The sequence below is a fragment of the Pinus tabuliformis genome, chromosome 7 (assembly GCF_031772625.1).
Source record: "Pinus tabuliformis cultivar Carrire ecotype Pingquan chromosome 7, CPIR1, whole genome shotgun sequence".
Classification (NCBI taxonomy): Eukaryota; Viridiplantae; Streptophyta; class Pinopsida; order Pinales; family Pinaceae; genus Pinus; species Pinus tabuliformis.
Window position 1 is genome coordinate 999,884,850 of NC_142293.1, and position 144,179 is coordinate 1,000,029,028.

The following is a 144,179-nucleotide window of genomic DNA, read 5'->3' on the forward strand; positions in this document are numbered from 1 at the left end:
TCAAGGGGGAAAAATATTTCAGCAAGATCGACTTGAAGTCCAGATATCACTAGGTACCAATTGACGCCTCTGATGTGTGGAAGACTGCCTTCAAAGACAAGGAGAGCCTTTTTGAATGGTTGGTTATGCCTTTCGAGTTGACGAATGCTCCTACAACCTTCATGAGGCTGATGGATGACATATTGCACCTATTCACAAACTCATTTGTAGTGGTATACTTGAATGACATATTGATCTTCAGCTACAGTTGGGAAGAGAACCTACACCACATCTGACAAGTTCTCCAAACATTGTGGCAACACAAGCTATGTGCCAATTTGGAGAAATGCACTTTTGGCATGACCCAGGTTCAGTATCTGGGATACATTATTGATGAACAGGGGGTGCATGTGAATCTAGCAAAGATCCAAGTCATTTGGGATTGGCCAGCCCCAACCACTCTGACAGAGCTCCGCAGCTTTCTGGGTCTTGTTGATTTCTACTGCAAGTTCGTGTTGGGATTCTCTCATATCACTTGGCCCTTGCGTGAAGTCACCAAGGGAGGAGCGAGAGAAAAATTATTTTGGTCTGAATATCAACATAATGCATTCGTAGAGTTGAAGCATTGCCTCTGCTCTGCACCAGTGCTCACTTTACCAGACTTGCAATACCCATATGAGATCGAGATAGATGCCTCTAACTATGCTATTCGGGCAATACTTACTCAACAGGGCATCCAGTGGCCTATCACATTGAGACACTTTCAGACACAGTCCAAAAGTATCCCACTTATGAAAAAGAGATGTATTCCATTGTGTAGGCCTGCCAACAATGGAAGCATTACATTTTGGGGAAGGAAATGATCATCCACACAGACCATAAACCCCTATAGTTCATACAGATGCAAGGGAAGTTGTAGAATGATTGCCATCAAAAGTGGTCCACATACCTGCAACATTTCCATTTGAATATCAAGTATAAGAAGGGTAGCACCAATAATGTTGCAGACTGCCTCAGCCGACCACCAATCGTGGCATTAACCATCATGCTCAAATCTTGTGGGAACGAGACTTCTGATTGGCCACTTCTCTACAAAAGCGACCCAAAATTCAGCCACACATAGTAGACGCTATTGGAGGGTCAGCAAGTTCCAAATTTTCACCTCCAGGATGCCCTGTTATGCCACCTGAGACACCTTTGTATTCCTTCAAGTGAGTGTGCAAAGATGATTTGGGAAGTTCACTACAGTCCAGTTGTTGGGCATTTCGGGGTTGTGAAAATGGTGGCAGTACTACAGAAGTATTTCTATTGGCCGAATCTTCGATAGGATGTCAGGAAGTACATCAGATCCTACACTGTCTGCGCCATTGCCAAACCAACCATCAAGAAGCAAGGCATCTATACTCCACTGCCTACCCCTAGTCGACCCTGGGAATCCATCTCCATGGATTACATGTCAAGCCTTCCTTTTACTAAGCATGGAAACGACTGCATTTTTGTGGTCGTCGACAGATTCTTGAAGATGTCCATTATAGCGGGGTGCAAGAAGAATATCACAGTAGAAGCCACTACTAAACTCTTCTTTGAACGAGTGTGGGTACACTTTGGGATCCCACAGTCAATCATCTTAGATTGGGATAGGAGGTTCCTCAGTACATTTTGGTCCAGTCTCTGGTCGATGTTGGACACCAAACTCACTAATTCCACAGCTTTCCATCCCCAAACTGACGGCGGGATAGAGGTTGTCAACAGGATGATCGTACACACTCTGCGCAGGTACAACTCAAAGCATCCACACACATGGGATGAGAGCCTCCCTTATGTCCAGCATAGCTATAGCCGGACTCTCCACAACCCTTTTCAGGTGGGTTTGGGATTCCACCCACTATGTCCCAATGATGTGGCCATTTCGATTGCAGCTACTCAGGCAAATTTGACTCATGTTCAGTTCGAAGCTGATAAGACAAACAACTTAATTGAGCACATCCAACATATCCGTTAGCAGGTCCATGACATTCTGGAGAAATTAAATGCCAATTACAAGTAGCGTCATGACCAATATCAGGTGCCACACAAGTTTCAGGTGGGAAAAAAAGTCTAGTTGCATTTGTAGAAGTAATGCCTTATCGGAGCCTATCGGAAACTCAGACCACTCTGATATGTCCTTACACTATTACCAAGGTTGTGGGAGACAATTCATTTGAGCTCAGCATTCCACCATTCCTTGGCCTACAACCAGTGTTCAATGTGGACCACCTTCGACCATACTTCCCACCATTGTTGGACACATAAGACATTGCAAAACAACTCACACCTATAGAGTTAAATCCATATTTCATGGAGCAAGCCACAACTGATCAGATCATGGACTCACAGATTAATAACACTTGACAGCAAAGCATCCAACTATATCGAATTATCAAAGCAGGCCAAGTCCTTCACCAGGGTAAGTGGCTCACCAGGGACCAAGTTCAGTAGAAGTTTCCTCATCTCATGGAGGAACTCAACACAATGGGTAACATTGCTTCCTAAGGGGGTGTTATCACTCAGATTTTCCCAGAAGTTGTGAAAAGGGGAAAGGGGTCCGAGGTAACCACAAACCAATATTTTAGATACAGAATCTAGCCAATCTCTATCCAGAGAGGGCTCTCTCTTTAATGTTTATCTTTGCTTTGGAAAGGTTTTAGGCTAGTTGTGAAGTTTGGGAGTTTTGTTTGAGTTTGGGTGGTGAGGTTCAATAGCAAATGGGTAAAACTGAGTAGCTTAGTCCATTGGGCTGATGGAGTCAAAACAGATGGCTTAACTGGACTTGGTTTCTTCATAAAGGATGGTTTAACAAAGCAAGGTAGTCAAATAAGGAACAATGAGAAACTTAAAGATGGAATGGGTTTAAAGGGTTAAAGGGCAACTAAGAATCCTTTAACATACTTTAAGAAAGCAGAACATGACTAACCATCAATAAAGAGCAATTAAGAATTCTTTACTAAATGATTAAGATGAATAAACCAGGAAACAGGAGCAATTAAGAATTCACTATTTATACTAGTTCAGAAGAAAACATTGAGAATAATAACGATTGAAAACAGAGTGCAATTAAGCATATTCTGAGTTATTCTTTTTTGTTTATCATTCAGATGTGAAACATAGATGATATTTTAAACAAGGAAAACTTTAAAACACAAGGTACAGATGACTTATTGATTCGGTGTTTGATTCAAGAATTCTGAGAAAAGTCATTAGCTTCAATTCTTCCTCCAGCAAGCTACAAAGTTGGTCCAATCAACACATTATTCCAAAATAGTCAATATTAATCTGTTTCCATTTTAACCAGCTTTTCTTTTACCTGTTTTAATTCCGACACTTGTAGCCTCATGTCTTCCATTGCCTTTATCAGCTCTTGTGTGCTTAAATTGGTGCTGCTGCCTGATGTTGTTCCTGCAGTTGATGTACCTGTAATCACCTCTACTATGGCTGTTGAAATTTTTGGAGCCAATGTTGTTCCAAGTATAGAAGGGACTGCTGTTGAGACTATGGGGATTACTTCAGGAGGCTGAGAGGTCGTCTCTCCCTGCCTGTCCTTCAGTGCCTTTTCTATTGCCTGTTATGTATCATTTAATCTTTCATTAAGTTTCAGAAGGAGATCCATCATCTCTTCATCAGATTTCTGCTTCACAACCTCAGCAGTCTGTGGATGCCTTGAAGGAGGTAGCTTTAGCTCTTTCCTCAGGGCAGCAATGTCTTCTTCCTTCTTCTTGATTAATGCCTCAACACCTTTCATATCGTTAGGCATGTCCCAATACAATGATTATTTCTTCTAATGATTTTATTCTGTTATCATTGGCTAGGGAGGAGTCTTTTTCCAAGTGAAGTTAAGCAGTTGTATTATCCAAGGAATTTTGTAGCTTGTGGGCCATCATTGCTTTGTTAGCCAGTGTGGAATAGACCATTTCTTTAGTCTGCTTGTGAAGTTCAATATGGTCCATAGGATGAATATCTTTGGCTACGACCTCCAAATTTGTTCTGATGTAATTTGCTACTAACTGGGGTTGTTGCACCTTTTGCTTAAAATAACTCATTAACATTTTGCCTTCTTTAATATCATAAGCTGACATTAATCTCTGCTGGTTTGAGGGCCCATCTTCAGATACTGATTATAAATTTGAAGCCTTACTGGATCATTCTTGGCTTTTATCTCTGTAAATGTCTTCTTAATGTCTGAGGCCTATTTTCTTTGTGGCCTAGTGGATGATACTTCTACACTGTGTTGTCTTTCTAGCTCCTGCCTTTGTGAGCTAGGGGAGGTTCCTCCCAATGAGGGAGTTTGTTGGCTAGTTGCTCTTTCAACTCTTAGACTTTCTGTGGTTTCTTCAATGGTTTCCTCTTCTAAAAGAGGATTCAATCTTTGTCTCTTTGCTCCAAGCTGTTCTGTAGGTCCACTGATTGGTGTGGTGGTTTCTTTGTCCCTCTTTTTGTTTCTTTCCTCATTTAGAGGAGTTTGTAAGGCTGGACTTTCTGCTACATGGATTTGAGCTAGAGGAATTGGCACTTGACTCTGTTCTTTGGACTTTTCAGGCTGATCTGTCATTGTGGGTTGTTCTGTAGTCTCTATTTCCTTCCCTTTAGGTGTGCCTGTGGTTGGTATGTTGACTTGCTGTGCAGGCTGTTGAGAAGTTCCGGCAGAAGATGTACCAATTTCTTATTGTTGAGGCAGCTTGAATGATGCCTATCCAAAAGAGTCCAGGTCAAGGGTTTTCTCAAGATCTTTCATAGCAGTTTCCATCTTTTCCTGCTCACTAATCTCCTCTATTAGGGTCCCTTTTACCCAATCATCCTTATTTGCAAACTGTTCAATTTCTGGGATCCTATGATGTATATAAACTAATAGCCTATTTTTTTTCCTTCTGTTACATATGAAACTATTTGGGTCTTATGGCACCCACCAAAAACTTTTCTTCAATCCAATGTGGTCTTCTAAAATATTTTCAGCTTCTTTCCATGCATCCCTAGAATTGATGACAAAAGGGCCTAACTGGTTCTTGATTCTTAACTGAGCCTTTTTCTTTGAGCTACAAAAATGGACTAAGTCTGCATTTATGATCTTTCTGAAATATTCTAGTGCAAATAATCTCATGGGCACATATTTAGGTAACTTGAAAGGGCAAAGTTCACACCCATACATTCTGATTTCTGTGTGATTTTGGTACAGGTACCAGTCACCTATCCTGTACTGTTTAGAGAGCTGCAGAATCTTCTTCATATCACCAGTGATCTTAGGAGGGGAAACTCCTATCAATAAAGTGGTTATTGGATGTACAAACCAGTCAATGAACTCATTATAAGTGTAAGGGGACTCACAAGTATTATGAAATACAGAACTCCAAAAAATCACAGACCTTCGATTTCCTTTTGAGTCCAATTTCCTAATGGGGAAAGGAAAGTTGTCTGGCTGATGATACAAAAAAATATAATATATAAAATATGTATATTTGAAGACTCCTTCCTTATCCAAATTCAAGAATTGATCATGGATTTTGTTGGCAATGAAAGTGGCATAGTTATATCTGACAGCAGGGGGTTGTCCTGGAGTAAAAATTGATAGTAAAACTAAGGTGATCTCATCAACATATTCACTAGAGTTAAATCCCATGATCAGGGATATCATGTCAACGATGAGTCTGCCAGTGTCAGTGAAAAAAGTCCTCAGATAGGGAGGTGGACCTTTAGGCTGGTGCTTTGGTAGCATGAAGGTCTGAGCAATACGGCTTATTTCTGATGTGGGAAATTGAGATGCTTTTTCAAGTAGATACCCTATGGAAAGAGGAGCACTGGGCTGAGTAGAGTGGAATTGTATCATTTCATTAATGGACTTAGCATTTATGGGAAAAGAACAGTTTGGGATGGGGACATAACTACTCTATGGACAGGGTCATAGTTGGCACAGCACTGATGAATGATGTCTGGGAAAACATGGACTGAGGGGAGGGAATACATGGGAAGGTTAGATTCCCACAGTCCAAAAATTTCAGACTTATTTAGATAGCTATCCTTGATTTGCAGAAGGCCTGAAGCTGGTTCCTATCCCCAGATAAATCCTTTATTTGAAAATCTTTGTCAGCAAGAGGTAGATAATCTAAGTCTTTATGAGGTGCGTTCATGGGCGCGACATTCAGGGCTATGGGAGTTTCCATATTTGGTTCTTGTGTATTCAAACTGGAATTCAGGCTTTCTGTGGAAAAATGGACCAAACAACAGGTTTAGGGTCTTTTTATGGCAGCTACGAACTATTTTTAACTTGAATTTGGCTTTCTCTAGTGGAATTCTCGGTGGAAAACTGAAATTGCAAGGTTGCAGGGCAAAATGGATAAATACCTGTGTTAAAGAGGAAAATCGTACAATGGAAGGTTGGTTGGCAGGCTGCCGAGCTCATTGTTGTAGTCTTTCTGTTCAGGTGGCGGTTGAAAAGCTGGTACAGTGGATTCAGTCGTTACTTTGCATGGGAGCTTGGACACAGAAAACTTCAGCGAAAATGACATTTTGTCATTTATTTAACGAAATTCAGTTTGACGGGTCTTTTTGCATTTATTGGGTAGATGACATCAGCGGGGTGTGATGTTTTGTCATTACGCGGAGGGTGGTAAGCGGTTTGCATCGCCCTACTTTTAGGGTTGGGCGGTATCGGGCCGGAGGCGAGCGAGCATATTGGCGGCGCGACGCGTGGCGGAGGTACGGCAGAAAACCGCCTGGTGATCGCGAGTTAAAGCGCGGTCACTAGGGGGGTCGCGATATTGCCATCAACCGTTGGATGAAAAGGCAATGATCGGATCGCTGATGGGCTTTGGAGATGGCGGGGAGTTATGCAGCGGGGCCCGGCACAATAAAACATAATTTAATCGTATCGGGGGCGATTCTATTGGTCGGGGTTGGTTATTAATTAACCTAAAGGGTTAATTAATCCCATATGGTGTGGTGGGGAAGGTTATTAATAAACTCCAGATAAATTTATTAATCCCTGTTTAAACATCGTTTATGGTTATATTTAACTGGGGTGGGAATTATATAACATTTCGGGGTTTTACATATAATTACATAATACGGGAAATGGGTTAATGATTTCTTTGGGAGTTATATAATAATAGTTAAAGTTAATATGAAATAAAATGATAAGCGCCAAGCTAAAATGTTAGACATTTACATTTAAAACTTAGGCTAAAGTGGGAAAAGGGTTTTTCAAGCGATATTATGCATTTCCTAAGTAAAATAGATTTTTTACTTAGGAAAACTTTATGAAATGAAATGAATGATGGATGGTTGATTTATGAGTACTTGGGCTTTTAGATCATTGGGCCGAGGGTCCGATCCCTCCAGAAATCAGAGAAATGCTTTGAGCCCCTTTGACTTTCAAAGACCTTTATACTCTAGAGGGAATTAGTGAAATATTTAGGGAAAAATGTGAATGGAAATTAGTTATTTGACCTTTGTCTTGCTTAAACTGCATCAAGTGTAATATTTGTCTTGCACTGGTGAGAAAATTAAAGATCAACACATTTAGAAGCATTTTTCATCACAAGTATCATTCTGCAACATCATCTACCTACCCTACCTACTTTAGCCTGACATTTTTTCTTCTTTATTTGGGTGCACTTGGACTGGCAAACCCTTATCACACTTTTTCTTTTACATATATAAATCTATCTAAGTCTAACCTTATTACATCCAAGGGCTCAGATTAAACTATTGAGCTCATTTTATTCACTCTACCTATCTACTTACCTGCCAAGATTACACTGTTTGGTCAGATATTTATTGTCTACTTCTATAGCATGAAATTGAAAAATGAATGAGCCAAGTTTGAATAGTTTAACTCTTCATCAATTGTGGCATAAGATTAACAAGTTGCACACAATTGCTTATTTCAGAAAATGAACTAGTAGTGGCATTTTGGACTTGCACACTTGCCTGGTCTATTTTTGTTTGGGGTTCATTTTTTCTTACTTTTTGACCATTTTATTCTTTTTACCCTTTGATTTTTATTTTAGGGTATACCATCTTTACATTTTTTTAATTTTTTGATTTTTTGACAATATGGAAAACCTTTGCAACAAGGAAAGGTATGAACATATTACAAAGCTCATCAAGTCAATCATGAAATATGACACCTCTTGGTATAGGAGTATAACAGGGGGCAGGAATGATCCAGGTGGATATTGGTGCCCACCCATCTATTCCACTTGGACCCCTAACATTGTTTCTTTCAGTTTTTCAATTTCCTTATTTGTAACACAATTTACTATTTTTGGCAGTGTTTCGGGTTCTGAACTTACGAAGCCGTTTTGAGGCCCTAAACTACGTTTTTTGGGAAAATTCGGATCAACATGGGGCTTATATTGATGTGGGTCATTCAAAATTTGTAGTCCTCAGATAAATATTTCTAACGAGATATTGTGCGCATCAAACGAAGGTCGTATGCCAAAGTTACGACCCCGGGAAGTTGATGTACCAATTTACCCAGACAGGGCCCATAGTTTGGCGCTTCATCTCCTAGGGTTAGGTTTTTGGATGTTTAGGGTTTTCCATTGTTTCTCAATAATAAATAGGCATTTGAGCCTCATTGTAACATAGTTCAGAGTCATGTAGCCGCCACATCTCTTCTCAGAGATAAGCTACCATCGCCCGAGCTAGTCTTATTTCCATTTTGCTTGTAAGCATATTTTAGTATTTGATATTAATGAAATGAAGTGTAAATTATGCTGCATATTTGTATTTATGGTTATATCTGTAATTTCTTACATTCCTATTTAAATCTGGATCACTACATGTGGTGTCGTGCATGTGGTATTGTGTACACGTTGTACAGGTGGTGTGGTGTACATGTGGCAATGTGTACGCGTTGTGCAAGTGGTGTCGTGTACATGTGATGTTGGGCACATGTTGTGCAAGTGGTGTTGTGTATAGGTGGTATATGTACATGTTGTACATATGGTATTGGTGTACATGAGGTATTGTGCACATCTTGTACATTTGTTGCAAGCATGTGGTACTATGTATGTGCATTATGTATTTGTGGTATCATGACATATGTATTCTTTGTGTTGTACTTTGTGTACGTATTTGTGTTGTGTTGTACACCGTATGTAGGAGTTTGTATTGTGTTGTGTTGTACACTAGGTGTAGATGTATGTGTCGTGATGTATATCAGGTGTAGGTGTATGCATTGTGTGCGGATGTATGTGTTGTGATGTACATTGTGTATGTGTACATGATTGAAGAGAAGCAAATGCATTGGGTGCTTGCCAGGCGTGGCAACCGATCCAGTGTGCATATAGAATAAGGACAAAGGTAGAAGCTAAGGATTGATTAAAGGATAAGTATCAGTATTTTATTTCAGTTTTATTATGCATGTGATTTATGATTCTAGTCTATGATGATTACATGTGATCTATGATTCTGGGTTATGATGGTTACATGTGATTTATGATTTTGATATGTGATGGTTACGTCTTGAGCTAACATGATCTGATATGTTTATACAAGAAGTAAAAAAGATTGCAAGTGTGCCTTATTGATGAGCTATCAATGAGGTTTGATGTGAATTTATTTAAATTTATGCAGCTATGTGCTTGGTACAGGAAAGCATGGGAAATGTCGGAGTTGGGTGGTTTAAATCGACTGCAAGAATTAGCAGCAGCAGCAAAAGGAATTTGAACAGGTAGTACTATGTTGGTAAAGCACTTCATGAGCAAGGCCATTGTGGGACACTGGTACCCAATAGTGTCCATTTATTTCCATGAACATGCTATGACCATGATGATGGTTTTGAGGTAGGTATATGCCTTGGTTGTTGACCTTCCAATGTGAGGAAGCCTTGCCAAGGGATGGATTTCCTGGGATAGGGGATGTCGGGGAACTTGGAAGGTGAGTGACTGCAAGAAAGCGGTGACCATATTACCCAAGGGATTATGTAGCAAAGAAGGGAAGGTTGAGGATGGATTTTTTTTGGTCATTAGCATTACCAGATGGAATCAAATGCACAATGGGAGTGCGCCCTAGAACAATGAGTCGGTAACTATTCGGTGAGAGGATAAGTGGCGCAAGATTGTAGCATTGGACATTGGATGCATCTTTGACTTTGGTAGTGGATTTTGGACTTCCTGGGAAGGAAGTGAATCTTGGCATTACTTTTGAGGGTGGAGGTGTAAGCCTTTGTATTTCCATGTTGTTGATGCAGGAATCGTATCCCTTTATTTGTTTGTTTAGTAAATGTGCATATGTGTATATGTGGTTATTGTAAATATCGTAATGAGCTATGTTATAAAGCTCCAGTATGTGGTATGTTTTCATGTTTTCTACAATGGTCATTGTAAATACTACAATAAGCTAAGTTATAAAGCTCCATGGGAAGTATGTTTAGTTGTAGTAGCCTTGATAGTTATAGGCATCATTGAACACCGAGGAGGGTTCTGTAATAGCCCTGGTCAAAATTCCATGTAAAAGTTAATAAAGGCAAAAAACAATAACCACGATTGATGGGACACTTATTCCAAGCTAAATGTTGGGCAAGACATCCTAGTGGTTGTTTCTTTTCAATTATTATGGCTAAAGGAAATTGACAAAGGCAATGAAAAGGATTTGGAAAGGAAAGAGGCATTAATTAGCTTTTTATTTATGAAAATACTGGAAATTAGAATAAAAGGAACGTGAAAGGTCACAGGTTTCATGTGAGGAGGAAAATGAAGGAAAATACTGGAAAATGAAGAAAATAGAGGTCTCGTTGATAAAAGGCTTTTGAGGATTAGTGGGCAAGATTTTTCTCAAGTTTGGTCAGTGTAACCTTTTGTTAGTTCAATTTTGGAGCTCCCTCATTATTCTCTCTCTCTCTCTCACTCACTCTTCAACACTTAGAGTTTTCTTGGAGCACTTTGGCATTAGACCAAGAAAGGCAATGAAGGCAAGAGGAAGGAAGGAGAAAGAAAGGAAGAGCAAGACCAAGAAGCTACAGCAGGATTCTTTACAGAATTTGAATGTGTGATTTCCTTGCTATATTTGGCATACATGGTATTGCATGTGGTTCTTTGATGTCAGGGCATGGGTTTTCCCAAGTGTGACAATGTTTTCAGCCTAGTCTTGCCATTTCCATATAGCCATGGTGTGATGGGGTTCTCATGTTTTGGTTGAGCTGGATTGCCGAATGGATTCGAAGCTGAGTGAGGTGGATCTCCAAAAGAAAGAACACATGGCCTAGTGATCCTTGAACCAAATTTTTTATTGCGGTAAATTCATTGGCCTAGTGACCCCTGAACCAGATGGTGGATTACGGTAAATCCAAGTATTGTGTGCCTCAGTGAGCCAAGGAATCCTCGATCATTTAATGGTGGGATATACGTTAAATCCTAGATGTGTTTTCCCTTTATTAGGCCTAGGAATCCTTGTCAGTGAATGGTGGGATATATGGTAAATACTAGAGGGTGAAGTCTTCGTTAGGGCTTAGTGATCCTGTGTGGATTGCGGTAAAGCCTAGAGACTAGGAGACAGAGAAATTCATCATGGTGTAGGTGGAGAAATCTGGTGGCATCCATGCTTGTTTTATGGCCTAGTGATATGGGATGGATTGTGGAAAATCTTGGTTCTATTTATGAGGGTGAGGTGGCGTAGCCTTGGGAAGCCATGGTTGGGTTTGGTTTTAAATCCTACATTCATGCTTGGAATATGGCATGGGGTTGATTGGATGAAAGAAAGATTTGGTTCATCAATCTATGGTCGAGTGGTTCGTGGAAATCCCTAACTTGGTTGGCCTTTGCATCATTAATATTAGGTTATTTATCGTTGTTAATTCATGAGTATTATACTAGTTTATATGTGGATTATATGGTTTCTTCTTCCTTGGTATTTATGTTGTTATTATGCTGGTTGTGAACATGTAATATGATAGTGGTTATTTATGGCTCTCATCATGTCTTTAGTTATAAATGAATGAATAATGTATTTATGGCCTAATCGATGAAATTGCAGCTAATGTGTTGAGGCATAAATTCTTCTTAGCAATTCTCGGATAAGTATGAGACCCCTATGCTCAGTTCTCTTGTGAAGGTTTATAGCTTTCATGTTTGTGACATGTTTGACAAAGTGCCTGTCATGGATAGTAGGGGTCGAGTCTAGTCATTGTCAATTTTTTAGCAAATGTATCATTTTTCTATTGTGTAAATTCATTTTTGAAGGTGTCATTAAGTTCTAGGCAGTGACCTTGGCTCTCAGGCCTGAAAAAGTGGCACAAATCTCGAAGGCATCGGCACAACACTAGGGAAAAAATTCCCCAGACGCTCCCTTGACCTTGTTGTGAGATCTTATGGATCCTCCTAGACACACCCTTTTCCATATCAAGGGAGCGTCTAGGGGTTTGATGCACTAAAACTTCAGTTGGCCTCAGGGGCTAGTTACCTGAGTGGTTGGGATGGCTCCTGGGAGTTTTGTTGTTGATGTCGAAGGTCTGTGTGGTGTGTTTCCATCGATTCCACTTCCTTAAGGTGAATTAGGAGTTTGAATCCCATTATAGTGGCCTCTCATTGCATATTTACCTTGGTTGGCATGTTACATGGGTAGATGTGGGAGGAGGGTGTCACATGAGGTTCATGCACTAGTGGAGGACTTGAGGATCAACAAAATAGTTTTGGGGGCTCTGAATACCATGTTCCTTACTCTCATCCGCAAGGAGGAAGGGGATGACTCTATTGATTGATTCTGACCAATAGCCCTCTATAATGTAATCTAAAAATCATCTCGAAGGTGTTAGCAAATAGGCTCAAGACTATACTACCCCTTCTTATCTCGGCCAACCAAGCGGGATATGTGGAAGGCAGGAATATTTTAGATAACATTATCCTCTCTCATGAAACTATTCACTTTCTCCTAACCCTCAAAGGCCCAACATGATGATGCAATTGGACATGTCGAAAGCCTTCGACAAAATCAGCTGGTAATACATGCACGAAGTCCTCATTGCCTTTAGGTTTCACCAGGATTACATTGAATGGATCATGGATTTGGTCTCAGGAGCCTTCTTCTCTATTCTGGTCAACGATTCACCCTCCAAGTCATTTTCCCCCTCAAGGGGCATCAAGAGGGATACACTCTTCCCCCTTTCCTCTTTGTCATCATGGTTGAAGGATTAAGCATATCCCTCCAAGTTGTCAGCATCAATAACAACATCATCGGTCTTCAGCTCCATGACTCTGCCCCACCCTCCACCCATTAGCAATTCATTGATGACACTCTCTTGATGGGCATCCTCACTATTGATGGCGTTGTTGTCTTCAAATGTATCCTAATCCTCTTCTTTGAAGCATCAGGAACCTCTATTAACCTTTAAAAATAAAAAATAAAATCTTCTTTAACACCCCATTGGCCATTCAAAGAAATATCACCAGAATCTTAGGTTTTCAGATTTTCTCTCTTCCCTTAAGATAAATGGGGGTCCCCCTAACTGATAAATCCTACATAAAAACTAATTGGGAGTACTTACTCAATAAATTGCACAAAAAATTTCTCACAAGACCTTTTGATCCCTCAAATTGGCTAGAAGACTCGTATTAGTAAAATTTGTCTTGCAAGTGATGCTTCTCTATAATTTCTCAACTCTGGCCACCCCCAAATCAGTCACAAACACCATCTGTAGAATTCAAAGAAGCTCCCTTTGGATATTTTCAGACACAGAGAAGAAATGGGCCCTTGTGGGGTGGGACCAATTATGCAAGCCAAATATCACAAGCTGGCTTGACCTTAAAGACCCAGATATTCTGGGAAAATCCCTGAGGGTGAAAATCTGGTGGAGATGGTTGGACAACCCAAACACAGCTTAGGGCCAACTTTGGAGAGCGAAACATGCACCTAACCACTCCAACAAGGACCTTATTAGTCTCAAGGGAAATATTAATGGATAGACAACATGGAATGAGGTGTGGGAAAATAAAACATCATTTTGGAAAACAACTTCTGTGAAATTGACAATGGAGAAAGTTCCCTCTTCTGGGAAGATGCTTGGCAATAGTTACTAGTCCTTGGAAATGATCAACATGCAACCCTATGAAGAACCATGCAAGCAAAGGGGAAACTTCAAGTTTCCCATTATTTAAATTCCATCATGCCTGAAGCTCGTTGGAGAGAGTGGTTGGACATTCAGGAGTGGTCTCTCTTATCAAAAAATATTGACTCACATTCTTTTGACCAACTCCTCCAGGGGCGGAAAATTTAGGTTGATCGGGGCAAAGACAAATTGTTGTGGGGAAAAAACATGGTCGAGCTCTTTAATCTCAAGGAGGCTTATGACTACATATCTAAGCATGATCATCTAGAACAACAACAAATATGGAAAACTCTCTGGGGAGACAGTTATGGCCCAAAATCACCCTTTTTATCTGGCTAGTCATGCACAATAAAATTCTCACATGGGACAATCTTTGGTGAAGGGGCTTCATTGGTCCATCCAGATGTCCTCGCTATGAATGCAAACAGAGACCACTAATCATCTTCTAAACACATGTGACTATACCAATAAGATATGGGACTGGGCGGCTAAGAATTTTAGAACCACCTATAGAGACAGGGCCTCAATTCAAACCACTCTCGATAAATGGTGATCTAGTATATCCCCGCACCCTGCAGTTGACAAGGCTTGGAATCTCATTCTGAGGACCATTTGATGGGATATCTACAAAGAATGCAATGGCATAACATTTAAGAATGCAAAAATGCCTAGGTAAAACCTTCTTACCGTCATCAAGCAGAGCATCTGTGAAACTGTCGCCATATCCAATCTTCCCAATGTCCAAGGCCCCCCTTGTCCCATGGACCAATTTATTCTCCTTATTCTAGATCTACAACACCCATTACATGCCACCCCTAACCCTACAAATGCTTCTCTCGAATCCCCCATTCACTGGTCACCCCAAGAGAATGTATATTTTTACTCGTAGATTCAAACTACTTATGTAATATGCTAAAACAAAAGACTTGAATATACTCTACTCATCAACGGAAACAAAAATTGATTGATGAAAACACTAAGTAGAAAAAAGGAAGAATTTAAATCGTACATAACATGGTATTTTTTGGGGAAAAGCAAATGCTCAAAATGTCGACCATCTATATTTTATTAACCAGAAGATCTGAGAAGAAAATACAATGCTTGTTCAACCCGAACAATTCTTGCACAAGTATAATCTATCTCTCTGCTTCACAACCCAACTCAAGCCAACACTTAGCCAATTTTGTTGTCTACCAAGCCCCTACTTCCTTCCACAATTCCTGAGAGAATTAGCCCATATTTAATTGGTAAAATCCCTCACCATAATTGCACAATCCATCATAGGCATTCTACTGATTTCTTGCACCATCTGTACAACTCGAAAAATTATACAACCGATAGTACATTATCCCTAAACTCTAATATCAACTAGATATTCCTCTGAACTGACATGCATGAGCTATTTATGAGTGAATCTTCAGTTAACTGGTGGAGCACTGAAGTTGATCCCTACTACTAGACCTCCTACTAGTTCCTCCAACTGTTTGAACTAGTTTAACTCACTATAACTCAGTTAGATTGAGTTAATTAATTTCAACTCAAAAGAACTCATCCTGGACCCCTAAAATTTAGGAATCACTCTACATGACTCTAGATAGACTTTCAACTTGAATTTATTGAGCCAACTAAGTAAAATTAACTTAGTTAACTATAGCAAGTTTTTATGAGAATAGAATTTCGATTTAATTCCTAATTTAATTCAAGGAAAAATTAAATTAGGATTTTCTAGTCGGTATTTTTAACACTCCCTCTCAACAAGAAAGGGATTATATTCTACCCCAATCCCGCCTTTGTAAAAATCGAATTTGCATCTTAACAAGGCCTTTGTCAAAATCTTTGCATTGTGCTCCTCTGTGGGAATGTACTCCAACAACATGATTCTCCTCTGCACACAATCTCGAAGATGAAGATACTGAATATCAATATGCTTGGACGGATCATGAAAAATGGGATTCTCAAAGAGTTTGATACAAATTTGAATGTCACAGTAAATCATCGTTGGATCCATTTACTAATTGAACAAATCAAAAAGAATCTTCCTCATCCAGATAGCCTCACAAGTTTCTTGATTGGCAGCCATGTACTATGTTTCTCTTGAACTGAGTGCAGCTGATCTTTATTTCCTGTTGTACCAAGAATTAATTTTTGATCCAATACTAAAGATCCCACCTGATGTGCTCTTCCTATCATATGGACTTCCTGCCCAATTTGCATTAGTGAAGCCTTGAAGCTTCACTCCCTTTGTTCGTTTGTACCAAATACCAAACTGAGTGGTGCCTCTAAGGTATCTCAACATATGTTTGGCTACCTTCCAATACAGTTTGGTTAGCTTAACCATAGCTTGACTAAGTTGGTTAACTTCATAACACATGTTCGATCATGTGTTCACCAAATACATGAGTGAACCCACAAGTTGTCTATAAATAGTAGCCTCCACTACTTCACCAAAATTAGCATCCTCCTTCCTCTAGTTACTAGCTAGAGGAGTCTCCATGGGTTTATTGCTCTCCATGTGGAACTTCTTCAGTATCTCGTTGGCATACTTTTGCTGAGAGATAAATAGTTCCTCATCTCCTTACCATACTTCCATCCCTACAAAGTAGAGCATGAACCCCAAGTCCTTCATTTCTAACTCTCTTCCAAGGTCCTCTTTGCAAGACTTGATCAGCTTATCATCACCTGTCATAATCAAATCGTCGACATATAAAACAATAATCAACACCTTCAACCACAATATGGTAAAGGTTCGCATTTGTTTCACTTTTGGTGAATCCCAACCCGGTGAAATAGTTATTGATCCTGGTGTACCAAGCACAGGGTGCTTGTTTCAGTCCATACAATGCTCGCTTGAATCTGCACACATGTGACTCTCTGTTGAAGGTCTCAAATCCTTCACACTGCTCAATATACACCTCTTCCTCAATCGTGTCATTAAGGAATGATGTCTTTACATCCATCTGATGTATCTTCCATCCCATCTGTGCTGACAGTGCTATAATGGATATGATTAATGAGTACCTTGCTACAGGGGCAAAATTATCATCATAATCAATCCCCTCCACCTGAGAGAACCCTCTGGCCACAAACCTGGCCTTGTGTTTCTCTAAACTACCATTAGTTGCATAATTTACCTTGTAAAGCCATTTGGAACTCACCACTGACTTGTCTTCCGATTTTGGGACCACTTCCCAAAAATTGTTCTTGATAATGGAGTCATACTTCTCAACCATGGAATCAACCCACACTTGTTGTTGCACTGCTTCCTCAAATGAGGATGGCTCAATCTCTACACTCACTCATTAGATCCATGTAGCCAGTGTACTGATCTGGTGACCTCATCTGTCTACATTATGATGTGGGTGCTCCCACATTCTCTCTAGCATCATGCAATAACATGTCAGCCTCTCTGGTGCAGTTTCTCCCATATCTGGAAGACTCTACATGAGTGGGTGTTTCCACTCCGTGCTCCTCTGCATGTGCTTTCTCCACATCATCTTGAGGTTCCTCCTTTGGAGCTAAAATCTCCTCAACTACATGTAGCTGAAGCTCCCTCTCAAGGTAACATCTCATGGCCTTCTCTTCATTGAAATTCACATCTTTTTGCACCATTGTCATCCTGTTGGTTGGCAGGTACACCCAATAGTTGTGAGGTATATCAATGTACCCAAAAATATGCCCAACTCAGTTGTTGGCTCTATATTTTTTTCGTGCATCTTTGGTAACATGGTTATAGACTGATGAACCAAAGATCCTGAAGTGTGCCACATCTAGTTTCTTCCCTAAAAAACCTCTTCCAGTCTACTCATCCGAAGAATTCAATGAGGGCTTCTATTCTGCAAATAAATAGTTGTGTTGCATGCTTCAACCCACAAGTGTAAAGGTAGGCTCTGATCATGCAACATCACCCATGCCACTCCCACAATACTTATGTTCTTCCTTTCAGCCACCCCATTCTACTATGGGTTATGAGGTTCTATCAACTCCCATCAAATTCCTTCTAATGCACAGGAGCTTTTGAACTCATTCGACACATACTGTGCACCATTATCGCTTCTAAGAGATTTAACTTTCTTGCTAGTACCTTTCTAGAAAAGTGCTTTAAATTCACAGCACTTTGAAAATTTTGATCTTTCTTCTGCATGAAGAAAATCCAACACTTACGAGAAAAATCATCAACAAATATTACATAATACCTGTGTTTGGTCGTGGACGTTGTCGAGAATGGTTCACACACATCTAAGTGAACTCGATCAAGGATTGCACATGCTTGACTATCTTTGTCATGAAAGGAATCTTTGGTGTACTTCCTCAATGTACACACTTTACATGTGTCTCTCTACTCTAGTGTACCCTTGGGAAGCCCTATAGAAATTTGTTGCATGATCTTCAAAGCGCCATGATGAAAGTGACACAATCTCATGTGCCACAACTCACCGATGTCTCAGCTCTACACCTTCTCTTCTTTAGTGCTCAAAGCAGTGCAGTCTTATGCCTCTAGTTTGTAGAGGTTATTCACTCAAACCCCTATCTTCTTCAACTGTCCTATGGCTATGTAACAAAGGAATGCCTTTCCCTTACTAAATATCACAGGATAGACTCTATCCTCCAACATGGAAATAGAAACCAAGTTCTTCTTCAAACCTAGAACATACATAACATCTCGCAAAGTGAGGGGAGAACCAGACTCCCTCTGAAAGGTAACTGTATCGATGTCAGTTGCGCTATACCTCCCATCATCACCCATCTCGATATGCATATGGAGATCCTTCTCCTCCAAGTTACTGAAGAGCTCTTTGTTACCAGTCATATGGAATGAAGCTCCACTATCTAGGTACCACACACTACCCATCATCGATGACACCATACAAGCGATGAGGGTAAAATCTAGTTCGAACTGTGAAGAAAGAGCTTCACCTGTCACTCCTCCTAAGGGCTTCTTATTGGCCTTCTTGTGCGGACACTTTGTGGCAAAGTGTCCTGGATCGTGGTAGTGAAAACACTTAATTTTTGATATGTCTTTCTTCTTGCCACCCTGACAAGTATCTAATTTGGAATGGGATGACTGCCCCTTTCCATTCTTTTCCTTACTATCTAAGGCACAATTCTCCTCATCATCATGCTTTTATGAGGATCCGTCTCTGGTGTTCTGTCGAATCTCTTCCTATACCAAGTCGGACCACGATTTATCACTCTCTGGTAGCTTCTCCCTCCCATTAACTGAGTCCTGGTAACTGTGTCATCTCTTGGGAATTCCTATAACTGCTAGGCTCATGAGATCATCTTCGGAAACAATAATCCTGACACTTCGAAGATCATCCTGACATTGGGTGAACTTGGTCAAGTACTTCAAAATTGAGTCGCCCTTCTCCATCTTGATATTTCTGAGTTTTTCCTTCAGTGCCAACTTCTTGTGGTCACTACTATTTTGAAATAGGTCCACCAATGCATTCCACATTGCAAATGGAGTTATCTTGTCATTGAGGTTCATGACAATATGATCTCGAACTCCTAGAATAATCCTTCTCGCCTTTTCCACACACTTTCTCCATTCAGCCATATTTTTAGCATCAGATGATGGAGGCTTCAGATTATCATGATTTATGAATTCCTTTAGACCATTGTCTTCAAAAACTACCTCCATCTTGTCCTTCCAAGCTATGTAATTCAAGCTTCCCTCGAGGGCATAATCAAGTCTCAAATCATAGAATGACATCCTGCTGACTCTGAAGTATGAACTTGCAAATTCGATTTCACCTACACAACAAACTCGTATTCTCCTCTTCTATAATTTCTTCAGCTCCGATACCATGTAGATTTTTATGTGTAGATTCAAATTGCTTATATAACATGCTAAAACAAAAGACTTGAATCTACTCTACTCATTAGTGGAAATACAAATGATCGATGAAAACACTAAGAAGAAAAGAAATAATTTAAATCACAGATAACACAATATTTTTCTAGGTAAATCAACTGACCAAAACCCGAATATCTATATTTCATTAACCAGAAGATTTGAGAAGAAAATAAAATGCTTGTTCAACCCAAATAATTCTTGCACAAGTACAATCTATCTCTCTGCTTCACAAGCCATCTCAAGCCAACACTTAGCCAATTCTCCTGCCTGCCCAAACCCTACTTCCTTTTGTAATTCCTAGGAGAATTAGCCCATATTTAATTGGAAAAATCCCCTACCATAAATGCACAATCCATCATAAATCTTCTACTAATCGCATGCATCATTTATACAACTCGGAAAATTATACAACTGATAGTACATTGTCCCTGAACTATAATCCCAACTGGGTCTTCCTATGAACATACATGCATGAGTTATTTATGAGTGAATCTTCAATTAAATGGTGAAGTGAAGCTACACTGAAGTTGATCCCCACTATTAGACTTCCTACTACTTCCTCCAACTGTTTGAACTAGTTTAACTCAATCTAACTCAGTTAGACTAAGTTAGTTAATTTCAACTCAGAAGAACTCAACCTGGACCCCTAAAATTTAGGAATTACTCTACATGACTTTAGATAGACTTCCAACTCAAATTTACTAAGCCAACTAAGTCAAATTAATTTAGTTAATTATTACAAGTTTCTATCAGAATGGAGTTTCGATTTAATTCCTAATTTTTCAAGGACAAATTAAATTAGAATTTCTTGTTGCTATTTTAACAAATAATAATGTGATAAAAAATCATTACGATGTAATATTTCTAGGGAAACTTTACAGTAAATAACAAAGAAAACATAGACATAAAAACCATGAAAATCAAACACATGAATAAGTCCATGAGATTGCACCAAAAACTGCTTTGCTTAGCCATTTTATTATAATATGAAGAGGGTACAATGAGGTGATGGAAAGAGTGCACCTGGGCTTGCTCAAGGCAAGCTAGCTAAACCCAAATGAATAATAAGAAGTCCCTCCCAAATCTGATGCGGCTCTCTCCTGGCTCTGCATTGAAACTGTCAAGAAATATGTTGCTAGATGTGAAGAACTGTTGCCAGGGCCTCCTTCGATGCTCGGAAAATTTCTGGAAATTAACCCCGAGATCTCCACCAAAAACCCACAATAGCCACAAAGGAATTTGCCAAATGTTGACCTCGGAATTTTGGCCCAAATTTCCCCTAGTTCCACTTGTTGTTGGCTGAGTTGGTACCCCTGGTTTACCCCTCAAATCTACCCAGACAATTCTACAATTTTAGATATGAGATCCTTTTCAAAAACCCAGAAAAACTTAGAAACCGTTTCCCTTGGTTCCAAACTTCAAAATTTGACCCTTCACAACTTGGCCCTCCACCAAATTCGAATTTTGTTACTGTGGCTGCTCCTATCAATCTCTGCTCTCCAAACTACAACAATCCTCCTCCAATGGCCCTCCAAATGAAATCCCAACAACTCAGCTCCTAAATCCTTCTCTCAAGCCTCCCCACAATCAGCTCCACCAATGACTGCATAGTCCTGGGACAAGTCTACGTAGGCCCAACCAAAGAAATATGTCTTGCTGAGAAGGGCACTCTCAACTCCCATAAATTCTCTTCCTTCACCTACAATTTGGACAAGGAATTTCCCAGTAATGGTATAGCCTCTAATTTCAGTACCTCACTTCACCCAAGAACTATGTGGTTCTTCTTCTGCGTCCAGGCTGAAGCTAAGGAAAGTCGTACCACCTAAGACTGGTCCCCCAAGTCTCCACAAAGTCGTGACAATACCTCCCTAGGGTGGCACTCATGGTCCACTGAAGAAGAGGGTGAGATTTCCCCTTGGAAACCTCTGGTGCTAAACAACACTTGTGACTCAGTTGAACACCTAGAGCAATAATGTGTAAATGTCAATTATCAAAAGGTTCCCAATGTTGTCTTCAACCCTCTATTTATAATTGTTGCCTCACCTTTCCTTGTTAGTCCCTCATCCAAATATTTCGACCTCCTTTCCACAAAATCGATTTTCCTAAGTCTCGTACCAAAACTGTCTCCAATGCTTAGATTACAAAATTGTGCTATGCTTAGCACTTCCCTAATAAACTTAGTTAATCTTGTTAAATAAAAATATCAAAATTGTGGATATCACAGTCCTCCCCGCCAAAAATTGCTTGTCCTCAAGAAATTCCTGAACAAGCACGTTGTCTGGTTGTTGATCCCCACTATCACTACAAAATATGTCAGGGTCCCAGATGCGCCACTTAATCATCCCAGACCTTTGCCCTGTCCTATCATGAAGGAATCCCTTAGTACCAGGATCCCAAGCCCTCTGCATACCATCAATGAGTAGGGAATCATGATAATGTGGCACCATGTCCAACCCCTCACGAAGTGGCCCTACCAAGTAGTCCATCTCATACACTCCAAGAGTAAACTCTTGAAGATACCACCCAATCCCTGTGGAGATAAAGTCTCGCTCACATGAGCTTCTCCAGATATCATCCTGGTGACCAACCTTCCATGCTAATGAAGTTACCGATGCCATCAATGACTCATTAAATCCTAATGGAAGATCTGAATGATCTCCCCATGTAGTAGCCAGCTCATCCCTAAAGGTCGTTGAGTTGTGAAGTATTGTCTTTCTCGGGTCCCCTGTTAGTCTCAGAAGGGTGCCACCATGTTGGTGCTGCACGAATCTTACTATGACATACTCCCCATCGTGACCAGACTGTACCCTCCTCCCCTAGGACCTGATGGCGAAAAATCTATGAAGGAAAATCTCATCCTACCCAGGCATTTCCATGATGTCAATGTCTACCCATCCACTGCCAATCTTGATCTTGAGAAACAATTAGATAAATCTTCCTTGCCATATAGTGGAGGTCTTAGTGATCCCCCATGTGTCAAATCCAAGGTGAACAAGATCGCCCTCTTCCATGTCTCTGATCATCACAAAGTGGAGTAACCTGTCAGCTGACTGAATCCCCGGATCCCATAACAAGATTCATTGCGACATAGTCCTGATGATTGTTCTATCCCTCCTGTTCCATGTCTTTTCTCCCTGTATGTAATCAATGTATAGACTCTGCATGTCATGAATCAACCAGGTGAACTCAAAATTTCCCTGCGCCTGCCACGCCACATCATGAAATATGTGATCCTACCTCCTAAAAGCACACCCCAATACTGCTTGGAGTCTAAACATCTGCCTATAGATAAGGTCTATCATCCACTACACATCATGCTCATATAATTCCTCAAACTATCTCACTGAAAGTGCATCATGAAACTCCCTTGCAATCATCCCCCCAAATGTGAGCCCAGGGGTGGAACATATGCTACCTCGATAGTAAACCATGTCATCCCTAAGCTTGTATATGTCAGCTCATGCACTCGCCAAATGTCTAAACTGGAGAGTCTCCCTCTTACCCATGAAACATTGTGTCTCATCCATCTACCTAGGGTGAGCCTCCCATGTCCTACTGCCTGTACTGAGAGAATTAAAGGGCAACAACCAAATGCCCTGCCACTGTAAGCAATACTGGAGCATGATAGGTGGGTAAGTCCCCAAGGGTATTACCAAGATTCTATCAGGATACTAAAGAGTAACCATATGGACATCCCTCCCTTCGCCTCGGATCTTCTGATAACCCAATCGAAGACTTGTCTCTGTGAACATGTTGTCCCTAGATTCTCAACAATGTCCCCATCATTCCTCGGTGAGATGCTCCTGATAATAAATATAATGTCCATGCCCATAAGTCTCCTTGGAGTCAACACTCCAAGAGCCCATTGTGTCACACCATATGTCACTGCATACCACAAAGTATCCCTGTACTCAATGTGATGTGAGTTTCTCCTACTCCAAAATGCAATCTAGCACATTATGACGCGCCACAATGCACTTCCATGTCCACCTACGAACCACTGCTCAACGTTGGATGCTCCTAGACATCCCTGGGTGTCATGGCCTAAAGTTGTGATAGTGCACTTTGGCCTGCACCTGACTGGCATCATCATTTCTATAATCACATCACTAGGTCCTCTGATGAATGGATCTCCATAATCTCATATAAGTGGTTCTCCCTCCTAATCCTCCCTACGAGATCTAACATGTGAATCTCCCTAAGTACCTGTGGGGGTGTCCCTAAGGTGTTGCTCCTCGGCGACCATTGTGTCCCATATATACATGGGAAATCCTCCTCTCCATACAAGGCACTATCCGGTGGCTTGTCGACGCCACCACCTCTAACAACCTCCTGCCAAAGTAAATTGATCATCTATGCCCCCACACATAGCCAACATGCCAAGACAACTCATGGAGTCTCTGTTATATGGAATTTGCATCTACGGATAAACACATTTTCCCTAAGTGGGTAGCTACACTTAGAACAATAGAAAGAAAGTAGTTTAACCTTTTCCTATAGTAGATAGATGAGATGAAGGAACTTACTTGTAGTCTTTCACTTCCTTGATCTCCTTTGAATTGCTCCCGTCACTTCCACTTGAACTAAATCTGCTCAATTGGTACCTGTGTCAACAGAAACAGAAACAACAACGATCAAAGCATACATGATCTATCTACTATAAACCAATGGAATCGACAACATTGAAACACATAATCATCATAGATATGAACAAGAATATGAGAAAAGGAATAAACAACTTTATTAATGTAGAAGGAAGAGTTTCACCCAATACAGTTTGATCCTGTGTCACTCATCCAGCTTCAGTCCAACCCTCGCCACATCAAAAGCACACCAATCCAGTAGCATAACATTACTTTATATGAACTCAAATCTCAAACCAACAATATTTCCTTACAAACTTCAAATTTTGGCCCCCTTGATCACTATGATGAGTGCTCAATTTATAGGGAAATGGAGGTGGTTTTGTCATAGATGAGGGTATTGAATGGCCTTCCAAACTTGGAGTTAGTTTCCATGGAGCAAGGGCTAAGAGGATAGAAGGTTAATTGATCCTTAGCCTATCCAAATTTGACCTCATAGGAGGAGATAAGAGATGGGATCCTTCTAGAATGATCTAGAATCAGGGAATATTCCCAGAACCCTATGCAAATTTTGCTCAATCTCGCCCAGTGCAGGTCAAAGAGGGCCTAAGTGCAATGTAGTGTAGGCTTGAATGGGCCTACCTGCTCTGCAACACATTTGCCCCTGACCAAGGCTACGCTGGTGTCCCAAGGAGGCATTTCAACAAGGCTTCAGGCTAGGAAACTTTCATGGATGGAAGCATTCAATGAGATGACTTGTCTAGGGCATGTAACAACTGAATTAGGGTTTGATGGGCCCTAATTGTACTTATATGAATGTCAGGAGTGATATGCCCAAATAGACTTGTAATAGTTGCCCCCTAAAGAATGGAATTTGCATCTACAGATAAACACATTTTCCCTAGGTGGGTAGCTACACCTAGAACAACAGAAAGAAAATAGTCTAACCTTTTCCTATGTAGATAGATGAGATGAAGGAACTTACTTGTAGTCTTTCACTTCCTTGATCCCCTTTGAATTGCTTCTGTCTCTCCCACTTGAACTGAATCCGCTCAATAGGTACCTGTGTCAACAGAAATGGGAACAACAACGATCAAAGATACATGATCTATCTACTATAAACCAATGGAATCGAAGACATTGAAACACATAATCATCATAGATATGGACAAGAATATGAGAAAAGGAATAAACATTTTATTAATGTAGAAGGAAGAGTTTCACCCAATACAGTTCGATCCTGTGCCACTCATCCAGGTTCAGTATAACCCTCGTGTTACACTAAAAAATGTCACCATGACTATTTACAGTTAGTATGGCTCTATCAACAGTCATGCTATCCTCCTGGGAAAGTCTTATGCCTCTGCTCTCCATGTCAAACTCCAAAAAGAGAGAAAGTCTTTGTAAATGTATTTATCTCTGGGTACGCAGGTTCTCTCAACCTTACCTGCGGATCGCACCTAATGTTCAAAAAAGCTGCGTACTTGTACGCTCTGTATGTAAAGGGGCAGGTGCGTACCCCTGTAAAGGTCAAAATGCGCAAGTTTCATCTTTAAAAAGTTACTTGTGGTCATTTCTAGAGCATTCTAGAAGGTTGTTCCACGTGTATTGAGCGCCTCCAGATGGTTCATGTACCCCTACCAAAGAGGAACTTATCCCATCAATAAGGGAGCTATCCCATCCAAAGAGCGGATTATCCCATTGATGGTGGACCTGAATAACTTCCTCTAGAGCACTATAAATACAGGCATTGGGCCAGAAGGAGGGGAGGTTGGAAGCTAAACATTTCTAAGGGTAGATGTTGCTAGAATTAGGACTCCCATTTAGAAGCTTGTGAGGAGAGATTGCCATCTTTGCTTGTTCTATTTGGAAGTGGGTGAGCTTTGTCAAAGTAAAGGAGAACTCTTGATGGACCCTGGGAGGGACTTGCACAACACCAAGGCTCAGGTTGTAATTATTCCTTTTGTTTCCTATTAATGCAAATGAGTCCATTCTTCTCAATAACTTGTTATTTATGAGTTGTTTCATGTACTCCTTGGTCTATGTGTTAAATATGTTTTATTCTATGAGATTATCAAGTGCTATTTAATCGTTTGATTGTTAGTGAATGCAGGTTTCGAAGTGAAGGAGGAGCTCATCCGGATCAGCGAGGCTGGACTACTACAACAGCGTTGGATTACAGGTAGGATCTAAACTCTTTATTTCTTATATAGTAAATGCATGTTTAGAGAAGGATTGCTCTCGTTTGTCTTGTTTGTCACTAGAGAGTCTTAGGCTCCTAGGGAGGTTGGTTGTGTCCGCACTATCGACTCTTTCCGCCTGACAAAATGGCGACTCCACTGGGGACTCCATTGATGTGAAAGTATTTTCCTTTGTATGCAACTTTGATCTGAGAAAAGTCATTTATTTTCTGGTTTTTGGCTCTGTGACTTTGTATTTGGGTGGGTTAGCTTAGGGTTAGATTGAATTTAGTTTTTCTTGGTTTTTTCAGTAGTACGCACCCTCTGAGTATTGCACAGTGCGTACTTGTACGCACTGTTGCTGTGTGCACAGAGCGGTCCCGCACCTGGCTTAACCGGTTGCCTGCGTACCCTGCTAAAAATTAAGAAATTTCCATTTTTTGCATTTTTCCTCTTAGATTTTGCTTTTTCTTAGGTTTTACTACCCAGATCCATTAGTCTCTTGTCAAAGATCTTCACCTGAACTTGTTTCGATAGCATTGAGTGTTTTAGCGGATTTCATAGAAGTTTAAGCCCTAGGGTTTGATTTTTGAGTAGGTCATGTAGTGACTTTGGCGGTAGAAGTTGTCGAGCCTTAGATCTCTCTGGTTTTGTCAGCCTTCTTAGAAGTCGGACCTGTCATAAAGTCTACCTGTGAGAGCAACTTACCTTTGAGTGGTCTCTTTGGCAAATTTCGAAGTACTTGTTGATTGAGTATTGAATTCCATTTTACAAAAAGAACAAAAAGATTTGAGTTTTGTTTTGACTGGTCTTTTGATTCTGCATTAGCTGGTCCTTGGCTTGATTTTGGTCAAGTAAAACAACCTGGAATCATCTTTGTAGGCTTTTGCCTCGTTAGGTTTGCTTAGAGTAAATTTCTTTTTGATTTGCTTGTGAGTCAAGTTTTCATAGATTTTATAACTTTTGAGATTGATTTTCATTAAAATAGATTTATATGCTTTATTAAATAAGAGAAAATACAAAAACATCTCCTTTGAAAAGTTTTGTTTCAAGTAGCTTTGAGGGATTTTGAAAGAAAAAGAGTTTTTCGTGCACGTAAGGAGTGGTCATGTTTGTATGCTTGAAAAGATAAAGAGAATTGTTTCTTTGATTGTCTTTACTAAGAAAGTTGTTTTCTATAAAATTTGCATTTTCCAACTCTCTTAGTTAGGAATTTCATTGAAAGAGAAAAGTAGCGTAAATCATCTTAGGTGCATCTTTGTAGTGGTTTGGATCGAGTCTACACACCATTGGTTTCATTTCCGCTACCTTTTGTCTTTAAGAAAAACCATAAAATTAACGCTTAAAGTAAAATCAACGTAGTAACTTTTATTTACTAGGGCTCTGAAACACCAATTTAGATCAGGCTAGTGTCTTGGAGTAGGAGAGTAATTAACTCTCCAAGACAACAAAACCAAACAAGTAGCTTATCTTGTGATAGAATAAATCCAATTGTCTCATTTGTACTCTGGGAAAGCTCCTCTTAAAGGAGAAGCACGAGCTCGTGTCCGAACCAGTGAGGGGATCAATCCTCCCTCGTTGGGAACGACGCCAGACACGCACGTATTACAAACGGTAAACCTCGGATTAACCATTGTCGAGGAACCAGGGGTCACTTGTCGGAAAACCTTGGATTATTGTCAAGGAACCGGCAAGGGGATTGAGCTTGATACTCTGCCCTTGCGTGCTGTCGGAGTGTAGACTGTTCCCCCAGGTGCATTTGTTGCGGTTGGTAACCTTAGTGACCATTATCTCTAGGATTCTACCGAGGTGACGGTGGAGGGAAGATCCCACTGTACCTGGAGCAGACGTCGGCTAGACTCACTTGGATTTTCCGGGGGGTTCACTTCACTCGAGACGGTTAAAGTGGAGGAACTTGTGCCGGTCTATTCATTAAGCAGGTTGTCGGGGTAACTGTTCCACCCGCCACTTCTGTACTGAATCCGGCGATGTTGGGTTTCATATCCAACTAGCGTTTTCGGTCTGGAAGGCTACTGTTTGTGCTTGGTTTGACGCCCTAGATTCTTTAGGCGTGTGATTCAAATTTGTTTGGTTCTTTAGAGACTTTAGGTGGTTTGATTTGAGATTTTACTTTGTTTTCGTGTGTAGTAGTTAAAAGTTTTTAGCTGTGGCGGAATTACCGAGACAGTCCCGTAGACTTCGGGGCCAGTCTCCTGAAATTGTTTCTGTGGCCGAATTGTTGAGGAGATCCCGTAGACTTCGGGGTGAACCTCCTCGAGACGACCCCAGTAATTTAGAAGGTTTGAAGGTCCTTGTAACTCCTCCTAGTGGCAGTAGAGTAGGTTCACCTGAAGAAGGAGAACCTTCCTTGGTAGTCCATCCAGATTACCAAAGTCTAGAGACAGGTTATAATCCCGAAGCTGTTACAGTTTCTGAGCTTGTTGGTAGTTTTTCGTCTACTAGTGATACAGGCGAAGAACCTGAAATATCTGAACCTGTTACTCTGACTTCTAGTGTTCCAGATTCACCAAGAGTAGAACGAGTTATCACCGAAAATCTTCCTACTGGTCTGATTGCTATCGAAGAACTTGCTCCAGAGGAAGAAATAGGCGTCTCTAACCTTGAAGATCAACTTAATATTGACCTCAGGGAGCGTGAATCTATCTTTTACAGTCCTCCTAGAAGTACTACTTGGTACCTTTCGTTAACCAATTATTTAGACAACTCAGGGGTAGGTTTTTCTACACCTCGTACTCCTTTTCCACCTGGAGGTATTTATACTCCTGTAAATATGTCTGGTCAGTCGTCCGTGTTTACTCAAACTCCTGAATCTTTCTTACACGGCGGTCCTTCTGTTCCCACCGGGTATCAATCACTTTCTGGTACCTTTGCGGGGGCATCTCCTCAACCCGTTGATCATGGGTTATTAGCTGGAAACAATGGTAATATACCATTGGGTGTAGGAGACATTTACATGATGTCAGGTTCAGTTCCCGTTTCCCAACCTCAAGGTGGCCAATTACCGCCTGGGGGGCAGCCTCAATTAACGTCTGGGGGGCAACCTCAAGGTACACAAATCGTGTCTGGGGGGCAACCTCAAGGTCAGTATGTACCTATGGTGCAATACATGCCTCAAGGTCAACCCCAGCCTCAATATGTACCCCAGGGTCAACCTCAATATCAATATTTACCTCAAGGGTATCAACCTCAACGTCAAGGTCAACCCCAGTATCCGTATTTACCTCAAGGTTATCAACCTCAAGGTCAATACTCGAGTCAAGGTTATCAACCACCTCAAGGTCAGTCATATATTCAAGGTATGGGAACTGCACCTTTCAATTATCAATCCTATCCTCAATCCGGTTATGGATCTCAGTATCCTCAACCTGTTACGGGTCAATACCCCAGAATGTTAGTGTGGGATCCATCACAGGGTCAACAGGTGTTGCAGCCAAGTATACAGTTGGTACCTCAAGCTGGACAACCCGTAGTTTCTGGTCCACCCCAACAACCGCAACCTGTCCAGTCAAATGTTCAAACTTCTGTAACTTCGGTAGTTACTCAGCCGCCAATTGCACCTAGTACTCCATCTCAAACGGCTGCTGCAACTACCGCTACATCTGCCGCACTTACTTCTGGAGTATCGACAGTTCCGGTTTCTACTGTCTCTATAACCACTCCTCAGACATCTTTACCGTTGTCTGGATCTACGATTCAAACCACGGTCCAGATGCCTACAGGTCAACCTGGTATAAGTACGATTGTCACTACTCAACCTCAATTTGTTCAACAACCGTACCAGGGACAGTACCAACATGGGCAAGCTGTCCAACAGCCGATTTACCAGTATCAACCGTATCCTGGGTACACTTATCAACAACCTCAACAACCCCAGTACGGTCCGGTTAATCCTGGTTTTCCAGGAGGATATAATATCCCTAATGCGACTCCTGTTCCTAGTTATCCTGGATATCCTCCTCCTGGGACTGGTCTTGTGACCCAGAGTTTTAGAGATCCTAACCGGCAGTTACCGTTTATCGCAACTTTGGATTTACCAGACTTGACGCGCCTAACGAACGATCCAATTCAATATCTTCTGTTCTGGCCGCCAATGCCAAATAAGTTGCCCAGTGATATACCCAAGTTCGAAGGTAAGTCTGGAGAGGATCCGTCCAATCATGTGATGACTTACCACCTCTGGTGTGCTTCAAATTCTATCTCGGATTATTCGATCCGCTTACGTCTTTTCCAACGTACACTCATTGGTCTCGCAGCCAAGTGGTACATTGAGTTACCACGGGCCTCTTTTTACAATTTCAGCCAGTTAGCTACCTCGTTCTTAACTCACTTTCAGTTGCCGGTCAGATACGATAATGGCACGGAGTTATTAACTTCACTAAAACAATCAACGTCCACGTATATTTCTGATCACATTCATGAGTGGAGACGTCGAAGAAGGTTAGTGAAAGTTTTTATTCCGGACCAAATCTTAGCTGAATGGTTTGTTAAATCATTATTACCGAAGATTACTGAAGATGTAGCTAAGGCCGGAGTAGTTACTGAGGAGCAAGTCATTGCTCAGGCGCAGTACCTTGACTTAGTTTATACTCAGTCGGGTACGTTACACGAGAAGATTCCAAATCTTCCAAAATCGAATCAAATCGCTGCTGCTCCTTCGGGATCTCATGCCGCTGATGGTATGATTGGCATCGTGAATACAAAGAGCAAGAAGAAATCTTCCAAGACTTCTACTACTCCTATAATCACTTTGCCTGATTCCCCGACAGGAGAGTCTTCTCCTGAACTTTCCGCCGATATTCACGCTGTAGAATCATCCACGGCCAAATCAAAAAACGGTGGAAAGGAGAAAGGCAACAAGAAGGCTAAAGCAGACAAGGCTCCGAAGGAGAAAACGGAAAGGTCGGAAACCAATGATGAAAAGCGCAAACCTCGATATCCTTGTCTTATTTGTGAAGAGGATCATTTTACAAGAGATTGCCCTCATAGGGCCGAGGTTGTGAAAATAGTCAAAGGTTCTCCCACTCCTGCTGTGTTAAAAGATCCAATTCCAAAGCAGGAGAGTAAGATGATAGGTTCTTCCTCGACTGCCAGTGAAGAACCCATTTTGATGATGTCTCATGTGAGGATTGCGACTCGATCGCAAGATTATGGTAGTAAGAATCCTGTTGATGGTAAGGAAGCAGAATCTTCTCATTCTAATCCATCAACCTCAACTCCTGGTTCCGATCCACTACAGATCGAAAAACCTAACCCGGACTTAGTAATCAAACCGCCCGCCAAGGGTGTTCTTCGAAGGTCTGCTTTCAATCCACATGCGAGAGTAGCCCAGAATTACAACATCGTTGAGGACTTAGCTGTTTCACCCTCAGCAATGTCGGCTTTAGAAGTGCTGCAATCATGCCCAGCACAACGAAAATTACTTTTGTCGGCTATCGGAGCTGTTGATGTTCAGGACCCGAATCTGATAATCTTCGATCTAGAAAATAGTACACCGCGACTTCCCCATCAAATGGCTTTCCAAATTCCAGTGATAGTCAAAAACAGGCCTATTCATCGGACTGTGATTAATGAGGGAGCTTCTACGTGTATTATGTAGATTCAATGTTGGAGATCGCTTGGTTCTCCTTCGTTGAACCAATCCCCGACCATCCTTAAGGCCTTTGATGGCCGTGGGTTCCGTCCGTTTGGTATTCTACAGGAATTGCCTATAGGGGTAGAAGGTAAAACCGTTAGTCTGGATGTGGAGGTGGTTGATGCCCCTCTAGACTACAACCTTCTTTTGGGTCGAAGTTGGTCATATGCTATGACAGCAGTCGTTTCATCGGTCTTCAGAGTAATAAAGTTTCCATATAACGGTAAGATCGTAACCATTGATCAGCTGACATACTTTTCATCCGACCCAGCCTCTTCAGAGAGTATCCAGCATGTCGGTAAGACGACAATCCCTTATAGGGACGTTGGCGTAGGTTTAGTTAAAGATTCCGGTTTACTGGGAACTTTTCCTTTCCCTCCAATCAACGCAGACCCTTCATTTGCATCAATTCATATGATTACATCAGACAACATTATTTATGATGATCCTTGGATTGTCCCATCTGAATCTGAGATAGACTCATTCGGTGATGCTATGCCTTTGAGTCCATATGAAATTGCTTATGAAGTTGTCATGTCTTTTACCGACTCACGTTCAACCCAAATCGACCAAATGAATGTGGTCAGTGAAGAATAAAATTTCAGGAGGAGAAAGCCATGAAGTGTTCGCTTAAGAGGGAGCTACACTTGCATGCAGATGGGGAGCTATTAGTTCCTAAGGATGAGCTTCAGGACGTGGATCAGCCACAGGACGAGGTTCATGGAGTGGAAGAGACCACTCATGCAGCGCCAACCATCAGAGGGCGAAAGCGCTTGACAGAAGCTGAGCGACTGGCTCAAGATGCAGAGAAAGTTGTAGGACCACCTACAGCCCAACGCAGGCAGAGACAGTCACCTGATCGGTACACTGGATACATGGCTCTTATGAGCAAGTGTGTTGTGACTGAGCCATCCTCTTTCGAGGAAGCTGTGGAGGATCCCGCATGGGTAGAAGCCATGGTGGAAGAGTATGATTCTATTGTCAGAAACAGTGCATGGGAGATTGGAAAGGGAAATCAGTATGGATCTACAAAGTTATGACGGGAGTGTGGAGAAGTACAAGGCAAGATTTGTTGCCTTTTCACAGATTGAGGGGATCAATTATGAGGAGACCTTTGCACCTGTCGCAAGGTATTCTTCCATTTCTTGGCGCAGATGGGATGGCACATTCATCAGATGGATGTGAAGACTGCGTTCCTCAACGGAGTCATTGAGGAGGAGGTGTACATTGAGCAACCCGAAGGCTTTGAAGTCTTCAGCAGCGAGTCGCATGTGTGCAGGCTCAAGAGAGCGCTGTATGGGTTGATGCTTGGTATAGACAACTATGGACTTGGATTCTCCAAGAGCGAGGCGGATCCGAACCTATACCAGATTGTGGTGGAGGGTAAGTTGCTTCTCATTGTACTGTATGTTGATGATTTGATTCTAACGGGTGATGAGCTGTTGATACTGTCATGCAAGAAGGATCTTGCTACAGAGTTTGAGATGAAGGACTTGGGCCTCCTTCACTATTTCCTAGGATTGGAAATATGGCAGCGTAGTGGTGGACTGTTTGTTTCTCAGGGCAAGTATGCTCGGGAGATACTGGAGAAGTTCAACATGCATGGCTGCAAGCCTGTTGATACTCCTCTTCCTGGAGGTTGGAGGAAGGAGGATGCCACTTCGGGAGAAGAAGTGGATGCCACTGTTTATCGACAGTTGGTGGGGTCGTTGATGTATTTGGTCAATACACGACCTGATATATGCTATGCAGTTAACCAGCTTTCACAATCTATGGTTAAGCCTACCAAGCTCTTATGGAAGGCGGGCAAGCATGTATTGAGCCACTTGAGAGGCACATCGGGATATGGATCTTGGTACAGGCAGGAGGATGCAGATTGGGCAGGGAGCCCAATGGACAGAAAGAGCACATCAGGAGGGGTCTTCAGTATCGGATCGACAGTAGTTTCTTGGTACAGCAGGAAGCAGAGATATGTGTGGATGAGGATGATCCTGGTCGGGTTTTTCGGGTCCAAGCACATCAGGTACCATCATATCAGAGATTGTGTGCAGCGGAGGATCATGTTACTTTCGTACATTCCAACGGAGGATCAGGATGCTGATATTCTGACGAAGGCTCTCACCAGGAGAAAATTCGAGTACCACCGAGGCAGGATAGGGGTTGCTGATAATCCATATCTTGTCGAGAGGGAGTGTTGAGATTGCAACAAGATGATGGAGCTTAGTGAAAAGAGTCGCCTTCACTAAGTGGGCCCGCAGGCTATTTTTGGCGCAAGTCTATTTTTAGACATATGGATCATGTCTATGTTTATGGATGATTGATCAAGTTGGGAAAAATAGATGGACTTCTATTTTTGATGAAAGTGTGAGTGATCACAGTGTGAGTGATCAAGTCTATTTTTAGACTGGCTGTCAAAAATAGAAAAGTCAAATATTATTATCTCACAATAATATTTGGACTATAAACTTAATCTTATTCTCTTGGAGCACTTCAGTTTGAGCTACGGAAGTGGCACATGCAGCTGTCAGAAGGAAATTCATTTTTCTTATGAGTCAGTTGAGTTGTTGCATGCATGACTTCAGTTAGAACTCAAGTGAGTTGAGTTTAGTGGACTGGTGTTCAGTTTAACTTAGTTAAACTGGTTGTAGTTAGTCTAACTGCAGATAGACTAATGATGAGTTGTTAAACTAATTATTAACTCATAATACAACTAAAGAATACATCAGTTAACTCAGTTGCATGTCAGTGCATGTTCAGTTCAACAGGGACAGGTGGTAGAGAATCAGATTGCTATCAGTTGTGACTATAGTTGTGCATCAGATCTTGCACAATCAAGGGATTGAGTATGCCAATGAGTTTGCTCACGTATTTGGCCCACATTTTAGCCTTTGATCACGTCCACAAAGGGTGAGTGACTATTTTGCAGGTGAAAATCGAGTTTGGGAAGCAATTCTCATGAGTTCTTGAGCAGGTATTGAGCAGTGGAGGCAGGCAAGCAGTGGAAGAGATTTGGAGATCAGATCTGAGCTGTATTGTGTGTAACAGAGGTGGAGATACTTGTGAGAAGTATTATGCTGTGTAATGTTACATGACTCAATCATTAATATACAGATAGTGTGGGGTTTTTAGCGAGATGCTTTCCCCGTGATACATACTGTGTTAATGTGTGAATGCTCTTGATGTTTTATTGTTATTGATGCTGCTATATTCTTGATCAACGTAGAGGAGATTATGTATTATACATGTTCCACTTAAATTGTATGATCAGGATAATCTCTGTTGAATATGTGTTAAATTATTCAAAATTTCTACATGGTATCAGAGCTAGATAATTGTAGAAAAAGTTTCTACATGGTATCGGAGCAGCTTGATTTGTAGAAGAGATTTTTACAGGATATCAAGCGAGGGTTGATCGGAAGCAGTTGAGTTGGTTGCTGGTGGAAAATCGAATTTGCAGCAGTGTTGTTGAAATGTCTTTCAACGGATTGCAAATGTTATTCCAAAGCAAGAGCGACCTGGCGCTCAAGGATAAACTCAGTAACAATAAAGGTGAGAATGGATCTTCATCAAAGGTATCTGATGAAGAGAATTGTGCTTTGGCTGCCAAAGCAAAGAAAGGGAAGAGCAAGAAAGCTTCTCAGTCTGGTGCGAAAGGCAAGAAGCAGGATATGTCCAAAGTGAAGTGTTTTCACTGTCACCAGCATGGACACTATGCCACAAATTGTCCGCAGAAGAAGAAGAACAAGCAAGCTGCTGGATCTGCAGGGGGAGAGGCTTTAGCTTCTTAGTTTGAGCTTGATTTTTCATTGATCGCATGCTTGGTTTCAAGTGTGATGGGATCAGTGTGGTTCTTGGACAGTGGTGCGTCTTTTCACATGACGGGAGATAGAGATTTGTTCTTTGATCTGGAGGACAAAGATCTTGGAGTGCACATCGAGATGGGCGATGATGGTAGATACAGTGCGACCGGTATCGGTACCATTTCCTTTGAGAGGGAGTCTGGTAAACCCTTTGTATTGAAGGAAGTCATGCATGTTCGAGGATTGAAGAAGAATCTCATCTCAGTGGCGATGTTAGAAGACAAGGGGTATGATGTTGTTTTCAGCGAGGGAAAGGCCTTCCTGCGCAGCAAGACAACTGGTGAGACCCGGAAGATAGGGGTTCGAGTGAGGAACCTTTATCAGTTGCATGTAGATGGATGCGCAGCAATGGCAGGCAAGGCAGAAGGATTGGTGAGCCGGGATGATGGCGAGTTGTGGCACAGGAGATTGGGTCACCTTCACCATGGAGCCTTGAAGATATTGCAGCAGATCACTACAGGGCTTCCTAAAGGCACACTTGCGCAGTCAGATCAGTGCAAGGGGTGTACTTTGGGGAAGTTTGTGAAAGCCACCTTTCACGAGAAGGATAGTCGCGCCACGACGATCCTTGAGAGAATTCACACAGACGTGTGTGGACCTTTCTCAGTTGCTTCGACAGCAAAACACAGGTATTATGTGATTTTTGTTGATGATTTCTCTCGTAAGTGCTGGATCTTCTTCATGCAGAAGAAGAGCGAGACATATTCAAAGTTCTGTGAATTCAAAGCACTGGTCGAGAAGGAGTCGGGGAAGAAGGTGAAGGCTCTTAGGAGCGATAATGGTGGTGAATACATCTCGGACGAGTTCAAGGATTTCTTCAAGGCAGAAGGGATTCGTAGAGAGCTCATAGCTCCCCATAACCCACAGCAGAACGGGGTATCTGAGCGGAAGAACAGAACGATTGTGGGTGTTGCACGGGCAATGTTGCATGATCAGGGCCTACCCCTTCACTTGTGGGCGGAAGCATGCAATACAGCAGTTTATGTGCAGAACCGTTGTCCTCATAGGATACTTGGCATGAGTACACCCGAGGAGGCTTATTCTGGTAAGAAGCCTGATCTTTCTCATTTGAGGATTTTTGGTGCTAACGTTTACATGCATGTGATGAAGGATGCCAGAAAGAAGTTGGAGCCGACTGCAGAGGTTGGGATATTTGTGGGGTACACTGATACGCCCCACAACTATCGTGTGTATTTGCCAGACAGTGGTAAAACTGTTGTGCGACGGGATATAAAATTTCAGGAGGAGAAAGCCATGAAGTGTTCGCTTGAGAGGGAGCTACACTTGCATGCAGATGAGGAGCTATTAGTTCCTAAGGATGAGCTTCAGGATGTGGATCAGCCACAGGACGAGGTTCATGGAGTGGAAGAGACCACTCATGCAGCGCCAACCATCAGAGGGCGAAAGCGCTTGACAGAAGCTGAGCGACTGGCTCAAGATGCAGAGAAAGTTGTAGGACCACCTACAGCCCAACGCAGGCAGAGACAGTCACCTGATCGGTACACTGGATACATGGCTCTTATGAGCAAGTGTGTTGTGACTGAGCCATCCTCTTTCGAGGAAGCTGTGGAGGATCCCGCATGGGTAGACGCCATGGTGGAAGAGTATGATTCTATTGTCAGAAACAGTGCATGGGAGATTGTTCCTAGACCGGAAGGGAAATCAGTGGTGGGTTCGAGATGGATCTACAAAGTTAAGCAGGCAGCTGACGGGAGTGTGGAGAAGTACAAGGCAAGATTTGTTGCCCGAGGCTTTTCACAGATTGAGGGGATCAATTATGAGGAGACCTTTGCACCTGTCGCAAGGTATTCTTCCATACGGACGATTCTTGCTCTCTCAGCGCAGATGGGATGGCACATTCATCAGATGGATGTGAAGACTGCGTTCCTCAACGGAGTCATTGAGGAGGAGGTGTACATTGAGCAACCCGAAGGCTTTGAAGTCTTCAGCAGCGAGTCGCATGTGTGCAGGCTCAAGAGAGCGCTGTATGGGTTGAAGCAAGCACCACGTGCTTGGTACACACGGATAGACAACTATTTCACAGGACTTGGATTCTCCAAGAGCGAGGCGGATCCGAACCTATACCAGATTGTGGTGGAGGGTAAGTTGCTTGTCATTGTACTGTATGTTGATGATTTGATTCTAACGGGTGATGAGCTGTTGATACTGTCATGCAAGAAGGATCTTGCTACAGAGTTTGAGATGAAGGACTTGGGCCTCCTTCACTATTTCCTAGGATTGGAAATATGGCAGCGTAGTGGTGGACTGTTTGTTTCTCAGGGCAAGTATGCTCGGGAGATACTGGAGAAGTTCAACATGCATGGCTGCAAGCCTGTTGATACTCCTCTTCCTGGAGGTTGGAGGAAGGAGGATGCCACTTCGGGAGAAGAAGTGGATGCCACTGTTTATCGACAGTTGGTGGGGTCGCTGATGTATTTGGTCAATACACGACCTGATATATGCTATGCAGTTAACCAGCTTTCACAAGCTATGGTTAAGCCTACCAAGCTCTTCTGGAAGGCGGGCAAGCATGTATTGAGCCACTTGAGAGGCACATCGGGATATGGATCTTGGTACAGGAAGGAGGATGCAGATTGGGCAGGGAGCCCAATGGACAAAAAGAGCACATCAGGAGGGGTCTTCAGTATCGGATCGACAGTAGTTTCTTGGTACAACAGGAAGTAGAGATCTGTGTGGATGAGGATGATCCTGGTCGGGTTTTTCGGGTCCAAGCACATCAGGTACCATCATATCAGAGATTGTGTGCAGCGGAGGATCATGTTACTTTCGTACATTCCAACGGAGGATCAGGATGCTGATATTCTGACGAAGGCTCTCACCAGGAGCAAATTCGAGTACCACCGAGGCAGGATAGGGGTTGCTGATAATCCATATCTTGTCGAGAGGGAGTGTTGAGATTGCAACAAGATGATGGAGCTTAGTGAAAAGAGTCGCCTTCACTAAGTGGGCCCGCAGGCTATTTTTGGCGCAAGTCTATTTTTAGACTATGTCTATTTTTAGACATATGGATCATGTCTATGTTTATGGATGATTGATCAAGTTGGGAAAAATAGATGGACTTCTATTTTTTATGAAAGTGTGAGTGATCACAGTGTGAGTGATCAAGTCTATTTTTAGACTGGCTGTCAAAAATAGAAAAGTCAAATATTATTATCTCACAATAATATTTGGACTATAAACTTAATCTTATTCTCTTGGAGCACTTTAGTTTGAGCTACGGAAGTGGCACATGTAGCTGTCAGAAGGAAATTCGTTTTTCTTATGAGTCAGTTGAGTTGTTGCATGCATGACTTCAGTTAGAACTCAAGTGAGTTGAGTTTAGTGGACTGGAGGTACAGTTGATGGAGTTGTGTTCAGTTTAACTTAGTTAAACTGGTTGTAGTTAGTCTAACTGCAGATAGACTAAGGATGAGTTGTTAAACTAATTATTAACTCATAATACAACTAAAGAATACATCAGTTAACTCAGTTGCATGTCAGTGCATGTTCAGTTCAACAGGGACAGGTGGTAGAGAATCAGATTGCTATCAGTTGTGACTATAGTTGTGCACCAGATCTTGCACAATCAAGGGATTGAGTATGCCAATGAGTTTTCTCACGTATTTGGCCCACATTTTAGCCTTTTCTCACGTCCACAAAGGGTGAGTGACTATTTTGCAGGTGAAAATCGAGTTTGGGAAGCAATTCTCATGAGTTCTTGAGCAGGTATTGAGCAGTGGAGGCAGGCAAGCAGTGGAAGAGATTTGGAGATCAGATCTGAGCTGTATTGTGTGTAACAGAGGTGGAGATACTTGTGAGAAGTATTATGCTGTGTAATGTTACATGACTCAATCATTAATATACAGATAGTGTGGGGTTTTTAGCGAGATGCTTTCCCCGTGATACATACTGTGTTAATGTGTGAATGCTCTTGATGTTTTATTGTTATTGATGCTGCTATATTCTTGATCAACGTAGAGGAGATTATGTATTATACATGTTCCGCTTAAATTGTATGATCAGGATAATCTCTGTTGAATATGTGTTAAATTATTCAAAATTTCTACATGGTATCAGAGCTAGATAATTGTAGAAAAAGTTTCTACATGGTATCGGAGCAGCTTGATTTGTAGAAGAGATTTTTACAGGATATCAAGCGAGGGTTGATCGGAAGCAGTTGAGTTGGTTGCTGGTGGAAAATCGAATTTGCAGCAGTGTTGTTGAAATGTCTTTCAACGGATTGCAAATGTTATTCCAAAGCAAGAGCGACCTGGCGCTCAAGGATAAACTCAGTAATAATAAAGGTGAGAATGGATCTTCATCAAAGGTATCTGATGAAGAGAATTGTGCTTTGGCTGCCAAAGCAAAGAAAGGGAAGAGCAAGAAAGCTTCTCAGTCTGGTGCGAAAGGCAAGAAGCAGGATATGTCCAAAGTGAAGTGTTTTCACTGTCACCAGCATGGACACTATGCCACAAATTGTCCGCAGAAGAAGAAGAACAAGCAAGCTGCTGGATCTGCAGGGGGAGAGGCTTTAGCTTCTCAGTTTGAGCTTGATTTTTCATTGATCGCATGCTTGGTTTCAAGTGTGATGGGATCAGTGTGGTTCTTGGACAGTGGTGCGTCTTTTCACATGACGGGAGATAGAGATTTGTTCTCTGATCTGGAGGACAAAGATCTTGGAGTGCACATCGAGATGGGCGATGATGGTAGATACAGTGCGACCGGTATCAGTACCATTTCCTTTGAGAGGGAGTCTGGTAAACCCTTTGTATTGAAGGAAGTCATGCATGTTCCAGGATTGAAGAAGAATCTCATCTCAGTGGCGATGTTAGAAGACAAGGGGTATGATGTTGTTTTCAGCGAGGGAAAGGCCTTCCTGCGCAGCAAGACAACTGGTGAGACCCGGAAGATAGGGGTTCGAGTGAGGAACCTTTATCAGTTGCATGTAGATGGATGCGCAGCAATGGCAGGCAAGGCAGAAGGATTGGTGAGCCGGGATGATGGCGAGTTGTGGCACAGGAGATTGGGTCACCTTCACCATGGAGCCTTGAAGATATTGCAGCAGATCACTACAGGGCTTCCTAAAGGCACACTTGCGCAGTCAGATCAGTGCAAGGGGTGTACTTTGGGGAAGTTTGTGAAAGCCACCTTTCACGAGAAGGATAGTCGCGCCACGACGATCCTTGAGAGAATTCACACAGACGTGTGTGGACCTTTCTCAGTTGCTTCGACAGCAAAACACAGGTATTATGTGATTTTTGTTGATGATTTCTCTCGTAAGTGCTGGATCTTCTTCATGCAGAAGAAGAGCGAGACATATTCAAAGTTCTGTGAATTCAAAGCACTGGTCGAGAAGGAGTCGGGGAAGAAGGTGAAGGCTCTTAGGAGCGATAATGGTGGTGAATACATCTCGGACGAGTTCAAGGATTTCTGCAAGGCAGAAGGGATTCGTAGAGAGCTCATAGCTCCCCATAACCCACAGCAGAACGGGGTATCTGAGCGGAAGAACAGAACGATTGTGGGTGCTGCACGGGCAATGTTGCATGATCAGGGCCTACCCCTTCACTTGTGGGTGGAAGCATGCAATACAGCAGTTTATGTGCAGAACCGTTGTCCTCATAGGATACTTGGCATGAGTACACCCGAGGAGGCTTATTCTGGTAAGAAGCCTGATCTTTCTCATTTGAGGATTTTTGGTGCTAACGTTTACATGCATGTGACGAAGGATGCCAGAAAGAAGTTGGAGCTGACTGCAGAGGTTGGGATATTTGTGGGGTACACTGATACGCCCCACAACTATCGTGTGTATTTGCCAGACAGTGGTAAAACTGTTGTGCGACGGGATATAAAATTTCAGGAGGAGAAAGCCATGAAGTGTTCGCTTGAGAGGGAGCTACACTTGCATGCAGATGAGGAGCTTTTAGTTCCTAAGGATGAGCTTCAGGACGTGGATCAGCCACAGGACGAGGTTCATGGAGTGGAAGAGACCACTCATGCAGCGCCAACCATCAGAGGGCGAAAGCGCTTGACAGAAGCTGAGCGACTGGCTCAAGATGCAGAGAAAGTTGTAGGACCACCTACAGCCCAACGCAGGCAGAGACAGTCACCTGATCGGTACACTGGATACATGGCTCTTATGAGCAAGTGTGTTGTGACTGAGCCATCCTCTTTCGAGGAAGCTGTGGAGGATCCCGCATGGGTAGACGCCATGGTGGAAGAGTATGATTCTATTGTCAGAAACAGTGCATGGGAGATTGTTCCTAGACCGGAAGGGAAACCAGTGGTGGGTTCGAGATGGATCTACAAAGTTAAGCAGGTAGCTGACGGGAGTGTGGAGAAGTACAAGGCAAGATTTGTTGCCCGAGGCTTTTCACAGATTGAGGGGATCAATTATGAGGAGACCTTTGCACCTGTCGCAAGGTATTCTTCCATACGGACGATTCTTGCTCTCTCAGCGCAGATGGGATGGCACATTCATCAGATGGATGTGAAGACTGCGTTCCTCAACGGAGTCATTGAGGAGGAGGTGTACATTGAGCAACCCGAAGGCTTTGAAGTCTTCAGCAGCGAGTCGCATGTGTGCAGGCTCAAGAGAGTGCTGTATGGGTTGAAGCAAGCACCACGTGCTTGGTACACACGGATAGACAGCTATTTCACAGGACTTGGATTCTCCAAGAGCGAGGCGGATCCGAACCTATACCAGATTGTGGTGGAGGGTAAGTTGCTTATCATTGTACTGTATGTTGATGATTTGATTCTAACGGGTGATGAGCTGTTGATACTGTCATGCAAGAAGGATCTTGCTACAGAGTTTGAGATGAAGGACTTGGGCCTCCTTCACTATTTCCTAGGATTGGAAATATGGCAGCGTAGTGGTGGACTGTTTGTTTCTCAGGGCAAGTATGCTCGGGAGATACTGGAGAAGTTCAACATGCATGGCTGCAAGCCTGTTGATACTCCTCTTCCTGGAGGTTGGAGGAAGGAGGATGCCACTTCGGGAGAAGAAGTGGATGCCACTGTTTATCGACAGTTGGTGGGGTCGCTGATGTATTTGGTCAATACACGACCTGATATATGCTATGCAGTTAACCAGCTTTCACAAGCTATGGTTAAGCCTACCAAGCTCTTCTGGAAGGCGGGCAAGCATGTATTGAGCCACTTGAGAGGCACATCGGGATATGGATCTTGGTACAGGCAGGAGGATGCAGATTGGGCAGGGAGCCCAATGGACAGAAAGAGCACATCAGGAGGGGTCTTCAGTATCGGATCGACAGTAGTTTCTTGGTACAGCAGGAAGCAGAGATCTGTGTGGATGAGGATGATCCTGGTCGGGTTTTTCGGGTCCAAGCACATCAGGTACCATCATATCAGAGATTGTGTGCAGCGGAGGATCATGTTACTTTCGTACATTCCAACGGAGGATCAGGATGCTGATATTCTGACGAAGGCTCTCACCAGGAGCAAATTCGAGTACCACCGAGGCAGGATAGGGGTTGCTGATAATCCATATCTTGTCGAGAGGGAGTGTTGAGATTGCAACAAGATGATGGAGCTTAGTGAAAAGAGTCGCCTTCACTAAGTGGGCCCGCAGGCTATTTTTGGCGCAAGTCTATTTTTAGACTATGTCTATTTTTAGACATATGGATCATGTCTATGTTTATGGATGATTGATCAAGTTGGGAAAAATAGATGGACTTCTATTTTTTATGAAAGTGTGAGTGATCACAGTGTGAGTGATCAAGTCTATTTTTAGACTGGCTGTCAAAAATAGAAAAGTCAAATATTATTATCTCACAATAATATTTGGACTATAAACTTAATCTTATTCTCTTGGAGCACTTCAGTTTGAGCTACGGAAGTGGCACATGCAGCTGTCAGAAGGAAATTCGTTTTTCTTATGAGTCAGTTGAGTTGTTGCATGCATGACTTCAGTTAGAACTCAAGTGAGTTGAGTTTAGTGGACTGGTGTTCAGTTTAACTTAGTTAAACTGGTTGTAGTTAGTCTAACTGCAGATAGACTAATGATGAGTTGTTAAAATAATTATTAACTCATAATACAACTAAAGAATACATCAGTTAACTCAGTTGCATGTCAGTGCATGTTCAGTTCAACAGGGACAGGTGGTAGAGAATCAGATTGCTATCAGTTGTGACTATAGTTGTGCACCAGATCTTGCACAATCAAGGGATTGAGTATGCCAATGAGTTTGCTCACGTATTTGGCCCACATTTTAGCCTTTGCTCACGTCCACAAAGGGTGAGTGACTATTTTGCAAGTGAAAATCGAGTTTGGGAAGCAATTCTCATGAGTTCTTGAGCAGGTATTGAGCAGTGGAGGCAGGCAAGCAGTGGAAGAGATTTGGAGATCAGATCTGAGCTGTATTGTGTGTAACAGAGGTGGAGATACTTGTGAGAAGTATTATGCTATGTAATGCTACATGACTCAATCATTAATATACAGATAGTGTGGGGTTTTTAGCGAGATGCTTTCCCCGTGATACATACTGTGTTAATGTGTGAATGCTCTTGATGTTTTATTGTTATTGATGCTGCTATATTCTTGATCAACGTAGAGGAGATTATGTATTATACATGTTTCGCTTAAATTGTATGATCAGGATAATCTCTATTGAATAAGTGTTAAATTATTCAAAATTTCTACATTGTGCGCTGGCTATTTCTGGCCGTCCATGTTTAAATATTGTATCATTGTGGTCCGGAAGTGCCAAACTGTCAAGTGTTCGATCGCAAGATGCGCACACCAGCTGCTCCTCTCCATCCTATAATTGTCGTTGGTCCTTTCGCCAAATGGGGTATCGATTTTATTACTTTTAACCCTCACTCGGCCGGGGGGCATGCGTATATCATCCTCGCGGTTGATTATTTTACTAAATGGGCCGAGGCGATGCCTACATTCGACGCAAGCGGCAAAACAGCTGTTGTTTTCGTATTCAATGATATTATAACTAGGTTTGGTGTCCCACAAGCAATCATCACTGACCATGGGAGCCATTTTCGAAACATCATGATGACTGAGCTTACAAGCCAGCTTGGTTTGCGCCACGATAGCTCTACTCCTTATTATCTGCAAGCCAACGGTTTGGTTGAGTCTATCAACAAAGTTCTGGTTATCATGATCCGACGAACCATTGGTATTCACCGGTCAAATTGGCACAACATGTTATTTTCAGCGCTATGGGCATACCGAACCTCAGTGAAAACTTCAACAGGGTTCACTCCTTTCCAGCTAGTTTATGGCTTGGAAGCTGTGTTACCCATTGAATGCGAAATCCCATCACTTCAAATGGCTGTCGAATTACTCCCAGCTACTTCCGAAGAGGAGAAACGTTTGTTATACTTAGCTCAATTAGATGAGACTCGACGTGACGCTGCATTGGCAATCGAGACTCACGCGAAGCGAATGAAAGCTCAGTATGATAGAAATGTAACCCCTCGAAGTTTTTCGGAGGGAGACCTAGTGCTATTATATGATCAAGCTAACGATAAGCTAGGTGCTGGAAAATTCGTTCCTATGTGGCATGGACCCTACATTGTAAAGCGAAAGCTAGCAAAAGGGGCCTATGAGCTGGTAGATTTTGATGGGGACTCTTTGGGTAAACCCAGAAATGGACTTTACCTAAAGAGGTATTATGCTTAAATGGTGGGTATGGAGAGTTTTTAGTTAGGTTAGGTTTTCTTTATAGCTAGTATGTTTGTTAGTTTAGATAGTGTGCTTAGCTTAGAAAGTGTGTTTTTAGTCGTTATTCTGGCTTATCTTGGTTTTACTCTTGATATTGCAGATGTCGACGCCTCTCCAAACATACATTGGATTTGCTGATGGTGCTTGTCGTAGTACACGGAATATCTCTTCCGCAGCTTGGGTTATCTATTCGCCCTCTGACGAGTTAGTTTCTATGCATGGGGTAAGCCTCGGTCAAACGACGAACAACATTGCAGAATACAGTGCAGTGGTTGAATTATTATCTGAATCTATTTCATTTGGAATTCGATGTTTGATAGTGAGGTTAGATTCTGAACTTGTTGTATTACAGCTTAATAGAGTATATGCCATTATAAATCCTGTGTTATTAAGGTTGTTTTTTAGAGTGCGTCTCTTGGAACGTGAATTTGATTACATTGAATATCAGCATATTCCAAGGTCTTTAAATACATTAGCAGATGCAATTGCTTCTCGAATGTTGGACAGACATTTACGATAATCATGCAAGTAAATTTAAAAAACATTTCATCATATATGTTAAACAAAATGAGCCGGTAATAATGATATATATATATAGATAGGAGTGTGTCAAAAAATATACATCGTCTTCGATCATAGGTTGAAAAACACCTTATGATCGGCAAAAATGATAAGTACAAAAAACCAAAAATGTCATATGTGTCTACAAAAGCGACTAGCCAATCACTGGTGGTGCTCTCTATACGAGACCACTGCCCGCGCTACCCTACACAAGAACCTCCTAAAAGGTCCTGGGACTGCAACCACATAGCGCTAAAGTCGAATGGGAATGTCATCTATGGTGGTCTCTGGTATATCCGCCGTCAGACGCTCTAGATCCTGTTCCAGCTCGGCTAAGGTCTCTGCGGCCGCATCCTGTGGGGCTGGTGCTGGTACATTTGGTACTCTCCTCTCAAAAGCCCGGAGGTTGGCTGGACGCCGTGGACCTACATCTGCATTTTGAAAATTTGTACTGTCAGTTTGAGGCGATATATATAAAAACAAAAAAATATATATAATTTGAAAACTTGTGAAAAATGAAATACCTCTGTCGTCCCACTGTTCTCCCTGTGGAAGAACCATGTCCGGATCATTCCGAAAATCCATTCCGGCATAAGGAAAGTCCTGAATAGCAAAGACCTGGCTCTCTAGCCAGTGAAAGTAACCATCAGGAAATCGAACAACTGTCGCGCCCTCATCAGGATGTCGGGCCATTACCGCAACCCATCTCGTCAACTTAGGCTCCCGAGGCGCCCCAACTGGAACTGTAAGATGTTGGGGAACCAGCATTGGAACTCTCTCTAGGGCAAAGCTCACAACTATAGGCCCATATCCAAAGTTCTTTAGTTGTCCTCTCTTTTCCCTGGTTAGTTGGCCCTTCAAATTAGCCAACACAGCATCACACCAGTTGAAAATGGTGCCATGGAAACAGTCTATAGCCATCCGCATTTGGGACCTGGTGGCTTGGTGCAAAGTGGCCGCGCCGCAAAGTCTGGTAACAGTAAAGGCTATCACCATAAGTTCAGGTCAGGATATGTACTTGATTTCTATCCCCTTCTCATGGTTTTGGTTGTTGCACCACTCTAGTCGGAGACTAGCAAGGGATTGGCCACCCGGCCTAGTCCCGAATAGAGAAAGTTGCTCGCCCCTGTTAGGCAAGCCAGTGAGAAAATATATGTCGGAGGGCTCTATCTCGAGCTGGTGCTCTCCGATGTAGAAACATTGCTCCTGAATGTTCCACCTTTCGACCAGCCACTCAAGAAAAGGCACTTGGCCCCTCATGCCAGGTATGGCCCAGTATTTGTACAGTCCGCATGCTTTTAATGCATCAATGGAAGGTTGATGACCTATCGCGGCCAAATCAACATCCTCGTGCTCTCTTTCACGCCAATCAAGCATGGTGTGCTCCCTGCATATCATAAAACATCAGTGAGAATCCATAAAATTTAAAAATTTTGGTCTATTTTGGAGGGCCAAGGGTTTCAATTTGCGTTTTGCGGGGTACGCACCCGGCCTTTAGGGACAGAGCGCCCAGACGTAGTTTCCCTTAAGGCCGGGTGCGTACACCCCGTAATTTTCCCATTGGGAAAATATCGGGGTACGCAGGTCAGCAGTGCATGACCTGCGTACCCCGAAGGGCGCATTTTGAAACCCCAATGCCCCCAAAAAATCAAATAAAAACTTAAAACTGAATTCTAAACGGATGGAAAACAAGAGAGGGGTGTTGTAGAATACCCGGTGAAACGGCGTTCGATTCTGACGGTCGGATTCTCCGCAATCTCCACGGGAAGTTTCTTGTCAAAAGCCCTTTTCTCAACCTCAACAGTAAAATGGTAAAAATGACATGGTAAGAAGTCTTTTTATAGGTTTTTTGGATAAATAAATGCTAGATTTATTTATTTTTCACCATGAAAGGACATTTTCGATGAATTTTTGCCCATCTTAAACAGGTATGAGTAATGTGTTGTTTTTGTGCAGGACAAAGGGACTTTAGGGTAAATTATCATTTTTCACGTGAGAGTCATCTTTTAAGCTCTTTTTTGACTCCTAAAATATGAAAAGATCGCCGAGCGTTTCTTTTACACTCGTTAAAACGGAATTAAAAGACGGTCCCCTTATAGCTCTTTTCTGACTGTAAAATCAGGAAAAGATTGTCGGGTTTTTGTCGTTTCAAACTCGATACGGAAATAAAACGACGTGTCCTTGATCGCTTTTTACTTTTCAGGTCAGAGACACTAATCATGAAAGTACTCCTTGGTCGCAAGATCAAGCGGTTCTCCCAGGTATTATTTTATACTTTTTCGGGCTTGGGGGACACAAATTTACGAAAAAGTTCAACCTGGAGTCTTCTTAAGTTTTTCAAACTCTCTAAAATTGAAAAACGCTGAGTTTCTCCTATACTGGGCTCGTTAAAATTTCACAGTAAAGGACCTGTTCAATTACAAACAGGAACGAACCACTCCTTCCTAGGGTTCGAATCAAAACTAGGTTGGACTCATCCGAAGGATGAGCTTATAATCAAGCATATGTTATCCTCCTCAAGCTTGTTAAAAATAAAGAGGTACTTGCCAGAAATGGTGGGGGAAAAGAGAGAAGAATGAGCCTATTTGTTATCTTTTGTCTCAGAAGAAACTTTATTACCACTCTTGGACATGACACTTTTCATTCACCTGGGTTGGGAAATCCTTTACCTCACAGTTGATCAAACCACATTGAAAGTCTTCAGCCGGGTTCCAGGGATTAACTTTGAGTCGTTTATCACCAAGCCATCTGTTGTGTTGTTATGTGTTCAAGAGGTCTGCAAGCAAAACTTTCATCTGCAAAATACTTGTCATCCATTTGACCATCCCTGAGTCAGTCCTTACAGCAACATTTCTTCAACTTGATTAATGATTTCGTGTTGTGGGCTTGACTGCAACGGGTCGCTTTCCATCGACATCAGCACATTATCTAGAGAGATGACTTAGAAATCGTCAGTGCCTTGAAGTCTGCATGCATCAATGGCAGGTTTCTCGCCTTTGACGTTAGTTTACATCATTGACTTTCGATCGAAGGATTCCGTGAAATGTTCGACATCAACTCATTCATTCACATCTCATGGATTGTACTGGGTACTTTGAGAACCATTGACATTACTGGTGGTCTCTCTCACACTTGTTAACAGTTTACATCATCGACTGGTAATCAAGTGGTTTCTACCATGTTCGACATCAACCCATTTAATCGCATGGCTAGAATCATACCAATTCGAGAAGTAGAAATGAAGACCCTGGATCTAGTTTCCACCATCTAGGCTGCGAGGAGTTTTGTATTCATTATCTAAGTAGACTAATCATAAACAGATGGCTGCGCCCATACTGTGTCTACAAAAGTCTATGATTATGATGTACTGCAAGATCATTCCTGTATCAGAGTAGTTAGTCTGTTAGTTAAAGTTTTTATCTGAGTATGGGAATGCCTACCTCAGTGATGATATAATCTTATACATGTATTTTGTGTTGAAAATTGCAGGTTCTGACCAGGCTCTCCACGAGATAATCCTTGAAATGATAAAGCGCTTCACCCTTCCTAGATAATACAAAACCCTAATCTACTACAGGCTTCGCACTTTAGGGGGAAATCTGTTACACTAAAAAATGTCACCATGACTATTTACAGTTAGTATGGCTCTATCAACAGTCATGCTATCCTCCTGGGCAAGTCTTATGCCTCTGCTCTCCATGTCAAACTCCAAAAAGAGAGAAAGTCTTTGTAAATGTATTTATCTCTGGGTACGCAGGTTCTCTCAACCTTACCTGCGGATACGCACCTAATGTTCACAAAAGCTGCGTACTTGTACGCTCTGTATGTAAAGGGGCAGGTGCGTACCCCTGTAAAGGTCAAAATGCGCAAGTTTCATCTTTAAAAAGTTACTTGTGGTCATTTCTAGAGCATTCTAGAAGGTTGTTCGACGTGTATTGAGCGCCTCCAGATGGTTCATGTACCCCTACCAAAGAGGAACTTATCCCATCAATAAGGGAGCTATCCCATCCAAAGAGGGGATTATCCCATTGATGGTGGACCTGAATAACTTCCTCTAGGGCACTATAAATACAGGCATTGGGCCAGAAGGAGGGGAGGTTGGAAGCTAAACATTTCTAAGGGTAGATGTTGTTGGAATTAGGACTCCCATTTAGAAGCTTGTGAGGAGAGATTGCCATCTTTGCTTGTTCTATTTGGAAGTGGGTGAGCTTTGTCAAAGTAAAGGAGAACTCTTGATGGACCCTGGGAGGGACTTGCACAACACCAAGGCTCAGGTTGTAATTGTTCCTTTTGTTTCCTATTAATGCAAATGAGTCCATTCTTCTCAATAACTTGTTATTTATGAGTTGTTTCATGTACTCCTTGGTCTATGTGTTAAATATGTTTTATTCTATGAGATTATCAAGTGCTATTTAATCGTTTGATTGTTAGTGAATGCAGGTTTCGAAGTGAAGGAGGAGCTCATCCGGATCAACGAGGCTGGACTACTACAACAGCGTTAGATTACAGGTAGGATCTAAACACTTGATTTCTTATATCGTAAATGCATGTTTAGAGAAGGATTGCTCTCGTTTGTCTTGTTTGTCACTAGAGAGTCTTAGGCTCCTAGGGAGGTTGGTTGTGTCCGCACTATCGACTCTTTCCGCCTGACACCTCGTCACACCAAAAGCACACCAATCCTGCAGCATAACATTACTTGATATGAACTCAAATCTCAAACCAACAATATTTCCTTACAATCTTTAGATTCTATCCCCCTGATCACTATGATGAGTGGTTAATTTATAGGGAAATGGAGGTGGTTTTGTCATAAATGAGGGTATTGAATGGCTTTCCAAAATTGGAGTTAGTTTACATGGAGTAAGGGATGAGAGGATAGGAGGTTAATTGATCCATAACCTATCCAAGTTCGAGCTCATAGGAGGAGATAAGGGATGTGATCCTTGTAGAATGATCTAGAATCAAGTAATATTCCTAGAATCCTATGCAAATTTTGCTCATTCTCGCTCACCGCAGGTGTAAGTGAGCCTAAGTGCACTGAAGTGCAAGCCTGAATGGGCTTACCTACATTACAGTGCAGTTACCCCTGACCAAGGCTACGCTAGTGTCCCAAGGACTCATTTCAGTAAGGTCTCATGCTAGGAAACTTTCATGGATGGAAGCATTCAATGAGATGACTTGTCTAGGGCTTGTATCAACTGAACTAGAGTTTGATGAGCCCTAATTGTACCGATCTGAATGTCGAGAGTGATGTGCCCAAATAGACCTATAACAGTTGCCCCCTAAAGCATGAAGTCAAAAATGATAATGTCGAGTGATATGCTTTACGATGTGATGGAGAGGATCGGAAGCAGATGGTGACCTGCATCGATTACAATACATAACATCATGATATTTTGAATTTTTCATGAATCGCTGAGGGAAGGCATACCCATACTTAGCATATATACTTTTCTTTTACATGTACATAAATCAGATAGTCGTCCACAGATATAGACTCTTGATAGGATGACCATCTGTGTAAAGCCATTGTACAGATGATTTAGTACTCTCCTGAAATCGCAACCTAGATGGATGAAACTAGATCTAGAGTCTTCTATCTCATCCAATCGTTTGCTCAAGTACGAGTCTAACCATGTGAATATGTGATCTGAAGTCGAACATGGGAAGACACCCTTTGATTACTAGCCAATGATGAAGCCATTAACAGATGCGAGAGAGATCACTGATAATGATAATGATTCTCAAGGTACTACAGTACATTCTTCATGGTGTGAATAGATGTTTTGATGTCGAATGCCATACAAAGTCTTTTGGTCAAAAGCCAGTGATGTTAACCTGTTGCTGGAAGCGAGAAACTTGGCATTGATGTATGCAAGCCCCAAGGTACTAAAAGGGTGTTTCTAATTCAACTTCAGGATAATGTGCTGATGTCGACAAGAAGTGACTCGTCGCAGGAGGGCCTTGATGTATCCCCTATCAACGACACAAAATGAGTGTAATGATTTTGAAGACAGAATGTGACTGAAGACCCAAGGTTCAAGAATTGCGGTCATGAAAATGAAGGTTTATGAGTATTGCAAAGGATGAAGTTTACTAAGTGACTTCTCTTGAACATATCGGCGACACTGAATGAATTGGTAGCATTGACCCAAAACCAAAGTGGTGGATGGTGTGATAGACCATAGGTATGATAACTGTTACACAGTAATTTGTCACTGTCTCCCTGTCAGTCTCCCTACTGTGTCATGAGTTCAAATCAATCATACTCATGCTCTCTAATGCTGCCAAGTGACCCACTTTGCCAAATTTTTTCCATCATCGCGACTGTTATTAAAATAATCGCGCTGACTGGCGCCTCATAATACAACAAATGCGCTGCCAGTGCGGAAGCACACGTGTTTCCCGCGCTGGTCGAATTTCATGAACCAGCGCATCCTCTGTTTATATTGAATCACGTTGACATAACCGTCTCTGTTGTTCAGATGCGACGTCAGCGCTCCAGTGCAGTTATACACCCGCACTGATCCAATTTGGGCGAGTTTGTTCTAACAGCCAGCCTTCCAGATGACTCCAGACCTGGTTGTTGGCCTTGTCAATGTCGCCCTCCCTTCTCTGGCATGTTTGTTTCGTCATTTGAGCCACCTTCCTTGGAGATAAGCTCATCCTCCCACCATTCATGGAGACTCCTTCTCCTATTTAAGCCTCTACCATTGCCATGAGCAGCTAGTTTTTTGACAGTGTGGAATTGATAGTGCTTAGAGTGCTGCTGCTAGTAGGTAGTTGGTGTGACAAGTGTGGGATTGCTAGAGAGCTTAAGGAAGGTTGTGAAGTGTTGCTTTCTTGTGTGAACTTGTGTGCGAGAGAGTTTTTGTCTTGGGAGACCTACCTCCAAGGGTGAATTCTTAAGAGACTTGTTGGCTGGACCCTCTTGAGAAGGATTCGACGTCAGAACTTCGGTTGTACTCTTCTCTGTTATTTGATTAATAATAGATGACTACTATTATGGTTCCACTCTCATTTGTCTTTGTAATGGTTAATGTGAGTTATGTCCTTTCTGACTGATGTATAATTGCATTTATTAGATTTCACGCTTGTGTTTGTGTTTCTCTTTGTGTGCGCAGGTGTCTATCCATGAGGATTGTGGAGGATCGTGACCGGCCAAAGCGAAGGAGCGAGAGCGATGGCTCTTCATCAAACAATAGCGTTGGAATTCAAGTAGGTGTTCATTGCCTACCTTTTATTTGCAATTAGGAACTTGCATAGTAGCATTGACTGATTGTTGCTAGACCCATTCTGGGCTAGTAGGGATCGCCTCTATCCGTAGAGGGGATTTACCTCTCCAACAATTTGGCGACTCCACTGGGGAGCTGGCCTTTGTCCCTTTTTGTTCATTCTTGCTTTGAGTTTGATTGTTACTCTCTTTTCAAAGATTGGGGATTAGTTCTCTGCTTTTAGATTTCCTGGTTCAGTCTGGGAGGTGCCTTGATTGTTTAAAGAGTTATTGCCTTGGTTTGGGAGCTTTTGGCTTGATTGTGCCTATTTTTTAGCCTCAGCGCGGTTTATAACAAAACAGTCACGCTGACATTGCATAGCTGTTTCTTTGACTTCGCGGTCATCGCGCTTGTACGTTTAACAGTCGCGACGGTTCTGAAAATCGAACCAGCACGTTTAAGCCCTGTACTTCCGCGCTGACAGCGCTTTGTTGCTGCGCGTGGTTTCTGGTCAGCGCTTTGTTGCTGTGTTTCACCCGCGCTGATCCTGTAGAATTGAATTTTTTTCAATTTTGCCTCCTGAGCTTGTTGGTTTGACTATCCCCTGCTCTTTCCACCTGGTTTATGACTTGATTTCTATTGTCTGAACATTGAAGCACTTGCTTGCAAAGTCTTGTTGGGAGGATCTTGTTTTTGTGTCCTGTGACCCGGTGTTATCATCCCGTTTTTGTTGGATTGGCTTTGTTTTGTTACTTGTTCACAAAGATTCATTACTACTTGCTTTTAATTTTGCGAAAACCTTCCTCTTTGCTTTCTTTGCTTTCTTTGCTTGGTTGTTTAGGTGATCGTTATTGAACCAGTCTTCGTATTGTTTCGATTACTTCTCACTACCCAGACACAGATCACAGTTGTTTGGGCTCAACCGGTTCTTTTCACATTTGTTGTGTTTTTCATTGAGTGATTTTATTTCTCTTTACTCGGTGTTGCTGTCTCTCAAAATTCATTTTAAGTGCATTGTGCCATTGGAAAAGAAATCCAATTAATATCTTTTGCATTCAATAGTTAATGGGAAAAAGAGTGTTTCATTGATTTGTGTTCTCAAAAGAAAAAGTTTCATTTCCTTGCCATTAGCTGCATTAGATGGTTTGATTGATTGTGTTCATTTTGTTTGATCGAAAATTCTTAACCCTCTCGTAGTTAGAATTCATCGAACGAAATGGTATTCTTTGGCATGTAGTTTGCATCTAGGCAATTGTGAGAGATCACACGATATGACCTGAAACCGAAACTTAATTCAAGATCAACCATAAAATAAACTGAATAAACCTAAAAACGCATTGGAACTTAACGCAAAAATTTAGAGGTCTAGGCTAGAGACGTTTTCCGACGTCTTTAAACATAGTCACTATTGTTTCACATTACGGTTGGGTGATTCCTCCTTCTGTGACTCGATAGTGGTCTAACACGGATTGTGCTCCCACGTACCGTCGCGTATATAGGGATACCCCACTAGGCTTTTATCCTTGATCCATAGGAAGCCGAGTCTTCCGCCTTGCGAACCGTAACGCACCGAACACAGCATTCAGGAAGATTGATTGCAGTGCGGAAAGTCCTTGGTTCTCATACGATTGCCAAGGTGTATAAGCAGTTTTACGAATTGCTTGGTAAACCCTTTGCCTAGAGTCTCCAAAGTAGTCACTTTTGATCCTTTTCAGACTCCTTAAAAGAAAAGGTGCCAGTGAGCGTCTTGTCACTTCGTGCTCATTAAACATTCGAAGGAGACTAGAGTCATATTTTCGTCCTTTTCTCGACTCTTGAAACATGAAAAGGTCAAGTTTAGTTCCTGTGTCTTAAAAATTTATTCAACCACGTTAACATCACCTGCTTAGATCTTGTGTGCGTTAGTTTGAGTAGGGTCCTTTATCGTTAGACTCCTTTAGGTCTTGTTTGGGGTTTGTCATCCTGGCTGACCCGTCAACTCCCGTTCCAAGTGATCAAGGCTCTCCATCTTCCGCTGCTCCTGAGGTACCAGTTGTAAGTGATACTCTTCCTGTTATCCCGAGTATCCAACCTATCAACTCTCGTGCCCCGGGCGACGAAGATTACGAAGACGATTGGAACCCTATCTGGGAGCCTGACGAGGACGATATTCCTGTTACCCCCCCTGGTGTTTCGTCTCCAATGTCTACCTCCCACATGGATGAGACATCTCCTAGCACAAGTGAGACACCTGTGGTGTCGAATGTTGACACTCCCATCCCAGCTACTTCTCCACTCCCCCCACGTTATCAGTCGTTGAGGGATAGGGTAGCTGCCAGGACTCCTGCTACAACTATGTGGGATCCTCATGTCACTCCCACCACGGGACCTTTTGTTTCACAACCCCATACTACACCTGTTACCTCAGTTCCCACGAATCCAACTGTTTGTGTAGCACACTCGACTCTGGTCGTTAGTGCCGTAACAGCGTCGTCATCTTTGAACACTGGTGATGGTTCCCCTCATGGTCAAGTGAGTAGTGGCCAGCCGGAACTCTCGCCTAGAGTCGTCCACCCTGCACAAAGTGCTCCACCCTCTTCTGGTCCTGTTCCAAGAGGGGGGCCATATGATGCCTATGGGCAAGCTGTTCAGGATCCGAACGCGCAAGGTCCACTCTTTTATTACGATTCTACTGGTCAATACCTCCAACTCTCTCAACCCTTGCCTAATCAACCTTTCGTTGAGGTTTCGGTACCGTTATCCATTGCTTGGGACTCTAGTACTCACTCTTTTCATGGGGGCCAAGCAATCCCTGCACAGCTCCAAGGACCGCCTAATCAAGGCCAGCCACCTTATGTGCAAGCCCCCCAAGGGCAGCCACTATATGGCCAGTCTTACCCAGGACAATCTGGGGGCCCACAAGGACAACCCTATCAGGGACAACCTTCGGCCGTTGGTGGTCCATCGTTTACCTATCAGAGTCAACCTTCTGGTTATCCGGGGCAACCTGGTACCCAGCAAGGTTACCCGTCTGGACAACCAGGACAACCTTACATCCAACAAGGCCAACCTCGTCTCCAGTAGGGTTATCCCTCTGGACAAGCTGGACAAACTTATATTCCGCAATCTCAACCGGCAGTCCAACAGGGGTATCCTTTTGGGCAAGGGGGGCAGCCTTATGTACAGCAGGGCCAACCCACTGCCCAGTCTAGTCATCCTTTTGGGCAAGGGGGGCAGCCCTACGTACAGCCGGGCCAACCCGCTGCTCAGTCTATGCATCCTTCCGGGCAAATGGGCCAGCTTTCTACGCAGCAAGGCCAACCCACTGCCCGTTTTAATCATCCTTCTAGACAGGCTGACCGACCTCAAGGTCAACCGACCGTCCAGTCCACTCAACCATCTGTTCCGCAAGGACAACCCTTGGTTGCTCAAGGACTACCTGGAACCCAGCAAGCACATCCTTCTGGGCAAACAAGTCCATCCCAAACCCAACCAGGCCAACCTTCCGGCCAGATGGTCCAAGCCCAACCTGTTCAAGGACATTTTTCTAGGCCCCAAACTCAACTTGGTTATCAAATGCAAGGCGGACCACGGCCCCAACCTTCTTACCAAGCGCAGCCTTCTTACCAGGCTCAGTATGGAGCTCAACAAATGTATAGCTACCAGCAACCCCAGGGGCAAACTCAGTTTACCCCTTATCAAAATTATCAACAGATGCAAGTCACTCCTTACCAGAATTATCAGTACGTTGCACCTGCAGGTCAAGTTGCTAGTCCATGGGGTCCTGGGGGGCAAACCCAGGGTCAACTGTCTGCATATGGACAGAATACATATGGACAGAACCCCTACGGGCAAAGTCCCTATGGGCAAGGCCCCTTCGGGCCGGGCCCATCCGGACAAACTCCATGGGGGCAACCACCACCTGGTTGGAACCCTGGTACTGCCTCTCTTCCACAGCCACAAATGTCCTTTAACCCTCAGTTACCCTTCTTAGCGACGTTGGAACTTCCGTATGTGTCCAAGTTAACGAATGATCCCATTCTTCATAATCCGTATTGGCCACCAGTTCCGACTAAAATACCCGGTGATTGCCCAAAATTTGATGGCAAAGCTGGTAAAGACCCTCAAGCCCATGCCATGACCTATCACCTTTGGTGTTCATCAAACTCATGGCTTGATGACTCTATCCGGCTCCGCCTCTTTCAAAGAACTCTCACCGGCTCAGCCGCTAAGTGGTATATTGAGCTGAATCACGGAACGTTTCAAGATTTCAACTCGCTAGCTATGGCATTCCTAACTCATTTTCAGTTACCCATTCAGTATGAGACACGGACACATCTCCTTACATCTCTCAAATAGGACACGACTACGCATATATCTGATCATATACATGAATGGAGACGGCGTCGTCGCTTGATCAAATCTTGGATTCCTGATCAACTCCTGACCGATTGGTTCATGACTTCCTTTGTCCTTGCGATCGCGCGAGACATCGCTATGGGAGCTTGTGTAACTGAAGAGCAAGCTATCGCGCATGCTCAGTACCTCGACTTAGTATACTCTCAGTCAGGTACTTTATATGATTATTTTCCAGATGCCCTGAGGCCTGGACAATCCAAGGCTCCGCCAAAACCATCTGTTGATGGAGTTATTGGCTCTATAAACTCGTCATCAAAGAAATCGGTCGCGAACCCTGGGAAGCAAAAACAGAATGCTTCTAATGGAAATGCTTCTCAGGGCCAATCTAATTCTGGAAGTACCTCCGAGGTAAACGTCGTTCAGTCCACCGCGGCGGATAAATCCTCAAAAGGGAAAAAGAAAGGGAAAGCTAAGGATAAATCCGGACAGCCCAAGCAGGATTCCCCTAAGCCTCCACCTGAGGAAGGAGCCAAACGAAAACCTAAATATCCTTGTCTTATCTGTGATGAGGATCACTACACTAAGGACTGCCCAAGGCGGTCCGAAGTTAGTCGATTATTGAAAGGTGCTTTTGGGCCTCCTGCTGTGCTTAAAGAACCTTTCCCTTCCCAGCAAACTCAAATGGTGGCAGACCCATCTCAACCCTCTTCCTCGTTCGGCTCTCAAGTGTTCATGGCTGGAACGATTCCCATCCATGTTTCTACTCGAGCAAAAGAATATCCTTCTCCTGCCAGGAAAGAGCCGGAGATTCCCTCCAGCACTCCTTCGTCCAGTTCTGGTCCTCTCCACATCGAAAGGCCCAGCACTGAGACGATCCCCCGACCCCCTCCGAAAGGTGTACTCCGGAAGTCGTCTTACAACCCTAATGCTCGTGCTGCCCAGCATTATAGCATTGTTGAGGACTTAGCTCAGGCTCCGTCTACTATGTCCGCTTTAGAAGTCCTCCAGAGCTGCCCCTCCCAGAGGAAGTCCTTGCTATCAGCTATTGGTGGCATAGACCTGGCGGATTCAAATTTAATTTCTTTCGATCTCGAGGGATTTACACCAAGACTGCCTCACCAAGTTGCTTTCCTTATACAGGTCATCATCAATGGAAAAACAATTCATCGTACAGTCATTGATGAAGGTGCCTCAACTTGCATCATGTCTGTTGCTTGCTGGAAGGCTATTGGTTCTCCTACGTTGAGTCAGTCTCCTACGACGTTAGAAGCCTTTGATGGAAGAGAGTCCCATCCTTACGGTATCCTCCAACGCTTGCCCATCTCTTTGGAAGGGAAAACGGTAGAAGTGGAGGTCGAAGTTGTCGACACCAATCTTACCTACAACCTCCTCCTCGGACGTAGCTGGACATACGCCATGCAAGCCGTGGCTTCCTCCCTTTTCTGTGTCATTCGTTTCCCTCACCAGGGGAAGATTGTCATGGTGGACCAGCTCTCCTTCTTCGCCTCTTCTTCTGAAGGGAATGTGCCATTTGTGGAGCATACCTCTAAGTCATTCGAGAGCGTGGGTGCCGGAATTTTCAAAGATCCCGCTTTAATGGGAGTCTTTCCCCTCCCACCTCTGAATCTCGCCCCTATTAACATGATCTCTGTACGTTCTGATCCGTGGGTCCTTCCTCCCGCTAATCAGATAGACTCTTGGGGTGATATGATGCCGTTGAGTCCTGCCGAGCTCAACTACGTCGAAATCGTCGCTGCATCGGCTCCCCCTGCTGAACCTGCTCTTCCGGGCAGTGTTCCCGTATCATATGTTCATTTCCCTTAGCTAGGAGATGATGCTACTTCAGATCCATTAAAGGAAATATTTCCTTCCGATGAAGCCATCATAGAGACCATGTCTCTCGAAGAGCTCCCTTGGTCAGATCATCACCACCGCTCTTCGTTTCTCCCTCCCCATCTGGAAATGATCGCATGTCTCGAGCGGTTTGCTTTGTGTGTCCCATCCCCGCCCCTTCAAACACCTATTCAGCTTTATCAAGTGTCTTCTGAGGGCAATATGGGAAACATCACGCAAACCCAACCCATCGACATCTCTGTGAAACCAGGGATTGTTGAGTACATTTACATTGGAGTCACTTGTACTCCAGAGGAGGTTCAACTCTACACCGCTCTATTTCGCGGATTCCGTGATGTCTTCACGTGGTCCTATGAAGAAATTCCCGGCATCGACCCCAGTATTGTGGTGCACGAAATACCTACGTACCCAGGTGCTAAGCCTGTCCGTCAGCGCCTACGCCCTGTGCACCCCCAGAAGGCCGTAGCCATCAAAGCAGAAGTCGAAAAGCTTCTCAAAGCTGGTTTCATTTACCCCATTCCACTGACAAATTGGGTTTTTATTATAGTCCCTGTGAACAAAAAGCAGGGCACTATCCGAGTCTGTGTTGATTACCGCGATATCAATTGTGCCTGTCCTAAGGATAACTTCCCTACACCCTTCATCGATCAGCTTATCGATGAGTGTGCAGGAAGCGAAATTTACTCGTTTATGGACGGCTTCTCTGGATATAACCAGATCAACATTGCACCCGCTGATCAACATAAGACGGCTTTTATCTGTCCTTGGGGCACTTTTGCTTATAAGAAGCTCCCTTTCTGTCTAAAGAATGTCGGCGCTACGTTCCAACGTGCAATTTCCTATGCCTTTCATGATATTTGTCACATTGTACAGCCGTACCTGGATGACCTCCCAGCTCATTCAGTCAGGCGTCAGAACCATCCCTCTCATCTTCGCGAAATTTTTCTCCGCTGTCGACACTACCGTATTAGGCTCAATCCTCATAAGTGTGTCTTCTGCGTGGAATCAGGCCGACTACTCGGGTTTATCGTCTCTCGAGAAGGCATCCGTCTGGATCCCCTCAAAGTCGAGGCCATCCTGAATCTTCCTCCCCCTGCTTCTTTGCAGCAGTTGGAGAGCTTGCAGGGCAAAGTGAATTTCCTTAGACGATTCATTCCGAATTATGCCGAGGTGGCTAAGGGCTTCACACGATTATTGAAGCGAGACACACCCTTTCATTGGGATGCTATCGCTCAGGAGTCTTTCGAGTGACTCAAGGGCCTCCTTGTCTCGGCTCCATTATTAAGGCCTCTGAACTACCACCGTGATTATACTCTCTATCTGGCTGCCGCCGATACCACTATCGACATGGTTCTAGTGCAGGATGACGATGACGACAATGAGCACGTTATCTATTACCTTAGTCGCAACCTCTTAGATACGGAAACTCGCTACGCTTACGTCGAGAAGTTGGCATTAGCTGCTGTGTGCCGTCCAACGTTTCCGGCATTATATCCTGTTGCGCACCACGACCGTGATTTCTTACTGCAACCCAATGACGTACATTTTGTCGCGTTAGTTGCTGGGGGGAAAGTACTCGAAATGGATCGTAATCCTCCAGGAGTTTGCTTGGAATTTACTGCTGCCAAGTCTAAGAAGTCTCTGGTCTTTGCCGAATTGCTCTGTTCTTTGCCATCTCCTTCAGCCCCATCTCTTTCGGAAGATCATATCCCGGACGAAACATTGTTTCTAATCAGCACCCTCGACCCTTGGTATGGGGACCTCATAGTATATTTGCAGACGTCTTCCTTCCGTCCCAATGTATCGAAAGACGCTCGACGGAGGATTCGTCATCAATCTCCACCCTATCGCATTATTGGCGATACCCTGTACCGCCTCGGAACTGATTATGTTCTCCGCCGATGTTTGACTCTCGCGGAGGCTAAGCGAGTGTTGAATGACTGCCACTCCGGTGCTTGTGGCGGCCACATGTCCGGATATGCCACCGCCCAGAAAATCCTCCGTGCTGGTTATTTCTGGCCTTCTATCTTCAAGGATTGCATCCTTGTCGTCCGTTCATGCCATGAATGCCAGATCTACCACCGGAAAATGCGTGCACCTCCTGCACCACTGCACCCTGTTGTTACCGTAGGTCCTTTTGCCAAATGGGGCATCAATTATACATCCTGTAACCCTCGTTCGGCCGGGGGGCATGGGTATATCATCGTTGTCGTGGATTATTTCACCAAATGGGCCGAAGCGATGCCTACATTGAATGAAGACGGTCACACAGCGGCGCAGTTTTTGTTTAATCATGTCATTACTCGGTTTGGAGTCCCTCAGGCTATCGTCACGGATCACGGAAAACATTTCCGTAATCACATGATGACAGAACTAACGACCCAACTAGGCTTGCGTCAAGATAGTTCGACGCCGTACTACCCTCAATCCAATGGCCAAGTTGAAGCTGTGAACAAAGTTTTGATCACAATGCTCCAACGTACCGTTGGTACACACAAGTCTAATTGGCATCTGATGTTGTTCCCTGCCTTGTGGGCCTACCAGACCTCTGTGAAGGACGCCACCGGTTTCACCCCTTTTCAGCTAGTTTATGGACTGGAGGCCACCCTTCCTATTGAGTGTGAGATTCCTTCGTTAAAGTTAGCTGTCGAGTTGCTTCCCAACACCACTCCGGTGGAGGAACGGCTTCTTTATTTAGAACGGCTAGACGAGACCCGTCGCTTAGCTTCTCTAGCTATTGAAGCACAGAAGAAGAGAGTTAAGGCTCACTTCGACAATACCATTCAACCTCGTTCCTTTGTTGAGGGAGATCTTGTACTGCTCTATGATCAAGCTAAGGATAAGCTAGGGGCAGGCAAACTTGAATCCATGTGGCTAGGCCCCTATATTGTGAAGAGAGTTTTGCAGAAGGGGGAATATGAGCTGATTGACTACGAAGGAAATCCTCTCGATAAGCCCCGTAACGGGCTTTATTTGAAAAAATACTATGCATGATTTCGTGCACCTAGCTTGTACATACGTGTATTTTTAGCAAGTGTGTTATGTGTGTATGATTTCACGTTTTGCTTTGGTGTGAAGGCGTGTTTGCCTCTTATTGTGTTTTCTGCTTCTTGTGCAGATGTCTAGTGCACCTTATGTTGGTTTCGCTGATGGTGCCTGCCGTAGCACTTGCAATTTGTCTTTTGCGGTGTGGGCGATCTATCATCCTCACGGAGAGTTGCTAGATCTTCAAGGTGTGTGCTTGGGTCGTACCACTAACAATGTTGCCGAATAAAGTGTTGTAATTGCGTTATTAGCCGAAGCAATTGATCTCGGCATTCGTGCATTGGTGGTGAACCTGGACTCTCAACTTGTCATCCATCAACTCAACGGGCGTTATTCCATCAGAGACCAACGCATTCTAAGGTTGTATTTACGTGTAAGATTGTTAGAAAGGAATTTTGATTACATCACATATCAACATATTCCGAGACGATTAAACACATTAACTGATGCATTGGCAAACCATGTATTAGACAGACATTTGCGTAACAGATAAACACTATACAAGAAGACATAGAAAACATAATAAGACCATAGGATAAGCATGTGTATATATAAAATCCTTTTCCAAGCATAGTTTGCATGTGTGTTGTCGTGTGTGCTTTTAAGCTTGCGTAAAAATTAAAATATGTGGGTCGTATGTTATGCAACTGATACATTAGATTACATTTGCATAGCATATAAAAACATCATCACATGTAAAAGATCCCATCCAAAATCTGTATATATATATATATATATATATATCATGTGGCGCACCAAGGCGCTCAAAAATAAGTGTATATGTCTAGATAAGGCCTGTGTTCTCAATACATATGAGACACATGTCTCTCAAAAAACATCAGTAGGAAATAAGACCTAGATGTCTACTGTGGTGGGTTATGCTCTCTGTATGCTACAGCTTCCCGTGCCACCCGCCTCAAAAGGCGGTGCATCCTGGGTTCTACCACCACTGTATGGATTTGAGATGCTATGGGGACCTCCTCTATCCCCTGGTAATCTGTAATCCCCGCCAGTAAACCCTCGAGGTTCTGTATCACAGTCTCCATCGTATCGACTCCTGGAGGAGCCAGGGCCAGGGCTCCAGTGCCTTGTGCCTCTCTCCGCGCCTCTAGGGCCAGACCGAGGGGTCTCGTCGGTCCTACATCTGCATACCATAGCATTCATTGTAAAGACATGTACATGAAAAATTAAAAAAAATTACAAAAAATTAAAAATTAAAAAGAGATCAAGTGGCTTACCACCATCGTCCCAATGCAATCCCGCAGGCAGTGGCATGTCTGGGTCTCCGCGGAAGTCTATGCCAGCATATGGCCAGTCCTCCACAAAAATAACCTGTTGATCCAGCCACTCTCGGAAATATACTCCCCACGCCACTGGTCAGCCGCCACCTTCTCGCGGCATGACATGGCCCCATCGACTAGCCCTCGTCTCCCGGGGACCTCTGGGTGGATCTACGACCATGTCCTGTAGCTGTAAGGCCGGTACCCACTCCAGCATGAGCGGGAGTAAAAGCGACCCATAACCAAACTGCTTCGACTCACCACGTCGGCAGTTGCTCAGCTGTCTCTTCATATTGGTTGTTACTGCTGCTGCCCAGTTGAATATGGTGGGATGTAAACACTCGAGAGCTAATAGAAGATGGGTCTTCGAAGCCTCGTGATTGGCCAAGCAGCTCGCTGCCTGGGTCACCATGAAGAGTATGGTTCGAAGGATGATGTCCTCCACCGTCGGAATAGCTACCTTCCCACTCCGCGTTTTGTGTGCCTGTGGGCACACCCGAGCCATCAGCATATCTAGGGTTTCACCACTGGGTCGCTGCCCCTCCAGAATGGGCATCTCACCTCGACGTGATAACCCGGTCAAAAAATAGAAATCCGTGTAATCGAACTCGATATCACGGCCTCGAATCACAAACTTCCCATCAACAGGATTCCAGACTCTGATTAGAAACTCGAGAAGATCAGGTTGTGCTCGCAGGCGCGGGGTGAGGAAGAATTTGAGCAACCTACATGCCCGCATTGCGTTACGGCACCCAGCATCGGCAAATGCCTCTATATCCTCATTATCGTGAGCTTTCTCTTGCCAAACAAATGCCATTTTGTCCTGCATGGCCACAAAAAATAATTAGAGCCCTGACCGTTGAAATTTACACGTTCAAATTGTTAAAAATTTAGTTTCGCGGCGTCAGTGCGACTGTTTTTAAAACAGTCGCACTGATAATGGCGCCCTTTGTTTTTTTCCTTGGGTCAGCGCGGAAGCACACGTGTTTTTCTCGCTGATCCGGGGGTGGTATGTGTAAAAATTATTCGATCAGCGCGGACCCGATGAGGAAATCCGCGCTGACCGAGAGCGAATTGAAGTTCACAAAATTCGCCCAAACTACCACTTCCCACCGTGGAAATGCGGCTAAAATGACTCAAAATGAAGCGCAGGAGAAGGAGAACCTACCTGGAACAGATTGCAGGGTGGTTGATGTCTGCACGGGATGGAATTTGGTTCGTCAACCTTGCAGCTCCACAACGTCCTCCACGGCTCAAAATGGTAACAATGGTAAAAACCTCCTTTTACCCCCCTATTTATGGTAAAAATTTTATAATTAACTATCATTTTTCATAAATGTGGGTTTTTGTCATGTTTTTTACCATGTGCTTAGTGCCAATGTCGTTCTACTATGTTTTTATGCATGTGGTACATATTATCTCGAACAGGTTTACGCGTGCGGTGTTTCTTGTGCAGATTCTCATACCGGTGGGGTCACGACGGTCCTATACACACTTGGTCCCATAGCGTCGTCTTTAAGCTCTTTTTCGACGTAAAGCAAGAAAAGATGGCCGAGCCCCCTCTCGGCTCGTTAAAAGGAACGAGAGGCGGTCGCCTTTAAAGCTCTTTTTTCGACCGTTTAAACTAAAAAGATTGTTGGGTGTTTGTCGTTTCGAACTCGTTATTGGCTCCAAAACGACGTACTTCTGACCGATTTTCTACTTTTTCGGGTCAAAGTCACTACTTACGAAAAGTACTCCTCGATCATATTGGTCAGGCGGTTCTTTCGAGCATTGTTTTATACTTTTTCGGGCTCGAGAGACACAACTTTACGAAAAAGGACCCCCCTGGAGTTTTCTTTTCCGTTGTCTTTTCAGACTCTCTAAACAGGAAAAGACACCGAGTTCTTCCTTTGTCAGACTCGTTAAAACTTAATGACATTGGATATCGTCGAAATGATGATTTCCAAGCAGATGCTATCCCCGTCAAGCTTGTCGTCCAAAAATAATCGGGGTACCTGCCAGAAATGGTGGGGAAAATGGAACTGTAATAATCGTCGTGTCGGCAGTATGTCGCTCTTGAACATGGCACTAGTTTGCATTCGTGTTTGGGTGGGGATTTCTCATCTTGTTTTACACTAGCCTCCGTGGGTTTGGGTTATCCTATTTGGCCTCTCATCTGCTCATTGCCCCGTCACCATGACCTCTTGTTATAGACATTTTTGTGCCTTACATCTCTAAGCATGAAATGTCCATAATCCAAGGGATCCAAAGTCCCTAAAAGTGTTGTTCCTACCGCTAGAGGAACAAGGTCAACCAATGACAGCTTCTCCCAGAAGTTCTCCACCAGAAACTGCTCAAAACTGGTCAAATCAGGATCAATTTGTAGGTTTTAACCCTGTACAGAAATTACCTGCATACGAATTGTTAAACAAAGAAAATAAACAATGCGAGAGCATAACCCATAAAACACATATGCACAGAGATTTTTCCCTGGATCCCAAAACCGGGACTACCAGCTTGATTTTTCATTATGTTCCTTTCAATGTTACAATACATATTTATACATGCCGAAGCATCCAATACCATGGACCGAAAAACCATCGCGTCCAATACCATGTGCGAAAATCATGCACAAAACCATAGGTAGGTTCGCCCAACCTAATATAGGGTCCAAAAAAAAAAATTCTCGGGGCGCTGCCCCGGACCCTGTAGAGGGGGGCTACCCGCCCCCCTCAAACCCCCCGGACAGGGGGGGCTGCCGCCCCCACTGTGACCCCCCCGTTGCGCAATCGGCGCAACGAAGGGGGGCTATCGCCCCCCTCTAACCCCCCGTTTAACTACGTAGGTTAGTCGTGGAAAGAATATAACACAACCCAACAATCTCCCACTTGTTGTTTTCTTTCCACAGGGGGCCACAGGAGAGCTTAGTTATTTTTCCAACCCTGAAACACCCATTGTTTCTCTACACCAAGAGAACTTCTCAGAGCTCACAGATTTTGTCAATGCATCTACAGTATTCTTCAAAGTGTCCACCTTTACCAGCAACAGCTTTTTGTCTTCTATCATATCCCTCACAAAGTGATACTGAACATCAATGTGCTTTGTCTTTGAATGATAAGCAGGGTTCTTTGCCAAGAAAATTGCACTTTGGCTGTCACAGTCTATTCTTATAGCTCCCTGTACTAACCCCATACTTGAACACAATCTCTGCAACCAAACTGCTTCCTTGCTTGCATGAGTGGCTGTCATGTATTCTGCCTCTGTAGTTGATAGTTCCACTACAGATTGTTTCTTACTCATCCAACTGACTGCACCTCCAAATAGGTTAAACACATACCCACTTGTAGATCTTCTCTGATTCAGATCTCCAGCGCAGTCTGCATCAACAAAACCATGAATATCCAACACTCTGTCCAATCCTGGTCTTCCTCGATAGCACAAACCATAATCACTAGTGCCACGCAAATACCTGAAAACCCGCTTCACTGCTGTCTAGTGCTCCTTCCCAGGTTTTGACATAAACCTGCTCAATACTCCCACTGCATGTGCAATGTCTGGTCTAGTACAAACCATTGCATACATCAGGCTACCGACTGCACTTGAATATGGAACACGGGACATGTCCTCTTCCTCTTCTTGTGTCTTGGGACACTGTTCAGCAGATAACCTCACACCTACAGGAATAGGAACCTTCACCGGTTTACTATCCTGCATATCAAAACCTCTGCAGTATTGTCTCGACATACTTCCTCTGGTTTAACCAGAGCTTCCTCTTTGCCCGATCTCTTTGAATTTCCATGCCCAAAATATAGTTTGCAGCACCAAGATCTTTCATGTCAAATTTGGAGGACAATTGGGTCTTCAAATCCTCGATAATTTCTTTGTCATTTCCAACCAGCAACATATCATCCACATACAAGACTAGATAAATAACACGGTCACCAATTAATTTAAAATACACACAATGATCTGCTTTGCTTCTTGTGAAGCCAAGTCCCCGTATAAATGTATCAAATTTCTGATACCACATCCTTGGTGACTGTTTTAACCCATACAAAGACTTCTTTAACTTGCATACCAGTTCTTTCTTACCCTTCACCGCAAAGCCTTCAGGTTGCCTCATGTAGATTTCCTCTTCCAAATCCCCGTGAAGAAATGTTGTCTTCACATCCATCTGTTCTACCTCAAAATCAAAAGCAGCAGCAACAGATAAAAGTAATCTAATAGAAGCTACCTTGGCAACAGGAGAAAAAATATCACCAAAATCAATTCCCGGCACCTGGGAGTAACCTTTTGCTACCAACCGAGCTTGTATTTCTCCACCTTTCCTTCTGCATTAGTCTTCTTCTTGAACACCCATTTGCTACCAATGGGTTTCCTTCCAGCCGGCAACTCTACTAGATCCCAAGCCTCATTTTTGTGCAAAGATGCCATTTCATCAACCATGGCCTCTTTCCAGAGTTTTCCATCCTCTGAATCCACTGCTTCCTTCACAGTTCTGGGAGCATCATCAGTAACAGACAAAGCAAAATTTGAACTGAAAGCAGATGGACTATACCTTTCTGGCTGCCTTCTTTCTCGACCTGATCTTCTCACAGCCGGAGTTTGTGGCTCTTCATCTTCTGATTCCTCCTCTGCTGTAGAGTCAGATTCTTCCTCCTTTGGCTCAAACTCTATCTTCTCAGGTTCCTTTGGTTGGACTTCAGATTGAATAACATCTTTTACCTCTCTGAACACCACATCTCGGCTGTACACAACCTTCCGTGTGACTGGGTTCCAAAGCTTATAACCCTTTAAACCATCCTTATACCCAATAAAGATGCACTTTTCAGATTTACTATCCAACTTGGTTCGTTTCTCCTTTGGAACATGTACATATGCATCACATCCAAATACCCTCAGATGTGAAAGAGAGGGTTTCTTACCAGTCCATACTTCTTGTGGAGTCTTATCCTCCAACGCTGATGAGGGTAATCTGTTGATCAGGTAACGTGCAGTATCCACCGCCTCTGCCCAGAATTCCTGTCCTAACCCGGCACCACTGAGCATGCTTCTTGCCCTTTCCATCAACGTCTTGTTCATTCTTTCTGCAACTCCATTTTGTTGAGGTGTATATGGAGTAGTCTTCTGTCGTGCTATACCACACTTCTTACAAAATTCTTCAAATTCCTTGCTGCAAAATTCTCCACCATTATCTGTCCTCAGCACCTTTATCTTCTTCTCTGTCTGATTTTCCACCAGAGCCTTAAATTCTTTAAACCTGTCAAAGACTTCAGATTTATTCTTAAGGAAATATATCCATGTATTCCTTGAGAAGTCATCTATGAATGATACATAGTACACAGACTTACCCAGTGATGGAACCTTCACAGGTCCAAACACATCACTGTGCACAAGCTCTAATATCTGTTTCGTCCTCTTACCACCAGAGGGGAAACTCACTCGATTCTGCTTCCCATACACACAATTTTCACAGAAATCAAAATCCAGAGAGCTATCATTCATACCTTCTACCATACCTTTACCATGAAGTATTCGAAGGCCCTTCTCTCCAATATGTCCAAGCCTTTGATGCCACAACATGATCTTCTCTCCAGAGACCACTAGATTTTCTACTCCATTTTCAGGAACCATAGAACTATTGCACCCATCAACAACAGTGCTACCTTGCAGCTTGTACAGAGTTCCAATCCGAACTCCCCGCATCAATATCAGTGCTCCTCGAACCATCTTGCAGGTATCTTTCTCGAACACCGTCTTTACACCTGCATCATCCAACTTGCTTACAGAAATCAGATTTCTAGCCAATGCAGGAATATGTAGAACACCCGGAAGTGTTCTAACCCTTCCACCTTGCAACTTCAACTTTACTTTTCCCCGACCAATGATTCTAGCCTTCCTATCATCTCCTAAGAAGACATCACCACCATCGTATTTCTCATACTCGCAAAACCACTCTCTATGGGGAGTGAAGTGAAAGGATGCACCTGAGTCAATCAACCATGCCTCATGATCTACATGTGTACTTGAAGAAGCCAAGTACACATCCCCACCTTCATCTGAGGTGGTTTTCGCCTCTGCAGAAGGAGCATCATCAGATCCCTTTCCTTTATCAGGAGCTTTAGATTTACAATCCCTTCTGAAGTGCCCTTCCTTTCCGCATTTCCAGCACACCACCTTTGTAGGTTTTCCTGGAGATTTAGATCTCCCTCTAGATTTAGATCTCCCACTCGATGACTTATTTTTGTTTCTGTTCTGGGACCGTCCTCGTACAGACAAGGCATCACCATTCTGGTTGTCCATATTCTTCCGTCTCATCTCCTCCGTCAGCAAGGCTGAGACTATTTCATCAAACTGCAAAGCAGTTGCATTGCTACCTATTGCAATAACCAGACTATCCCACGAATCTGGTAGAGAACACAATAGACTGATGCACTTATCTTCATCTGAAATTTTAATATCAACAGATAATAATTGACTTACCACAGTATTAAACACATTCAGATGCTCTGTCACCGAGTCTCCATCTTTCATCCTCAGGTTATACAGCTTTTTCCGCAGGAACAGTTTATTCACCAGAGACTTAGATTGGTACAAAGTCCCTAACTTGACCCACAAAGCCTTTGCCGTAGCTTCCCCTGATACATTCAGCAATATTGAATCTGAGACACACAATCGTATTGTGCTCTTTGCCTTCCGATCCAATTTCTTCCATTCTTCATCGGTCACTCCCGATGGTTTAGTACCCGGATCTACCGCGATCCACTGATCTTTATCGACCAACAGATCCTCCATCTTGAGTTTCCACAACTCAAAACTCTGACCATTGAACTTCTCAATCTCGATCTTTCCACTGCTCGCCATCTTCTTTCACCACCAGAATCGATCTCGCAGATCTCCCACTGAACAGGGTCTACCACAGGCCCGAGCGAAACCCCTCAGCAACAAAGGCGTCCCCTTGAAGCCAAAACAGCTCCGATACCAAATGTAGGTTTTAACCCTGTACAGAAATTACCTGCATACGAATTGTTAAACAAAGAAAATAAACAATGCGAGAGCATAACCCATAAAACACATATGCACAGAGATTTTTCCCTGGATCCCAAAACCGGGACTACCAGCTTGATTTTTCATTATGTTCCTTTCAATGTTACAATACATATTTATACATGCCGAAGCATCCAATACCATGGACCGAAAAACCATCGCGTCCAATACCATGTGCGAAAATCATGCACAAAACCATAGGTAGGTTCGCCCAACCTAATATAGGGTCCAAAAAAAAAATTTCCCGGGGCGCTGCCCCGGACCCCGTAGAGGGGGGCTACCCGCCCCCCTCAAACCCCCACTGCGCAATCGGCGCAACGAAGGGGGGCTACCGCCCCACTCTAACCCCCCGTTTAACTACGTAGGTTAGTCGTGGAAAGAATATAACACAATTCAGATGCTCCACTAGCTGGCTGTGTTGCAAAGCACCCAAATACACTGGCTAGGTGCGTTGCAACGCACTTGAATGCACTACCCAGGTGCGTTGAGCGGGAAATGACAAGTGGCAGAGTCATTCAACGAGGTGGAGAGACAATGGAAGCTTCCAGAATCTTCTCCAATGACACTTGCCTCACTGAATTCGACCAGTGATGAGTAAGAGGCTCTCAGTCTCCAAGTGGAAGCAAGAACTGACAGAGAGAAGCCACAAGTCAAAACATAAGCTGACTCATCCTCTCTGCTTACATCTATATATGGATCCCTCATCCCAGAGATCCAGGAGGCTGGAATTTTGTACTTTGCAGAGAATTGCTCTTGGTTTTGAGATTGAGATTAGTGCATTGGGTGATTTATGCTTTGTTGGAGGTGAGGAAGGGATTCCTTTGCTGGGAGGTAGATGCTGGATCGAGACTCACTTGGTTGTATCTCCTCCTGGATCTTCTTATTATATCAATAAAACTATTTGAGTTTCTCCTACATGCTTGTGTATCAGTGATGTTTTGTTATATTTGCATGTTTAACTTAAATCTGATCCTAAGCTATTTATGAATGTAAATCTATGTCTTTGTGTAGTTTCTCTCTTCTGTGACCTTGCAAGAACTTGGTGAAGCTGGGCCGGTAAGGGAGCAGGTAGTTGGAAGCTGTGGAAGAAGAGAGCGATTGGATCAACAAACTAGCGCAAGACACAGGTTAGTTTATCCTTCCTCTTTGTTTACATTTCATAAAGAAGAATACTAAAGTAGTTTTCCTTGTTTGTTGCTAAGGCACTGTCACACCTTAGAGTGGGATAGGGGCGTTCTGAATAGATACTTTTCCCAACAACAAAATGGCGACTCCACTGGGGATCGTGTCTAGTTAGTTTGTTTGTGTTTCTCTTGTTGTTTGCTTCATAAACACAAAAGTAGCAATCGAACTGCATTTGCCATTATCAAATGCAAAGTAGCTGCTACTTCAATCCACCCACTGGATTTGTTTATGATTTGAACAGCTGATCCACAAATGCTCTAATTTCCCTTTGTGATAGCTCTTAGTCCTCCTTTAAATCATCCCTCTAATTGTACCTTACTGATTGCTTTTACTCGGCCAAAAACCATACATTAAACTGCAAACCGTGACCCAGAACCCGGATAGAAGTCTCGTTTCTGCCCCAGCGCAGGCTCTGTGAAGAGGTTCTGCATTTCAACGCAGGTCCCGAGAGGGCTACCTGCGTTGCAATTCAGTTTCTCTGTGCAGCAGGTGTGCTGATCAACCCTTGCCCTGTGCAGCTGAGGTTCTTTGCTTCATTTTGTTCAGTTTTATCTTTGATTTTTGCAGCCTGTTATCAGTTTGTGTACCTATCTGAAAACCCCTTTTATTTGCCTTAATTCCACCTCCTTTGTACAAAAAGACTGTAGGTGTTCTTTGTGTATTTGTTACATCATTTACAGTTTTCCATTGAAAAGTAAAATAGTCATACTGCCGTCCTTAGATTTAGATATGTCGTAAGTGTCGATTTTGATCTTAGGAGAAAGTTTCTTTGCTGTTGACAGTTGATTATACTTTTTACTTTTGCTTTGGTTTGAATTTGTCTCTTTCTAGTGTCGAAACGAGTGTTTATTTCAAAATCATAAAGTGTCGTAATCTTCTCTACCTTTTTGATTTTGAAAAAGAAGCTTGTTTGTGTTTTTCACTTAAAAGCAAATTCAAATTTGTACATCAACTTTCTTTTTAGGCATCAATATTAAGAAAGTGAAAACAAATACATGCATTTGTGCATTTGCATATTAATAGTTTGTATGGTTTGATTTAGGAAAAGTGCATTTACAGTGTGCTCTTTGCTCTTTGAGAAAAGATTGTGTCTTTCTTTTCCCCTTGTAGCTAGGATTTTCATTGTTGAAAAGAGATAAAAGCTTGCTTATCATCTTTAGATTGCATTTAGGAATTACATCTACATCTCGTGGTGATCCAAAAAGGCAAACTTCTAAGAAAGATCAACTTAAAATAAATTGAATGAATCTAACAACGCATTGGAACTTAACGCACAACATAGAGGTCTAGGCTAGAGACGTGTTCTGGCGTCGTAAAGCCTGGTAACTGTTGTCTTCACTGATGGTTGGGTGATTCCTCCACTGTGAGACGATAAGTGCCAGTTCGGATTGTGCTCCCACGTACCGTCGAGTATATATTGGGAGACCCCTATAGGCTTAAAACCTTTTATCCATAGGAAGCCGTGTCGACCGCCCTACTGATCGCAATGCACCAAACACAGCATTCGGGAAGATTGATTGTCGTACCGTAAAACGTATTCTGCAGTTTTTTGATTGGTTTGGCACACCCTCTACCTAGATCTCCAGAGCAGTCCCTTTCGTTCCTTTTCAGACTCCTTAACAGAAAAGGTCCATCTGAGCACTTGTCACTTCAGGCTCATTAAAAATCGAAGGAGACTAGAGTCATCTTTTGTTTTTTCTCGACTCTTTAAAATTGAAAAAACAAGTTGTGTCCAAGCGTCGTAAAATTTATTTTAAAAGGAATATTCATACCCTTTTCCTACGTTGATCTTAGGTTGAGAAAATGGAGTCTACCAACCAAGGAATTCCCCTTGGTGGAAATCCTAGTCCCTTCTCCTCTTGGGGAGATGTTGGTGCACCCCATATGGCCACATTGTCGCTTCCGGGACTGACAATTGGCTTGCCGGTCTGGCTCTTCTCAACCAATGTCGTTTGGAACACCACTATTCCTGAACAATCGAATCAGCAGTTAGACCAGTCCAGAGTTACCCACCAACCTTCTACTTCCTCTAATTCTTCCTCTCCTCCTTCCTCTTCGCTTGATGGGGCTGACAGAGCCAAAAGTCAAGTTCCTAAGGAGAAGAAGGAAAAGAAGAAGAAAGAGAAGAAGAAAAACGAGCCAAAAGCGACTGGGGGCGAACGAGTGTCGTGTAATGAAAATCCACACACTGCACTGACCAGGCCTAAATCGCCATGTGTCATTTGCAAGGGAGACCACTTTCACAGAGATTTTCCTTGCATCCCTCTGATACTAAGGGACTGGTCTCCCCGTTTGCACAATCCAGTGGCGTCAACCTCTGATAGCCATGTTGAAAGCACACCGTCAAATCGCGAAAGTGAAGTCCCAGGACAAAAAGGGAGAGCTAGATCTCCTTGTAAACTGTGCGAAGGCGATCACGCCATCCACTGTTGTCCCTTCTTAGACGAAGCTAAAAGAGTTTTGGGTGATCGTCCAGTTTCACCGTTACGACTTCCTCCTGGATATAAAAAACTATTTCCGAGTCCTTCGTTAGTTGAGAATCCGGCTGGCCCACTCAAGTGGTCAACTGAAGCGCCGGTCATTGAAGATGAACCAGCTGAATCCATACCCGACGAAAGTCAAAAGGTCGAGGCGGCAGTCGATCCGGTCTTGCCTTCAGAGGTTTTGTCTTCGAATGACACAGTCACTGAAGAGAACAAGGATGACACCATCCAAATTCTCTTCATCAACACAGACTCCGACAAACACGGGGGAAACCTACCCATTCCTTTATCGCAGGAAGGAATTTCGTTAGAGCCGTACCCGGCCGTCTACTCGATCCCACCTCCAAGCAACCTAGTTGTCTCCTTCGACTGGAATCAACTAGGCAGACCCCGTTTACCAGCAAGCATACCATTCAGAATTATTGTCCAAATATATAGAATGGTCATGGCTGGTACCATCATAGATGAGGGGGCTTCTGTGAGTATCCTTTCCTCTACTGCTTGGAAAGCGCTTGGTTCGCCATCGCTTTTGCTTGAGATGAGAAATCTGACAGGCTTTGATAAAGGAACCAGTCGACCTTTAGGGATCCTCCCCAATGTGCCCATAACATTGAAAGGGAAGACCGTTCAAATGAACGTAATGGTCGTTCAAGGACCCTTGGATTATAACCTACTCCTTGGACGAGACTATATTTATTGCATGGGAGCCATCGTCTCCTCACTCTTTAGAGTAATGTGTTTTCCGCACGAAGGAAGAGTGGTCAAACTCGTGGACCAGCTTCCATTTCCCGGATCACGCATCGCAAATAGTCATATACCATCCCTAAATGGTCTCTTCACGCAAGAAATGTCTCAACCTACGGGCCGTCCTCCCGATGAGCGTGAGTAATTCGGAGGGATATGACTGGAACCCAGGGGGCATGCATCCTGATCTGCTTCGGCAGGAAAACTTCGGGTATAGGGTAGGTTTTCGCGGGAGAATATGACTAGTTTGTACCCCGTCGGTGATTGAGATAGGGGTTATTCTAGAATAAGATTCTCTTGTCAAAGTTATGTGTGTGGCGCTCGTTGTCGCTCACCTTTGTTTATCTCGGTAGACATCGCCAAAGAAGTGTTTTGTTTGAAAGATTAATAGAACAATCTTTGGTAACCTGAAAGAGGTAGGCCTTTCCTGATAGAACAAATGTTTTGTCTACAAATTGAGGGGTAACCTTGAAATCGTATTTTATACCTGGGGGCATGCAAACCTTTTGGAGTGCAAGCAAGGGGCGGCTATTTATTTTTTAAATTTTTAGGTCCTCCCTTTAAACCTGTAGGCTAACCCTTTAAACTCGTAGGATTAGTCGTCACCTAACTTGCATAAAGAAAGGATGCAGGGTATAGCTTTGTAAGGCGCAAGCTCCATAAAAAATGGCATCTTATATGAGACATTCTTATCATATGACTGGATTAATCGAGCAGTTTTAGCACATAGTTCATGCTCGTTAAAAAATAAACATAAGACCGAGCAAGTGTTTCAATCCGCATATAAGCTCGTTAAAAAATGAACTATCCTCCAGTAAATAACCACCGTGAATGAATATTTCAGCCATTAAAGCCTTGGTCGTGTTTGCACCGTCACCTCCACTTTTCCATTGGCCGATCATTCACCTCCATTTGATTGTTTACCCATTTTGAGGAACAGCTGCGAAGAGTGATTTCACTAGCCATCCTTGTGACACTGTCGTGCTTGGAAAATTCCAACCCTTACCTGGAATCAGCTGCTACCCATTTTATCACTCGTTCCTCAAAAGATGAGTCTTCTTTGAGCTCTTTTCATCTGACTCGTAAAACATGAAAAGATTGCCGAGTTTTAGCCTTCCAGCTCGTTAAAGCGACCGGAAGTGCTATCCCTCCTCTAGATTTTAATCTTTTTGGACCTGAGGGATTATTGCACAAAAAGAGCGAGCGCTTGTTTTGTTCGGCTCGCTAAAACTATCGAAAATTCATCCCTTCTGTATTGTTTTATACTTTTTCGGACTTAAGGGATTAGATGACGAAAAAGGAATTTTGGAGTTACCTTTACGTACCTTTTCAGACTCTCTAAAAATGAAAAGGACCGAGTTATCTTTGTCGTTAAACTCGTTAAAAAGATTAATAGCGACAAACTTGTCTTTAGACGAGAACGAGTTTCACTATCGCTAGGCTCGTTAAAACATAGCGATGGGTTTTCCCGAAGGGAAAATTATAGAACAAGCATATGTTATCCTCCTCAAGCTTGACAAAAATAAAGAGGTACTAGTCAGCAATGACTGGGGAAAAATTGGGAAGAAACTCAAAGAATCTTTGTTGGTAGCAAGTCACTCTTGAACATGACACTTCCACTAGTGCCTGAGTCGGGTTGGGTTGTTTCATTCACCGGTCACATCACCATGGTCTCGCCATACCATCCACATTTGGGGTAAATGCTACCGATCCATCACATAAGTGTCACCGACATGTTCAAGAGAAGTCATCCAGAGAAGTCAACTGTGTCCCATCCACTGCCATACATTATACTTCATTCTTTCATGACCGCCACCCTGAACCATATATCATCAGATCGTTTTCACCTCCATCAAAATCATTTGCTCCGTTCCGTGTCATTGATGTGGGATTCATCAAGGCCCTCCTTTGACGGATCGCTTCTTATCGACATCAGCTCATTATCCAAGAAGTTGATATAGGAACACCCCATTCAGTACTTTGAAGCTTGCATGCCTCAATGGCAAGTTTCTCACTTCCGGCGACAGGTATACATCAATGACCTTCGACCGAAAGATTTTGCGTGGTGTTCGACGCCAAGTCCTTTATTTACACCACGTGATTTGTACTGCAGTACCTTGAGGGCCATCATCCTTATCGGTGATTCCTCTCGCACTTGTTAACAGTTTACATCATCGACTGGTAATCAAGCGATGTCTTTCCATGTTCGACTTTAAAACATTTCTCACATGGATCGACTTGTACTTCGAGTGAAGATCGGACGAGATTGAAGACCCCGGATCTAGTTTCATCCATCCGGGCTGCGATATATATTCAGGAAAAATAAAGACATTGACATGTACAACATTGCAGCACAGATGATCATCCTACCAAAAGGATGATGACTTCATCAAAATCATCAGTCTACCATCAGACGATTGTCTATCCTGTGTACATAAAAATGAATTTATAAAGCTGAGCATGGGAATGCCCGCCTCAGCTAGATCATGAAAATAGTATGAAAACAATGTATTGTATTGTATCTTATTACAGGTCTCCTCCCAACATTGAAAGAACTTCGGATCCTCCTAATAAAGCATTTCACCCGATAAACGGCCTCATACTTTAGGGGGCAACTGTTATAGACATTTTTGTGCCTTATAGCTCTAAGCATGAAATGTCCATAATCCAAGGGATCCAAAGTCCCTAAAAGTGTTGTTCCTACCCCTAGAGGAACAAGGTCAACCAATGACAGCTTCTCCCAGAAGTTCTCCACCAGAAACTGCTCAAAACTAGTCAAATCAGGATCAATTCAGATGATCCACTAGCTGGCTGCGTTGCAAAGCACCCAAATACACTGGCTAGGTGTGTTGCAACACACTTGAATGCACTACCCAGGTGCGTTGAGAGGGAAATGACAAGTGGCAGAGTCATTCAACGAGGTGGAGAGACAATGGAAGCTTCCAGAATCTTCTCCAATGACACTTGCCTCACTGAATTCGACCAGTGATGAGTAAGAGGCTCTCAGTCTCCAAGTGGAAGCAAGAACTGACAGAGAGAAGCCACAAGTCAAAACATAAGCTGACTCATCCTCTCTTCTTACATCTATATATGGATCCCTCATCCCAGAGATCCAGGAGGCTGGAATTTTGTACTTTGCAGAGAATTGCTCTTGGTTTTGAGATTGAGATTAGTGCATTGGGTGATTTATGCTTTGTTGGAGGTGAGGAAGGGATTCCTTTGCTGGGAGGTATGTTATAGACATTTTTGTGCCTCGCATCATGGAGCATGAAATGTCAATAATTACAGGGATCCTCAGTCCCTAAACATGTTGTTCTTACCCCTAAAAGAACAAGGTCATCAAACAACAGCACTTCCAATCAGTTCTCCACCTGAAAACACTTCAAAACAGGCTTATTTTGGATCATGTCAGCTGCTCCACTGAGCTTCTGCGCTGGAATGCAACTGTCCCTCCTTGTACCTGCGCTGGAAGTCAAATCTAATGAAGGCTACCTGCGCTGGACGAGATTGGCCAAGTGGCACAGTCATTCTGCAAGGTGTCAACTGCCCAGGAAGCTTCCAAACTGACACTTGGTTCATGAGATTCGCCCTGTGATGAGTAAGAGGTACTTGATCACCATGTGTAAGCAAGGATCTCCAAGTGGACTCAAGGACTGAAGTTTAACTGAAGAGGGAGAGGACACAAGGCAGCTTTATGCCAGCCTCAAGCTGACTCATCCTCTCTTCTTCTCTCCTATATATAGAGCTCTTCTATGAGGTCTAAGGAGGCTGGAATTTTGTGTAAAGCAAGGAGGTGTTGTTGGTTTACAGTTAGAGCTATTGGGTGATTGTTTTACTAGAGGTGAAGAGGAGAGTTCTTGCTGCTGGGGAGGTGTTGCTGGATTGGAGCCATCATTGGTTGTAACCTTCTCAGAACCCTGTTACTTCTATCAATAAAGTTTTGCATGTTCTCCTATATACTTGTATTGCATTGATGTATTGTATTTACATGTATATTTGATTCATCCTAATCCATGCTTCATTTATGAGTACATGTATCTTGTAGTTTGCTCTCTTGTTTTGTGCAGGATCTGTGTGTAGCTGGACCGGCAAAGAGAGCAAGGAGCTGGGAACAAGAGACAAAGAGAGAGGACAAGGATCGACTAAGCGAAAGACACCAGGTTGGTTAATCCTTCTTCATTCTCTCTGTACTTTCATAAAGGAAATCATCAAAACTTTACTTTCAGTTGTTGCTAAAGACTGTCACCTTTAGAGTAGGGATAGGGTCATCCACATCGGATACTTTTCCCCACAACAAACTGGCGACTCCGCTGGGGAACCCAGTATCTTGTTGGTGTTTGTAGTATTTTGCTATTCATTTCTTGAAGAAAAGAGTACCAAATCGAAAATCTTTTGACTATATCAAAAGCGAAGTAGAGGGTCTGTTACTCTTGCTCCTTTGCTGAGCAAATTCAAGATTTAAAGAGCTTATCTACAAAAGACTCTTTACTCTTTGTGATAGATCTTCATCCTCTTGATCATCCCTTAGCCTGTACTTGACCTATAGCTTTTTATTTCAGCAAAAACAGTGCATTTTTGAGCTTTTTATGACCCGGAAAACTTTGTAGACGTAACTCTCGTGTCCCAGAGCAGGCTGTCCATAGGCAGTCTGCATTACAGCGCAGGTACTCCCTTCGGGAACTGCGCTGAGAGTCAAACTGACAGACCAGAGCCTGCGCTGGTCCAGTTAGCCATTGTCTTGCTCAGTTTTCCCATTGTGTCTGAGCCCTGTTTTCACTGATTTTTTGCTGATTGCTTGCTGGTCATTGTACTTGCTGTAAACCACTTCTCCTTGACATTATTCCGCCTCAGTTGTGTGATGAAACTGTGAATGTTCTTTCAGTATTTCTTGCTTCAGTTACAGTTTCCCATTGTGAAAAGCGAACCAGTATAGCTGTGGCCTCTTAGATCCTGAACTGTAAAAGTGTCTTTGTGATCTTAAGAGCTAGTTTTATTATTGTTCATGGCTGTTTGAGTTTGTTTGCTTTTCATTTCATGGTTTGAATCTATACATTTCCTGTGTTTTAAACAAGTCTATCATAAGGTGTCTTTTTGATTGTGGACAAGCTTGTTTATTTCTACTTGAAATTAGATTCAAAATTATACAACAGTTTCCTTTCTGTCTAGCATCAACATTAAGGATAACGAAAAGAAATACATGCATTGTGCATTTTGCATTTGACTGTATGCTTGACGATTTAGGAAGATGTGCATTTTAGTGTGTGTTCTTTGATCTATGGAAAAAGTTGTGTCTTTCTTTTCCCTCAAGTAGATTAAGGTTTTCAAAGTTGAAAGATTGAAAAGATTTGCTTCTCATTCTTAGATTGCATATAGGAAGTTGTATATATACATCTCGTGGCGAACCTGAAAGGCAAACTGTTAAGAAAGATCAACATTAAAATAAACTCAATTTACATAACAACGCTTTGGAATTTAACGCAAACATCTAGAGGTCTAGGTAGAGACGTGTTCCGGCGTCGTTAAACATAGTGACTGTCGATCTCTACGAAGGTGGGTGATTCCTCCTGAGAGTCGGTGGCACTAACACGGACTTGAGCTCCCGCGTACCGTCGCGTATATTGGGAGACCCCTATAGGCTTTTATCCTTTATCCTTAGGAAGCCGTGTCGACCGCCCTACTGATCGCGATGCAGTGAACACAGCATTCACGAAGATCGACCACCCGTACCGTAAAACGTATTCTGTGGTTTCGCGAAAGGTTTGGCACACCCTCTGCCTAGATCTCCAGAGCAGTTTCTTTTGGCCTTTTTCAAACTCTATAACTGAAAAAGTCCAACCGAGCATTTGTCACTTCGGGCTCGTTAAAACATCGAAGGCGACTAGAGTCATCTTTAGCTTTTTCTCGACTCTTAAAACATGAAAAAGCAAGTTTGTGTCTAAAAGCGTCGTTAATAAAATTTATTTTAAGCGGAACATAATCACCTATTATTCCCACGTTGATCTTTCAGTTGAAAAGTATGGAGCCCACCAACCAAGGAAGTAACCTTGGCGGAAGTCCAAATCCCTTCTCCTCTTGGGGAGATGTTGGTGCGCCTCATATGGCTACATTGTCACTTCCAGGATTGACAATTGGCCTCCCTGTATGGCTCTTTTCAACTAATGTAGTCCAGATCGCCACTAATCCTGAGCAGTCGAATCAACAGTCAGAACAATCTAGAACTACCCACCAGCCTTCCACTTCTTATGACACTTCCTCTGATCCTTCATCTTCGCAAGGTAGAGCTGGCAAAAGTCAGCCTCCCAAGGAGAAGAAGGAAAAGAAGAAGAGAGAAAAGAAGCAGAAGGAGCCTCTGGCGAAGGCGACTGGGGGCAAGCAGAAGAAAACTGACAAAAACCCACACACTGCACCGACCGGGCCTAAATCGCCATGTGTCATTTGCAAAGGGATCCACTTCCATCGTGATTGTCCTTGTATTCCCCGGATACTAAGGGACTGGTCCCCAAGGTTGCACAATCCGGTAGCATCAACCTCTGGTTGTCATGTTGATTGCAATCCGTCAACTAACGAGAGTGAAGGACGAAGAAGGGGACCAAGATCACCCTGTCTATTGTGTGAAGGCAATCATGCCATCCACAAATGTCCATTCTTAGATGAGGCAAAGAGAGTTTTGGAAGATCGTCCGGTATCACCGTTACGACTTCCTCCTGGATACCAAAAACTCGTGCCTAATCCCTCGATAGTTGAAAATCCAGCTGGCCCGCTCAAGTGGTCAGCTGAAGTGTCGGTCATTGAGAATGAACCTACTGAATCCAGACCAGACGAAAGTCTAAAGGTCGAAACGGCAGTTGACCCGGTTCTTCCTTCAGAGGTTCTATCGTCCAATGACTCCGTCGTTGAAGATCCGTCTTCAAATGACACCGTCGCCGAAGAGTCGTCTTCATGCGACACCCTCACTGAAGAGAATAAGGATGACACCATCCAGGTTCTTTTCATCAGCACCGACTCCGATGAGCATCAGGGCAATGCGCCCATTCCTTTATCGCAGGAAGGAACATCATCAGAGTCATATCCGGCCGTATATTCGGTCCCACCACCAAGCAACCTGGTTGTATCCTTTGATTGGAATCAACTAGGCAGACCCCGGTTACCAGCCAGTGTACCATTCAGAATCATTGTCCAGATCTATAGAATGATCATGGCTGGTACTATCATTGATGAAGGGGCGTCTGTGAGTATCCTTTCCTCTGTTGCTTGGAAAGCACTGGGTTCCCCAGCGCTTTTACCTGAGTTGAGAAATCTCTCAGGTTTTGATAAAGGAACCAGTCGACCATTAGGGATCCTCCCCAATGTACCTGTTACATTGAAAGGGAAGACCGTCAGGATGAACGTGTTGGTAGTTCAAGGACCCTTGGATTATAACCTACTCCTTGGACGCGACTATATTTATTGCATGGGAGCGATAGTCTCCTCACTCTTTAGAGTAATGTGTTTTCCACACGAAGGAAGGGTGGTCAAGCTCGTAGACCAACTTTCGTTTCCGGGATCTCGCATCGCAAATAGTCAAATACCATTCCTAAATGGTCTGTTCACTCAAGATTCGCCTCCACCCCGGTCCTCCTTCCCGATGAGCGCGAGTGATTCGGAAAGAAAGACTAGGACCCAGGGGGCATGCACCCTGGTCTGCTTCGGGCAGAAGAAACCCCGGGTATAAGAAAGAATTTCCGCAGAAGAATATGAATAGTCCATACCCCGTCCGAAGGAAGTGGGGTTGTTCTAGAATAATAATCTTTTGTTAAAGTTATGTGTTTGACCGAAGAGTCATTCACCTTTGTCTAAAAAAGTGGGCAATGCCCAAGTAGGAATTCCCTTATCGCAACGAATAGTAACCATCTTTGAATTCAAGCCTCGCCCATTAAAACATATGTTTTGAAGGATAAGCAGGGGCGGCCTACAAAGTAGGAGACTATATTATTGTGACAGAGGGTAACCATCTTTGGACAACCCAATGATAGACACCGCCGAAGAAAGAGATTGATTTGCGGCAGCAAATCGAACCGTCTTTGGAATAATAAGAAAGAGGCAAGCCTCCCTCAATAATACCAATGTTTTATCTTTGAGTGGTGTTCTTCTATTGTCACAAATAGCTGTTTGTTAAAAGTGGGCCGACGGGAAGCCTGAGTACTGCGTAAGACCCCTTAGAATAACGAGAAGACAAGTATCGTTAACATTAGATTGGCAAGATGACAAGTAACTGTGAACACCCAAAGAAAAGCAGAAGTAGGGGAGAGGAGGGGCAGCCTCGAAATTCTATCCTATACCTGGGGGCATGCAAACCTTCTGGAGTGCAAGCTAGGGGCGGTTATTTATCTGGTTTTAAGATTAGCCGTTTCCAAACTTGCATGAAAGAAGCCTGTGGGGCAAAAGTAAAATTTGCCAAAAGTGAGCATAGCTGTGGTAAGGCATAAGCTCTATAAAAATTGGTCCTTACGGGAGGCGTTCTTTTTATGACTGGTATATCGAGCAGTTTTAGCATATAGTTCATGCTCGTTAAAAAATAAACGCAAATTCGAGCAGTTTTATGACTGAATCTATGCTCGTTAAAAAATAGAAAAGTGTGAGCAAAAGTTTCCCCCAGAGTTCAAGCTCATGGAAAAAATGAACCGGTAAATAACCTTTTGAGATCGTAAATTCATTAGCCATAAGAACCTTGATCGTGTTTTCATCCATCACCTCCACTGTTCATTTGGCCGATCATTCACTTCCATTTGTGTGTTTACCTCTTTTGAGAAACAGCTGCGAAGAGTGATTTCACCTAGCCATCCTTGTAACACTGTCGTGATTGGAAAATTCCAACCTGTACCTGGAATCTGTAGCTATCCCTGTTTATCACTCGTTCCTCAAAAGACGAGTCTTCTTTCAGCTCTTTTCACTGACTCGTAAAATATGAAAAGTTTGCCGAGTTTTGGCCTTCCAGCTCGTTAAATGACTGGAACGCTATCCCTCCTCTAAATTTTAATCTTTTTGGACCTGAGGGATTATTGCACAAAAGGATCGAGCGCTTGTCTTGTTCGGCTCGTTAAAAGTACCGAACAGCCATCCCTTCTGTATTGTTTTATACTTTTTCGGACTTAAGGGATTTGCTGACGAAAAAGGAATTATGGAGTTGACTTTCCGTACCTTTTCAGACTCTCTAAAAATGAAAAGGACCGAGTTTTCTTTGTCGTTAGACTCGTTAAAATGATTAAATAGCGACAAACTTGTCTTTAGACGAGAACGAGTTTCCCTATCGCTAGGCTCGTTAAATCATAGCGATGGGCTTGCCCGAAGGGCAGGTTATAGAACAAGCATATGTTATCCTCCTCAAGCTTGACAAAAATAAAGAGGTACTGGTCAGAAATGACTGGGGAAAAATTGGGAGAACATCAAAGTTTAACGGTAGCAAGTCACTCTTGAACATGACACTTTTCCTCCGTACCACATCGGGTTGGGTTGTTTACCGGTCTCATCGCCATGGTCCTCGCCAAACCATCCACATTTGGGGTAATGCTACCGATCCATCGCATCAGTGTCGTTATATGTTCAAGAGGGGTCATTCTGAAAGTGTCAGCCGTGTCCCATCCACTGCCATACATTATCCTTCATCCATTCATGATCGCCACCCTGAATCATATGTCACAGTTTGTTTTTCACCTCCACTAAAATCATTAGCTCCGTTCCGTGTCATTGATGTGGGATTCATTAAGGCCCTCCTTTGACGGATCGCTTCTTGTCGACTTCAGCTCATTATCTGAGAAGTTGATCTAGGAACACCCCCATCAGTACTTTGAAGCTTGCATGCCTCAATGGAAAGTTTCTCACTTCCGGCGACAGGTATACATCAATGACCTTCGACCAGAAGATTTTGCGTGGCGTTCGACGCCAAGTCCTTTATTCACGCCACGTGAATTGTACTGCAGTACCTTGAGGGTCATCGTCATTATTGGTGATTCCTCTCGCGCTTGTTAACGGTTTTCATTATTGACCGGTAATCAAGCGATGTCTTTCCATGTTCGACTTCAGCGCAATTCTCACATGGATCGACTTGTACTTAGAGTGAAGATCGAACGAGTTTGAAGACCCCGGATCTAGTTTCATCCATCCGGGCTGCGATATATATTCAGGAAATATAAAAGCATTTGTCATGTACATCATTGCAACAGATGATCATCCTATTCAAAGGATGATAATTTCAGCAGAAAATTATCAGTCTACCTTCAGACGATCGTCTGTCATATGTACCAAAATGTATTTATAAAAGCTGAGCATGGGAATGCCCGCCTCAGCTAGATCATGAAAAAAGAATGAAAAATAATGTATTGTATTACAGGGCGCCTCCTCAGCACTGGAACGAACTTCGGACCCTCTAGATAAAGCATTTCACCCGATAAACGGCCTCATAATTTAGGGGGCAACTGTTATAGACATTTTTGTGCCTCGCATCATGGAGCATGAAATGTCAATAATTACAGGGATCCTCAGTCCCTAAACATGTTGTTCTTACCCCTAAAAGAACAAGGTCATCAAACAACAGCACTTCCAATCAGTTCTCCACCTGAAAACACTTCAAAACAGGCTTATTTTGGATCATGTCAGCTGCTCCACTGAGCTTCTGCGCTGGAATGCAACTGTCCCTCCTTGTACCTGCGCTGGAAGTCAAATCTAATGAAGGCTACCTGCGCTGGGCGAGATTGGCCAAGTGGCACAGTCATTCTGCAAGGTGTCAACTGCCCAGGAAGCTTCCAAACTGACACTTGGTTCATGAGATTCGCCCTGTGATGAGTAAGAGGTACTTGATCACCATGTGTAAGCAAGGATCTCCAAGTGGACTCAAGGACTGAAGTTTAACTGAATAGGGAGAGGACACAAGGCAGCTTTATGCCAGCCTCAAGCTTACTCATCCTCTCTTCTTCTCTCCTATATATAGAGCTCTTCTATGAGGTCTAAGGAGGCTGGAATTTTGTGTAAAGCAAGGAGGTGCTGTTGGTTTACAGTTAGAGCTATTGGGTGATTGTTTTACTAGAGGTGAAGAGGAGAGTTCTTGCTGCTGGGGAGGTGTTGCTGGATTGGAGCCATCATTGGTTGTAACCTTCTCAGAACCCTGTTACTTCTATCAATAAAGTTTTGCATGTTCTCCTATATACTTGTATTGCATTGATGTATTGTATTTACATGTATATTTGATTCATCCTAATCCATGCTTCAGTTATGAGTACATGTATCTTGTAGTTTGCTCTCTTGTTTTGTGCAGGATCTGTGTGTAGCTGGACCGGCAAAGAGAGCAAGGAGCTGGGAACAAGAGACAAAGAGAGAGGACAAGGATCGACTAAGCGAAAGACACCAGGTTGGTTAATCCTTCTTCATTCTCTCTGTACTTTCATAAAGGAAATCATCAAAACTTTACTTTCAGTTGTTGCTAAAGACTGTCACCTTTAGAGTAGGGATAGGGTCATCCGCATCGGATACTTTTCCCCACAACAAGGTAGATGCTGGATCGGGACTCACTTGGTTGTATCTCCTCCTGGATCTTCTTATTATATCAATAAAACTATTTGAGTTTCTCCTACATGCTTGTGTATCAGTGATGTTTTGTTATATTTGCATGTTTAGCTTAAATTTGATCCTAAGCTATTTATGAATGTAAATCTATGTCTTTGTGTAGTTTCTCTCTTCTATGACCTTGCAGGAACTTGGTGAAGCTGGGCCGGTAAGGGAGCAGGTAGTTGGAAGCTGTGGAAGAAGAGAGCGATTGGATCAACAAACTAGCGCAAGACACAGGTTAGTTTATCCTTCCTCTTCGTTTACATTTCATAAAGAAGAATACGAAAGTAGTTTTCCTTGTTTGTTGCTAAGGCACTGTCACACCTTAGAGTGGGATAGGGGCGTTCTGAATAGATACTTTTCCCAACAACACCTCTACTCATTTAACGTCAGATACTGCCAAATCCACTGTCGTGCCGTCGATATGTTCAAGAGAACTTGACCTCTGCAAACTTACAACCTCCCTTTGATACCTCGCACAGAATATCTTATCCTTCTCTGTCTCGTGTCGATGATGTGGGAAACATTATGGCCCACCTTCGATCAAGGTTACTTCCAGTCGACTTCAGCTCATTATCCAGGAAGGTGACTTAGAGACTCCCTTCAGGTGCCTTAGAGCCTGCATGCCTCAATGGCAGGTTCTTCGTGTTCGACATGAGGTTTTCATCATTGGCCTCTGATCGAATGATTCTGCGGGTGTTCGACATGAGGTTTTCATCATTGGCCTCTGATCGAATGATTCTGCGGGTGTTCGACACCAGCTCATTGATTCACATGCCGCGGATTGTACCTATAAGTACCTTGGGGACCATTTTCATTATTGGTGGTACCTCTCGCATCTGTTAACAGTTTTCATTATTGGCTGGTAATCAGACGATGTTCATGCATGTTCGACTTCAGCTCATGTATTCACATGCTTGGACTTGTACTTTGTTCGGGACGAGTTGGAGCGCAAGACCCTGGTTTTTTTCTGTTGCAAACCAGGTTGTGATTTTGTGGATTATTATTACATGACTCATTGATGGATGGCTGCGCCCATACCTAAGTCTTTTGGGATGGCTGCGACCATACCTTATTATCATCATGGTCTCTTCAGCTGGGTGGTTGCGTCCATACCACAAACCTTCTTCGTATGTCTTTTGGATGGTTGCGCCCATGCCTAGACTACATGTAATAGAGATATCAGTTGTACATACGTGCAGATTCTTCCTGGTGGTGTTCCAGTTCAACGAGTTTTGTAAAGAATTTCACCCCTCCCACTCTCTTGGGCTTCATGCTTTAGGGGGCATCTGTTACACAGTAATTTGTCACTATCTCCCTGTCAGTCTCCCTACTGTGTCATGAGTTCAAATCAATCATGCTCATGCTCTTTAATGCTGCCAAGTGACCCACTTTGCCAAAGTTTTTCCATCATCGCGACTGTTATTAAAATAACCGCGCTGACTGGCGCCTCATAATACAACAAATGCACTGCCAGCGCGGAAGCACACATGTTTCCCGCGCTGGTCGAATTTCATGAACCAGCGCATCCTCTGTTTATATTGAGTCGCGCTGACATAACCTTCTCTGTTGTTCAGATGCGACGTCAGCGCTCCAGTGGAGTTATACACCCGCGCTGATCCAGTTTGGGCGAGTTTTTTCTAACAGCCGGCCTTCTAGATGACTCCAGACCTGGTTTTTGGCCTTGTCAATGTCGCCCTCCCTTCTCTGGCATGTTTGTTTCGTCATTTGAGCCACCTTCCTTGGAGATAAGCTCATCCTCCCACCATTCATGGAGACTCCTTCTCCTATTTAAGCCTCTACCATTGCCATGAGCAGCTAGTTTTTTGACAGTGTGGAATTGATAGTGCTTAGAGTGCTGCTGCTAGTAGGTAGTTGGTGTGACAAGTGTGGGATTGCTAGAGAGCTTAAGGAAGGTTGTGAAGTGTTTCTTTCTTGTGTGAACTTGTGTGAGAGAGAGTTTTTGTCTTGGGAGACCTACCTCCAAGGGTGAATGCTTAAGAGACTTGCTGGGTGGACCCTCTTGAGAAGGATTCGACGTTAGAACTTCGGTTGTACTCTTCTCTGTTATTTGATTAATAATAGATGACTACTATTATGGTTCCACTCTCATTTGTCTTTGTAATGGTTAATGTGAGTTATGTCCTTTCTGACTGATGTATAATTGAATTTATTAGATTTCACGCTAGTTTTTGTGTTTCTCTTTGTGTGTGCAGTTGTCTATCCACGAGGATTGTGGAGGATCGTGACCGGCCAAAGCGAAGGAGCGAGAGCGACGGCTCTTCATCAAACAATAGCATTGGAATTCAAGTAGGTGTTCATTGCCTACCTTTTATTTGCAATTAGGAACTTGCATAGTAGCATTGACTGATTGTTGCTAGACCCATTCTGGGCTAGTAGGGATCGCCTCTATCCATAGAGGGGATTTACCTCTCCAACAATAACCATCAAGAAGATAACCCAACCCAAATAGTCACAGAGATAAAGTGAAAGTGTCATGTTCAAGAGCGACTTTCTACCATAAAGTGATTTATCCCTTTTCCCATTTTCCCCAATCATTGTTGACAAGTACCCCTTTATTTTTTTAAACAAGCTTGAGGAGGATAACATATGCTTGTAGTATAATTCCACCCTTCAGGTGAATCCATCACTATGTGATGTTTTAACGAGCCTAGCAAAGGTGAAACTCGGTCTTTTCATGATGAACAAGTTTGTCTCTATTTGATGTTTTAACGAGTTTAACGACAATGAGAACTCAATCCTTTTCATGTTTAGAGAGTTTGAAAAGGGACAAAAAGAAAACTCCACAAGTTCCTTTTCGTAAATTTGTCTCTCAAGTTCGAAAAATATTAAAATAATACAAGAGAGAACCTATTGACCATGTTCGATCAACGTATTCCTTTTTTGTAAATAATCTATCTCAGTCTGGAAAAGGGTTAAACTTATACTGATTAGATGTCATTTCCAATCCGTTTACGAGCTAAAATGGACAAGCACTCAGCAATCTTTTCATGTTTCAAGAGTCTAAAAAAATCTTAAAGAGGACTCTACTTAGAGGAATGAGTGGTGTCTAGGATAGCAATTGGTTCCAGTGATGTTGGAACTTCTCAAAACATGTTGATTTATGTGAAGAGGCTAGCTAATAAGACCACTCATTGCAACTGTTCCTCAAAAAGGGTAAAACAACCAAGTGAAAATGTCTGATCATCCAAACAGATAGTGACGATGGAAGGAGAAAAACCAAGGCTCGTCTGATGGAAGATGTTGATAGAATGGCAATCACGAGGGTTAAAATGGAGATGGGTTAATTTTTACACAAACCTGAACCAGAGGGAACTATGCTTGGATTCAGTTTCATGTTTATACAAGCTTGAAACGAAAAACTATGCTTGGATTCACTTTGATTTTTACACAAGCTTGAACCATGAAAAAACTATGCTTGAGATTGGTTTACATGCCCCCAGCATGATGACTCGATTCTAGGTGCATGCCCCCCAAGCTTCATTACATTCACCTAAGTAGACTACTCGTGGCTATCAGGTGGATGGAATGAAGGTTCATTTACGAGATCAAGTGAAAGACTCAACTGGGATTTTACGAGATCTAATCAAAGACTCGAATTGGAACTTTGCTCCAGGGGAACTTGTTTCATTTTTTAATGAGCTTGAAAAAAGACAAGGAACTCTGCTGAGATTCCTTGTTTCATTTTTTAACGAGCTTGACACAAGACAAGGAACTATGCTCTGGTACCTGTTTCATTTTTTAATGAGGTTGACACAGTAAAATAATTATCCTCATATTCCTTGTTTCATTTTTTAACGAGCTTGACACAAGACAAGGAACTATGCTCATGGGACCTGTTTCATTTTTTAATGAGGTTGACACAGTAAAAGAACTATCCTCATATTCCTTGTTTCATTTTTTAACGAGCTTGACACAAGACAAGGAACTATGCTCATACCCTTTGTTTCATTTTTTAACGAGGTTGACACAAGACTAGGAACTATCCTCATATCCTTTGTTTCATTTTTTAACAAGGTTGACACAAGACCAGGAACTATCCTCATATTCCTTGTTTCATTTTTTAACGAGCTTGACACAAGACAAGGAACTATGCTCATGATTCCTTGATCATGACCCATAAGAGGTCATGAATTCCAAGAGGTTCTCATCAGATGGGAGAACAATGATCTGGAAGGGATACGTAGCAAGGAATCCATTAGAGATATCTGGTTCCAATGCCCCCAGTACATAATGCACAACATCACGGAATTGATCGTCATTTGATGTAGGCATGGAACGGTTTGCCGCATAATTGACCCGTGGCGGGGAAGATACCATTGGGACAAAAGGACCATTTAGGGAAGATGGTTGACTGGAATCCATATTTGTACCGAGAAATGAAAGTTGGTCAATGGTGACAATTTTGCCTTCATGCAGAAAACACATCACTCGAAAGAGTGTTGAAACAATAGCTCCCATTTCATAAACGTAGTTGCGCCCAAGAAGTAAATTGTAATATAAAGGGTCCAGGAATACCATCACATTGAGGTAAACAATTTTTCTTCCCAAAGTAATAGGCAACTGACTAAGGATCCCTAATGGTTGATTGGTTCCTCTGTTAAAAGCTAATAGATTATGAGTAACAGGCACAAGTGGCGGTGAACCGAGTGCCTGCCAAGCAATGGAGGAAAGGATACTCATAGATGCACCTTCATCTATAATAGTGCTAGATACAATCATATTATAAACCTATGCTATGATCTGGAAAGGCACATAAGAAGGAAGATGGCATTCTTCCAGTCGATTCCAATCAAAGGAAGTGACCAGACTACTTGGAAGGGATACCATAAGAACGGGATAATTACCCCCTTGAGTTATGAGAACGGGAGGATTTTCCTCCTGTCCTAATGGAACAGTAGGATTGCCTCCAAGCTCATTGGAATCTGAAGAAACGAAAAGAACCTGAGTGGTATCATACTCACTCTATACAAGAAAGGTACGATTAAATGAAGGTGAAATCGGGTCAACTGTTTCCTCGACCTGTGATTGGTCTGGTATAGACTCATGGGATTCACATTCAGAGAGAGTGGGTTTGACCGATAGTTGATTTGGGTCAGTCACTTCATCAACTAGTGAAGGATTAAGGGAGAGTCTCATGTAACCAGATGGAAGTCGTTGCGGAGAAGCAGGATGGTTATCCAACACTTTTTGGGCTTCATCTAGATAGGGACAAAGGTGAATGGTCCCTTCACATAACCTACAGCAAAACTTAACTTTACCCTTCTTTCCATGAGCTTTACTACCACTAGTTGATGGTGTGTCACCAACATGATCTCCAGAAGTTGATGACACAAGATGATGTGAATGAGAAGACCATTCTTCTAAGATCTGAGTAATACCATAAAAATTTCGAAGAAGATGGTCTCCCGCACAATGTTTGCAAGGATATTGAAGTTTTTGAGGCTTATCGGACGGTTTCTCATCAGAATTTGCATTCGAAGCAATGGTTGTTTGGTTTCCCCCCTACTGAATTTTCTTCTTCTTCTTCTTCTTCCCTTTCTTCTTCTTCTTCTTCTTCCCTTTCTTCTTCTTCTTTCTTCTTCTTCTTATCCACCTGGTTACTAGTGTCAATACTTTCACCAGGCGAACAGGAAGAAGGGGAGCAAGAAAAAACCGACAAAGAAGGTAAAGGGTCAACTTTAGGATCAACTGGAGGTTAATTTTGTCCAGGTGGAGGAGTACTCGATTGTAGAGAAATCACGACATTTTGAACCAAGGAGGTTGAAAACAACCATACTGGCAAGCCAATGGTAAATCCTGGAATGGATAATGTAGCCATATAAGGAGCACTTATTGGCTAATGATGCATGTGTTGTACTTGATGGCAACCCACTTGTAGCATAACAACTCACACAGATGACAGATCATAGTGCAGCAAGTCAGTAGCAAAGAATTGATGATCACACTACAAAGAATGAAGAAAGAAAAGTGAATATGCAGGTTCACTATATACCAAGTCGCGTACATACGCAGGTTCACTATATACCAAGTCATGTACACACGTAGGTTCACTATATACCAAGTTTGTTGGTTATACACTAGTTTCCTTAACTCAAGTTGCGTACATACGCGGTTTTTACTAACTGAAGTAGCGTATACAAATCTGATTGTAAAATGAAAAATAATTGACCTAATAATACTGATTCACCCCCCCTCTCAGTATTATTTCCAACAATTGGTATCAAAGCAGGTCCTTCAGAAGAAGCTTGATCGCTTGAAGCAAGATCTATCATCATGAGCAACTACGAAAAGGAGGCATCTATCAAGCCACCAATCTTTGATGGAAGCAACTTCGTCTATTGGAAGGTAAGAATCAAGCCTATCTTTAATCGCTTGGTACAGAGTTTGGGATATCATGGAAACAAGATACACATTTCCATCAGCAACTCCTACAGATACGGCTGGTAAGAAGCAGTATGAAACAAATGCAAAGGCTATCAATACTCTATTAGGGAGTTTACCTCAATCAGAATTCTTCAAGGTTATGCAGCTCAAAACCGCAAAAGAAATATGGGACAAGATCGTTCTAAGCTATGAAGGACACGATCAGGTAAAACGTGCAAAACTACAAACTCTCAGAATTCAATATGAAAATCTTAGAATGCACAATGATGAAAGTGTGGCTAATTATTTCTTACGTATAGATGAGATTATCAAAGTGCAACATTCTCCTCTAATCAAGACAGGTCTTGGATATACTGAAGAAGCATCTCCTGCACAAAAGTCATCCACCTCCAAAAGTTATCTTGATGTAGCAAGGAGAAGTGAACAGGTCGATAATCGATAGCAAAGGCATAATGAAGATCACCAAGTAAATCGGGGGCAATCTACTTCAAGGATGAACATAAGCTACAACCAACCACAAGTAAATCATTCTCAATTTGCCTCAAGAATGGATGTCGAAACTACAATCATTTGGTCGGTAGGTTTGATAATCGTAGGAATTTCTTCAATGGACAATGTTTCTCTTGTCATAACTTTGGACACAAAGCTGCTCAATGTGTTGCCTACAAGACCATCATGACTAGAGAAGCTAAAAAACGAAGGCGTATGACTGGGATCATGAGAAGGACCTACAATAACTTTTCAGCTCTTGAAAATGAAATAGAATGTTCTATTTGTAACAACTTCGGTCATGAAGATTCTGAATGCAGGAGTAGGTTTCGGTAAACAACTCAGAAGGAGCAAGCTTCATTGAGTCCCAAAACATGGAGAAAGAAAGAATCGCAACCAGAAAGATGTGGTATAGCCTTATATGCGGAAGGACAGGAAAATCAGTGGTACATCAACAGTGGATGCTCGAAACATATGACAGGTGATAAAGAAAAACTTCAGTCATATAGTGCCTTAGAAAAGGAAAGGAAGGTCTCATTTGGAAATGACACCCCTGCACTCATAAAAGGTAAAGGTTCTATTCTTTTGAAAGAAAAGGTCAAAGCTGGAAATGTTATGTATGTTGATGGCTTAAAGCATAATCTATTGAGTGTCAGTCAAATGTGTGATCAAGGAAATGAGGTAATATTTTGATCAAATGGATGTATTGTTCGTGAGCTTGATACAGGAGAAACAGTGATCAAGGGCATAAGAACTCCAAATAATTTATACATACTCAAGGGAGGACAACAACAATGCTATCTAAGAAAGAATGATGAACACTCGCTATGGCACAAAAGATTGGGGCATCTAAGCTTCTCACAGATAAGGAAAGAATGCAAATATCAGGTGGTTCGTGATCTCCCTAACATCAGAATTCTAGACAATACAATATACAAATCATGTTAGTTTGGTAAGAAAAATAGAACTAATTTCCCTGAGAAGAAAGCATCAGCTAGTAGGCCACTTGAACTTGTCCATAGTGATGTATGTGGTCCATCTAGGAAGAGGTCACCTCGAGGAGAAGAATACTTCATATTGTTCATTGACGATTTTTCCAGGATGTGTTGGATAGGACTTCTAAAGCATAAAGACGAAGCTTTCAAAAAGTTCAAAGCATTCAAAGCCTTGGTTGAAAATGAATCAGATCGTAGAATCAAATGCCTTAGGTCTGATCGAGGAGGGGAATTTACCTCGGATGAATTTTTCGACTTTTTTGAAGAACATGGAATAAGAAGGGAATTCTCTATAGCAAGGACTCCTCAACAAAATGGAGTAGTGGAAAAGATGAACAGAATGGTTCAACAAATGGCTCATGTTATGCTTGATGAGTCTGGAACTCCCGCAACCTTCTAGGGTGAAGCTACATTTGCTACAGTTACTATTCTCAACAAGACAAACGTCTTGGTGAACAATAGTCAAACTCCTCATGAACTTTGGTATGGTAAGACTCCCACGGTAAAAATACTTCAAAATTTTTGGAAGCAAATGTTACATCAAAAGGACTGATGAAAACCTTGGCAAGTTTGAACCTAGAGCAGATGAAGGCCTTCTCCTTGGTTACTCTCCCCATAGCAAAGGATATAAGTGTTACAATAAAAGACTTGGAAAAATTGTTGAAAGTAATGATGTAGTGGTTGATGAAGAAGGAAACATTCCTAGGCAGGTAAAATCTGAAGATTTTGAAGATGATGAGGACTATCCTTGAACATCAAATCAGATTTATGATGAAGAAGAAACCCATGAGGCTCCAGAAGAACAGATAAGGTTAGAAGAAAAGACTCCTTCCAGGTACATTCAAAAGAATCATCCAGAAACTCAAATTTTGGGGCAGAAAGAGGCAGGTGTACAAACAAGAAGAACTATTTCAGAAGCTTCAAGCTGTCTAGCATTGCTCTCATCCACTGAACCACAAAATGTACGTGAAGCATGCAAAGATGAATGTTGGGTCAAGGCCATGAATGAAGAAGTTGAGCAGATTGAAAAGAATAACACTTGGGAGTTGGTTCCTAGACCAAATGATAAGAATGTCAATGGATATTCAAAAACAAGCTGAATGAAAATGGAGATGTTATTAGAAACAAGGCCAGACTTGTTTGTAAAGGGTATGCTCAACAAGAAGGTATAGACTTTGAAGAAACTTTTTCACCGGTTGCTAGACTTGAAGCCATAAGAATGTTTCTTGCTCTTTCTAGCTTTCAGAAGTTCAAAGTATTTCAAATGGATGTGAAGTCAGCCTTTTTATGGAGACTTAGAAGAAGAAGTGTATATTGAGCAACCAGATGGGTTCATCCTTGAAAATGATCCAAAACTTGTATGCAGACTTAAGAAGGCACTCTATGGTCTTAAACAGGCTCCAAGGGCTTGGTATTATCGTCTGGACAAATACCTCCATCAACAAGGTTTTTTCAAAAGGATCAGCAGACAGCAATCTATATATAAAAATTGATAATGAGCTAATACTTGTTGTGTATGTTGATGATATCATCCTTGGTAGCAATGAAGAAGCCATGAGTCAAAACTTTCCCTTGGTGATGCAGAAAGAATTCGAAATGTCCTTGTTTGGTACACTGACATATTTTCTTGGCTTACAAGTCCAACAAAATAAAGACGGTATCTTTTTATCTCAAACCAAGTACCTCAAGCAGATCTTGAAGAAATATGGCATGGAAGACTCGAAACCAGTATGTACCCCTATGGTAACAGGATGCAGCCTTAGCGCAAATGATGAATTAGCAGCAGTACATCAACCAACCTATAGATCCATGATTGGTAGTCTTCTCTATCTGACAGGTACCCGACCAGACATCATGCATGCAGTGGGAATAGTTGGAAGATTCCAGGAAAATCCAAAAGAAGCACATCTTCAGGCGGTTAAAAGGATTTTCAAATATCTTCAAGGAACACAAAACTATGGCTGATGGTATCCTAGAGATACAGATCTCACACTTCATGCATATATAGATGCAGATTGGGAAGGAAGCGTGGATGACAGAAAAAGCACTAGTGGTGTTGCATTCTTTATGGGTTCTAGATTAGTATCTTGGTTTAACAAGAAACAAAGTTCAATTGCTTTATCTACAACTAAAGCAGAATATGTGGTTGTTGCATCTTGTTGCACGCAACTCCTTTGGATGATGCAAACTTTGCAAGATCTTCAAATCACTTGTACTCCACCTATCTCCATTTTATGTGATAATACAAGTGCAATCAGTATTTCAAAGAATCCAGTCATGCATTCGAAGACCAAGCACATACCTATCAAATATCATTTTCTTCGGAAACAAGTTCTTGAACAAAAGGTCAAATTGGAGTATGTTCCCTCCAAGGAACAGGTTACTGATATACTCACCAAACCTCTGCCCAGGGAAACATTTGAATATCTCAAACAGAAGCTGGGAGTAGTTGATGCATCATCTTGCTGTTGAAATTATTTGTTTCAAAGAAAAGTGGTTGTACGCGAGTTTCATGAGGAGCATCCACGTATATACGTCAGTTTCTGTGGATACAATCGCGTATATGTTGGTTTGAAGGAAATCAGTGGGCCAGACTTAGGATGAAAAGAGTCTGATATGGGTCTGCAAGAGACCATCTGGCACAAGTTCAGGGGGAGCATATACACTTCTAATAATGCATTGTTGGCATTATCTTAGAAGATCTTGGATTAAGTTCACAGTTGTTTTTGGTTTCATGTGAAACAGGTGCAGAGGGAGATCATGGTTGCTGGCCTAAATGATAATTGACAGATGCTGCTAATGATAGTTGTTGATGACTATCTGTATTCCTTTTTTTTATCAAGGTCATGTAACAGCCTACTTTGGTTTCCCCACTATGCCTGGGATGGATAATTTAATGTTCTTGTTTTATCATGTGTAAACTTTTGGTGAATCCCCACTTGGTTGGGAGATGGATGTATGTATGAGTCTTTTGTGATATGAAGGTCATTTATCATGTATAGAGTCATGTTTTTGTAGTTAGGGGGAGCATGAACAGCACACTTCAGCAGAGCAGAGATTTCAGCATGTACTGAGAGGGAGCATGGACAGATTGGTGCACCTTGGCATATACAAAGGGGGAGCTCAATCAGAGATTTCAACAGGTACTCAAGGGGAGTATGGACAACAGAATATCATGGAAGAGAATATCTTGGTCCGCCCTTTGCCCTTGATGTCAAAGGGGTAGAGTGACTTGGTATGGTTTTTGCCATCAAGTCCAAAGGGGGAGATTGTTGGCATTATGATGCATGTGTTGTACTTGATGGCAACCGACTTGTAGCAGAACAACTCACACAGATGACAGATCATAGTGCAGCAGGTCAGTAGCAAAGAATTGATGATCAGACTACAAAGAATGAAGAAAGAAAAGTGTATATGCAAGTTCACTATATACCAAGTCACGTACACACGCAGGTTCACTATATACCAAGTCGTGTACACACGCAGGTTCACTATATACCAAGTCTGTTGGTTATACGCTAGTTTCCTTAACTGAAGTTACGTACATATGTGGTTTTTACTAACTGAAGTAGCGTATACAAATCTGATTGTAAAATGAAAAATAATTGACCTGATAATACTAATTCACCCCCCCTCTCAGTATTATTTCCAACAGCACCAATATTTCTGAAAAGAGGAGAAGGACTAGGATTCCCATCAAAAGGAATTCCTTGATCGGTGGACTCTGAAGTTGTTACCATATGTCTCAACCTAAGATCAACTAAGTAGTGACGTGGAGGATGTTATCCGCAGTCGATTAATTTTTTTAATCAAAATAACATAACAAAACAAAAAAGGGATAATCTAGGCAAAAGGATTACCAAGTAATCCCAAATATACCCAAAAGTACATGGAGGCCCAATCCGTGTTAGCGTTGTCTAATGTGAAACCGCACAGTGAGAGCATTCCTTTATACTTTTCGTACTATAACACCGCCCTATATACCCAAAGGTACGTGGACAAGCTATGATATACTTACGTACGTAGAATGAGGTATCACACTCGGAATGTATCACAGTCAATTAATGACAGCTGCTATGTTTTGTGACACTGGAACACGTCTCTAGCCTAGGACCTCTAAATGTTATGCATTAAGTTACAATGATCCATTAGGTTAATTCAGATAACTTTTAAGTTGATCTTGTTTAAGAGTTTGTCTTTCAGGTTCACCGCATGATGTATTTGAAATTCCTCGAGTGCAACTATGATGAGAAACATTCTTTTCATTTGATTTGAACAATGAAAACCTTAACTAAAAGGGATAGAGCAATCAGAATCTTTGATCAAAGAGCATAGAGAACATCTAATGCAACTTTCCCTATACTATTCCTACAAGCACACACAAACCTCTAAATGCATAATACATGTTTTTCTTTTCATTTCACTTAACGTTTAGATGAACAAAAGGAAACTAAATGCACAAACAATCAATCAATACTTTTCGCAAGAAACGAAAACTTTATGACAGTTCTTTTTTCAAAGAAATGAAGACTTTACGACACTTCATTTTCATAAAAGACTAATCAATTATAAGCTAAATTTGACAATGAATTGACAATGATAAAGAAATCACTTAAGAAACACTAAACAATCAAGGCCAAAGTAGGGCTAGGAGGAGAAATACACTAAACAATCAAGGCCAAAGTAGGGCTAGGAGGAGAAATACAACTTGATTTCAGAACCATAGAAAAAATTGATCTTTCAGCAAACAACATCATAAGAAACTTTGGAAAAATCAAGCCAAAGGTGGGTTTTTAAGCCTAAGGAGGATCAGTGTAGGCTAGAGTGGGAGACAGTGCACTGCAGTGCACTGTCTCTAAGCTAAGGCTTCTCTGCGGCACACTGTGTCAAGACCAACATTGCATTGGTTCTAGAGAGTCAAATCAAGAGACATTCAAGCACACTTTTTAACCAAAAACACTTCAAAAAGACTAAAATAAGATCAATTAAGTCAAGAAAAGTCTACTAGGATGTACTATTATGAGGGTAAGCTACCAGGAACGATAATCGATCCCCAGTGGAGTTGCCAATTTGCTATATGGAATTGCATCTACGGATAAACACATTTTCCCTAGGTGGGTAGCTACATCTAAAACAACAGAAAGAAAGTAGTTTAACCTTTTCCTATAGTAGATAGATGAGATGAAGGAACTTACTTGTAGTCTTTCGCTTCCTTGATCCCCTTTTAATTGCTCCCTTTGCTCCCACTTGAATTGAATCCGCTCAATAGGTTTGTGTCAACATAAATGGAAACAACATTGATCAAAGCATACATTGATCCAAGTGGATGTTGGTGGCCACCCACCTATCCCACTTGGACCCCCACAACTATCTCTTTCAGTTTTTCAGTTTCTGTAATTGTAGCACAATTTACTATTTTTAGCAGTATTTCGAGTCCTGAACTTCCGTAGCCGTTTTGAGGCCCTAAACAACGTTTTTTGGGAAATCAAGGAGAAACATGGGTACATGGACCAATGTTTCTATTCCCAAAGTTGTATTGCTCGGATAGATCTTTCTAACGAGATATTGCACGTGTCAAACGAAGATCTAGTGCCAAAGTTATGACCCCAGGAAGTCGATGTACCAACATACCCAAAACGGGGCCCACAATTTGGCGTTTCATCTTCTAGGGTTAGGTTTTGGGATGTTAAGGGTTTTCCATTGTTTCTCAACAATAAATAGGCCTTCGAGCCTCATTGTAACATAGTTTAGAGGCATGTAGCTGCCACATCTCTTCTCAAGGATAAGCTACCATCGCCCTAGCTAGTTTATTTCCATTTTTGTCTCTAAGCATATTTCAGTATTTTCTATTAATGAAATGAAGTATTACTTCCACTGCATCTTTGTGTTTATGGTTATCTCTATAATTGTTGCGTTCCTATTTAAATCTGGATCATTGGTATCAAAGCGGTATGCTTTTTCTCTGATTTTCTTTGCATGTCCCCAACAATGTCGGGATCTAAGGAGTTAGGGCTTGAACTGGTCGAACCTTTGCAAGACCAACCTCGCAAATCCTGACGGCCTCCCTGGCGGATGAAAAGAAAGATGAGGGGGAAAGAAATCCTATCAAAATCTTGCTCGAAGAAGCCCTCGAGCGACAAAGGAACGCAATGATGGATAGCTTCGCCCAAATCCTTCAGGGCTACCCAAAGGCGACGCATTGGCTTACAGCAGCTAGTCTCTGGAAATGCCACACCATTTAAGGTACAAGTTAATTTTGAAATCCCAATATTCGAGGGTCAGATAGACCCAAATGCCGTAGATAAATGGTTAAATATGCTAGAAGGTTATTTTTATGTTCATGAATTTTCGAGTCAGGAAAAGATTGTTTTCGCTCTTCTCAAAGTAGCCCCCCACGTCAAGGACTGGTGGGAAACCTACTGCGAGCAGAAGGATGAAAGTATGGACTCACTATTCTCAGCCGCACCCACTTGGAATTCCTTCCGGTATGCCATCAAGGAGTAGTACTACCCTATCAAAAGCTATGAGGACAAATACATAAAGTGGGCCGCGCTGCAGTAGGGACATGACCAAGATGTGTTGGAGTTCACAAACATTTTTCATACCCTTCACACACAGTTGGGTATCAAAGATTTTGAGCTGCATCTGGTACTCAAATACCGTGGCTGCCTACACAGATACATCCAGGAAGAGATGGAGTTCCTGAACATATCCTCTCTCGGCATGGTGTACCGATACGCTGTCAAAATTGAGCAAAAGTTCAAACAGAAGAAGCGAGACTTTGGATCTGTGAATGTGAAGACCAAAGGACAAACCAAGATGGGGTGACCCAAGACAACCCATCGAAGCCGTAAGAAAAGAACAACACCACGAAGACGAATAAGGACACGGGAAAGTGGTGTGAGTTCCACAAGAGCCCCACTCACAACACAAGTGAGTGTCGGACCAAGCAGTCATTGGTGACCGAGTTGAAGGCTTTAGAATCATATGCATGTTCTGATCCTGAGTCAGAACCTAACAAGGGGAATGGAAAACGGAAGCAGATCATTGATGCGGAGCCTAGCGTCACTGTTGCCACCACCAAGATCCAGAAGAATGAGCCCGAAGATCCAGAGGAGGGGGGGCATATTTTCCACTCACAGATGTGGGTGAAGGGTTCGTCACTGCAATTCATTGTCGATAGTGATAGCCAAAAGAACCTCATTTCAGCAAATGTCGTGAAGCGGTTGGACCTACCGATTACACCACACCCGCAGTCATACAGTATCGGGTGGCTTCACCAAGGACGAGATCTCCGAGTTCGCCAGTAGTGCTACCTACCCTACAGCATCAAACCCTTCACAGATGAGGTATTGTGTGATGTTACACCTTTGGATAGATCTTTCTAACGAGCTATTGCATGCATCAAATGAAGATCGGGTGCCAAAGTTACGACCTCAGGAAGTTGATGTACCAACTTACCCAAAACGGGGCCCACAATTTGGCGTTTCATCTTCTAGGGTTAGGTTCTGGGATGTAAGGGGTTTTCCATTATTTCTCAACAATAAATAGGCCTTCGAGCCTCATTGTAACACAATTCAGAGGCATGTAGCTGCCACATCTCTTCTCAGGGATAAGCTACCATCGCCCTAGCTGGTTTATTTCCATTTATGTTTTGTAAGCATATTTCAGTATTTTCCATTAATGAAATGAAGTATTATTTCCACTACATCTTTATTTTTATGGTTATCTCTATAATTTGTTGCGTTCCTGTTTAAATCCGAATCATACATGATCTATCTACTATAAACCAATGGAATCGAAGACATTGAAACACATAATCATCATAGATATGAACAAGAATATGAGAAAAGAAATAAACACTTTATTAATGTAGAAGGAAGAGTTTCACCCAATACAGTTTGATCCTGTGCCACTCATCCAGCTTCAGTCCAACCCTCGTCACACCAAAAGCACACCAATCTAGCAGCATAACATTACTTGATATGAACTCAAATCTCAAACCAACAATATTTCCTTACAATCTTTATATTCTAGCCCCCTGATCACTATGATGAGTGGTTAATTTATAGGGAAATGGAGGTGGTTTTGTCATAAAAAAGGGTATTGAATGGCTTTCCAAAATTGGAGTTAGTTTCCATGGAGCAAGGTATGAGAGGATAGGAGTTTAATTGATCAATAGCCTATCCAAATTCAAGCTCATATGATGAGATAAGGGATGGGATCCTTGTAGAATGATCTAGAATCAAGTAATATTCCCAGAATCTTATGCAAATTTTGCTCATTCTCGCCTAGCACAGGTGTAAGTGGGCCTAAGTACACTGAAGTGAAGGGCTGAATGGGCCTACCTTCATTGCACCGTAGTTACCCCTGACCAACATTGCGCTGGTGTCCAAAGGAGACATTTCAACAAGGTCTCAGGCTAGGAAACTTTCATGGATGGAAGCATTCAATGAGATGACTTGTCTAGGGCATGCAACTGAATTAGGGTTTCATGAGCCCTAATTGTACTGATCTGAATGTCAGGATTGATGTGCCCAAATAGACCTGTAATAGTCTCCCTGCCTCTCTGTCAGGTCGACCTGTCATGGGTGTTGCCCAAAAATCTGGTTGCAATATGAAAATGGGGGTGATTACAATCATTGGATCCACCATTCTGCTACTACCCTGACTGACCCAATCCATGGAGTGGTGAGAAGTCCCACCTGGGTCCCAAAGATGATCCAACCCTCGAGCCCCTGTAGAAAACCACGACCCCTGCTGAACTATGCTCTCGACCATGGATGTATCCAAAAACCTAGTCAGCGCTATCATGTACCAACTAAGTAACTTGTGCCACCCAACCCCATGAGAGGTATCAAATGAAAGGGTCCCCAAATATGTAGCAAGTCCATCACGCGAGTGTTGCACCCTGCACAACTCATGTCAACTTGTCTCACTAGCCCAGTCAACATATACAATTTGTCTATGTAACTTAGGCACTCTCCCTCCAATGTGCATAGGTAGCCTAACAATATTGCAAGCCCCATCTATGTAAGCTTGAAGAGAGCTACTAAATGGAAGTACTAAAACTCTGCTAGCTTCATGTGCATCTAACTACTTGACGTTGATGACAGACCCAAAATATGACTTCCCATCCTCCTCCATCATGGACTCAACCAGAGTCTCGAGCTGCCCCACCACAGATACCTCCTTAAGCATAACATCCTCATCTAGCTCACGCTTCTCAAGGTGCTCTCCATGTTGTTTTATGTAGCTATCATCTAGGAACTCTATCACAGATCTGGGTACCTTTGTGCCTACTGGCACCCCGTCAATGGATGGTCCCATGGGTGTGTGCCCAACTGTCTCCACCAATGTGTCAATCGGGTCTACCAAAGAAAACTCCCATAAGGGTGGATCTTATGTCACACTATGTGTATCTACGTGCTCCTCGCAACCATGTGTGGCCTCAGCCTCATTTTTGACCTCATCATCAATCTCTGGATGTCTGAAACCAGGTCTCCACCAACAAAATCACCTCTAGATCTCATCCTGTAACTGCCCACCTCTACATGATGGTCCAACCCTTTAACTATACTTCTCCTTCTCCTTTTCATCCAAGGAATGAGGCATGGTAGGATGGTCAGACTAACAGTACGTGTGGGTGTTGTACTGCTAGGATGTGCATGTATGTACTTGGCTTGTGTGTTGGTTATGTATCATTCATTGCATCACCTCTAGAATCTGTTGGTTCTGCCTCAGCAATTGTTGGCTCTGCCTTAACAACTCCTCTTTGATCTTGCTAACCTTCCCACAGCTGGACAAGATCATGCTCTGATACCACTGTAATATTCCTAAGGAATATTTACAGTATAACAAAGAAAACATTAACATAAAAACCATTAAAATCAAACACATGAATCAGTCCATGAAATTGCACCAAAAACTACTTTTCTTAGCCATTTTATTATAATGTGAAGAGGGTACAATGAGGTTCTGGAAAGAGTGCACCTAGGCTTGCTCAAGGCAAGCTAACTAAGCCCAAATGAATAATAAGAAGTCCCTCCCCAATCTGATGTGGCTCTCTCCTGGTTCTGCACTGAAATTGTCAAGAAATATGTTGATGGATGTGAAGAACTGTTGTTATGGCCTCCTCCGGTGCTCAGAAAATTCTAGGAAATTAACTTCGAGCTCTCCACCAAAATCTCACAAAAACCCATGAAGGAATTGGCCAAATTTTGACCTCGGAATTTCAGTGCAAATTTCCCCTAGGTGCTATTGTTGCTGGCTGAATTAGGACCCCTATTTGACCCCTCAAATCTGCCTAGAAAATTCTACAATTTTAGATATGAGATCCTTGTCAAAAACCAAGAAAACCCCAGAAAGGGTTTCCCTTGTTTCCAAACTTCAGAATTTGACCCTTCACAGCTTGACCCTCCACCAAATTCGAATTATGTTACTATTGCTTCTCTTATCAATCTCTGCTCTCCAAACTACAACAATCCTCCTCCAATGGCCCTCCAAATGAAATCCCAACAGCTCAGCTCCTAAATCCTTCTCTCAAGCCTCCCCACAATCAGCTCCACCAATGACTGCGCAGTCCTGGGACAAGTCTACGTAGGCCCAACCAAAGAAATTTATCTTTCTGAGAAGGGCACTCTCAAATCCAATAAATTATCTTCCTTCACCTACAATTTGGACAAGGAATTTCCCAGTAATGGTATAGCCTCTAATTTCAGTACCCCACTTCACCCAAGAACTGTGTGGTTCTTCTTCTGCGTCCAGGCTAAAGCTAAGGCAAGTCGTACCACCTGAGACTGGTCCCCCAAGTCTCCACAAAGTCGTGACAATACCTCCATAGGGTGGCACCCATGGTCCACTGAAGAAGAGGGTGAGATTTCCCCTTTGAAACCTTTGGTGCTAAACAACACTTGTGACTCAGCTGAACAACTAGAGCAACAATGTGTAAATGTCAAATTATCAAAAGGTACCCAATGTTGCCTTCAACCCTCTATTTATAATTGTTGCCTCACCTTTCCTTATGGGCCCCTCATCCAAATATTTCAACCTCTTTTCCATAAAATTGATTTTTCCTAAGTCCCATGTACCAAAAATGTCTCCAATGCTAAGATTACAAAATTTTGCTATGCTTAACACTTCCCCAATAAACTTAGTTTATCAAAAGTACAAATCATTAATGAGGGAGAGTTAATAGCTATAATTAAATGCACAATACTCTATTAATAGTCAAGTTAAAAATAGTTAAATGTAATAAGTATTGTAGTGTGGAGTTTAACTCATTAATTATTAACTATTAATGAAAGTGTGAACATTTTTGTTTAATAGTAATATTTGTATTTTCATTGTGAGGAAAAGTTGTCCATGTAAAATAATTATCAAAAAGCATTAATGACTAAGAATTAATAGCTATAATTAAATGCACAATAGTTTATTAATAGTTAAATTAATAATAGTTAAATGTAATAGTTATTGTAGTGCAGAGTTTAATTGTAAAATATTTATCAAAAGAAAGCATTAATGAGAGAGAATTAATAGTTATAATTAAATGCACAATAGTTTATTATAATTAAGTTAATAATAATTAAATTTGATAGTTATTGTAGTGCGGAGTTTAACTCATTAATTATTAACTTTTAATGAAAGTGTGAACATTTTTGTTTAATAGTAATATTTATGTTTTCATTGTGTGGAAAAGTTGTCTGTGTAAAATAATTATCACAAGCACAAAGCATTAATGCCAGAGAATTAATAACTATAATTAAATGCACAATAGTTTATTAATAGTCAAGTTAATAATATTAAATGTAATAGTTGTTGCAGTACAGAGTTTAACTTATTAATTATTAACTATTAATAAATAAAAATTAATAGTTATAGTATTATAAAAGTTGTCCATGTAAACTAATTATCAAAAGAAAGCACTAATGATTAAGAATTAATAGTTATAATTAAATGCACAATAGCCAAGTTAATAATAGTTAAATGTAACAGTTATTGCAATGCGGAGTTTAACTCATTAATTATAAACTATTAATGAAAATAGTTAATCACTATAGTATTATAGGTTAGTAGGTTTCCTTGTAATAGCTATAGTATTATAAAAATGTGATAGTTTCAGTAAATTCTTCTTGTTGTTTAATTATTACAATTATTAATAGTTATAATTCATTTTGTTGTTCGTTTTGCTCTTACTATTGTGTTTCTCTCATTTATAGCTTCATAATTAATTTCGAACAACTAATTAATTAATAACTATTAGCTATTCTTTATGCTTTCATTTATATTTTTATTATTAATGCTACTTTATGCTTTCATTTATATTTTTATTATTAATGTTTTGTGCTAAGAAAAAATCTTTCATTTTATTGTGCTGAAGTATTGCTAAAACGGTTGAAATCAAAATAACTAATTTAAAAAGTCAAACATGTCAAGCATAGGCATCTCTCTACACAATGAAAGACTTCTACACAAAGCTCTCCGCACAAGCTTCAACAATAGTTTAATTGACATGAAATGTTCTATGAAATTTTCAAGGGGTATGCTTTTGGCAATTGCGATAGTGGCGGAGAAATTGATTGTACAACCATTCACTCATGACGCTCGATTGGGTTACAATTACGTTTTTTGATAATTTGAATATATAGTGCAATTAAGTTTTTAACAATATGAATATATAGTTTAAAGTTAGGTTGGGTTACAATTATGTTTTTTAATAATTTGAATATATATTTTTATTTATATTAATTAAAAAGCAATTGTATTTTTAATAGTTTGAATATATAATTTTATTCATGTTTTCTAAATTAAAAACATCATAAAGGAACGATTTTTCACGTCAATCATAGGCATAATAAAGGATAAGATTAGTCATAATAAAGGATAAGATGTAGTTTGCAGTAGTAGTGCGGAGAAGTTGATTGTGCAGAGAAATGTATTTTGTTGTATAATAAAGGATAAGATTATGCATAATAAAGAATAAGATGCAGTAGTTTCTCTGAAAAAAAGAATAAGATGTAGTTTGCAATAGTAGTGGGGAGAAGTTGGTTGTGCAGGTAAATGTATTTTATTTATACTCCAGCAATACCATTCACTCATTGTGTAATTAAGTTTTTAATAATTTGAATATATAATTTAAAGTTGGATTGAGATATAATTTTATTTTTGTTTTCGAAATTAAAAACAATTACATTTTTAATCATTTGAATACATAGTTTTATTTATGTTTTCGAAATTAAAAAACAATTATGTTTTTAATAATTTGAATATATAGTTTTATTCATGTTTTCAAAATTAAAAAACATCATAAAGAAACAATTTCTCAAACCAAACATAGGCATAATAAAGGATAAGATTAGTAGTAGTGCGAAGAAGTTGATTGTGTGGAGAAATGTGTTTTCTCGTCACTTGCCCACAACTATTCACTTCACGTTGTGTAATTAAATTTTTAATAATTTGAATATATAGTTGAAAGCTAAGTTTTTAATAATTTGAATATATAATTTAAAGCTAGATTATGCTACAATTATGTTTTTTTATAATTTGAGTATATAATTTTATTTATATTTTCGAAATTAAAAAACAATTAAGGTTTTAATAATTTGAATATATAATTTTATTCATATTTTCAAAATAAAAAATATCATAAATGAACATTTTTTTGCGTCGAGCATAGGCATAATAAAGGATAAGATATTGTTTGTAGTAATAGTGTAGATAAATGTGTTTTATCTGCACTCCACAAAAATCATTCACTAGTTGTGCAATTAAGTTTTTAATAAGTTAAATATATAGTTTAAAGCTAGATTGAGTACAATTAAGTTTTTAATAATTTGAATATGTAGTTTAAAGCTAGATTGAGTACAATTAAGTTTTTAATTGAATATATAGTTTTATTTCTCTTTTATAAATTAAAAAACAATTATGTTTTTAATAATTTGAATATATAGTTTTATTTATGTTTTCCGACAAAAAAAAAACAAAACAAAACAAAACAAAAAACAAAAAACAAAAAACAAAAACAAAAAAACAAAAACAAAAAAAAAAAACAAAAAAAAAACCATGTTTGAATCAAAGTTGGATTGAATTACAATTAAGTTTTTAATAATTTGAATATATAGTTTTATTTATGTTTTCAAAATTAAAAAACAATTGTGTTTTTAATAATTCATATTTTCCAAATTAAAAAGCATTAGAAAGGAATGATTTCTCAAGTAGAGCGTAGGCATAATAAAGGACAAGATATAATTTGTAGTATTAGTGCGGAGAAGTTATTGTGCAAAGTTGTACAATTCATTTTTTAATAATTTGAATATATAGTTTAAAGTTGGATTGAGTTACAATTAAGTTTTTAATAATTTGAATATATAATTTTTAATTGTAATGTGCAGGAAGCCACTATGCAGAATATTTATGTTCCAAGTTAATAGCTTTTTGGAGGATTTTAATTGTTAATATCTCTTCATACAAACTCGGGAGTTTAGAGAATGGTATTGTGCGAGGATGCAGAAGTTGTTTGAAACTAGTTTGTGCAGAGAGAGCTTTGCTCTTCTACAGAGTGCAAAGCTTTCCTGCCCCACACCCCAACCCACATAAGGGACCTGCAACATTGGGAAGAGCAGTAGCAGTGTCAGGAATAGCAAGGTTAGGCATAACAGTGTGTTGAGGGCCCCGAGGTCGGGTCAACAACAAGGGGGATACCCACCCGGTCCGGAACCTGGTTGGCGGCTCCTTGCCTGTTTGGAGTAGCGGGTCCGACTGGGGGTAATGGGACCAGTTTCCCAATGTGATGGGTGTGTGTGTGTGCGTAGAGTCTGATGGTATTAATCTAAGGAATGGGGGGGGGGGATTCTTCTAATCTAGTTTTAATTCTAACTGCTAAATTAACTCTATGCTAAGGTGATCTAATGAAAAAAATACATCTAATCTACGCTAACCCGGGGTGTTTTTCTTTTGTTATGCGATCTAGAAAGATTTCTAACAGCAGCCGGTAATAAAGATCATTCAACTGATATCAGAATATAAATCAATAAAGATAAACCATTCTGCATAAGAAGTTAGGCAGAGTAGTTGTGAACAGCATATCGCATAATCAGTTTTCTATATGTTAAACATAAATAAATGACCCCACCGTACAGAAGTGCCAAATGGTAATACAGACATTCATGCAATAACATACAAAGAACTCAGCCACATATCACTTTAGGAATACTAGCAGAATCTAGCCAAGAGATAAAAGTACCATTTATGACTAAGTTCACTAATAAACTTCAAGTAACAATGATTTATTTCTACTTGTTCTAACATCTGCTAAGAGTACAGAAGTGCAACATCAGTAACAGATATTAAAATGCAAACATAAATAAATCTTGATCCATCCATTCATCAAAAACCTCCTCTGAGGGTGCAGAAGTGCATGTTCTGAGGATAAGTTTTTTGACAGATTTCCGGACCCTTCTCCAAAAACCATGAGAAGGGTTAAATACTACTAACTAATCAATATTAATTACATGAAATTAGGGAATCGGCCTCAAATGACCGCCCTTTTACTAAAAGCAACTTTATTTCTAAATTTAAAATCTAATTTCTGACCGTTTCTGTATATTCTCTTTAGTGTTGTCAACAGTGTAATGCTTTCCTGGGAAGAGTCGGCTAGCCGCCCTCTTGTTTCGCTCGGGAGATAAAAGTGGAAATAGTAGGAGCTGGCACTTCCTTTCGGCAGACCAGAAGATATTTTCGAAAACCTTTCTCTAGCTGGGTGTATTCGCCACGTGTATACTTAGCGTGTCCCAGTTTCTTCTCGAACTGATTTTGCTGTTGCCGTTTTCGGTTTTCGGTCATGCGGTGGATTGAGTGGGTTAAGAGTCGTGCTGCATGGGCAACTCTCTGTTTCGAGAATTTCTTCCGTTCTTTGTTCCAGGTTTTCCTGAAGCGTTCTCCTTCTCATGCACTTCTTTCTCTGCTTCACTAAGTCTTAGCTTCAGGATCTTTTCTGAATACGCTGCTTTTGTGCGCCTTTGACTCTGAGTCCTGGATAGTCTAATTTCATCAGTGTCGGTTGGCTGATAGCCTGAGATCCGTGGTTCTGCTGCATGCGGCATCCATTTTGCGAAAGCATTCTCTCTTTGTTGATTGGCGCTTTCCTCTTTCCTTCAGATGTTTCATGCATATAAACTTATATCAGTTGCGTGTCTTGCAGTCTACGCAAAGGAGAAGTGAAATGAAAAGACTTGACGTGAAAGCATTAATCTCTAATGAACGCACAATTCTGACATCCATCATCACTTGACTCTTCGATAAATGTAACGCAATCATTCCTAGATACTTAAGCATGCGGTCATTAAATTCTTTCAAGGCGCGCGCTCAATGCATGGGTCTATCGTGTGGTAAGTCTTTTCAGATCGCAGGTCGCAGATCGCAGATTGCTGCCATCGCAGATCGCAAATCGCAAATATCGCAAGTTCTCGTTTAATGGTTACATCGTATAGCATAATGCTTGTGATTTGTGATATCGCATATTGGCGATCGCATTGCTCGAAGGTTTTTCTTTTAAGGGGCGCGTGTGAGGTATGCGATGCGATAAACTTCGCATCGCAATTTCGTAGTATTTGTTTTTTGCGCTCGAGTTATGCTTCAGCCTTTCTTTGCGATGCGATTTGAGCCTTAGGGAGAGAAATAAAAAAACTTTCGAAAAAATATTTTTTTGGGATTTTCGTTCAGGGTCCCCTCTTCGCTTGACGTTATTGCTAATGTCAAGTGAAGAAAGGGGGGTTGTTGGTGACCACAACAATGGCGATTCACTGTGAAGAACCAGTTATCTCTGCTTGTTCTATTGCATTTTCACTTCCAAAACAGAAAAGTTTTCTTATGCCTAGATTTTGTTATGGACAGATACAGTATTACCTTTTATCCTGTCAATGATGCTTCGTCACAACTTCTTATTTGATTCTGATTGTTTGTTTCCCCTGGGTTATTTTTTGTATTCATACCTAGTCATTACTCAGTCTCCTCAAAGACAAAATAAGGTCTTCTCTGCGTACTGGCTTTGTAAAGTATGCTCATTTGTCGCAGGTAGAGCCTCTGCTGCCCGCAAGCGTCCATAGCCTCGACAGGGTTACCATGTTATCCAGCAATGATCCTTTTTCCTGCTTGAGGTTATTTACAACATTCCAGAGAAAAATCCTTTTGACACTTTTTCTTTCTTTTTTTTGATTTTTTATTCTCTAAAGAACAATGTCTTGGTTTGGTGGCCAAATTATGACACAGTCATTCACTTGATTTATACTTTTTGCTGAACAAGCTGGCTCGTGATGAGACCCCTTGTCTTTCGATTGCACAATCTTGAGTCGTTGCCTTGTTTTGGTAGACAGTAGTGGCAAAGTCAGCAAGTTATAATATCTGTGATCATGATAAGCCGGCTCGTGATGAGACCTCTTATTCTTTGAGATATAGTGTTTTCTTGGATTGTCTCTCTGGATGCTGTGATTTTCCTTAGCAGGGAGGAAGTCATTGTTTTTCCTTAAGAAAGCTCTGGACGACAATAATAGAGTTTTAAGAACAGCAGTTTTGCAGAGAATACCTATTTTGCTATCGATGGTACCTTTCATAGCATTGGCATAAAACAATTTTTGCCAAAAGTTACTCTCATCCCAGGCTTCTTTATGAAGTTTGAAACTAACATCATATTCAGGTTAAAGTTGACTCTATTTGTCAATAATAAAAGTCAGATTTTTCGAAAAGTTTTGCTATTTATACAAGTGAAATCAAAATTTGATACAGAAATGGTATGTTTCTTCATGAATACTATTTATGATCATTCACAACCAGCCCTATCTCTCAGAAAAAAAAAAAAAATGAAAACTAACATGAAAATTTAAAACTATCCTACAAAAACAGAAGGATGACCTTCTATGGGAAATACATTTTGAGGATTTGTCCGTTTACAGGCAGAGAATCTCTTCTGCCTGTCAAGTCCTGCAACACAAAAGTCGACGGGTCTATGACTTCTACGATTTGAAAAGGACCAAGCCATAGCTTCTGGAATTTCGTATGTTTGCCCTTTTCTTCGTGAGCCTTATCCCACTTCAAAACTAGATCACCCATCTGGAAGTTTTTTCTGGTCTTTATGTTCGAGTCAAAAGAGGATTTTATCAGCGCTTGGTGGTGAGCATGGGTTTTCTTGGCCTGTTCTCGTCGTTCTTCTAACTTGATTACCTCCATTTGCCTTAGTTGTAAGGGAGAAGTAGGTACTTCATCAATGTATTGTACTAAGGACAAAGAGGGGATGAGTAAGTGAGTAGGAAGAACTGCTTCTCTCCCGTAAACCAAATTAAAGGGAGAAGTCCCGATAGAGGCTTTCTTGGTAATTTTGTCTGCCCATAAGGCGTTTACCAGTGCTTTGTGCCAATTCTTTTGGTTTTGGTCAACTGTCTTTTTGATAATCCTGATTAGGTTCTTGTTCGTTGATTCGGCCAACCCATTGCCTTGCGGATAGTAGTCGGCAGAATACTTCAGTTTGAACCCTCTTTTGAGCGCGAACTCAGTCATGGTATTTCCAGAAAAATATGAAGCATTATCAAATATTAAGGCCGTCGGAAATCCAAACCTAGTAATGATAAACTGATCTATGAATTCAACAATGTTTTCAGAATTAGTTGTCTTGAGCGGAACTGCCTCTACCCATTTAGTAAAATAGTCAGTTGCAGTGAGGATATACCTATGCTGTTTAGAGGAGTGAGGAACGATCTCACCTATTATGTCCAGGCCCCATTGGCTAAACGGCTGTTCGATGTTAACCGGCTGCAGTGGCATGGATGACTTCTTTTGTTTTCCTGCAGCAGTTTGGCAGACTTGGCATTTTCTCACGTGATTGTACGAGTCTTTGAACAGCGTGGGCCAGTAGTATCCTACACGTAAGATCTTGTGTGCGGTGGCTTCTCCAGCATAGTGTCCACCTGCTGGTCCATCGTGGAGTTCCTGCAAAACCTTTTCGGCTTCAGTTTTCTCAAGACATCTAAGAAGCACAGAATCATAGTTTCTTTTAAATAAGACATCATTTACGAGCTGGTATTGTTTAGCTTTTAACCTCAGAGCTCTCTTTTTTATGTGATCCAGGTGAAATGGAGCATATCTGTTCTTTAGGAAATAAATGATGTCGGCATAAAATGATTCTGCGTCGTTTAGGCTTACCTCATACGCGTGTACCTCTTCAGGTGACTCTTCGGGGATTTGTGACGCTCCAGCTAACATCTTGCAGAAGCCTTGGCCTCTTACGATGTGTGTCGGCTTGATTTCCAGGTCGTATTCTTGCAAGGCGGTGATCCAATTCGCTCTCTTTTCGCCCACGTCTTTCTGAATCAGGAGGTTTCTTACCGCCGGGAATGGCACTATGACCTTGGTATGGGCCTTTAGCAAGAAGGGTCTGAAATATTTGACTGCTTTAAAGACAGCATATGCCTGTTTTTCTACGTCCGAATATTTCAGCTCAGCACCTTGTAAGTTTGAGCTAAAGAATGCGATTGGGGCTTCTGCCTTTTCTTTGTTTGCCTGGGTCAAGATCGCAGCATAAGAATGCTCTGAGGCAAACGTGTATAAGACAAATGGTTCTGAAAAATTTGGGGTTGCTAGGGATGGAGCGTCGATGATGGCTTGTTTGATTAAGTTAAACGCTTCGTGCTCGTCTAGACCCCATTTAAAGCTTGAATTCTTTTTTATCATTTTTTGTAAAGGAGAAATAATACGTGAAAAATCGGGGACAAATCGTTTCACAAAATTGATCTGTCCTAGGAAAGATTGCATGCTCTTTTTGTTATGGGGCATGGATATCTCGGAAATTTCTTTGATCCTGGTAGATTCGATGTGAATGCCCGATTTGGACACTATGAATCCTAGCAATTTTCCTTCACTCAACGCGAAAAAAGATTTCTTCGGGTTAAGCGAGATTCCATACCTTAAACATCTTTGAAAGATTTGCTTCAAATCTTTGAGATGGTCGCTTCGTTTTTTGGAGTACACAGTTATATCATCCAGGTAAATCACTATTGATTTATTGATTAACCCCTTGAACGCAATATCCATAGCTCTTTGAAAAGTAGCGTCGGCGTTGATCAGACCGAACGGCATCTTTCGATACGCGTAGGTACCCCACTTAGTTCGGAAGGTGGTTTTTAGCTGATCGTCTGGGTGTACCAGCACTTGATTATATCCTGAAAATCCATCCAGGAAAGACATCAATTCTGAGCCTGCTACAGCCTGTAATATTTGCTCCATAGGTGGGAGGGGAAAATTGTCCTTCTGACAGGCTTTGTTGAGATTTCGGAAGTTGATGCAGATTCTAATATCTCCGTTTTTCTTCCTAATAGGTACCATATTGGATACCCATTTGGAATGTCTGACCGGGAAAATTATTCTGGCTCTCAACAACTTATTCAGCTCAGTTTTTATCTGATTTTCCAGGTTGGGGTGGATTTTTCTGAGCTTTTGTTGGACGGGTTTCTCGTTGTCGATCATAGGGATAGTGTGCTGAATGATAGAAGTGTTATAAGTTTTCAGCTCATCGTAGTTCCAGGCAAAGACGTTCTTGTATTGTCGTAGAAGATGGATGTATGCTGATTTTTCTTCAGGAGCTAGGCCTTGGCCTAGATTGACGTTTTGGGGTTTTTCGTCGGTTCCTAAGTTCACTGATTCGTGGTTCATAGTTGAACTGTAAAGTTTGGCATTAGCTGACCTTTTGAACCGACTTTTTAAGTCATACAAATCTTCTAATTTGACCACTGATTTGGGTATAGCGTTATCAGTGCCACTTTATTGTATTTGGTGGTCATGACAGTCCTCGTCGATTATCTGGTTTGAGTAGGATCCTTCGGAGGTAAGGAAACTTACGATGTCTGGGTCGTCGTTGAATACTCTCCAGTTGGTGATGTTGTCAGGGATAGACGGTTAAAAATTAATTCTATCGAAAACCTATCTGGACTAAAATCTTCGGAGGGAATGAGTCTGGAGGCTACATTTGCTAGCAGGTCTGCGCTTGCATTGTGAAGTCTTGGGATTGATGAAATATTAAATGCTGTAAAATGCGCAGTGAGATCTTGCACTAAAGATTGGTAGTGCTTTAAATGACTAGACAGGCAATGTATGGTGTTACGTACCTGTTTGACGACGATCTCAGAATCTCCAAAGACTTGAAGATATTTGACGTTGGAGCCGATTGCTTTGTATAGGCCTTGCACCAAGGTTTCGTATTCCGCTGTGTTGTTCGTGCAATCGAACTCCAGTCTGCATGTGAGCATGGTCTTATTTTCGTCTGGGCTAATCAAGACGCATCCTGCTCCCGCTCCCTCGTTGGACTTAGAGCCATCAAAATATAATTTCCAAAATAAAGAAGTATTTACAGGGTTATCTAAGAAACTAACACATTTTGAATCATCAGTCTGGGAAAAGTTTTCTACTTGGGACACGACTGAATTTTCTAAATATGGTGATATGTGAGCATTGAAATTTCCAAGGAAAGAGTCTACCGAATAGTTGCCTATGATGCTGCTGTTGTATGCTATGGCTTCGTTCTCTCCCTCCAGGTCCGTCACTATGTACTTTTGGTGCAGTTCACGTTCAACCTTTATTTGATTTGGCTTCCCGTTGAAGGGTAACCACATGTGCGACCAGTCAGTCGAAAAATATCCGTGTAGCTTCTCGGACCAATCCCTGCTAAGAATTAGACCATAAAATTCAAGGATGTCAGCAACTAGAATATCGATGACCTGGCACACCTTGGGGTTGGACGATAGTCTTATGTTCACTTGATTAAGTTCGCCTATCACTTCGACTTGTGATCGATCAAGTTGAACTATGCGCACTGCGGATTTTTGCGGTTGAACATTAAGTTTGGCACATATTGACTTGGGTAGAATATTGGTTGAAGCACCAGAATCAACCAAGCAGTTATGCACGTTTCTGTTAAAGATCTCGTAAGTGAGGAGGAAAGGGGGAGTGTGAGATCTAGACCTCCCTCCAATCAAGGCGATGTCATTTGGATCGATTTTATTGATCGCGTTGATTGGGGGTCTACCTATATTATGGGAAGCTATAGCTGTAGGTAGGGGCGCAGTAGGTACAGCATGTAACTCTTTCATCATGATCTTCTGTTGGTGTTTCAATTTGCTCAGCTCGTACAGGGTGATATTAGCCCTAGTCTTCTTCATGTCGTCGATGATGTTATACTCCATTTCATCCGACACTATTAGTGCCTTTGATGGAGGCGATTGCTCTGATTGGACTGGGCTAAATGAGGTCGCTTTAGGGGTTGTCTTCTTTGTTGCGGCCTTTTCTTTTGCTGGAGGGCTTGCGCCCTTCTGTTTTGGGGTAGTCTGGGGAGGATCAAGTTGATTTCTGCTTCTTGTACTAACCGGAAGTGCTTCTTGATCTTCCTCTTGTGGGAGGATGAAATCCCACATTCCTTGCAGTTCCACCACTTCCTCATCGTCGGTATGTGTTTCAACAGTGTTCTCTTCTTCTTCTTCTTCTTCAGATTCCACGTTAGAGACCACGCTAGGTGGCTTCGTCTCCATAGGAGGATTTCTCTTAAAACTCCTAAAAGGCTTTCTTGGGGACGATTCTGCTACTTGTTTCCTGATATCAATCATCTCATTTGACATGGCCTTTAATACCTTTTGTAATCCTTCCATGTCGAAAGGATCCTTCGTTTGCTTCTTCTTGGTTTCTTCTTTGAAAGAGATTTTCTTAGATTTACGCTCTTCGATTGTAGATCTCTTTTCTAGGGCTACTACGCGTCTTTCGACTGCTAATGCCTCAGCCAAATTTTCGACTAAGGTTGTCTTGCTTGCCCTATCTACGAAGATGGCCAAGTTTGAAGGTAAGGCGGTGATGTACCATTCGCATCTTACTTCCTCGCTGGGTTGGGAAGCAGCGGGGATTTTATTGAGGATCTTGTTGAACCGTAAGTTAAAATCTTTAATGGGTTCCCGAGCCTCAGCTTTAAGATTGGACAGATCATTGATCAGTGTCGCTGTCGATCTATCATCGCCGAATTTAGTGAGAAATTGATTTTGAAAAATATCCCAGCTGGTGATAGATCCGGAGGGTAGCGAGAAGTACCATGACCCGGCCGTCCCTTGCATCGTATAGGGGAAGAGTCGGACCACGGCGTCTTCGTTGGTAACTCCGTTGAGATTAACAGAAAGCATGAAATTATTGATATGTTCTTCAGCTAGCATTCCAGTTTCTGGATTGAACTTTGGTAACCACTTCTCGGGATGGGCAGGTATTGGACTCAGGGGTGGAGGCATTAGAACCGCCCCAGGGTTGTTCCATGGAGATTGTGCCATTGCTGAGTTGGTAGTTAGTAAAAGTGCAGAAGATGATCTTTGAGGTTGAGAAGATAGAGATGTTATGATCTTTGACGATTGTGGAGGAAGGGTTGCGGAAGATGGATGAGTGATTTGAGGTGGAGATGTGGGTGGTCGACTTCGCGGAGAGGGAGTTGAAATGGATGAGGTGGATGAAAGAGTCTCTCTGTCAGACTCTTGAAATGCTTTCCTTGCTCCTTTCCTAGTGGGGAGAGGGATTTCAGTTGGCTGAATGCCAAACTTTTCACTCTTCAATCGGGTCAGGGGATGAGCAGGGTTGTATTGCGAAGTCAAGCTGCCTTTAGATTTATCAGATTTCTGGTTAAAAATAGAGAATCCCTGGAGTTTACGGATCAAGGTTTGAACTTCAGGGGGATCGACAATAAGTTGTTCTGATGTATCGGGATGTATAGCAGCGGTGGATGTCCGAGCGACTTCCAGTTCCGAGTTTAGTCGTACTGGGGAAGTCGGGGAAGTTGGTGAGGGTGATTTGCTCTTAGAATGGTATTTGAGTTTTGAATTATGTGCCATTCATAGCTGTGGCCCTCCTTCTAACGCCAGAAATGTTGAGGGCCCCGAGGTCGGGTCAACAACAAGGGGGATACCCACCCGGTCCGGAACCTGGTTGGCGGCTCCTTGCCCGTTTGGAGTAGCGGGTCCGACTGGGGGTAATGGGACCAGTTTCCCAATGTGATGGGTGTGTGTGTGTGCGTAGAGTCTGATGGTATTAATCTAAGGAATGGGGGGGGGGGGGGGGGGAATTCTTCTAATCTAGTTTTAATTCTAACTGCTAAATTAACTCTATGCTAAGGTGATCTAATGAAAAAAATACATCTAATCTACGCTAACCCGGGGTGTTTTTCTTTTGTTATGCGATCTAGAAAGATTTCTAACAGCAGCCGGTAATAAAGATCATTCAACTGATATCAGAATATAAATCAATAAAGATAAACCATTCTGCATAAGAAGTTAGGCAGAGTAGTTGTGAACAGCATATCGCATAATCAGTTTTCTATATGTTAAACATAAATAAATGACCCCACCGTACAGAAGTGCCAAATGGTAATACAGACATTCATGCAATAACATACAAAGAACTCAGCCACATATCACTTTAGGAATACTAGCAGAATCTAGCCAAGAGATAAAAGTACCATTTATGACTAAGTTCACTAATAAACTTCAAGTAACAATGATTTATTTCTACTTGTTCTAACATCTGCTAAGAGTACAGAAGTGCAACATCAGTAACAGATATTAAAATGCAAACATAAATAAATCTCGATCCATCCATTCATCAAAAACCTCCTCTGAGGGTGCAGAAGTGCATGTTCTGAGGATAAGTTTTTTGACAGATTTCCGGACCCTTCTCCAAAAACCATGAGAAGGGTTAAATACTACTAACTAATCAATATTAATTACATGAAATTAGGGAATCGGCCTCAAATGACCGCCCTTTTACTAAAAGCAACTTTATTTCTAAATTTAAAATCTAATTTCTGACCGTTTCTGTATATTCTCTTTAGTGCTGTCAACAGTGTAATGCTTTCCTGGGAAGAGTCGGCTAGCCGCCCTCTTGTTTCGCTCGGGAGATAAAAGTGGAAATAGCAGGAGCTGGCACTTCCTTCCGGCAGACCAGAAGATATTTTCGAAAACCTTTCTCTAGCTGGGTGTATTCGCCGCGTGTATACTTAGCGTGTCCCAGTTTCTTCTCGAACTGATTTTGCTGTTGCCGTTTTCGGTTTTCGGTCGTGCGGTGGATTGAGTGGGTTAAGAGTCGTGCTGCATGGGCAACTCCCTGTTTCGAGAATTTCTTCCGTTCTTTGTTCCAGGTTTTCCTGAAGCGTTCTCCTTCTCATGCGCTTCTTTCTCTGCTTCACTAAGTCTTAGCTTCAGGATCTTTTCTGAATACGCTGCTTTTGTGCGCCTTTGACTCTGAGTCCTGGATAGTCTAATTTCATCAGTGCCGGTTGGCTGATAGCCTGAGATCCGCGGTTCTGCTGCATGCGGCATCCATTTTGCGAAAGCATTCTCTCTTTGCTGATTGGCGCTTTCCTCTTTCCTTCAGATGTTTCCTGCATATAAACTTATATCAGTTGCGTGTCTTGCAGTCTACGCAAAGGAGAAGTGAAATGAAAAGACTTGACGTGAAAGCATTAATCTCTAATGAACGCACAATTCTGACATCCATCATCACTTGACTCTTCGATAAATGTAACGCAATCATTCCTAGATACTTAAGCATGCGGTCATTAAATTCTTTCAAAGCGCGCGCTCAATGCATGGGTCTATCGTGTGGTAAGTCTTTTCAGATCGCAGGTCGCAGATCGCAGATTGCTGCCATCGCAGATCGCAAATCGCAAATATCGCAAGTTCTCGTTTAATGGTTACGTCGTATAGCGTAATGCTTGCGATTTGCGATATCGCATATCAGCGATCGCATTGCTAGAAGGTTTTTCTTTTAAGGGGCGCGTGTGAGGTATGCGATGCGATAAACTTCGCATCGCAATTTCGCAGTATTTGTTTTTTGCGCTCGAGTTATGCTTCGGCCTTTCTTTGCGATGCGATTTGAGCCTTAGGGAGAGAAATACAAAAACTTTCGAAAAAATATTTTTTTGGGATTTTCGTTCAGGGTCCCCTCTTCGCTTGACGTTATTGCTAATGGCAAGTGAAGAAAGGGGGGTTGTTGGTGACCACAACACAGTGTCAGTGTAAGAGAATTTTATTTTTTTTATTTTAAAATGAATTGTCAAGGACTAATAAATATTGAAAATAAAACGCTCTCCACTAGGGGGTTTATGTCCCATCAAAGCTCGTTGAGCCAATCGAAAATTAGAAATAAGATTTTCAGAAAATTGCAAAATTATTTTTCAATTTACAAAAAAATAGAAATATTGAGAATTTTCATGAAACTTTGGTTAAAAGTGAAAAAACAATATCAAATTATGCAGATTCAATCCACTTTGACCATCAGACGAATGTTATAGTCTTGAATCCTAATGGAATTTAAAAAAATAGAGGAAAACTTTGTTACTCATTAATGTTGACCATAATAGTTAAATTGTAGTCATAAAGTTCATCAAATGGCAAGTATGCCTTTGATGTACTATGCTAGGCCCTGTGATAACCCTGGATACATTTTACTTATGAAATGCCATGTAAAGATTTCTATGTATTGGATTTCTAAATTAAAATGGGTTGAGTAAGGGACATGGATTCCAGGGTCTAGGGAGGTTGCTTGCTTGGGAATGTGTAAGTTTCATTAAGGTAGGAGCCTTTGAATTGTTAGAAAAACCATTGAAGGCTAGTTGTTGTGTGTTAAATAAATGGGTTCCTGAAATTAGTAGAACTGCAAGAAAGATATGCAAACCATGTTTCCTTGGAAAAAGATGAAAAGAAACAAGGAAAAAAAATTAATGGAGTGCGGGGGCTATACAAGTAGTGCGGAGAATGAGGAAGTCGACCACAAGAGTGGAACATTGGTAAAGAAGGAAGTGCTTGGGGAAAGAAGCAGTGAATATTGGTAATAGGGAGAAACACTGAAGTTCAAAGCCAAGAAAAAGAACCTGGCATCACCAATTTTGGTTGGAAGGACTGGCATAAGAAGATCTCTCAGGTGAGGAAAATGGCCTCTCGATTCCACTTTGGTCAGAGGTTGGAGATGGTTTTCTATAGAGTCCCTTGAAGGATGGGGTGGAGAGGTTGTTCCTTTGATTCTTATAGGGAGGACTTTTGGAGCATTTCTTGTTCTGTTTATTTACAGTAGGTTCTTGATTCCCTTCGATGTGTGGAACCTATATGCTTTATGTTCAGGGTGGAGGTGAAGCCTCTAGAGTCCTTGGAGTTCGTTTGATGGTGAATAGTTGAAGGGTGGAGTCAACGGGCCTCTCAATTACCTGTGAAGTTATTGACTGCTAGTTTATTTTTGGGTGGACGTGGGAGAGCCTTTGGAGTCCATGTTCCAATTAGAAGTGGTGATCAATCCCTGGAGAAGAACCACCTCAGTCTTTGGAATCTGGCTCGACAGTGACAACTGCAAGTGTGAAATCGCTACAATTTGTCTATGGGTGGGTGGAGAGTTGTCGTCCTGAACTCAATTTCCCACTCGAGTAGATATTAAAGATAAGTGATTGTAAATGCATTTTTTGTTATTAAGTTATTGCTAAGTTTTTAAATACGTATTATATTCATTGTCTGAATGGTTCATGGATTTACTGTGATTGGAATGGTAAAACTTTGATGAATGTGTGCTTTGATGCGATGGTATTCCACTAGTTTTCTCTATGCAGGAACACAAATATAGAATCATATGTATGAGTGTTGTGTGCACTGAGTATTTCTATTGTATGTGGTCATGAGAATTTGATGTTCAATTGTATGGATTGTGCCTATAATTCAATTGGAAAGGAAATTTCATGCTATCAGTGGAATATTGATCTTCTTGCAGTCTAGTTGGTCATTACATGCCTTCTTATTGTTCTTATAAGCTTTATTATGCTTATTTGTTTCTTGAGGAGACCTGTAGATCTTTGGGATGAGAGCAGTTTATTTCCCATGTAAACCATTAAGGATCAAGGGACCGTAGGCCTTCAAGAGGTTGAATGGATAAGTCCCTGGTCTGGATGGAAAATTCCATGTTCAACGCATTCCAATACGACCATCAAAAACCCAACAAAGGAAATATTGTTGTAAGATCAAGAAGGATAGCATCGAAGTGTGCTTTCGATATAAAACTATAAGGGAAATGGCAAAGTTTTGTGTCAAGTCCAATCATTTTCAGAACTACAGTGGTCGATCCATGGTCGCAAACTTTCACATATGGCTGATAATGTAGCCAGGAAGGAAACCTTATCTTATATCCTCAGCCTCTTAACCTTGTCTGTGAACTTGGCTGAATTTATCAGGTCACACAACAGTCGGCTTAAAGGATAGGTTACTAGCCCACATGACCGCAACGCAAGACCAAGAGCGAAAGCTAGCATGATGGATGGTTGAGAATAAGAAAGAGAAATAAACAGCTGAGAGGAAGCCCAAGATGACGTGTTCCGGAGGTCATGTCCCTAAAATCTCTCAAGAGGTTGCACAAGGGAAAGGTTCGATTGATGAGGATTGTACTAGCATGGCAAGGTCAGTAGCATGGAGTAGGCTGGGATTAGTTGGAACGAACCTTCGATAACAACGAGCTAGATATTGGTTGTTGTTGATATGGTCGAGCTCTCCATTTGGACCTCTTGATCTTATCATCATGGGCTTTCCCCTTGATATGTGGACCTTCCTCCCTCTTTTTTGGATCCCTAACTCCCTCTCCCTTCCTATAAATTCACTCCCTTCCATCCCCAAATGGTTGGTCATTGATTGTTGCATCCATATGCTGAGATTATGCTTACATGCTACCCATTCTAGCTTGGAGAAGGAGTGCTTGAAGAGTCTTTGCTTGGACTTGGACATCCACCAAAAGGAGGTCTCCAACATCAAGGCATAGGTTGTATGCTTCCCTTTTTAGCTCATTAATATATACATCTAATGTTCACTTTGCATAATTGTGTAAATGTTTATTCTTTTAGCTTAATACTCGTTGATATATCAAGTAGTTTATGTTTAATGTATGCCATATATGCTCTTGCATTTTGCATAGCTCTTTGATCTTCCTTGCAGGTACTTGGATGTGAAGAAAAAGTAAGGAGCGAGGCCTTGAGCGAAATAATCAAAGTCATATCCAAGGGATTGATCAATTAGCATCAGAGCGAAGTAGGTTTATGTTTCTCTCTGCATTTGTTAAGCTTAAACTAGGAAAGTGTATGTTAGTTTGTTTGGTTTTTTGCTAGACCCACTCATTGGGCTAGAGGGATCGCCTATGTCCACAGAGGGAATACACCTTCACAACATTTATTGGTGAAGTAGTCAATCCCTGTGTGAAAATAATACTACGACCCTAGGAAGTTTAAGGCAGGACTTGTCTAGACAGGGAGTATTACGGTAGTTGAAGGTAATATTTCTATCCCAAAGTCCATCTCCTAGAGGTATTAGGGCACAATGTTCATAGGAGATTCAGGATGACTCAACATCGGGTCTTATGGCAAGAGCAAGGCCATTAGAGCTTTGAAGAAGGAGCGAGAGCTTGTGGACCAACAAAAAGTGTTTACAATGAAGAGGTGTGGATCCGCTAGGACACCTAAGTCAGGAGGTCAACCCCTGGCAATTCAATGGTAGAATGCATTTAAATGGCGCAGGGTGACTTGAAACGGGATGCAGTGGCATACACATGAGCTCATAAAACCATTCATTGGTGTAAAGGCAAACCCATAGATAGGTTAGCCTGGAAATCCTTCCCCGAAGCCTCTTATGAAGGCAGAAAGTGAGAAGGGTTGGGATAATAGACCCGGGTAACGGAAAGGTTTCCAAAAGTTAACGATATATATATATATATATATATATATACATAGACTCATTAATTATGAAAACGCATGCCTTGATCGGGTCGGCATCCAACATGTCACTGCAAAGAGGCATTGGAAGGATGATGAGGATAACTACGTGGGTGCCACTTAGCAAGGTTGATGTCGTGATGCCTTATGATTCGTCAAAATTCAAATGGCCATATCTATTGATCAGGAAGTTAGGTTGAGGCGAAATTTATATAGTCAAAATCATTATGACGAGACGAATGCAATGTTGATGTCCACTTGAGGCTATAAGTGGGTTGAAAGGATTCAATTTTTTAGACCCCATTTCCATAATGGCACTTTGGATCTTAGGTTATCCTAGTAACTAACATCCTCCCAACCTGTGTTGTAAAGGACTAGGGGGGTGTTACAGTGTGGTATCAGAGCATCTAGGTTCAACACTTGGACTAGATGGGCTCTATCATGGGCAAGCAATAGTAGAAGGGGTTTCATATCAATTTCTAGAAAATTAATAACAATGTTTGAGTGTTGAAAGTTAGTTTAATTGCTTTATTTCAGGGATAAGGGAAGTGATTTCTTTGTGATTTAATCATGTATTATGGTACTAAAATTTTTGTGGACTGATATACTATATTGGCTATGTAGGCCCCTGTAGTGATTTTAGCAACATGATGATCAATTGATATTGGAGTACTAACATGGCTTATTTTGTATGGCTACTTTTCTATGGAAACTCCAAAAAAGAAAGTTAATGGTTATGATTATGCTTATTTATTTATGTCATAATGCATCTAACAATTGGGTGTGGAAGACAGCACATCCAAGCAATAGAGGACAGCAAGAAACAAAGGAAATCGGGACAAGAATGGTACAATATAGCTCTAATCAGTCACAACATGGATATGAAGAGATAAGGACGAATGAAGAAGAAAGATTAGCCAGAAAAGGGGGAGGGACAAACTCTCCTAACTAGATGGATACCTTAAGGAGCCTAAAGGCCGAGATCAGGAGTTGTAAAGTAGATAATGAAAGGTTGGTAAAGGTTCAATGAAAACAAGTTTAGGTGAATGCAGTCATATTGCAAAGCCTATCTAACTTGCAAAGGCAAAGGTATTATGAGTTAGGGGTCGGTCATACAGACAAGCATAGCCCTTTTATATCAAAGGAGAGAACAAATGAGGCAAATGGTAGTAGGTACAGGAAGAGGAACAAGCAAGAAAGTGAAGACACTATGAAAGTAAATACACCATTGAGTACCTCAGACGGAAGAACTAGAACTTAGGGGCATAATTTTGGTAGACCCTCTAGTTCCACTACCATAAGATATTACCATAATTATCATCGTCACCATCACCAAAAGAAGAGAGAAAGGGATTATATCCCATAGGAACTTAATAAGGCTAAACCACCCACATTTTATGGGGAAGTGAATAAATGTGAAGATATTGAAGCATGGTTGCTTGGAATAAAGAATTTCTTCAAGATCCATCATTATTCTAAGAACATGAAGGAAAAAGTGGCTACCTACAGTCTAAAAGGAAAAGTAGACATATGGTGGGAAGATCTGAAAAATGTGAATGGCATAATTGAAGAGAGGTTAACTTGGAGTGAATTTGAATGCCTCTTCAGGGATAAGTATCTATCATATAGCTATTATGATAGCAAGGCAAAGTATTTTTATGAGCTTAAGATGGGACAAATGTAAAACAAAGAATACAACACTAAGTTTCTGCAATTGCTAAGATATGTACCATATCTGAAGCATGAGAAGGAAAAAGTGGAAAGATTCATTAGTGGGCTACTCTTTTCATTTGAAGATCAAATTGAAATGCATAAGCCTCAAACTTTAAATGGTGCAATCAAAAAGTTGAAGCATTGTTATGAACAGTTAAAAATAAGGCCAAAATTAGAAGGATATTGGAAAGCAAGGAACAACAATAAGGATAAGAATAAATGGCCACGGAAAATACCAGACAAGAAGGAAGGTGTGGGCACAGCCTGTGCAAGATGAGTTCAACAAAAATTTAGCTCAACTGAGAAAGGTCACGTGCACCAGTTTATGAAAGAGAAATGTGGAGTTGAGAGTAGAGAACCATTGAAATGTTATACATGTGGTGAGAATTGCTGAAAAATAGATTGTTCACATCAATAAAACACTAAACCTCAGATATATAGTGCATAAGAGGCTCGCACAGTGGGAGAAGTAGAAAAAGTCTGCCCAGAATTTACACAGTGGTGGATAATTATTAGGTAGACCACCAAGAAACCATAATTGAGATGGAAGGTAAGCTATGCAATAATTTTACTTATGTTTTAATTGACCCTTGTTCTAATTATAGTTATGTCAGCCAAAAGCTTGTGGAAAGATGTCAGTTGGCTAAGAAAGCACAGGAAAAGCCCTGGTTAGTTCAATTAGCAACAGGGATGAAAAAAAGATTCAATTACTAGGTATAATCATGTGTTCTTGAACTTAATAGCATGCCAACAACTGCACGTTTGAAATTGTTTCCCTTAGGTGCGTACAGTCGTTTATTGGGCATGGATTGGTTGTATGCATACGGGACCAAAGTTGATTGCTTTGAAAAGACAATTGAATTCCTGGATGACCATGGAGAATGGAGAATGATACAAGGTAAGAGAAAGCCTAGTTCTATGAGGTTGGTTACTGCCATGTTGTTAAGCGGATAAATTACTCTTGTGAACAAGAGAAATCTACCTAGATTTCCAACAAAACCTAGTAACAAACATCAAAATAATTGCTACCTTTCCTTAGATTATAACTAAAACATGAAAAGTTTAGTACGCAAAGAATCCCTTACCTATTATCGATGTTCTTGTAGAATTCCTTCCAGTGCTTTCCACATCCAGCTTTTCCTCAATGCCTTAGAGGCTTTCCAAATGCTTTCCACAACTTCTCCATGATGCTCCAAAAGAGATCTGCATAGACAAAAACATTCAAAGGGATCAAAGTATCTCGCATATAAAATCAAAGGTAAATGAAATCCCTAACCTAACATACAACATATAGTTGAATCAATCAACATTTATAGACCATACCAGTGATCAAGGAATCTCGCAAATAACATCAAAATAGACACAATTAGGAAAGAACAAATAGTTTGTATCAAATTCAAAGGAGAATGAGATTACAACCTAGTTGCCTTGATGTCAATGGCCTCTTCCAACAGTCTCCATTCCTTACCTTGACAATAAGCTATTCAGACCCAAAATCAGCAGCATAAGTTTACAAATCTAAGTCTCTCTCATCCTCTAGTCATGTGCTCAATTTATAGACAAGAGGAGGAGGTTTCTAGTTCCTCTTCTCAAGGGATATGATGCTTATAAGGAGGAAATTAGTTCCTTGAACCAAGGGAGAGGTGCAGGTATGTAGTAGTTTGAGGCTTCTAATTTGGATAATATTCCTCCATCAAAGCTTCTAGAATTTTCTTTTTTATTTTTATGTGCGTGAATAAGATTACGCAGTTTGTACTGGAAGACAATGCACATAATTGTGCAGGCCACAATGGTAAAAATTGCACATGCGCAGGTAATGGCTAGAAAAACTGTGGATACTCAAAAATGGTTTTTAAGTAGTGAAAACCAAGATTCCTTTTGTCCCTGGTATTTTTTTACTTCAAGCGTCATAGGGGATTCACTTGAGACACTCATCAGATTGCTAGAGATTTGAATTGATAGTCATGGTGAAAAAATTTAGTGTAACAGATTGCCCCCTAAAGTGCAAAGCCATAAACAATGTTTGATGACTGAAGTGCTTTATCTTATCAACAGTTCAAATCATAGACCAATTGGTTGAAGACCTTACACGAAAAATCAAGGATTTCCATATCATGCTTTCATATAAACATCACTGAGGTAGGCATTCCCATACTCAGAGTACAAGTATCTCAAAGAATCAATATGGAAATACATCTGAAGATCCATGTTAACAGAAGACACAGTATGGATGCAGCCATCAATGGATTTATGTTTAAAATCATGAATATATAATAACTCCATGCAACCTAGATGGATGAAACTAGATCTAGGGTCTTGATCTCCATATCTATCGATGTAAAAATCTAACCATGCGAGTAAATGTCTTGAAGTCAAACATGGTAGAAGCCACATGATTACCGTTCAATGATGTAAATTGTTAATATGTGCGAGAGAAACCACCAATAATGAAAATGTCTCTCAAGGTACTCCAGTGAAATCTATAAAGTGTGATTAAATGTTTTGAATTTTAACACTCATAGAATCATTCGATCGAAAGCCAATGATGGTCATCGAAAGCAAGAAACATGTTATTGAGGTATGCAAAATCCAAGGTACCGAAAGGGGGTTTCTAAGTCATCTTCCTGGATAATAATCTGACATCGACAGGAAGCGACACATCGCAAGGGGGCCTTGATATATCCCCCATCAATGACACAAAATAGGTATAAGTTTTGAAGAACAAAATGAAGTGGTTCAGGACTGACTCAAGGATGACCAACGCGATTGAAGGTTATGATTTGCAATGTAATTTTGACTGAAGTTGGATTTCTCTTGAACATATTAGGGACACGACATTTCGACTTGGCAACATTTGACTCAAAAATAGGACCACAAACTAATTTGAAGACTTCTAATGTGGTATGGCCAATTCAGACGCAAATGGAATTCCAAACCCAGACACAAAGGTGATGGAGTGTCATGTTCAAGAGCGACATATTGCCTTCTTAAAATATAAAAAAACAAAAAAACAAAACAAAACAAAACAAAACAAACAAAAAAAACAAATGTTCTTTCCCAATTTTCCCCCACCATTACTGGCGAGTACCTCTTTACTTTTACACAAGCTTGAGGAGGATAACATATGCTTGTCCTATAAGCTCATCCTTCATTTTCAGTCCTTAAGAGTATATTTAACGAACCCTAGGAAGGAGTGGTTTGACCTCATCATGATTGACGAGTCCTGCACTGTTTACATTTTATGAGTCCAGTGAAGGAGTAACTCGATGTCGTTTTCACATTTAAAGAGTTTGAAAAGACACAAAAGGAAAACTCATGTATTTCTTCCAACATAAAATTTTAACAAGCCTGAAGAAAGTAAAGCTCAATGTTTTTCATTTTTAGGGAGTCAAGAGAAAAACACAAGTAAACTCCAAAATGTCCTTTTTCGTAAATTTAGTCTGTCAAACCCAAAAAAAAAGGTAAAATAATGCAAGAGAGAACTCTTTTTAAAATTATTAGGAAAAGTATAAATTTTTCATAAATAGTCTACATGATCCATGAAAGGGGTAAAATTATATCAAGTAGATGTTATTTTCATTTTCTTTAACGAGCTTGAAGCAAACAAGCATACTCGGGAATATTTTCATATTTTGAGAGTCATAAAAGATCATAAGGTAAATCTGGGGTTTCGCTTTTTCATAAGTTTTAACGAGCCTAAAAAAGTGATAAAATTTTACTCATTATCACCAACTTTCAATTTAATTAACGAGTAGGAAAAGACAGAAAGAACTTGACATTTTCATGTATGTTTTACAAGCATGAAAAAATAGCAAAAGATGCTCAGGATTTTCATGAGTTTAATGAGTCTTGAAAATAATAACCAAAATGGACTCATAAATAGTTTTCATTTTTATACAAGCTTGAAACAGAGAAAAATTATGCTTGAGAGTGATTTCATTTTTACACAAGCTTGAAACAGAGAGGAAATTGTGCTTGAGATAAGTTTTAATGCCCCCCAAGCATAATCTGCAGAGGTACATGCCCCTCAAGCTTCATTTCATTCACCTAAGTTGACTACTAGTTACTAATAGATGGATAGAATGAAGGTTCATTTACAAGATCAAATGAAAGACTTGACACAACATTTACGAGATAGTCAAACACTCAACTCAATTAGGGGAGGATTTGTTCCATTTTTTAACGAGCTGGACACAAGGAAAGAACTATGCTCATGGAACCTTCTTTCATTTTTTAATGAGCTTGACACAAGAAAAGAAAGTATGCTCATGGAACCTTGCTTCATTTTTTAACGAACTTGACACAAGAAAAGGAACTATGCTCATAAGGACCTGTTTCATTTTTTAACGAGGTTGACACAGTAAAAGAACCATCCTCATGGGGACCTATTTCATTTTTTAATGAGGTTGAGACAGTAAAAAACCATCCTCATGGGTGTTGTTTATTTTTTAACAATATTTACATAGTAAAGAACCATCCTCATGGGTGTTGTTTCATTTTTAACGATCTTGACACATGAAAAGAACTATGCTCATAGGGACCTGTTTCATTTTTTTAACGAGGTTGAAACAGTAAAAAAACCATCCTCACTAGGCCTTGTTTCATTTTTTAATGAGGTTGACAAAGCAAAAGAACCATCCTCGTGGGGACCAATTTCATTTTTTAATGAGGTGTAAAAGAACTATCCTCATATGACATGTTTCATTTTTTAACGAGGTTGACACGGTAAAATAACCATCCTCATAGGACCCGTTTCATTTTTTAACGAGGTTAACACAGTAAAAGAACCATCCTCATAGGACATGTTTCATTTTTCAATGAGGTTGAAACAGTAAACGAACCATCCTCATAGGGACCTGCTCATGGCTTCCAAATGGAAGAAACGCATGTCAAGGGACATACCTCGATCATGGCTTCTAAGAAGTCTTCATCCAAAGGAATATGAGTTCTCTAGAAGGAGCAGATGTCAAGGGAATCAATGGGGATAAGAAAATTAGGTTCAAATGTCCCCATTGAAGGGTTCACCATGTCAAGTACCAGATCTAAGTCAAAAGTAGTCAAGAAAACAGTGAGAGGCTTGCTTACATTGATCACTGAAAACATGGGACCAGTTGCGACATAATTAACCCGTGGTGGGGTAGATACCACTTGCATATAACGAACATTCAGGGATGTCAGATGGTTGGTAGTCGAATAAATAACAACGAATGAAAGTTGGGCAATAGTCACAATGTTTCCATGTCAGGGAAATACATCACGTGAAAGAGTGTCGATACGACATCTTTCATGGCATAGACATAGTCTCGTCCAAGAAGCAATCTGAAATCCAAGGGACCTTGAACTACCATAAGATCAATACAAACATTTTTTCATTCTAGAGTAATAGGTAACTTAGGAAGGATCCCTAAAGGTTCACTAATTGTTCTGTTAAAATATAACAGATTATGTGTAGCAGGCACAAGCTTAGGGAAACCCAAATCTTGCCAAGTAGTTGAGGATAAAATATTGATAGAAGCACCTTCGTCGACGTTTGTGCGATTCACATTCTTACCATAAGCTTTCACAATGTTCTGGAAAGGGTTGGAAGAAGGAAGACGAGGCTCTATTAGTATAATCCAATCAAAGGAAATAGCCTCATTACTTGGAGGGGGTTTAATGGAAACAGATGAAATGCCCCCATGTGTAGAAGAATCTTAAGTAACAAGAAGAACCTGAGTGATATTAATTTCACTCTCTAAAGGGATAATGGGACCGAATGAATGTGGAATCGAGTCGACCACTTGATCAACCAATGGTTCATCAACATGAGTGATATGTGTTTCACTCTCCAATGGAAGAGTGGGATTGACTGTACTTGGAATTAGATCAATCACTTTGTCAACTGACGGTAGGTTGGGAGAAATTTTACGGTAACTAGTTGGAAGTTGTTGTTGTGAAACAGTAAGTTTTTCCAATAATTTTGAGGCTTCATCCATATGAGGGAAAAGGTGACTATAATGTATCCCTTTGCATAACCTAAAAGGAACCTAACTTTACCCCTTTCCCCAGGAACTTGACAATCACTTGTCAATGGATCAATAGTAAGTTTATAAGAATTTTTAGACCACACTTCTAACACCTTTGGAATACGAGGGCAATCAATAATAAGTTGTTCACCCTTACAAACTTTGCAATGGAATTTGAGCTTATGGTTCCTCAACATTTTCCATACTCAAAGTTGGTTGGTTGACTTCTTTCTTACCTTGCTTCTTTTCCTTATTCTTTCATTTCTTCTTCTTCTTAGCCACCTGGTTACTGGCATTAAGGCTTTTACCAAGCAAAGAAGAAGAAATGGAGGAAGACATTTCAGGTGAAGAAGGTAAAGGGTGATCTAGGTGGATATTGGTGGCCACCTGCCAAGTCCACCTGGACCCCCACCATTGTTTGTCTCAGCATTTTCAGCTTCCTTAATTGTAGCACAACTTACTACTTTTAGCAGTTTTTCGGGTCCTGAACTTCCGAAGCCATTTTGAGGCCCTAAATGACATTTTTTTGGGAAAACTGGGGGCAACATGGGTCCATGGACTGATGTTGCCCTTCCCAAAGTGGTAATGCTCGGATAGATCTTTCTAACAAGCTATTGTACACGTCAAACAGAGATCGTATGCCAAAGTTACGACCCCGGGAAGTTGATGTACCAATTTACCCAAACGAGGCCCACAGTTTGGTGTTTCATCTTCTAGGGTTAGGTTTTGTAATGTTAAGGGTTTTCCATTATTTCTCAACAATAAATAGGACTTCAAGCCTCATTGTAACACAGTTCAGAGGCACGTAGCCACCACATCTCTTCTCAGAGATAAGCTACAATCACCCTAGTTGGTTTATTTCCATTACTGTTCGTAAGCATATTTCAGTATTTTACATTAATGAAATGAAGTATTATTTCCACTACATATCTGTGTTTATGGTTATCTCTGTAATTTGTTGCGTTCTTGTTTAAGTCTGGATCAGTGGTATCAGAGCAGTCTGTATTTTCTCTGTTTTTCTTTGCATGTCCCCAACGAGGTCGGGATATAAGGAGTTAGGGCTTGAACTGGTCGAACCTTTGCAAGACCAGCCTCGCAAATCCCGACGGCCTCCCATGGCGGATGAGAAGAAAGACGAAGGGGCAGGAGATCCTATCAAAATCTTTCTCGAAGAATCCCTCGAGCGACAACGGAACGCGATGATGGACAGCTTTGCCCGGATCCTTCAGCGGCTACCCAGAAGCGACGCATCGGCTTCCAACAGCTACTTTGGAAATGCCACGCCCTTTAAGGTACAAGTTAATTTTGAAATCCCCATATTCGAGGGTCAGATAAACGCAGATGCCATAGATAAATGGTTAAATCTGCTAGAGGGTTATTTTTTTGTTCATGAATTTTCGAGTCGAGAAAAGATTGTCTTTGCTCTTCTCAAAGCATCCCCCCACGTCAAGGACTGGTGGGAAACCTACTGCGAGCAGAAGGATGAAAGTATCGGCTCACTATTTTCAGCCGCACCCACCTGGAATTCATTCCGAGATGCCATCAAGGAGCAGTACTACCCTGTCGGAAGCTATGAGGATGAATACATAAAGTGGACCACGCTGCGGCAGGGAAGGGACCAAGACGTGCCAGAGTTCACCAATATTTTCCATACCCTTCGCACAAAGTTGGGTATCATGTATTCGGACCAGCATTTGATACTCAAATACCGCGGTTGCTTGCACAAGTACATGCAGGAAGAAATACAATTCCTGAACATCTCCTCACTCGGCACAGCATATCGATATGTCATCAAGGTCGAGCAGAAGTTTAAACAAAAGAAGCGATACTTTGGATCTGTGAATCCAAGCAAGGGAAAGGTGCCCCTAAACCATAGAGCAAAGGATAAAGTCAAGGCGGGGCAACCCAAGACAACCCGCCGAAGCTGCAAGCAAAGAACAGCACCACGAAGTCGAAAAAGGACACGGGAAAATGGTGTGAGTTCCATAAGAGCTCCACTCACAACACAAGTGAGTGTCGGGCCAAGCAGTCACTGGTGGCTGAGCTAAAGGTTTCAGAATCATATGCATGTTCCAACTCTGAGTCAGAACCCGACAAGGGGAATGACAAAGTGAAGCAGATCATTGATGCGGATCCCAATGCCATTGTTGCTACCACCAAGATCCAGAAAAATGAACCCGAAGATCCAAAGGAGGAGGAGCGTCTCTTCCACTCCCAGATGTGGGTAAAGGTCTCCCCGCTAGAATTCATTGTCGATAGCGGGAGCCAAAAAAACCTCATTTCGGCAGAGGTCATGAAGCGGTTGGGCTTACCGACCATAGCACATCCACAACCGTACACCATCGGGTGGCTTCACCAAGGAGGGGATCTTCGCGTGAGCCAACAGTGTCACCTTCCATACAACATCAAGCCCTTCACGAATGAGGTATTGTGTGACATTGCTCCCCTTGAAGTTTGTGATGTATTATTAGGACAAGCATACTTGTGGAAGCGACATGTTGTGTATGAATCAAGGCCCCGTGCTGTTATTATTACAATGGGAAATAAGTTGTACAGGATACTAGAGGTAGCACCGCCTACCGCCATCTCTTTGATTACTGCAAAACAATGCAGTAAGCTCATTTCCAAAACCGGGAAATTTGTTTTCCTTATGATACACCCTCAAGGAAAGAAGAAGACGGTGGTCGTGGCCTCCAAACAGGGCCCCTTCGCACGACAACTACAGATGGACAAGGTCATGGAGGAGTATGAGGACATCTTCACCTCCCCCATAGGGGTTCCTCTGCACTGTTAGGTCAAGCACTCCATCGATCTTACCCCAGGTGCACCGCTACCCAATGGACCAATTTATTGGTGCTTCGTTCTGGAGAATGATGAAATCAAGAGGTAGATTCAGGAGCTCCTGCAGAAAGGTCACATCGGTCCAAGTTCATCACCTTGTGGGAGCCCGCTTGTGTTGGTATAGAAGAAGGATGGGACTTGGAGACTCTGTATTGACTATCGGGTGCTGAACAAGATCATTGTCTGTAATAGGTACCCGATCTCAGGGATTTATGACCTCCTGGACCAACTAAAGGGGGCGAAATATTTCAGCGAGATCGATCTGAAGTCAGGATATCACCAGGTACCAATCGAACCCTCTGATGTGTGGAAAACTGCCTTCAAAGCCAAGGAGGGCCTTTTCGAATGGTTGGTTATGCCTTTCGGATTGAGAATGCTCCTGCAACCTTCATCAGGCTAATGGATGACATCTTGCGGCCATTCACCAACTCATTTGTAGTGGTATACTTGGATGACATTTTGATCTTCAGCCAGAGTTGGGAAGAGCACCTCCACCATATCCGACAGGTTCTCCAAACATTGCGACAACACAAGCTATGTGCCAATTTGGAGAAATGCACTTTTGGCATGACCCAGGTTCAGTATCTTGTATACATTATTGATGAACAGGGGGTGCATGTGGATCCAACCAAGATCCAAGTCATTCGAGATTGGCCATCTCCAACCACTCTGATAGAGCTCTGTAGCTTTCTAGGTCTTGCCAACTTCTGCCGCAGGTTCGTGTTGGGGTTTTCTCATATCACTTGGCCCTTGAGTCAAGTCACCAATGGAGGAGCGAAAGCAAAATTATTTTGGTCTGAATCTCAGCAGAAGGCATTCATAGAGTTGAAAGATTGCCTCTGCACGGCACCAGTGCTCGCGTTACCAGATTTACAACAACCACTCGAGGTCGAGACAGATGCCTCTGACTATGCTATTGGGGCAGTCCTTACTCAACACGGGCATCCAGTGGCATATCACAGTGAAACACTTTCAGACATATTCCGGAAGTATCCCACTTATGATAAAGAGATGTATTCCATTGTGCAGGCCTACCGACAATGGAAGCATTACATTTTGGGGAAGGAAACGATCATCCACACAGACCACCGACCCCTGCAGTTCATACAGACCCAAGGGAAATTGCAAAATGATCGCGATCAGAAGTGGTCTACATACCTACAACAGTTCCATTTGAATATCAAGTATAAGAAAGGCAGCACCAATAATGTTGCAGATTACCTCAGTTGACCACCGATCATGGCGTTAACCACTGCGCTCAACTCTTGTGGGCATGAGACTTCTGATTGGCCACTTCTCTACAAAAGCGACCCAGAATTCGGCCACACATACCAGACACTCTTGGAGGGTTGGCATGTTCCAGATTTTCACCTCCAGCATGCCCTGTTATGCCACCTGGGTCACCCTTGTGTTCCTTCAAGCGAGCGTGCCAAGATAATTTGGGAAGCACACTACAGTTGGGTTGCTGGGCATTTTGGGGTCGAGAAAACGGTGGCAGTACTGTAAAAGTATTTCTATTAGCCGAATCTTCGACAGGATGTTGGGAAGTACATCAAATCATGTACTGCCTGTGCCATTGCCAAACCGACCATCAAGAAGCAAGGCCTCTATGCCCCACTGCCTACCCCTAGTCGACCTTGGGAATCCATCTCCATGGATTACATGTCAGGCCTTCCTTCCACTAAGCATGGAAATGACTGTGTTTTTGTGGTCGTCGACAGGTTCTCAAAGATGGCTATTATGGTGGCCTGCAAGAAGAATATCACAGCAAAAGCCACTGCTAAACTCTTATTTGAACGAGTGTGGGTGCACTTTGGGATCCCACAGTCTATCATCTCAGATCGGGACAGTCGGTTCCTCAGTACATTTTGGTCCAGTCTTTGGTCAATGCTGGACACCAAACTCACTAAGTCCAAAGCCTTCCATCCTCAAACTAATGGTGAGACAGAGGTTGTCAATAGGATTATTGTGCACATTCTGCGCATGTATAACTCAAAGCATCTACGCACATGGGACGAGAGCCTCCCCTATGTTCAGCATAGCTACAACCGAGCTATTCACACCTCGACTGGCCACAAACCTTTTCAGATGGGCTTGGGATTCCAGCCACAATGCCCCATTGACGTGGCCATGCCACTTGCAGCTACTCACATAGATTCGGCTCATGTCCAGTCCGAAACAGATAAGGCAACAAGCTTCATTGAGCACATCCAACATATTCGCTAGCAGGTCCATGACATTCTGGAGAAATAAAATGCCAAGTACAAGCAGCGACATGATCAACATCGAGTGCCACACAAGTTTCAGGTGGGTTACAAAGTCTAGTTGCATTTGCAAAAGGAACGCCTTACTGGAGCTTATCGGAAACTGAGACACTCCAATATGGTCCTTACACTATTACTAAGGCTATGGGAGACAATGCATTTGAGCTCAGCATTCCCCCATTCCTTGGCCTGAACCCAGTGTTCAATGTGGACCGCCTTCGACCATACTTTCCACCATTGCTAGACACATCCGACATTGCAGAACAGCTCACACCCACAAAATTAAATCCAGATTGATGGAACAAGATGCAATTGATCGGATCATGGATACACAGATCAAGAACACTCGCCAATAGAATATACAATTGTATCGAGTTGTCAAAGCAGGCCAACTCCTTCACCAGGGTAAGTGGCTCACCAGGGACCAAGTTCAGCAAAAGTTTCCTCATATCATGGAGGGACTCAACGCAATGGGGACCATTGCTTCCTAAGGGGGGAGGAATGATCCAGGTGGATATTGGTGGCCACCTGCCAAGTCCACCGAGACCCCCACCATTGTTTCTCTCAGCATTTTCAGCTTCCTTAATTGTAGCACAACTTACTATTTTTAGCAGTTTTTCGGGTCCTGAACTTCCGAAGCCATTTTGAGGCCTTAAATGACGTTTTCTGGGAAATCTATGGGCAACATGGGTCCATGGACCGATGTTTCGCTTCCCAAAGTGGTAGTTCTCGGATAGATATTTCTAACGAGCTATTGTACGCGTCAAACGAAGATCGTATGCCAAAGTTACGACCCCGGGAATTTGATGTACCAATTTACCCAAACGGGGCCCACAGTTTGGTGTTTCATCTTCTAGGGTTAGGTTTTGGAATGTTAAGGGTTTTCCATTGTTTCTCAACAATAAATAGGCCTTCGAGCCTCATTGTAACACAGTTCAGAGGCATGTAGCCACCACATCTCTTCTCAGAGATAATGTTATGAAACCAGCTCAAGAAAAGATAGAAAAGATAGATCAACGGCTTAGAATTCAGCCTCTTCGAGGGGAAACCTCCTTTACATTACATAAATGAACAATTCTTGGATGATACAAATGACAAAACCTCCTTTCTATATATAGGAGTCTAAAGGAGTCACAATATAATCCAGCCGACCTAACAATAATAATATAAAGCCACAAAAACAACAATAGAGGGATTCTATGGGGCACAGAAATAACAACATGGGGGTAATAGGGGCACAACAATATAAATAAGGGGTATAACTACAATAGTAATGGGGTCATCACTAGTATTATAGGGACCCAACATGCCCCTCTCCTTCAAAAAAGTGTTGTCCTCAATGCTTGAGTAGTTCTGGATACTTCTGCATAAAATTCTCATCCTCCCATGTGGAATCTTCAGCGGATAAGTTCTTCCACTTGATAAGATACTCTGAAATTGACCGATTTCGTAGCTATCGAGTTCTTGTTTCTGTGACTGCTTCTGGTTCCAATATAATTTTTCCTTCCTCATCAAGTTCTGGCAATATTGTTTGCACTGTGAGCTTGTCGCCTATAACCTTCTTCAAACATGAAACATGGAAAACTAGGTGCAATCGAGGAGCTGCAGGAAGCTCCAATTTGTATGCCATAGTACCAATCTTTTGCAACACCTTGTACGTACCATAATACTTTGGTGATAATTCATTATCCTTCTTAGCTTGCTTTAGGGACATTTGTTTATATGGTTGTAGCTGTAGGAATACCCAATCACCTACATCAAAACTTCTTTCACTGCGATGTTGATCTGCCTGTTGTTTCATTCTATTTTGTGCCAACACGAGGTTATCCTTTAAGAGTTGGAGGACTTGTTGTTGATGTTCGATGTGATGTTCCACTGCCTGAACCTTAGAATTTTCTCTTAAATATGATGTGATGGATGGTGGTTGATACCCATAAAGTGCCATAAATGGGTCATTTTTGTTGTTGTATGGAAGGAAGTGTTATACCACCATTCAGCCAAAGGCAACCATTTGACCCATTGTGTCTGTTTATCAGATACAAAGCAACGAAGATATCCTTCCAAACATGTGTTTACTATCTCAGTTTGCCCATCAGATTGAGGATGATAAGATGAGCTATGAGCTAACTGAGTACAAAGACAAGAAAATAATTTTGTCCAAAAATTTCCAGTGAAAATGGGATCTTTGTCACTTACAATAATCATTGGGTTTCCATGTAGCTTCTGAATTGTTTCCATAAAGGCAGTAGAAACTGTACTGGCTTTAAATGGATGTGATAATGCAAAAAAATGTGCATACTTGGTAAGTCTGTCAACTACCACCATGATGACACTCTTTCCCTCAGACTTGGGTAAACCTGTGATAAAATCCATTGAAACCTCCTCCCAACGTTGGCTTGGAATGGATAAAGGTTGTAATAGACCTGGTGTCTTAATTGTTTCAACTTTATTTTGTTGGCAAACCAAACATTCCGCCACAAACTTTTGAATATCTGATTTAAGGCCATCCCAAAAAAAATCCTTCTTAACCCTGTGGTAAGTTTTTAAAAATCCTGAGTGCCCTCCTAAGGGAGAAGTGTGCAATTCCATAAGAATCTTTTGTTTTAGCTGGGAATTCTTACAGAGGTATAAGCGATCTTTGTACCATAATGAATCATTTTTCCAGCTAAATGTATCAGACGTACTGGAATCTTGTTGTAGCTTTCGAATAAGTGCCCACACTTCTTCATCATTCTTCCATTCCTCCCTTGCTTCGTTTATCCAATCTGGTTGGATAATAGAAATGGCGCACAAAAATGCTTCCACATCCTCATCCTTTCTTGAGAGTGCATCTGCCACCACATTTTGCTTCCCTTTTTTGTAGATGATTTCAAAGTCATAACCCAACATCTTTGTGACCCACTTTTGTTGCTCTTCAAAGGATAATCTTTGTTCTAAAAAGTATTTAAGGCTATCATGATCCGTTTTTACCTTGAAGTGTCTTCCCATTAGGTAGGGTCGCCATTTCTTAAGTGCATGGAGTATTGCCAACATTTCCTTCTCATAAATGGATTTGCTTAAAAACTTTCCCTTGATTGGACGACTTTCAAAAGCAATGGGTCTTTCATCTTGCATTAGAACAGCACCAATTCCATTTCCTGAAGCATCACATTCCACAATAAAGGTTTTTGTGAAGTCCGGTGTAGCTAAGACCGGTGCTTGGCACATTGCCTTTTTAAGATGTTCGAAGGCTTTTGTTGCTTCCGGAGTCCATGAAAATGCATCTTTCTTCAATAATGTTGTTAGAGGTGCTGCTATTCTCCCATAATTCTTAACAAACTTGCGATAATACCCTGTCAACCCAAGAAATCCTCGCAGATGCTTTATGGATGTGGGGATTTTCCATTCCTTAATGGCTTTAATTTTGCTAGGGTCTACCTTAACTCCTTCATGAGATACAATATGACCCAAATATTCCACCTCCTGGACTCCAAAGAAACATTTGGATCTTTTTGCATATAATTGTTTCTCCTCCAATAGTTGTAGCACCCTGTCAACATGTTCAACATGATCCTTCCAAGTCTTGCTGTAGATTAGTATATCATCAAAAAATACTAACACAAATTTTCTAAGGAATGGTTTGAAAATTGAATTCATCAAACCTTGAAATGTTGAAGGTGCATTAGTAAGGCCAAAAGGCATGACCAAAAATTCATAATGACCCTCATGAGTTCTAAATGCCGTTTTCGGAATGTCTTCAATCTTCATTCTGATTTGATGATATCCCAAACGAAGATCCAACTTGGTGAAGTAAATTGATCCATGCAATTCATCCAGTAATTCATCAATGACAGGAATGGGGAACTTATCTTTAATAGTGGGCTTGTTGAGCTCCCTATAATCCGGACACATGCGCCATGATCAATCCTTCTTGTGCACCAATACTACTGGAGCAGAGAAAGAACTTTGACTTGGTTGAATTATACCATCCTCTAGCATTTCTGCAACCATACGTTCAATTTCACTTTTTTGGACATAGGGATATCTGTACGGCCTGATGTTTGGAGGAACACTTCCTGGAATCAGATGAATAGCATGATCATGATCACGCATAGGTGGGAGACCTTTGGGAGTCTCAAATACCTTGGAATGATTGTCCAGGACTTTTTGGAGATCTAGAGAAATAGATGATTCTGATGTGGAAACATCTAGCGAACATAATTGTGCAATTACACCTCTTTTCTCCTTTTTTAGAAGCTTTGTCATACCATTAGAGCTGATTATCTTTCCTGGTTTCCCTACAATACCCCTTAATTCAACTTCCTTTCCTTCCGTAGAAAATTTGATGAAAAGTTCTTGAAAATTAAAAGCTATTGTACCCAAGGATTGTAGCCATTGGACTCTTAGTACAACATCAGCACCTCCCATTGGAATGGAAAGCATTGGGCTAGTCAATACATATTCTCCCATGGATAGCTTGATATTATGGCACCTTCCAGAGCAATTTATTGTTCCTCCATTTACAATCATCACTTGACACTCTGGTGCTGGATATAGGAAGCAATTCAATTCTTTTGCTACCCTACAATGAATAAAATTGTGGGTGCTTCCTGAATCAATCAACACTATTACTTTTTTCTTCTGGATTTGTCCTTCTATCTTGATGGTTTGAGGAGTGGTAATTCCCGCCAATGCATTACAAGATATGGTCGGATTTATTTTTTCTTCATCTAGGCTTTGTTCCTGGAGTATATCTTCTTCTTTTGACCTTTCTTGCTCCTTTTCTTCTTCCTCTTCACAATCTATGTAGAATAATTTCTTCTCACCACACTTATGACCTTTAGTGTATTTGCTATCACAACTGTAACAAAGCCCTTTTGCTCTTTTTTCTTCCAATTGTTGTGGTGTCAACCTTATAGGTTGTGGAAAACTAGGGGCAACAACACTTCCGTCTTTATAGTTGTGAGTGGTATGCTTCCTGTTTGCCATAATTTTGCTTTCCATTTTTCTTGCTAACCTGAATGCCTTCTCTAATGAATCAGGTTCCCAAAGGCGAACATCATGTTGGATATTATCCTTTAAAGACCCTATGAACACATCAATCCTATGCTCCTCTGGAATATCTTTTACCCTTATGTTCAATTTTTGGAACTCCTCAATGTGCTCCATTACTGAACCCTTTTGTTTGAGACTTATCAATTGGCTAAAAAAAGTGTTGCTTTTTGTATCTTCATAATGTGCTATCAATTCTTCCGTAAAAATTGCCCAAGTGATAAATTTTTTACGAGAGCAAAGCCATTGATACCATACAAACTGATTTGGTTCCAAATATACAGTTGCCATATGTACCTTTTGTGTGTTTTGCACATTATTGAGATCGAAGAACTGCTCCATCTGTAATATCCATGTGGCGGGATCCTTGCCATCAAACTTCCTCATATCGATTTTTGGAATATGGTGGGTCTTCGATCCAACATAGCGTCTATGGAATCATGATTAACATTACTTTTGTTCACATCATGAGTTTCCTTTACAACCTTTTCACCATTAGTAAGTATTTCTTGTAGAAAAATTTTCAAACCTGTCTTTAAATCTGCCATGTCTGTCTTCATATCTGTCCTCAAATCTGTCTTCAAATCTGTCCTCAAATCTGTCTTCAAATCATCCATCTTAGCTTCCATGCCCTTTATCTTAGATTCCAAGCCATTTATCTTAGATCCCACGCCACTTATCTTAGTTGTTAGCTTTTGTGAGCGTGACATTTGTTGCACTTGTTCTTGTAATTTTGATATATCATGTAGCATTTCTTCCTCTTCTTCATGAGTCATGCTAGAGCTTTCAGGTTCCTTACTAGGTGTTTGCATTTTATTTCCTCGGGGCATCAGTTACTGATAATAATGCTTTATTATGCCCTTTGAATTCCGTTAAACCAAGCTTACACAAAAATTTAAAAAAAAACTACACGCCTTTTTTAACTTTATAGAAGCCTGATATTGAATCTAATGTATCTCTGTAATTTTGGATCATCCAGTTCTGAAATTGTGACCTGTAGTAGCATTCTATGTCCCCTTTCCAATGCCACAAGTCTGACCCAAATTGGATTCTCCAAGGAAGAGTTATGTGAAATCTCCCACAGTGACTTTCTTTTAGACTAGTTCAGTAGAGAAAACTTGTACGACGAGCCACGAGTCACTGTTTCAACCTTTGAATCTAAAACACACAAACAAGAAACTAAAGTCCATCCTCTTTCTGTACCTTCTTACGAAATTTCAATCCGATCCCCAGAGAGAAAGTTATGACGATTTTCCCCAGGTCACCTGTTTTGAATGTAATTCAGGAGTCTGCAAAAAGACCAACTTCCTCAGATCATATCTCCGCAAATGTCGCGCAAAAAGCTCTGAAATTCGGACCCAAGTTTCAGCGCGATTTCTTCTCAAATGGGTTTTTTTTGTGACTTCTGAAACATCACATAAAAAAAGTTATAGTGAAAATTCCACGATTACC